The sequence below is a fragment of the Neopsephotus bourkii genome, unplaced genomic scaffold (genome assembly GCF_033783945.1).
Source record: "Neopsephotus bourkii isolate Nb327-2 ecotype Australia unplaced genomic scaffold, CSIRO-AGI_Nbou_v1 NB_234, whole genome shotgun sequence".
NCBI classification, from domain to species: domain Eukaryota; kingdom Metazoa; phylum Chordata; class Aves; order Psittaciformes; family Psittacidae; genus Neopsephotus; species Neopsephotus bourkii.
In genome coordinates, this window is record NW_026900744.1 from 13,745,998 (window position 1) to 13,884,417 (window position 138,420).

Consider the following 138,420-nt stretch of genomic DNA (forward strand, 5'->3'; position numbering starts at 1 on the left):
ATACATCACAGTGCACCGGGTGCCTTCACAACATCTAAGGTGAAACTAAACCATGCAGTGGGCTGAGCTCAGGCACAGCAGGACAGAAACACATGGTCTCTAACCCTGAGCTCCACATCTTCAAGGGACAGGTACAGGATGTTTCTAAGATGAGCCCAGAACCCGTTCATAGCTCTACTCGACACCAACATCACAACTAACTGAAAGACTGGTTCTGGTGCACCACAGGATCTCTCCCGTCACCAGTTTCTGCATGCTCCACAGGAAAAAAGCACTCACCCCATCAGGCACAACATCCCTGATAAATACCCAGCTTCAACCCACAGACACACACCTCAGTGAGGAAAAAACACTACCACCAATGAAAACCTCAAAGGTTCTTCCCATGGTCATCAACCTCTGCCTACCCTACAATTTTGCCACTTCATTCCAGGCTTAATAAAGACCCACATAAGCACATCCCAATCTTCTTCACAACTCTGAACAGCTACAGCCATAATAAGGAGAAGTTCCACTCCACAATGGCCAACTCCTCATTCTGTCCCATTGTCAGGGCAAAACAGTACATTCCCATCCACACTAATGCTGTTAACTCAGGTACTCACACAAGGGCTCAGCTAGAAGTGCTGCATAGCCTAAGGTCAAGACTGAGCTATTTCTGCTACAAACCACACCATACCAGCAGTAGTCCTCTGCTTTGCAGAGCTGCTCAAAAACAGTGGAGGGTGAGAATAAAAGCAAGCACAGCCTCCCTCCTAACCTCACCTGGCCTCTGCCAGGTCCCAGGAAAGTGCCTGAGAACACTGCAATACCAGTCATTATGTGACACATGAAGGTGAGCAAGCATCAGAGACATTCATGTCTCCCAAGTGCCTAAGGCTGGGAAAGAGTCTCAGACACCCCACAGATGCTCAACACACAAAACCACACTGAAGTTTTCAGAAGTCATTCATGCCTTTCATTAACTAGAAGAAACAAGAGAAGCAAGACCAAAAAGGTGGCTGACAGCTTTCCTACAGAGGAAGAGACCTCACACTTCCCAGGTATACACAGGCTTCTTGTGCAAGGCAACAAACCACCCTCCCTTCCAGCCCTCCAAGTCAAAAGCAGCCAGCTCCTGGAGTAAAAACACCACTGCAGCCAGGACAAGTCAGTTCCAATAATTTATTCATTGCAGAATTTGAAGTACACCAGGTACTTGAAGCTCCCCAGAATAGGCAACAGGAAGAATACTTGGTACAATAAATTTCTATTAAAAGAGTTAAACATGTAAAATAACATGGTAACCTCTCACTCTTGCTACAAACAGACCAGACCAGCCCTGAGCACAGGTTAACATCAACAGCTTCAGTTTCTGCAGTCAGTTGTGGTTAGAACCTTTACAGCCCCACACCTGGGGGGAGCAAGGCATCTATCCTCACAGCTGAGGCAAGTGGTGCTCTTCTCAGGACAGTTCTTCAGGAGCTTGGCTTCACAGGATGTACAGAGCCTGACTTCCATAAGGTTCAATCTTGGTGAGCACACCTGGAAAGCTGGCCCCAGGTTTGGTGTACAAGTGTAAAAGGAGTTCTTCTGAAGATGAGCCTTCAAGTACTTCAGGATCAGACATCGGTAATGCGTGTAGAGCCAAAAGAGGACAGAGCCCCAGACTGCTGCTTTTCATGTGCTAAGATAGGTTTAAACCACATGTCTTGAGGTTGTTCCCAAACTGTGCACAGTGAAGGCATGCTTTTGCAAGACACTTCTTTGCAACCATGTTAAGACAGTCTCCACCTACTCTAGGTCTCCAGTTTTATACTAGAAAAAAATCCCATACCAAAAAGATTTAAGTTTTGCTCTTCAGTTTTCACATTCCCATTTTCAGGAATTGTTCATCTTCTGTTGAGAAGGAAGATGGGGTCTGAAGCCACATGCCTGCAAACAGCAGGCAACACAAGCAGCACCAGAATGAAGAAAGCCCATATTACCCATCTGAGACTGTTATTCCACTTAAATTGGCTTTAATTAATCCAGGAGATCACTGTATTTCTCTAGAGTCTGCTTCTCCAGTTCCAAGAGCTTTCCATACAGTTTCTCAGCAGTTTCTTCATCGACATCAAACTGGAAGACAGTAAGAATAGCACTGTGAGACATCGCTTTGGTGGCAGCTAGCAGAGACACTGAAGCCAGCTCTGGGGATAGGCAAGGTGCATCTCCAGAGCTTCCACAATCACAGTGAGGCAACTAAAGGCATCTGTCACAAGCCAGAACATGTTTTGGAGAAGCATCATTATACACTCATCCTTCATTGTCTTCCAAACTCCAGCCTGAGCCAGGAGTTACTCTAGGAAGCCTTGCAGATAACCCCACATCCCTCCTTACTGCTCAGCATTCAACACTGTTTCCACTCCAGCCACAGGACACCCTTAGCACCAACCCTTCCATGGAAGGCAGATGGTAGACCCCTAGCCAAGCCCAACCCCCGAAGCAGAAAGCTGCTGCTCCATGTACCTTTCTGGGCTCCACATAGCTCTTGCCCAGTCCGGAAGTACAGCTGTGGTACTTGACAAGTGCGTCCAGGTGCTCTGGCTTCTGTTTGAAGAGCCACACCTAGGAAGAAACAGCCAAAACATGTACAAGTCCCATGCACACTGTCCCAACCAAGACTGCAACCAAGGACCCAACTGCCAATGGACACAGGAGAACACACCTCAGATGCTTTCACCACACAGAAGACTTGCTACCTAGAGAAATAGTTCTGAGCTGTCTCCTCTCAGCTGTGACCTGCCCAAGCCAACAGTAAAACATGTTTATGTCCCAGTGCTAAACCACTAAAGCGGTTCAACATGGCTAAACTTGCTCACTGCTGTACTTGAGGCACACTGTTACCAGCCTCCATTCCCTGTGCCTGCATGTCTGCCAGCAGGGAGAGCAGCACCCTCCTGACTGAGATGGAAGGAAAAGCCTTTTTCTAACAAAAATTATTTTTATGAAGGTATAAAGCATCACCTGCCAGATCAGCCCCATTCATAGCTGGTCCCCCAGCACTCACTGCTGCATGCTATTCAGGGCTGACACACATCACCCACCCACCAGCCTTACTGAGGGGCTCACTGCTCAGCAGACCCTGGAAGGAATACCAAAATCAAGTTGTGAAGTACTTACATGAGCTTCTGCTCCATTATGCGGAGTCAAAGTGTAAGTTTTGGCAAAAAAGCGGATCTGAGGGGAAAAGAAGCACATGACAATCTGTATTGTGGCCCAAGGTTTCTCTGGTCAGCCCTCCACAGCCCAGCCACACCAGATAATCTACCAGAGGCAGCAATGCTTCTAAAAGCTGACTACAGGTAATACCGCACGCTTATGACTAAAGCATCCCTCTATAACCACAAACTATGTTCTGGAGCCACCCACCGCATCAGCAAGCCTCGCTCCATGCTCCCACAAGGAGCTCACCCCCAGAGCAAGAGGCAACAGGCCACACATATACATTGCAGGCACCTCCTCTTGAATGGTTTCAAGAGCACAAATGGCAGGAGGCAGAGAGGATCTATAATACTGCCAGTGCTGAGGACAACTGAGAAGGCATTGCCTCTCTGCTGACAGGAGAAACGTGATCCGTGAGGATCAGCTTAAGCAGAAAGACCAATCTTGCAGCAAGAGCATCAAGGCTCAGAGCAGGCAGCCTTCAGGAACAGAACTGTAGTGAACCTGAAAAGGTGAAGTCCAGAGGAAGAAAGGGAAGGAAAGCTTTAAGAAAGCAGGGGAAACAGCAACAAAGAGCAGGAGGCTTTGCTTTCCAGAGAGACAGAGCGCAAGAAATGCTGCCTTCTAGAGGGATGAAAGGAACATGGTAGTTTTGTCCTGAGCTCTGCTACCACCAAAATGACGAAGAGTTTCACAAGCCAGAGCAAGCTGGGAAACTTAAGAGGAGCCTTGACAAATGCTGCTATGGCTGAAAAGCCGAGCCCCGGCTCTATGTACAGTGCTGTCCAGCACCAAACCTCCAAACTCAGCTTGGGAATTCAGGCCCCAAGGTGCCAAAAGGAAAGGTTTGCAGAGGGGCCAGCCTGCCTAATACAACAGAAGGAAGAGCTGTATAGCAGCATGGGTAGCAAGGAGACAGAAGCACACTGCACATTACTTGCAGAAGTATATGACACTCAACACTAAAATCAGCCAGGAGATCCACTCACCAACCACATGATGGGCATTAGCAGCTTCCACAGAAAAACTGGTAAAATTCTGTAGGTCATGTTAGACATAACAAGACCAGGACAAACAACACTGGAATACAGACCCTGCAGAGAAGAAACCCAATCAGTATGTAAATACATAACAATTAAAGAACAGAACATACTCCTTGCCTCCTAATACTTCTCAGCAAGAAGCTGAAGGTGACTATAGAGACCAGTTAACAGTAGATACTCCCCAAAATCATTAGTGAGTGATTAGATGTAGCAATTTCTGAAAGGCTCAAATTGGAGATTTTATGTTAAATCTGTGCCCATTGCAAGACCACCAGACTGATGTGATGGGAGGCTACACCTTCACAACCTCACACTGCAGTCTCCATGCAGCTCAACAGCAACAAAAGCAGTCATCCCAGAAATTACAGCCCACAGATCAAAGGTCACCTCACCTTTAAGAGAAGGGTTCAGCCTTCTAGGACCAAAACATTTTCTCCTGAAGTATTTCAAGAGTGTGATCACTATCACTGGACTAGGGCTGCAGCTTAGCAACAAAATCAAGCAATCCCCTATGACAGGGAAGGCAGGTCGCTCACACATTGTAGTGTGACAAACTTGAATAGCAGCATGGAGCCATCAGGACAGACAGCAGAGCCTGCATGTCAAGTGCTTGCAGGCAAAGCTGCCAGAGCAGCCTTGTTGCAACAGGCAGGTACACCTGAAAAGAGCAGCAGTTCTTTGCTCTTTAAGACAAATTATTTGGTCTAAAAAGTCAGCTAGACCTTGCAAGGTAGGGACCACTCCTAAAATTCTGCTTTCAGAAGTTTCTGACAAAAGCCCCAGAAGCAACATAAGGAAGTAGTTCTTTGCTGTGAGGGTGCTGAGGCGCTGGTACAGGTTGCCCAGAGAAGTGGTAAATGCTCCATCTCTGGCAGTGTTCAACACCAGTTTGGACAAAGCCTTGGGTGACATGGTTTAGTGTGAGACATCCCTGCCCATGGCAGGGGGGTTGGAATTACATGATCTTAGGGTCTTTTCCAACCCTAACTACTCTATGATTCTTCACTACACACAACAGCAGTTCAACTTTGGCCTCCATTCAGTTCTTAAATGTGCATTAAGGAATATATCAGTTTTCTGTGAATTAATGTAACCAAGTAACAACAATGTAATGATAATTATAAATAGTAGGAGCTCATTAGGTTTCTTCAGAGACGCAAACCCCATCATCACCTGCTTATTAAATTTCCTGTTCAGAACCACACTTGTCAGGTCAGTAGCATATTTGGAGGAACTGTATGATTCCTGCCCCTTGGCATGCTGATAGTCAGAGAGGCTGAAGGCAGACTCTCTAGCATTGCTGGAAGAGGTCCAGATGAGTCGTGAAGGCTTTTCGTTACCACAGAGTAGAGACTCAAGTTGACGAACCTGCAAAAGAATTGCTAACTTCCTTAACACCATGATTTTCAAGTGTTACAGTATAGCTTTACAGTCCTTAAAAGCTGTGAGCTATCTGAGCTTTCTTGGACAGTCTTCCCTACAGTAGCCAGAAGCGGCCACTGCTCAAGTACAGCTTCAGCCTAAGGAACATTCACAAGCAGCCACCAATCTCCTGCACAGCTCAGTTAAGCACTTCAGAATTTAACACAGCCAAGCCTTGGTATTCACCCTGGACAGAGAGAACTACATATAGCTTACCTCTATCCAGTGGTTAACTACAGCAATTTCAAACTTCCATTAACCTTGAAATGACTATCACCATTTATTGCTATTTAAACAAAGCCTGAGACCATTGCCCTGTCATTCATTATCTGCCAGGCTGCAGCTTGCATCAGCAACTGAACCTGTAAGATAGAACCAATTCACTACTACTACCTGAACCCATCTCTACTGACATCAACCAACAGGCCAAGGGCTCAATCTTCATATGCAGTCTCACCAGAATAAAGTGTCCAAAGAGGTTGGTGGCAAACACCTCCTGAAGTCCATCTCCATTCAGCCTGTCCGTCTGGGTCATTACACCTTCTGCAGTGGTCAGCATGTGAAGTAACTTCCTGGAAGCCAAAGACAGGAGATGAGCATTACTAGGATGCATCTACTGCTCTCCCACTTCAGCCCTTCAGAAGTATCCTTCACCTCACAGGCTCCATGCAGACTCTTTGGTTTCACCTTCAAGGGTTCTATTGAGCCATGGAAGAAAAAATTGCTTGGAAAAGCTTTTATCAGCCCTTTTATTTGCAAGCATCTCAATACTGACTAGACCAGAGGAGACTTGCCCCTTCTTTCAATGCATCACAATAAAGTACCATTAAAAAAAACCTAAAATCTTGCTCTTCCATTCCACAGTTAGGTAATACAGTCAAGCTCCACCGTGGAACTATGCCCTAGGGCCATGCTTAATTCAGGTAAGGAAAGCAATCTAATGTTCAACACCCCCAGCGACTGCTTTGGACACAATGCAGGTCATTTTCCTCCCTAACTCAACCTCCTCACTTTGCTTACAGAATAGCAATGCCTATACCAGCATCAAGTATTAGCTTCACAAAATACTATGATGTCCACCTGAGAACAACAAAAACCTGCAGTGGAACCAAAACACGAGAAAAGAGACCCAGTAAGAGCAACCTACACCTCCCCAGCAACACACCAGCATTTCTCACTCAGTACTTAATGCCAGGAACTGCAGGCTTTGGGTGAACTCTTGAACCCCCGTATGCACCAGGTCTCACACTAGAGATCAGAAACAGCACTGGGTGACTTAGAATACCGTGGCACTTCACCCAGCTGCCAAACCTACACATCCCACAGCAATGTGCTCTGTGTCACACTGGGAAAAGGAGAGAGGATCATCTTCAGCCCCGGACCCACAGGCATGCCTTGGCTATGATGCTGCCAGCACCACATACCACCCACAAACCAGGACTAGACCCCCCCAGAAACACCTCCTACCCGGTAAGGAGACCATGCCAGAGTGCCTTGAAGTTCACATGTGGATTGGGCATTATCCCAGCATTGAGGTAGACGAAGTCCAGCCGCTGAAACCTGAGTGGGAAAGAGCAGAGGGGTGAGGAACAGAGGGCGGACAAGGGGGTCCGGTGGGGCAGAGGATAGCGACCCAATACCTGCAGCGGAGCTCACGGGCAACACGCAGCACGGAAGCCAGGCTACCCAGGTCCACTTCCACGGTGGAAACCTGAGCGGCGGGGTGGGTTTCCAGGATGAGGTCTCGCGTGGTTTCGCTCTTCTGGGAGTTGCGGCAGGCGATACAGAGATGGATACGGCCATCCTCTTCCAGCAGCCGCCGGCACAACGCCAACCCCACGCCGCTGCAACAGGGTACGGTGTCAGATATAACGCTGGCGGGCAGGGACGAGCCGAGGGCGGGCCGGGCCGGGCCGGGTCGGGTCAAGCCAAGGCTGTTCCGGCCCGGCCCGCCCCACCCCGCACTGTTACGGCTCCTCCATCACCCGGTGCCCGCCGCTTACCTGCTGGCACCGGTCACCAGCACCACCCGCTCCATCGCGCCCTCCCGTAGCTGGTCCCACCGCCGCCCCCCTGCGCTTTAAACGCTGCCCGCCCGTGACGCCCCGCCTCGCTCCGCCTTTCCCGCCAATCGGTACGCGGCAAGGGGGCGGGGCCAGCGCACACGGTGGCGTGATGGTGGGAAGAGCGGAGGGGGGCGGGCCGCGATTGGACACGCCCCCATACAACCCCTGACGTACAGCCACGGCTGGCCACTGAGGCCACGCCTCCCAGTGCTGGTCACGCCCACGCCGCTGAGCTGCTGCCCTTACTCATAGCGTCACAGGATCACAGGATGACGGGATCGTTTAGGTTGGAAAAGACCTTTAAGATCATCAAGTCCAACCATTACCCCAGCACTGCCGAGACCATCACTAAACCATATCACTAAGGGCCTCATCTACACGGTTGTGAACACTTCCAGGGACAGTGGTTCCCTGGCAGCCTGTTCCAATGCCTGATCACCCGCTCTGAAGAAATCTTCCTAATATCCAATCTAAACCTCCCCTCGTGCAGCTTGAGGCCACTGCCTCTTGTCCTATCGCTTGTTACTTGGGAGGAGAGACCAACCCCCACCTCACTATCCTCCTTTCAGGCAGCTGTAGAGAGCAGTAACATCCCCCCTGAGCCTTCTCGTCTCCAGGCTAAACAACCCCCATTCCCTCAGCCATTCCTCACAGGACTTATGCTCCAGGCCCTTCACCAGCTCTGTTGCCCTTCTCTGGACCCGCTCCAGCACCTCAATGTGTCTCTTGTGAGGGCTCCAGAACTGAGCTCCGGTTTCAAGGTGCAGCCTCACCAGCATCAAGTACAGGGGCATGATCACTGTCCTGGACCTGCTAGCTACGCTATTGCTGGTACAGGCCAGGATGCTGTTGGCCTTGTCTGCCTGGGCACAAGCTGGTCCTCTACCCTCCCATCCTTTGCCACAGAGGGACATTCCACAGAGGAACGAAAGTGCCACCAGGTCACTATTTCCTGGTGCTGCAGAGTCCTGAGTGCACTGACCCTGCCGGAGACCTCAGCTGCAGCCCTGCTCCTGCAGACACAGCAGCCGCCAGCTGCTCTCCAGGCACCCTAGCATGCTATTCAGCCCTAGGGCCATGCACACCAGGTACAGAACACCCAGGCACAGAGCCCCAGGGCTCAGGTCAGTGGGAGGTGCAGTGCTCACAGGGCACAGGTGCCCCTTTCCAGCCTGGTGCTCCCAGCTGATGGCTTGCTGAGACAGGCTGGGAGAGGCCATGATGCACCCTGAGCAGGGAGAGGGCATTGAGGGCAGAGGCAGATGGATGCCAATTCCGTGCCATGAACAAGGCCTGCCCTCGCTCTTGCTTCAGCCACAGAGCACCATTCTGCCACATGCTACAGTCTCAGCAAGGGGGAGAGGTAGAGGGAAAAAACCTCCTCAGCCACAGCTAGCAGGATCATGTGTGAGGAGCCAATTAGCCCCTCCACAGAGCACAGCCCCCTACCCCTGTCCCTCCCCTCCCAGACCCACTGTCCCACCTTGGTCCATGCTGATGGACATCTGATATGGATGCTGAGCCTCAGACTGCCCTCCCTGTCACCCAAAGAGACGGGCAACTTGTATGGGTCACTTTGAGGGTCTCTTGAGCATTCTTCCTCCATCTCTTACGCTGTTACCTGCATGCACTCCCCAAGCTCCCCCCACAGAGTGCAGCCCACAAGCCCCCAGCCAGGCGGGTACTGGGCAGGCCCCCAGGGGTCCTCACAGAGGAGGAGAGCTGACTTCTGAAGTGCTGCAAGGAAACCATGCAACCAGATTCACGTAGCAAGTGTTTCTTCAGCGGGTTTGCCCCTATATATAGGTGCATCTACTGAATATATACATGCCTTAGTAATAGTATAGTGGAAACTGTGCCACGCGTGAATTGATGGTGCTGAACTAATGCATACAAAAGTATGGAGGGGTCCATGTACCCTCTAAGTACAACGTTTCTCCTGTCTGGTCACAGGAGGGTCCAGTTCTGGGTCATGGCAGGTAACCTGTTGGGGCTCCTGCAGGGCACATGGCTCTGGCACCTGCCCAGTTTGCTCATGGAGCTGCTGGATTCAGGGGCATGGACCGGTGCCAGACTGCTGCCGGATGCTCAGGGCAGCAAAGTCAAGCCCCAGCGCTCCAGCTGAGCTGTGACCTCTGGGCCCAGAGCCATGGAGGGACGGGGTGCCCACTGCTCCATGCACACGGGCTGTTGCAGGCTTGGGCACCAGCGAAAGCTCTGCTATGTGCATTCCTCTCCTGGTAGGTGAAGACGCAGGAGAGGAGGACCGGTCTATTTCCCCTTGGAGGTGAAAGGTGCTAACATCCTGCTGCCAGCTGCTGTGCAAGCACCTGCGGGGCATCCAAAATGCATTTCATGGGCAGTTGAGCAGCTCTGGAGCGCTGTGGTTGTGATGAACGGTTGGGAGTAGGTGAGAAGTCAGTAAGAGGATGTCCTCTTGGCTTGCCTTGTGTTGGGCAGGCAGCAAGGAGCTGCAAGTGCTGTCAGGCTTCTCTCTGTGCAACCAGGGTCTGGCTGGCAGGGACGGAGCTTCCTCCCCCTCCATGTGACGTGTCCAAAGCCCAAAATGTCCAGAGAGTTTTTGGTTTTGCCCTATAATTGCAGTCCCCAGTCCTCCTCAAGCAGGTAGTGGCTGCTAGACAGTCCCTGCTCCAACACACCCATACCCACATGCATTCCTTTTCCAGGCCTCACAAGTTTGCTGGGAGCTTCCACACAGAGAAAGTCCAGCTGATGTTCCTCCCCTCCGACCAGGGGAGAGAAGCCATTCTGTTCTGGTCACTGTCACCAAGAACACGCTGTGTCAATAAATAACCCTCATCATAGCCCACATTGCTCCCAGGCTCAGCTCAGCAAGTGAGCGGGAAGTCTGAGTTGTCCCACGCTGTGTCCTTCCTTGCTGCCCTTGGGGTTTTCCTCTGAGGCTTCACTGTACAATGAGAACAAGACCAGCTGCCCGGGTTTTATTGCTAAGTCCAAGTGAAGTGGCTTCAGTTTGCATATGGGGCTCCTCTGGGGATGGGGAGGGATGGGGACCGGGCTGGTGGGGAGCAAAGGGTCATTCTTCACTGGCTGACTCTTGGAGGAGGCGATGGATGTCCTGGAAGGAGGGACGGTCTTTAGTGTCCCGTCTCCAGCAGCTCAGCATTAGCTTATAAACTGAGTCAGGGCAAAGTGCAGGCTGGGGAAGGTAGGTCTTCAAAACAAGAGGCAAAGATGACAAAGGGAGAGAGTTACTGACATGGAAACAGAAAAGCAAACTGCTCCTGGGAAGCCCCATTTCCTCATGCACCAGGGCAAGAGGGCTGTGCTGCTGTGTATTCAGGGGGAAGGGAACCCCCAGATGGCACAGTGGGGCCTGGGGACACCTGCTCATGCCTCCCAACCTATGTGGGTCAGCAGGCAAGCAGTGCTTTGGGCTGTGTGAAATGCAGGGTTTGCCATGCAGGACCCTTTCCAAAGGAGCTCTTGTCCCATAATTCCCCCATAGCCAAGGTCAGTATCTGATCACCTTGAAGTCTTTCCCCAGGTCCCTGGTGTCCCAGATGCACTGCTACTTGTCCTGTCCCATCCTGCCCCGTTCCATCCCAACCCATCCTGTCACATCCTGTCCTGTCTTGTCCCATCCCATCCCATCCTGTCCCTACCTGCTTGCCCTGGTCCCGGAAGAACTCGCCGGTGTTCTCAATGACCTGCTCATCGGAGAACTGGGAGTAGGGCTGCTCCCGGCAGAGTGTGAAGGTCTCCCACAGCGTCACACCGAATGCCCACACATCACTGGCCGTCGTGAACTTGCCCTGCAAGAGGGAGCAGAGTGGGGCTGGGCATGGGCATTATCCTGTCCTTCTCCATAGGCCCGACAAGCACAGGTTTTGAAACCTTTCTGCATGCTTCAGCTTCCAGATTGGTGCCCAGAGTGGACCAGCTTGGTCCTGCAGACGTGCTCTGTGCCTGGGGCCAGACTCTGGAGAGATCTGGCTCTGACTTGCAGCAACTGCTCTAAGAGCTAAGGCTTAGTAAGGACCCAGTTCCCTTCAAAGATAAAAAGCAACCCTACTCCCTCTTTCAGGTCTGACCATGGCCAGTAGAAAATGTCAAGCATCCTGCTCAAAAGCTGGGCACCAGGACACCCAAGATCAGTGTAGTCCCCCCATCCTGCCTTGAAAAAGCTGCTACCACTCCTGCTTTCTGCATGCTTCACCCCAAAGCTGGGCTTCAGGAAGGAGAGACTTCCCCATCCATTCTTCACCCACCAGCCTGAGAAAGAAGCTGAGGTTAGCCCGTGTCCATCAGAGGAGCTGAGTCCCCACATACCAGCAGGATGCTCTCCCAGGACATCCACCGGATAGGGAGCACTGCCCGCCCCTGGATGCGGTAGTAGTCCCCACTGTAGAGATTCCTGCTCATGCCAAAGTCAGCTATCTTGATGGTGTACCGCTTCCCTACCAGGCAGTTGCGAGTGGCCAAGTCTCGGTGCACGAAGTTCAGGGAGGAGAGGTACCTCATGCCTGAGGCTATCTGGGTGGCCATGAACCGCAGGTCACTGTAGGTGGCAGGAGCGGACAAGGGAGGACTGAGGTGGTAGGCAGGATGGCAAGCGGGGTGCCCCCCGGGGTGCCTGGAGCAGGCAGCCCTGTCCCCCCTACCTGTCCCAGGTGGCACTACCTGACAGATGGCACTTGGCTGGCAGGGGGGCTGTCTGCTTGCTGTCGGGACAGGAACTGGTTGAGGTCTCCATTCTCCATGTACTCAGTGATCATGCAGAGCGGGTCATCCGTGATGCACACTGCCAGCAGCCGGATGATGTTGGGGTCCTTCAGCCGTGACATGATCTTGATTTCCTTCAGAAAATCATTCCTTTCCGGAACAGAAACCACACGGATCGGATAGACAGACCCAGAGAGGCACGGAGGTGTGCATGGACCAGCTGAGCATGCTACCCACCCGCCCAAGCCTCGTGGGGAACCCTGCGGGTCCCCTCCCCTGGGACTGGGGATATAAAGGGAGCCTTGGACTGATCCACACTTGGCGGTGGGATGGGCAGATGTGGCACTGGGGAGCTTGTTAGGACCAGCAAGGACCACGAGTCCTGAACTGCAGCAGCAAAGCATCCGCAGAGAGCTCAGACATGTAACCCTCACAGTTGCACTGAGCTCCTGACCACTGAAGGCAGGGGATGCTTTCCAGGTGTCCTGGCTTTCCTGGAAGGCTCTAAGGGGGGGGGTGGGGGGTGGGGGGTATGAATACTGGAGTGTGTGCACCCCCCCAGCCTCATACCTGGCATTCTTGTTGGCATCTGCTCGCAGCATCTTCACAGCCACTAGCACAGGGCAGTTGGAGCTCGCATCCAAGCCCTCCAAGGCAAAGTCCTTGCCCGTGAACTTGTCCATCCCCTCCACTTCACAGAGGTGCACCTGGAGGGGCACAAGGGGCAGCCATTACCTCCGCTGACTGACAGCCTCTGCTGGCCCCCACAGACTGAAAGGAGCCTTGCCTGAGCCCTACTCAGGGCAGGTCCAGCACACACTCACCTCCCCAAACTGGCCTTCCCCCAGCTTCTCCTTGAAGGTCAGCAGCTTCCTGGGGAACTCCTCAACAGCCACGTCCTTACCAGAGAGCAGGTCCATGGTGAGGGCCGGCACTGAGTAGGTGTTGCCGCCTGTCACACCCTGCAGGTTCACGATGTCGGCCTCGGCGTAGTGGGGGACACCCTCTGGGACACTGGTTTGAGATGGCTTCACAGGGCCACTGCAGCCTGGGGAGGTACAGCAGGGCCAGCCCTGCCATCGGTGTCCTGCCCTGCACCCTCGGCTCATGCTCCAGCCACTGGCTTCTTCATCCCAGTCCTCCCCAGAGCCCCTGTACTGCACCAGCATGGCTGGGCTCCTGCAGACACCACAGGATGCTCTGATCCTTCCCCATGACTGACAAATGCACCAAGCCAGCCCCAAGTACCAGCTGAACAGCGATCACTGCCCAACCTCCAGGTCACTGAGAAAGAGAGGCCAGAGCATCCCAAGGATTGTGGTGGGGACAGAGCACAGCCTGGCACTGATGTTGGCTCAGCCCCAGGCTTTGTATGACATCTGAGAGGAGGATGTGCAGGAGCTTGTGTGACCTCCCCCTTACTTCTCTGTGCCAAAATGTTTGGGGGTGGGGAGCTGCTGGGAAGCAGGCTTGATGCAGGCTCTAAGCACGAGTATCCCCCAGCTCTCACCCGTGTCCTCCTCCGCCGCTGTGAACTCAGGCAGCTTGCGGATCAGGCGGGAGGGCTCCTGGTAGTCGGGTCCCAGGGGGAATATGCGGTCATAGGTGGAGCTGGACTCCTGCTCGCTGGAGGAGGAGGAACGGTTGTGGTTGAACATGCTGGATTCGCTGGGCAGGGAGAGGCTGACGGTCATTTCGTCATCCAGCATCCTTCGTGATGCCTGAGAGAGGGGGTAAGGGAGGAGAGAGCTGGGACAGGGATCCCCTGCAGGACTGGTGGGATGGGGTATTCTGTGCTACATGGCACCATGGCCGTGCCCAGCCCCAAGCTCCCCTCTCTAGTGCCCTGTTCCAGGGCTGCAGCACCAGTCTGGGAAAGATATTTGTCCTGATGTACCCCCCTTGTATTATCTGCCTCTATGGCAAAGAGTTGGGTTTCATCACTTCTGTGACTGCTCTCGGTTACCCAGGGCTGCAGTGAGACCCCCATGGGCTCCTCTTTCTCAGCCCAGCTTCCGGACAGAGGGATGGAAAAGCATGCAGGTCCCAAAGTCCCCACTTTGCTAAGCTAAATCCCCTTGCTTGGGAGATGGGTGCAAACCACAGCCTTCCCTAGGACAAGAAGGAACCATCAGACCCTGCATGGAGTCTGCTTTCCCTGTACTGAGCTCCCAGCAGAACCTGCCCAGGATGAGCCCACTGCCCCTGGTACCTCAACAGCCTCCCAGGTGCTTGCCCACCTTCTCCAGCATCTTCTGCCAGAACTGCCTCCACAGTATGATGACAATGATGGCCACCAGGATGAAGATGATAGCCACCAGGCACCCGATCAGGATACGTGTGTTGCTGTCGTCCATCTTGAGCATGGGGTCTGGCAGGAGAAAGGGACAGCAAGAGTCAGTCATGCTGGGCTTTGGGGAGAGCCCCTGCCGCTTTCTTCCATCAGATGAGGCAGAGCTTCCCTGCCAGAGGATCTCCCTACCCAGCTCAGGGTGATGTGCTTTTCAATGCCCTACCATAAGTGGTGGGAACCATGGGCACCTCAGGGGGGACCAATGAGTTGTTGTACATGGCTGCATCTGGCAAGGGAAAAGAGGGGAGTATCAGGGTGAGAGGCATGCATGGGTGCCCCACAGCCCCACTTTCTCCATGAACATCCCCCCTGGAGGGGACAGTCCTCGTGGGGCTCATGGTGGTGGGTACCCGACTGGAAGGTGATCTCGCTGAACATCATCCAGGCGTCAGCAAAGTAGTACTGGCACTTGATGGCGCTGGCCATGCGGTGGAGCAGAGGCACGGTGACAAAGCGGGCGCTGGGGTTCACGTCATCCAGCACCAGCACTGAGGAGACGGCGCTGGGCTCCCACTCACTGGCATCAGCGCGGAAGTAACACTGCACCTCCTTGAAGATCTTCACCCCTTTGGCAAACATGTTGTTGCAGTGGACCTGTGGGGCAGCCCGTCAGTGTGGCCATGGTGGGGGACAGGGACAGGGTGCAGGTGGGGGGCATGCGGACCTTCATTGCGGTGAAGTTCCTGATGCGGTCAAACTCAAAGGTGATCTCCACATAGCCTCCAGCCGTGCTCTCATTGCGCCAACCAACGTAGTCATAGCCCGGCCAGACGTGGTACTCGTGGGTCTGCGTGAAGTCATCCAGCCCCGACACCCCATCTGTCAGCTGGCCTAGGCCCTCTGTCATGCTGGTGTGTGTGAGGGGGGAAAGGCAGCATGACTCTCGCCAGCCCCACAAACCTGCCTCCACCCAGCATCCCCCCCAGCAGCTCCTCACAGCCCCTGGGAAACTCTGGAGGCAGTTTTGGTCCTTTTGATGTTCTCTCTGGAAAAGGCTATGGGATGCTGAACGTACAGTGCAGTTAGTGTAAATCCAAGAGAAGGGATGGGGGTGCTTTCCCCATCATGCTGAACCCATCATGATGTGCAACCTCCCAGAGCTGGCCATGTCCCCTGCTTCAGGGAGACCCCAAATATTCGCTCTGCTGAGGGTCAGCACATCAGCCTGCCAACACAGGGAAGAAACACTCCCATCCACTCCTGCCCACTGCAGCACCCACAGCATGCACAATCTCACTCAGGCCTCACCTGTACCCGAATGCCCCATCATACACCGAGTCGTTCAGGTAGATGACAGTGCCCCCAGGAAGGATGAGCTGCTGCCCAGCTGGTGCATTGTAGGACACCAACCCGTCTGCAGGGAGGGCAGGGTAAGTGGCTGCCCATGCCAGACACCCAGTTGCTGCTGAGCTTGGGCCAGCCCCTAGTGGGATGGACAGCCCCCAGTGGGACAGACAGCCCCCCAGCTGGACTCTGGGGACAGGCATAGGACTGCACCACGCACCCAGCCAGACGCAGCCGTACACCTCCACACGCAGGCAGACATTCATGGAGTGGTCAGTGACGGGGATGAAGCGGATGAACCGGGCGATAAGGGGTGGCTCCAAGTCCTTGAGGACGATGTCATAGGGGTTGGAGTTTCCATCCAGCACCTGGGCAGAAGAGCATGGTGGGGATGGGCAGGTGCAGACCCCACCATCCACCCTGTGCAGCCCCGTCCTGCTTCCTCACCTGCTTCCCATGCCGGTTCCTCCAGGAGATCCAGCGAGTGCCATCCCGGCTGTAGTTGATCTTATACATGGGAGCAAACTCATTGCCATGGCCCCCGGCGTGGCGTCCCTGGGTGCCCACCAGCGTGATGAAGTGCAGGGCACGCAGGTCTATCTGCAGGAACTCCTTTAGGTCATCGGGCTCCACTGGGACCTCGGGACACCAGGCTCCATCACCATCCTCTGAGTCCAGCCTGCAAACCAAGAGCACAGGAGCCATTTGCAGGTGGCCAAAGCCAGCCCCATGTCCCCCTTCTGCCCCTCCATGAAAGCTCAGAAGACCCTGCTGTGGCTGTCACAGAAGAGTCCCATACTTACCGTCCATACTTGGCAGCTGTGGACTCAGACCACTGGCTGGATGCTGAGATGTCCTCATCGGGGATGTGCCCACCTGACATTCCCAGGGGGTACCGGCACACAGCTGCAATGAGACCATTGGGGTACTGAGCAGGCATCCCTCCTTGCCTCCCCGGCAGAGAGAAGTGCTGAAATATGGCCTGACACTGCCAGGGCTGGGCACACCCACAGTGCCGCAGCACCACAGACCGGGCAGCTCAGGCACAGCGCTCTCCATGCCTCAGGCTTACGGAGTGGGGACAAAGCACTATGGGATGGTCCTGGACAGTCAGGTACTGCCTAAGTAGATGGAGCCAAGGGTCACAAGTGAATGCCAGCGCAGCCTGAAGCAAAGCTGGGAGCAAAGGTAAGGAGTGCTCCAAGGTCTGCTCGGACACACCTGGTCCCTGTCCCCAGAGATCCCTTCAGCCTTGCTGGCAAGCATTCAGCTGCGGTGGAGGGAGAGCCTGTGGGTTGGCACTGCTGTCCCCACACTCATTCTGGGGGGTACCCGGTGGGCTCATTCCAGAGGCCACTTGCCCCAAAAAAACAGCTGCAGCAACCTGTTCTTGGCCGTTCTGCCCCACTGCTCCCTCCACCTGCCGGGGGGATGACAAAGGTGGGCACTCACCCTCCCTGCTGGCCCTGTGGCTCCCATCATCAGCCCTGCTCCCTGCCCAGCTGTGAGTGGAAAAGTACCCAGGGTGTTGAGTGGGCTGCATCCCCGAGCGGCAGCCAGTTTCCCCGACACCGCATCCACACCGCTTCGCAGGAGTTATTTTCTCACTCCCAGCTGCCAGGAGCGCTGCTCAAAGGCCGGCTTGTTTGGCCTGTTTACCATCTGGCCACTGGCTCCAGCCCGCAGCGCTGCCCCTGCACGCCGCCCCGAGCAAACACCCGCACCAAGGTGGCAGGGCCAGGCCAGGGGGCGGGCTTGGGGCTGCCCCTGCCACAGCAGCAATGAGCCCCAGTGCGCGGTGCCACCTAGGGCAGCCAGCTCCCATCCCCGGGTGCCTGTGCCACCACAACAGAGAGGGACCATCTCCTATATCCAACAGAGGGGTGGGCACATCTTCAGCATGAGCACAGTGGGGAGCATCTTCTCTTGTCTCCATCTCTCCCACCACTCTCAACACTCTTCTGAGGCTCTGCAGAGTGCAGCTCCATTTTCCCATTTGATTCTTGACAAACATAAAGCCAAGCCCAGCTGCTTTGCCCTGGGTATAAAACAACCCTGGCCAGGCAAAGCCAACACTGCCAGCCCTGGATGGCTGCGGAAGAAACAGGATTGCTTTCCTAAGCACTGTGCAACCTCTGGGGAAGACCCAGCAAACTTCCCACGGATGGAAGAAGCCTTTGAAGGGACTTGTCACAGGGATACCCCAGGGAAACCCTGACGCACTGAAGGAGCCTGGGCTGTGTGTCCACCCCTGCAACACAGGACGGGGCCGAGCCCTTCCAAAACAACCATTTAAATACACTTCTCTTGCTGACGTCCGGAGCAGTGTTGTGGTTTCTGAGCAGAAGCCAGGCACCTAGTTAAGCTGCTTCACTGAAGCCAACCTTGGTTTGTTGGGAAACCACCAAAGAAAGCACGTCCCAGCAGCAAACAATACCCTGGTGCCTTCCTTCTGCACGCTGCAGCCTCAAAACTGAGCAGGCCTGATGAGCCCCTAATGGAGAAGGGCCCTGTGCAGAGCCCAGGGCTCCAGCTGCAGGGCTTTGCTCATACCTCAATGTCCCTCCATCCTGCCAGTGCCAGGACAGTTGCCTGTGGCACACAGAGGATGCTTTCTTGGTCATGGGTGGTGGCTGAGCTGTGTGCAGGGCAGCAGAGAGCCCAGGCAGGCATGGCCTTGGGGGCCGTCACACACTGCTCCCAGAGATGGTGCAGATGATGTGAGCCCAAGCTCAGACACCCTGGAAAGAGCACAGCTCCTGCAGCCTGGTTCCCATCTCCCTTACCTGGGTTGACCTGGGCTCTCGTGGCCTGCAGGACACACAGCAGCAGCAGGGCTGGTCTGGGGCAGACCGGCATGTCGGCAGTCCTGCAGAGACAGGGAAGTCCTCGTCACACTGAGGCAGTGAGAAATGCCGGTCCCGCTTGGGGTGGCCAGCCGAGGATGGGAGGGCTTCCCCGGCATGAGTGTCCCACCTCAGCCCCGGAGGAGAGCAGAGCCCCAGCCCCCACATCTGTGATGGTGGTCAAAGGGGTCCCAGTGTCCATCCCCTCGGCCACCAGCTCCCCAGGAGCCATGGCACACTGCACCCCTGGAGCTGGCCACATGAGCTGGGCGCAGGATGCGCATGAACCTCCCAGGGCTCTGCTTGGGGTTGGCTCCGTGGACGGGCAGAAATGCTCCGGCTGGGCCGCTCTCTTTTGGATGGCTTTGAAAGCAAGACGTTGCACAACCCCATCATGAAACAAAATAATAGCCCGTTGCAACACTCAGTTTTCCTGCCTTCTGGCGCAGGAGAGGTAATAGCAGGTAATCACTGAGATTCATACTGTTTTTAGTGACTGATCTCGAGCGGATCTCCAGGACATGCGTGACACAAAGTACGGGCATGGGAGCCAGCTTGCACATGGTGCCTCTAGGGCAATGTGGGATGGGGCTCGTGGGGACCTGGGGGCCATAGAATCGTAGAATACTTACGGCTGGAAAGGACCTTAAGATCATTGAGTTCCAACCCCCCTGCCACGGGCAGGGACATCTCACACTAGAACAAGTCACTCAAGGCCCTGTTCATTCTGGCATCCCTTATTTGCCAAGGGGACATTTGTTCTCCTGGGATAGCCCTTAACACAAGCACTGGATGCAGATTAGACCTCTTTTTATTAAAAAAGGATATTTTAATCTTGTTTGCATGCAGATTAACCTTTGCAGAAACAATTTACTAACCTGGGGGTTAAAAAGACCATAGGACCTGGCCAAATGGGACCTGGCTGCGTTTGAATGCTGGGATAAATCCCATCTGAATCCTATCACACCAGGGATGGCTGGGCTGGCAGGTCCTCAAGTTGGCCCAACACCAGCAACTCTGCAGGCTCATGCCTGCTTGTGGGGACCTACAGCCTTGTCTCTACTGCCAAGAGAAAACCGAAATCCACCCTGAACCAGTTGCCACACATCAAATGTCCCCATCCTGTGCAGCCCAGGTGGGAGATGCTGGATATGGTCCTGCTTGCTGGCAAAGCTGGGGCTTGCCACTGCGGGAGTGAGGCAGGCTTCCTCTGCCCATGTCAGCACCCAGGTGAGCACAAAGCACTGGGAGCTGCCTCCCGCATCCTGCTGCTGGGTTCACCGGAGGCCTCTGCTGAACATGAGGAGGTACAAATGAACACCCCAACTTAAGGTGACTTTCGGTGATTTTTTCCCTATTTTGTTTTAAAGCACACATGCAGTTTGCTTCTTTTCTATTCCCAGCTGGGAACGTTTAGTTAGCTGCAACTAACTCAGCTGCAACTGGGAATTTCAACCGCATCGCTGAGAGGCACACTCAAAGCTCCTGCGTTTGATGATGACCAGTTCCCCCAGCATAAAAATCTCAATTTCCTTCTGCATTCCAAAAAAACTATCCAGGGATATTTTTTCCCACTATTCTTACAGGCTGAGTAAACTCTTTCAGCATCAGGATACCAGATGCCATACTCTCCCACAGGAAATGCATTTAAATTTAGTCTAATATAGGGAAAACTTCCCTGCGCAGCCACTGTGGCTCCTTGGGGGAGCAGGGCTGGGGGACACCAGGGAGATGGTGACTCGGGCGCTGAGGTTGAGGCCCAAGGCTGCATGGTCAAACTGGCCAAGCGGCATTGGCAACCCGGCTGGAAATCCTTTTTGTTCCGCCGGCCCCGCACAAGGGATGGCTTTGCAGTGCTTTGTCTGAAAACATTTGCTGAAGACTCTCAATCACTGGAAAGTTTTAGCACAGAGAGTTTCTGGAGCTCCTCCCTGGCGTCGCATGGCCTTGGGAGCTTCCCTCAAACACTACTTTTATTTCCGCTCCCCCTTCTTATTTTCCCCTTTCTTATTCTGCTGAAATCACCAGGGAAAAATTAGCAGGAAAAGAAATGAAATGCACATTTGTTTAGAAACAAATCACACCCAGGACACGGTCCCTCTCACTGCCAACCATGCCGGATGGTGAAGTTCCCAGCTCGCTTCCCAAGTGGGCACTGCCATCCTCACCAGCACTGGAGGAGTACCATCCATCTGAAAGGGGCTGGATGGCAGTAGTCCATACCCTGAACATCCCAGGTCCTGCATGTGGGTCTCCCAGGGCTCCTGTTGCAGAGCCCAAACCCTTGCACAGGGCTGGGGTCTCCCCTCCTGCTGGGATGGCGGGCAAGTGGGACACAGAGAGGCCACGCTGGAGGGAATGTCCCTGAGAGGCAAGAGGCTCTCCCTGACCCTGGCTCATGACCAAAGGCATGCAGTGTTTTGGTGAGGGGGTTTGGGACCCCTACCCCAGTTGGCACTACAGCCCCCAGCATGCTGTGGCGGCAGCGCAGACTCGGCAGGAGCGCAGAGCAGCATGCCGGGATCCGTAGTCCTCTTCCACTCCAAAAATGCCATTTTAGACCTTCTCTGGGCTGGATGCAGCCCCATTTTCTCCAGCAGCAAGCACCTCCCCAGCCACAGGCTGGCAAGCTCAGCCGGGGCATCACAGCCGTACAGGGTGCAAGAAGTGGCCGGCACATCCTTGTGGCTGCCAGCAGCACAGCCCATGGCCATGGGGGCAAAGTCCTGTGGGTCCTGCACCCAGCAAATGCTCCCCACCAGAGGAAACCTTGCATTCCTCCTCCCAGCTCTGTGCCACAGTGTCATCCCACCACAGTGTGGGGCTGAGAGCATCGCTCCTCCGTTGTGCAGGGATGGGAAGCTACAAGTGGGTCCCCAGCACCAGGATTTGGGGCAGGATGCTCAGCAGCACCAGACAGGTGGCCCTGTGTCTGCTCCCCAGTGTGACCTGATACCTGGCTGGGGTACCCTGGGGACAGCAGGGCCTCTCTGGCTGGAAGCACTGCCACGGGCTCTGCCAATAGACACACAGGCAGGAGCCGAGGACAGACACCAGGAAACGCTGGCTTGGCATGGGACAAGGGGGAAAGCGCTGGCAGTGGGGAGAAAACTGGAGAGAAGGGGCTAACGTCACCTCCCCAGGTGGAGATGCTCCCCTGCTGCTGCCCCAGCCCCTTCCCAGGCAGACCCATACCCCAGCCGCTCTGCCGCGGCTCACGGCCAACCCTGTGTCCCCCCAAAACCCCAAGCGTGGGGCAGCAATTGCCCCCCAGGCACCTCAGAGGGACTCACCGGAGCGGTGGCGGGCGGGCTCCTCGCCCCTCACCCTGGCAGGGGGAGCCAGGCGAGGAGCAAACTTCCCCGGGCTGATGCAAGATGCCTCTGGGAGCGCGCTTGCATTCTGCGGATTCCTGGGAGCCAGCCAGAAATCCCACAATCCTACATCTTGCACATTTGGTTTCAATTAGGGAGCGGAGAGGGGGAGCCAGTCACCAATCCAGGCTGGCTTTTCGGCAGAGGTTATTTTCCTCAGCCCGAGGGAATGTGTGCAAAGCTATAATTTACAGCAAAACCCATTCATAGCGCGGGAGAAAAAATAAAAAGCTCCCCATGGCCGCTGGGGGAACTTAAAGCAAAAGGCAGTGTTTTGCTTTCTGGCACTCACGGGATGGCACACATGTCCGGGACCGTCCTCTTGCACCACAGGGTTCAGGGGCCAGGCAGGACACCCCCAAAATGCCAGCTATGGGGTACTCCATAAGGCCCCATTGCTAGCCTGGAGGGTCCTGCATGGGCTGTCCCGCTCAGGGCCCCAGGTGGGAAGGAAGCCGGGTTCCTGCATGGGCATATGTGGCGAGGCCACTGTCCAGAGTGCCGGCCTGCCCAGGCACGTGGCGCGGAAGCAGCGCTGGCAACCCGGGCTGCACGCTGAGCTCGTGGTTTTACATCACTTCCAGGCACTAGCTTGGCAGCGTGGCCACGGACTGTGCAACGCGGCAGGGAGAAAACAATCACCATCATGATCAGCTCACGCTGGTTTTTGTGCAACAGCTAAATGCAATTGAAAACAGATTTAAAAGGTAATTATTTTTCTTTCAGATTAGTTTTGGCTGTATTTTATGCCAGCACCCACACTGCTGTGGCAGGAAAGCTGCACCCCAGCAGCAGGCCAGTGGCTCCCAGTAAGTGCTCTTGTGAGCAGGGCACCCCACAGCCCCAGGGCTGTAGCCTTGTTGCTAAAACAACCTCCTTGCCAGACTCCTGTCCTGCCTGCTCTCCAAGCAATAAAACAAGGCGCTGGTGCCCTTGCTGCTGCCAGGAGAGAGCAGCTGTAATGCCAGCCCAGTCATGGGTGCGACGAGAGGCATGGCAGCAGGGCGCAGCAGGCAAGGCAGAGCACCTCCGGCCTGGCAGGGAGGGCAGGCAGGAGCAGGTTAGTGCAATGCCTGCTGCAGGGCTATGCACCAAGCCCTTGCTGCCCTACGTGCACACTGGCACAAACAGTGGCCAGCTCTCCTCCACCCCTGCTACCTGTAATTAGCACTCCGATAACTTGGCAGCACCCAGCATCGCATTGCTCTATCCCAGGACATCCTAATGCGAAGGTGTTGGTGTGTAAACAGAGCCAAAAAGCCAAAGGAGTGGTGATCCCCCCTGGTTCACCATGCAGCCCTTTGTTCCTGCTCAGCATTCCCCCAATGTGGGCCATGCTGTGCTCCAGTTGCTGCCTGCTCCATGCCAAGAAGGAGCAGCTCCCCAAGGACCAGAGGTGTCCCTTCCTCACAGCAGCTGCTCCCAGGGTTTTTCAGAGCTGGTGGGCAGGGGGAGGTGGTGCAGACCACAAGACCACCCGCAGAAGCACTCTGCTCCAGCTCCTCACTCTGGCCCCCATCCCGGGCTGTCTCCCCTGGGACCCACAGCCGCCAGCCTGCCTTGGCCACACACAGCCCAGCTGGCCCACGGTGAGCCACCAGCAGCCACCTGCACTGGCCAGGACCCCCCACATGGCCCCCGCTTCCCAGGCACACACTGTGTGCAGAGCAGAGTGCTCAGCTGAGCTTGGGGTGCCCAACAGCCACCATGGCACTCAGCAACTTGGCAACTTCTCCAGCAGGGAGCAATCTGAGCCCCAGTTTCAGCCCTGCAAGGGTAAGTTTCTCCCAAGCAGCCACAGAGCAGTGGGTGGCTGCGCACCCCCACACCAGAGGCTATGGCAGGACTCGAGCAGGAGAGGATCTGGCCAAGCACCATCTCCTCTCCCAGACAGGAGGTGAAGCAGTAAGAGCTGCTCTGCCTGAGGGCATCAGGACACCATGCTCTGGGGCAGAAGCTGAGGAGCCCTCCCCAGGCAAGCAAAGGGCAGGTGGTGCTGCTGAAGGACACCAGGCTGGGCTGGGTGCACCCTGAGCACTCCAGCAGCGCAGCACACATGCCTGTTCATACCTGCTTAAGGCTTGCCACTGTTTGCAGAAATTCAAGAGGAAAGTGAAGCTCTGCTTCCTCCAGAGACACCCCAAAGAAGCACTGCAGGCCAGAGGACCTGCCTGCAGCAACCCCTGCTGTGCTGGGCAGAGCAGGGCACTTGGCATGGCACAGTCAGACCTCTACTCCACAAGATCCTCTGTGAAAAGTCACCACCATTAAAACACCACCAGATGGTAGACAGGAGGGACTCAAGAGTTTAATCAGGTGCTTCCAGTTATGCAACGTACAAAGGATGACCAAAAGGGAGGACTGGGGCAATGACAAGGACCCTATTAAAAAAAATAATCATGTAGATTTGAGAAAAATAAAAATTCAAGATTAACCCCAGCCCCGTACCATAAAAATCCTCTGCATGTACAATGAATATTACTATATACATGTTTAAAAATAAATGCCCACAGCCTGGAGTGCAGAGAGCAGTGCCGTAGCTGTGCTTTGTGGCAGGGGAATCCATAAAGTGTTTGGTTTTTAAATTAAAATATAAATAGATGCATACAACGTGCTAAGAACCGAGTGGGTTACATCCTCCTCTGCACAGCGCCAGAGCAAGCAGGACCAGCCCAAGAAGGACAAGCCCCTACCAGTTACAGCTATAAACCTTCATGTGTCCAAATCCCCAGCCCACCAGGAGGGACGGGCAGCCTGGCTTGGGCACTGTGTTGCTGCTACACTCCGTTCTTCACCAGCTCGTGGATCCCATCCTCGTCAATAATTAAAGGTGCACAGAACTCTCGGCCCTTCACATACTTTTCCAGACCCTAAGGGAAGACAAAGCAGCTCGTCAGGAACATACCATATGTCACTTGCCCTGTGGACCTGCTGAGCTGCTCCGCAGGTGGCTCTGCCCCCCTCCCATGCTAGCAGCTTGGGGAACTCTGCCTTGAAAATCTCCACTGTGAATTCAAGTCATGCTTTTGTGGCTTACCGCCTCCCCAGAGTGCCCTGCCAGCCTCCCCACCCTGCACGGGTGCCCAAGCTCTGAGGAGCCAGTACTCACCTCTCCTCCATAGGAGATGAGGGGAGAAATTTCACACTGGATTGGCAGGTCATTTGCATCCTTCAAGCTGCAGAGAAAAGTAAGGTCAGGAGGGTTAACTACATCCTGCCATGGGAGCAGATGGGGCCCAGAAGTCTCGCAGGCGCCAGCACAGGGGTCAGCGCTGTCTGGGGCACCAGTGGCTGCTGTCCCACACAGACCTCACCAGTGCAGAGCTACCCAGGGTTAGTCAAGCCTCGAGTGCTCTCCATGGAGCTGCAAGCTAATGTTTAGGTATCAGCAGCGACTGAAAGGAAAGAGAGCTTTAGATGCAGCTTTACTGAGGGTTTACATGCCTTCCCATGTGTGCAACTACAGCAGCGCCTACACCCCTGGCCTGGATCCCAGCCCCGCTGTATTTGATACCGCATGCAAGCCAGTCACCCCTTCCTCCTTCTTCCTCTTGCATCCCTGGTGATGAGATGCACTTGTGGCACCTTTCTGTTCGGTTGGTCACAACAGGTCTCTTAAAAAACACTTCTTGTTTAAAGCACAACCTGAAGACGCAGGGTAAGGCTTGCTCAGAAACACTCCCAGTGGAACCAGCTTCTCCTTCTGCTTTTGCCTCTTAGATCAATTATCCAGCTCCTCTGTTCTGCACACAAACCTGAGCTGGTGAGGACGATGACAGACCCACACCAGCACTGCCTACCACAGCCTAGCCCCAAAACAACCACAGCAGCACTGCTGGGCAGGGGTCTACGTGGTGTCCCTGACCCTGCTCCTGCTGCCACAAGCATCTGTAGATGCCACAAGCATCCCCAGATGCTCCCTTGATCCAACCAGTGTTTAAGCCTGGCCAGGTGGAGCAAAGAAAGAACACCAGGGTACCGTTTTGCACCTGCTCACCACCACAGCCAGAGAGGGCACAGGACATCATCTGTGACAACTCTTCCTTCCCCAGGACAAAGCTTGTCCCTGCTGCCACACGCTCACTCAGTTGCTTCCTGTCCCAGCTGTGAGTAAATAGAACTCACCCACCCTAACCCAGCCCTTGCACTTGTGCTTGCCTTGGAGTCAGATTCCTCTCAAAATTGAAAAAATAAAAATAAAAGATAATGCCGTTAACTGGAAATGAAGGACAAATGTAGGATAAAGTGCATCCTTTATCCTACATTATAACTAGTGTGATAGCCTATTATAAGCACGGAAGCACTTGGAGTCTTGAATTAAAAATAGAGACCTTAGTTGTATCCCACCAGAAGATACAACTTCTCCTGAAGGGGAAGAAAAAGCAGCAAGCTGGCTTAGTCTGGAAGTCATTTACTTACCAGCTTCAAGTCCCAGCCCCACAGATGTGCCCTGTGGCACAGAAAAACACACTGCTATTAGAGAAGTTGCTTTAATACTTCTGTCAACTTCCCTGTTTACTTCTATAAACTTCCAAGAGTCGGGGAACTTTCAGGAGTCAGGGTCTGGATCTTCAAAACTCAAGAGCTGCAGCCACACAAAGCGCAGCTGGCTGCCTGTGCTGAGGTCTGCACAGGCTACGTCAAAGCCTGCTTAACGTTTACTTGGTGTTCTTAATTTCGTGTCAATCTGGCAGGCACCAGGAGACGGCAGCTGTCTCCAGCTACAGGACTGGACAGGGTGAGTCCGGGCTGTGCTGCACCACAGCATGACGAACGGGGAGTGTCATTGAAGGGACAGGCCAGTGCATTTCTCATCAGCATCCCTCCTGCGTAGTGACCTCTGGGGGCTGCACAAAGACAGCAGCAGGCTGCCTGCATCTGTACCAATGGCACAAGCTCCTTCCAGTTATCCCCACCTGCTGCCTCTCTGGAAAGGAGCCCAGAAGGGAGCAGACCCTGCCTGCTCACAGCCCGCCACCATGAGATGCGGCATCCACAGAGTCCTACAGTGAGACATGCCCCACTCCCAGCATGCAGCCCAAGCACCCTGCCCCATTAGTCACTATGGGCACCTGCTCACCAGCACGCACCCATCACAGCAACCACAGCCTGGCACACCGCTTCGCCTATAGCTTGTTAGTACCTAAGCACAGCCCCGCCACCATGCAAGCTGCACGGTATAGTTACTTGTCATTGACATCTGCTGGGGTGGCATCTGACCTTCCGTTTGTGACACTACGTGGGAATAAACATGGGTTAGCAAAGGTGGGAAACCACAGATAGGGTTTTCTGTTCTCCAAACAGGAGTTGTGGAGGGTCTCTTGATCAAGGGATGCTGTGACCCCAGCCTGTCTGCTGCACAGATCTGCTGGTGTGGTTGGGCTTTAGGAAGCCACCTTGTCCCTGCATGGGCAACCTTGGCTGTGCAACAGAGACCAGCGGGATTTGATTCACACTGAATCAAGAAGGAAAGCTCCTGATGAACAAGTGCCCCTGTGGTGGCCACCACCTGGCCCACCCACGAGAAGGAACCCACAGCTGGTTGCTCCAGCAGTGCTGGTTTCAGAAGCACTGAAATGGAGAAGGGCTGCAGACTGTCCAGTGCTTGACACCCAACCCAAAAAGGATGCAGGAGCACTGGGAGTAGCAGCTCACCGAGGGATGGCGGGGATGCGAGTGCCGTTTTCATCCACAAAGTGTCCCCCTGCATTGAGAACCCAGCAGTGGTGCAGGGACATCAAGGCTTGTCGGGCGGTTGTGGGGTTGTCCTTGCCATTCTGGCTGTCTGCATTCTTCAGGGGAGAAAACTCATCCTCACGCAGCACCTCATACACTACAAACTTCCTGGTGGAGGAAAAGGGGTAGGAGGGTCAGGTTTGGGAAGTGCTCTTCCCTGTCACTTCAGCTTCCTCCCTGCCAGGGTGGCTGAGCTGGGGCCACAGTAGCTGAACCAAGGCCATGGCCCTCAACACCCACTGGCTGTCCTCACAGCCACCGAAGAGAGAGGGGAAGACCTGGGCTGCAGGGTCAGTAGATGCTCCTCTGGCCCAGGCACAGGGTGCTGCCAAGCTAGGGGTACACAGCACCTGTCCCTCCTCCTGCTCATGTCAGGGCACAATGGTCCACTGCCACTGAACAGCACTGGAGCTGACATCCTATCCTGATCCTAGGGGACTGCCAGTGAGCACAGCCCTGGATGCAATCCCTCCCTCCAGAGACTCTCAGAGCTGCCCAAGGGAGAGCCGGCAGCCTGCTCCCAGCAGAGAAAAAATGGCATACTTGGAAAACTGGAAGATGTCAAAGACAAACTTTTCCATCTTTATCCCATTGGGCTTCTCGGGTTGGATCAGTTGCCCTGTAGTGATGTCCACATGTGGAATCTTCTTCTCAGCTACATGGTGCTGCAGCTGTGGTTCATAAGTGCTGTAATGGGCCAAGGAAGAGATGTCACTCACCCGAGCAAGGCAAGTCTCCAGCTTCCCACCTCAGACACTGCTGCAGCAGGACAGCTGCTCTGCCTTGACCCCCAGCCCCAAGGCACAGGCTGCTCATCCCCACGGCAGCCAGGAGAGGACAGCCCCACATGCCCTGGCACCAGCAGCCAGTGATGGCTGCGGGAAACCTCATCTCAAGGACAGAACTGTGCAGAGAGGCAGGGGTCAGGCCATGCAGGACCAGACTGTGAGGGCCTCATCCCAGCGCACATGCAAACAGCTGGAGTTCAACCAGCAGAAAGCAAGGCGTAGATAGCTAGGTTGTCAGCTGTGCTCAGCACCTGTGCTCCTCCTCCAGCACCCCAGCAGGCCCTTACTTGACTACATCTTTCAGGAAGGCAGTGGTGAAGAAGTGATTGGCGATGTTGCCTGCATTGAAGAGCAGCCGCCCATCCGGGCCCCGTTTCTGGGCAGTGGCCAAGGAGATCTCGCTGTACTCCACCACCTGGTAGACACCATCCACTCGGCACACCACGCCGACCGGTTCCGTGGGGTTGGTCTTCTCCACCACCTGCCCAAGGGAAGCACTGTCAGGGGAAGACCTCCCAGAGACCTGCACTTCAAATACACTGCCTTATATCTAGCACCCCCATGGAGGTTATTTTTCTGTGCAGGACAGCATGGGTAATGCAGGGATAGGCATAGTGGAGCTCCCCCTCTCTGGAGAAGGGTGAGATGGCAGGGATGGCCGATAGGGTGTCAGGGACATCCAGAGGGTGCAGGCAGGATCCGGCACCAAGCCCTTATGTGGTTGGCAGAGGGCATGGATAATTTTAGCACCCAGCCCACATGTGAAGAGCCAGCTTGCTGTGCACAAGCAGGAGGCTGCTGGCTCAGCAGAGCCATCCCCCTACACCTGACCTCCCTCCTCTTCTTGCACACCTCCCTTTGGGCAATGGGAGCCTCCCAGCAAATCCCTACCTGTCACTGCTGCCACAGCAGGGCAGCGTTCAAGGACACTCCTTTCTGCATGCTACGGTTATTTCCTCCTTCTCTTACATAGGCCAGAAGGAGGAACTGCTTTCCCTTTCTTAGTTTGCTCTCTGAAAGATTAAAGGGCAGCAAGCCCTCTCACCTGTTTGGCAGAGCTAAGCCTAATGCAAACACAATCACATAGCCCCTTTGTCTGCTAATCTAGCCTTTAAATAAAGCTTTGGGTGGGCAACCTCTCGCCCAGGAGACACAGGGCTGGGCTCAGCAGTCAACTGCACCTACTGTGTCTGGTCTGGTGCACAGGACGTCACAGCCCAGGACAGCTGGCAGCCTGTGTCAGGGATCCCGGATGCCCATGCTCCCTGCAGCCTCCCAGACAGCTGCCCAGTATCCGGGTAGGGACCGATCAGCCCCACAGGGCTCTGCAGCAGCTCGTGGCCCCAGGGACTAAGGGACTAGTGAGACTCGGGGCTGTCAGTGCTACATCCCCATGCAAGATGGGAGGGAAGCAGCACCAAGCAGGGATGAGCGACACCCCACATTCCCTGGGGTGCCAGACCCAATGGGCAGGTGGGACTGTCAGGACATGCTACACCACCAGCAATCTCCTGCTGCTTAGCTATCCCTCCTGGCTGCAGCAAGCCAGGGGAGGAAGGGTGAGGAGTCAGGGAAGTCAGGCAAAGATCAGGACAGAGTGCACCCTACTCCAGGGAAGCACTTCCTGCCTGCCCCCAAAACCATACCTTGGCCCCACAGTCTGCTCCCTTCTCCAAGCAGAACCCGATGAACCTGGGGTCAGCCACCTTCACCAGGATGTTATCCACACAGTAGACATGGACACTCTGCACGCCTCTCCGCTCCATGTCCTCCACAATGCCGTGTGCTCCCAGGGCCCGGTACAGGCCTCCGTTGCCATCTACAGACGGAACAAACTATTGGGGGCTGCAGCAACACCCGGCTGTCTCATCCGCCAGCCACACTCATCCTCTTTTTCCCATGGAGCCAGCATGGAGGGTCACCAGCCTGGCCATACCTCACCCTGGTCCTTCCCACCGACACAGACACCTCCCAGACTGCGTCACCCCCAGGCCACATCATGCTGTGACACTGCCCCGTACAGGCTCCAGCTCCAAAAACTTCTCCTCAGCACTGTGTCTCACTCCCCTGCACCTCTCCTGCCAGCTCCTGGTCACCGACCTGGCGCCATAGCAACCTTGCCCTTCTCCTCCAGCAGGATTTTCCCATCAAAACCCAGAGCAGGCAGCATGCCCTGCTGGAAGAAAATGACGTTTTCCTTCTTCAAGCCAAAATAGTGATGCTTCACAAAGAATTCCTTGGTCGACTCCATCGTCCGGCCACTTGTCATGATGTACCTGTTGCAGTGCAGAAAAGACCTGATGAGCAGGGAGGAGAGACATGGTCTCATACTTCCCAACCCAAATGCAGGGAACTGCTTAAGTCTGTAACACTCATGACAGCCTTCTTCCCTCACCAAACATTTAGAGGGATCTGACCTGTGGTGATCCTGCCTTTTTGGCAAGCAAATGAAGGGCTTCACCCCTCCTTGCAACATACATCTCCAAAACGCTACCACACCCTGTGCAGAAGGGGACACCCAGCTGCAGCTGCCAGATGCAGCTACGACATCAACTTACTGGTCATACACCACCGCAGCCCCTCACCTTCCAGAGCCCTGACTCATGTGGCTGCTGTCCCATGTGGTGACACAACAGATGTTCCCAAGGGCTGTTGGGTTGAGCCTATCATGTGGCACATATCAGTGGTCCCACAGTTTGGGGCTTACCAACACCATCTGCTGGTCCTGGACCCTCTGACTCCACAGGCCATACCCATGGCAACAGCACAGCATCAGCAGGGTTTGTGCCAACCCATGGGCACTTGGGCTGTCATAGGGGTCTGCATCAACCCACAGGTTCGTGAGACTTTGGCATGCTGAGGCCAATAGGGCCCATGCCAACCCATAAGAGCTCATCCCACCAATGCTAGCAGGACACAGCTAACACCACCCCGCATTTTATCCCACCAAGGCCACCCCAGGGGTGCCGACCACCGAGAGCAGGGTGCTCACCAAGGGATGTTGCAGGGGGTGCCATGCTGCTCCTCCGCCAGCTGCTGCAGCCGCCGCAGGCGCTGGGCCTGGAGGTGGAAGAGGGTCTTGCGAGAGGGCAGCCCCACGTCGCACATGCCCTTGGGGTAGGGGACGCCGAGGCGGGTGCCCTGCCCGCCGGCCAGCAGCAGCGCGGCTACGCGGCTCCCCGCGATCTCCTCCAGCCCTGCGCCGGGAAGGAGAGCACACACGCGTGGGGCCCGCCGCGCCAGCAGCGGCACCGCACCGCGCCGGGCCCCGCCGCCTCCCGCACCTACCGCGGCTCTCCCAGCGCGGCAGCAGCTCACGGTCACGGGAGACACTGCCCAACACGTCCCGAGGCACCGGCTGCATCCGCGCGTCCAGCCCGGCCGCTGTCGCCTCCGCTGCACAGCCACCGGCCCCGCGGGCGCGGCGGAAGAAGCGGTTGATCTCGGCCACGTCCATGTCGCGCAGCTCCGCCGCCAGCGCCCGGCGGGCCTCGGCGCTCAGCTCGGGCCAGAAGCGCAGCACGTGGCCCTGCCCGCCCTCCGCCAGCCGCTGCCCCAGCGCCGCCACACCGGCCGCGTCCTCACACGGCTCCATCCCGCCCGCTTCGTGCAGCCGCCGCGCCCCCCCAACCACCCCTTTATAGCCCCCCGCCACCGCGGGGCCGCCAATGGCAGGCGGCGGCCGCACGCCCCGCGCCCTCAGTGGCTGCGGGTCATGGCGTCACCGCGGCGGCTGCGCCCAGCGGAGCCAATCGGAACTGCCGTTGAGGCGGCGCGCGAGCCGGCGGCTGCCATGGCAACGCCCGCCACGTCAGCGAGCGGCCCCGGTAGCGAGCAGGGGCGGGGCCGGTCCCGGTACCCCAGCGCCGGCCGGGAACCTCCGAAGAGCCGCCCCTTCCCGCTGTGCCAGCCCGCGCCGGGAGCACGGGCAGGGCAGGGCAGGGTGTTCCGGGGGCCCCCGGGCCACGCTGTGCACGCTGGTGGGGGTGCAGCAGCCCCTCTTCGTCCTGCAGCTGGAGAGGAAGGGCGCGCAGAGGAAAAACAAACACCCAGATCCACCCAAAACCCACCCCAGGCGGGGCAGGAGGGGTCTCCGCAGGGAGCAGTCCTCGCCGTCAGCCGTGCCCCAGGGACCTGCCGGGGTCAGCCCCAGCGCTTACCGCTGCAGCGTTCCCTTGGCCCATGTGAAGTCATCGCGGCTGCAGCCAAACACCCCCCCCCCCCGCACTCATCGCCTCCTGGATCCGGATGCGCGCACCGCTGGTGGCTGCAGAGCGTTGTGCAACTCCCGGTATGTCCCTGTGGATCATCCCGCGTCAGCCGGGGCGGTTTTCCCCTGGCTGCTATCATTTGGGGATGGTATCACTGCGGAAACCGTTACGCCAGAGCGAGTGAGAAAGCGGCCCTGTGTGGAGTGAGTAAGCGGTGCTGCCGCAGGAGCCTGAGCCCCGAGTGACAGGGTGGGAACACGGATGGGTCTGACCAGGCAAAGGTCACCCTAGCAGGGAACCGAGTCCCCACAGCCGCTGGTGCCACCACAGCTGGGTGACAGAGAACTATGTGGCACTTCACCAGGGGTACCACAAGAAAAGCATGCTGGACAACGGCTCCATACTGAAGCATCATTTATTAATCACCTGTATCAAGCACACATCTGCTCAGCAATGGTGCATGATGGGACACAACAGCTGACATCTAACCCGAAGGGAGGCACATGGTTACCATATCCATCACAGCAGGAAGAAGTGTACTGAACCCTCTGGAAAGACAACCCGGGTGCAAGAGGGTGCTCAGGCTAAGGTGTTAGGAGGCTGGAGACCAGCAAGAATAGAATTAGGAATATAGCTAAGATCAGAGCTGACTTGTGCTTTGGCCAGTGATTTAAAAACCAGTTACCCTCCTTGCATATAATAAATAGGTGGAAGTGCAAAGAACTTTCTCCCTCACTGCTCCCACAGACTGGTGGCAGAGGAAGGACTACTCTTCTTTGACTGGCAGTAACAATTCGCGTCAGATCAACCACGAAACCCAACCATTACTAAGAAATAACTGAGCGCCACCATGTTTCCCATTTACACATATGCTCCAAGAACGGACAGCTCCTTGGGGTTCCTCCTTCCAGGTAGGAGGGCCAAGTCCAGGACATCCCACCAGAGCAGCACCAGCCTCCCTTGGCTTATCTTGAGGCTTCATCTTTCATCCCTTTCTCCCTCAACTCAGATCTCTCCCACAAAGGCAGCTTGCAGGTTTCACATCTAGCTGTCACCTAGCCAAGGCTACGCAGACTGGTGCTACAACAAGGGCTATTGGGAGGGAGCTGCATCAGCAGCATGGAGCAAGAGACCCAGCAAGCATCCAAGCGGAAAGCCTCAACACTTCTGCAACTAAAGCAGGCAGTAATTTGGAGACGGGAAAGCCAGGCCCATCCAGGCACACACCACGACAGATGCCTTGGATTGAATCACAACACACACTTCAGATACTGACAGATTTTAGCAGGGCTGAAACTTATGCCAAGCCACCAACAGATCACTGAGACACCAGAGTGGGCTTCAGTTTGATAGAAAAGGTTTTGAAGGCAAGAGAGTGCATGGTAATGATAAAATGCCTCTGCTCCGAGGAGCTTCTAAAACTCCCTGTACCACAGAGCCTACAGAGGGAAGGCAGGGGATCCAGTGACAATGCAGAGATCAGCAGCTTCAACTTTTAATAGGAATAAAATTTAAAGCAGTAGCTGTGAGGTTTTTGCCCAGCTCCATCCTCAAGCCTGGTCAATGAGCATCCAGAGAGAAAATGTGGCAGCAGCAGTTTGCACCCTGAGGATTTATTTAGCTCCTATTAAAGCAGTTGAATAAAACCCCAGCCAAACTCTGGTGGAACAGCTTTACCATGCTGCAGGAAGAGGTTGTATCTCCTCTTTACAGATTCATCCTGGCATAACTCTATCTTTAGTTACAAATCCAAAGCAGAATTCTGACCAAAAAAAGAGATATGCTTGAAAGAAGACAGAGCAGCTCACAGTCCTAGACAAACGCATGTGAGAACTTAAATGCACTGAAGTTCTGCACCCGCACCCTGGTATCTCCCTATCTAGCACATGCACAGCCAGCTTAATGCTGCTGGCACAATGGCATTCAACATGTGAATTTTGGGGCCAAAGTGTTTTTGCCCCTGGCTCAACCCACCAGAGACAGCAACAACTCAGAGCTGAGGAGGTCAGTTGATACCTACCAATACTCAAGAGTACTTGTAAACACTGTTCTTCATATAGGAAAAATCCTCACCCAGTTAATCATCCAATTCCTCCCATACACTAAAGGTGATTCACTGCAAGGACAATTAAATTAAAAGCAACTAATCACACACCCCATCTATGCAAAGCTGCTACATACACCAAAGTAGCATCATTCCCAGAAAAAGTCTGATCAGCAAATCTCGCCTTAAAACTCATTGTGGGCTTTTTAATATTGTTTGTTCTTCTCATGGAAAAACCTATCACCTCAAAGGCAACAGAAACATTCAGAGAGATTGGTCCTTTCTGAGGGAGTTTGGGAAGGGCCACAGCAGACAGGACAACACACCAGCACAGAGAGGAACTCTGACTTGTGAAATGCTAGAGACATTGGATCTCCTGATGTATGGCACACACACAGGGAAAAAAAACCAAAAAAAATCAAGAGGAGCTGATGTGCAGGATTCCAGCAATTCCAGCATCAGCAGGGTGCAAAAAGTAAACTGCAAGGTAATTCAGGTATTACTCCAGGGATGGCTCAGGCAGCTGCCCACAAGCACTTCAGCTGGAGAAAAGAATTCACAAGGGCTCTCTTCTCGCTAAAACTGGTACCACAGGGCCACAAGCCAGAATATGCTGGTCCTCCTCTAATTTGGGTTGTTTCACACTATGCATGCCAGGAGTCATGATACCCTGTGTATGGGCTTGCACATCCCTGGGAAAATACCACCACATACCCAATGCCAGCAGCTGTGCAAGTGAGTTTCTGCCTGTGCACTGAAGCAACATGAGCAGAGAGCGTGCTCCAGGGGGAAACCTGCTTGCCTAGGTTTCTTTCCCCAAAAACCATGTGGCTGTTGTCCCCAGTACTGGGAAAGACCTTCTCCTGGCCAGTGAGGTCTGGGACTGAACGATCCCTTTCTATACAGGATCTCAGATTGCCTCAGGCCCTTTGTGTAACCTATGAAGGACCAAAAGTGTCAGTGCTTCTATCTACAAGTCTAATGGGTTAATGCAAAACCAAAATGCTCAACACAGAGCAGCCAAGTGTGGGAACGATGACAGACAAATACTTGTTCTTATAAGACCTGCAAGGCAGCAGTCCTGCTGAGACACAAGGAATACTGTGTGCTGTACCACTCCTTTCAAAAACCATCACCTAAAGACGCTTATGTATCACAGATGATTTGGCATCAGAGCTAAGAAGCACCAGGGACAGCACAGGGCATATGCTAGAAAAGACGACTCCACACTGACAGGGTTTTCACATCACCTCAGGCTACAAAGTGCTTACAGGCTGTGCTGGGAATGAGGCTGGCACTGCTCTGATGACATGTATCCACCATCAGTCCCTGCCCACCAGGCATACAAGCAAGTTCAGCTTACCACAGGCAGCATCACCCACATCTTGCTAAGCCCAGTATGCCACCCGTGCTATGTCAGACAGACAGCTCTTCTCAGGTCACAAGGTGGTGACAGGGTAACGTTCAGCGGATCTGATTACACCGCCTCCTCTGCTCTATGTGATGTGAAGACTTGAAAGCCCTCCTGGTCTGGTTTAAAGAGGATGGTCTTTCTGCTTCATTATTATATAGATAGAGATAATCCTCTCCCTAGAGCAAAGTCAAGTGCTATGGCCAAGACTTTACCTGGTCTTGCTACAAATAACGTATAAGCGGTCGCCAAGGTCTGCTCGGTCCCCCAGGCTCACCCCCAGGCACCACTCCTGCCACCCAAGCGCCCGCTGGGGCAAAGCCACACACCCAGTGTAAACGAGCAAGCACAACACACACACAAGCACACGCTGAAAGCCATCCCGGCCTCCTCTGCACATCACAAAGCAGCAGTAAAGGTTTCAGAGCCCAGTTAAGTCCTTTGCATCTGTCCTTCACAGATGACTCAAAAGCAGGGCTAGGAAGCTCTTTTGCACATTCAACTGTAAAACATGTGAGGAAGAGGAGCAAGACACCTCTCCTGATTGTTGCTACTGCCTACAGCAAGTTTTGGTACAGATACCCTCTCTTATAGGCACTCAGTGGGTAAAACGTAGCCACAACGAACTTGCCATCAAAAATCTTTCCAGTCAGCATTTTTTGGGCAGCTTTGGAATCACCAGCATTTGCATATTCAACAAAGACCTGAAAGAGAGAAGGGAGAAATAGGACTTCTAGTGCAGCATACCACATGCCTGCCCTCCCACCCCTGCAAGCAGAGAAACAGTTCTTGAACGTGTTTTTTCCCCTTTAGCCTTGGTAGAACCCAGAGCAGTGGAGCTATAAAGGAAGAACCTCTATGTCTGAACTGGAGTTTCTTCATCTCTTGCTCATTTCTAAGGTGAGCATGCTTGGTAAGGTGGCAGAAAGTATGGCAATGCTCTACACCCTCAACACTTCCTCTCCTGCCCATTGGCTTCTCCACTTCCCTGCCATATCCTGACTTCCCTGCTGTTTGGGGACCTCCCAGGTTAGGCAACTGTACATAACCAGGAAGGAACCTGCGCTGTCCTTCAAGATAACCTGCTATTTTTAGCACTGTCATCCAGGAGCTGAGCAGCAGTCCTGCAGCTCATGGAGTGTACATGGGAATACACAGCCTCTTCCCACCATCCACTTACTTGGCCTTTACCAGGATTCTCCTTTGGAATAAGCAAGGAAACCACCGGTCCATATTTCTGACACTCCTCCCTTATGTCTTCCAGGATATCTGAGAAAGGAAAGAGTTGGTTGCCTTTCACTTTGCAAACTAGATGAGCAAAGAAGCAAAGTAAGGCCACATGAACACAATAAGGAACAGACAACAAATGGGCTTTTCCTCTCAATTTAAAATAAATAATCAGATGTGCCACAGCAGAAACTGACGCTGCGTAACGCACATAAAACGAAACAAAATGTCTGAACTGAGGCTCAGAACACAGACCTGCAAGCAGTGAATCCCTGATAGCAGGGTTTGGAGTACATGGACAGTGCTTTTCCTTGCAGACAAAGCCTGGCCTTCCAGTAGCTAAAACATTTGGGAATTGTAAGTGCCTTTTCTTTGTTATGGCACTTGGAGGAGAGTAAATAAAGTAGCTGCCACAAACCCTCCTTTGTGTGAGCAGAACCCAACCTTTTGAACTCATATCCCCAAAGCGCTCTAGGTTTTGCCACTCATGTGGATTTGAGGACAGAAACAGAAATTCTACCAACATGCCCTGCCACCTACCACATAGAGTTTTTGCTACAGTTTAAGAACTCCAAAGAGATATTTCAGTTCTCTGCTGAGATCTTTGATAACTTCATCAGCAAACTTTTACAGATCTCTGCTACTGGGTTCCAGAGTCCTGCACATGTTCAGCAGAAGCTCAGAGCCACAAATGTATTATGAGGTCTGTGGGCATTTAACCAAAGAAGAAAATCAAAATATGTTATTATTTTTTTTTAATCTGGGATTCTTCAAGAACTCATTGCAAGCTCTGCTTTCTGTCTCAACCTCTTGGTCTGTTCTCTGTTGGTGTGGTTGATCCACTTGGTTCCACATCTCAGCTGAGCATCAATTTGTTTGCTGTTCTAGTGCCTATTAATTGTACTTCTGCTTGTTCTCACATCCCTAAAGCCAAACAAGAGTCCACGAGACCACACTGCTATATAGGAATCGCACGGCTTGCACCAACCTTCATATTCTTCTTCGCACTGCAGAGAAGCATCACTTAGGACATTTAGCAGCCTCAGCACAGGCGTGGGGAGCATCACCAGATCTTCAATATGGGGAGCTGTTTGACACCCAAAAAATAAAATAAACCAAAATCCAAAGGAGCAAGGAAACAGGAAGTTAACTCAAAATACTCTATCATACACAGCACTTCCTGCTGTTTGCAGGACAGTTTTGCAGTTACAGCCTGTATTTCCCTGTTTCCTGCTTATCTTCAGCTGTGCACTTAGATACTCTTCCAAAGGGTTCAGTGCACTCTGCAATTATACTGGGACCAGCACCTGAAATTGCTTTTAAAATTACAAAGCTATCAGAAATTAAGACTGGAGTTATGTCTACTTAGCTCAGATGCAGAAACCAAAGTGACTTCAAGAGCTATGCTAAGTTCAGCAAACTGCCCTGCATATTTGGAGATATGGGAAGATGAAATAACTACTCTGCAACCTGCCTCTCCTGTTATGGCTACAAGCTGAAAACAGGCCGGCCAGCTTCTGTAATTCCAGTTCTTAAGCTATACTACAGCCCAAGCCTCACTATTCTCCAGGATATCTTTTAGTTCTTCCCTAAACACCATTTAAACCTTCCCCCTTTCAAAATCCAACTGCAATGCACTGTGTTTAAGACCAGCACAGAGTCTTGCAAAGAAATGAGAAAAGCTACTTAGTTACTTCAGCAACACAGTGCTATAGAATATGACATGACTACAAGAGGGTGGCCACAAGGTGTGTGAGCAATGATCCTGTGAACTTTACAGGAATAGAAATAAAGTCTGCTGCTATGGGGCACTTGGCTCTAACAAAACAAGCAGCTCCAGGATGGCTTGGAACAAGCAGTATAGCATAGAGACTACTGTGGAAGAAGAAAACCACCAAGGTGGACAGACTTGAAGTCACATCCAAGAAGACAGCCAGTCTTCTGGAAACTCAAAGCAGCAGGGACACTGTCAGCTCTCCAGGGATAAAAGCTTGATTTCATATTCCTGAAAAGGACTGTCAGGCCAGTCATGAATTTAAGATCTGGAAGCCCAACTTGCAGTACATGGAGAACATTAATGTTTTCATCTGTACTGGCAGCTACGGTTGCCGAACACAACAGCAGTACCTCACAGTCCTTCCACTTGGCAAAGAAAGGAGAGAAAAGGGAAGAAACGGCCTCAGTTCTCCAGTCTTACCCTTCTGTCTATGTTTGCAAAGATAGTGGGTTATTATTTCCTTTGAAATACTTTTCCAATCTAAGCACACAATATGCGTGAGGGAGCCGACATCTCTGCCAGGCACAGACAGATGTTTATTTCATATTGCAAGAGGAGATGACAGAACAAGCACACAGCTATAAATCAACTCCTTCCTGACATGTAAGCGTCCTTATGAAACGCTTAGAGTATGAAAGGTCTTATCAGTCTAGACAATGCCCAGACAGCACTCAGGGACAACCCTTTGAAGAAAGGTGCTGCATCCAGATAACCAGGCATGTTCCAGCTCCAAGCAAACATCTGGGACCATTCCTCCACAGGACTCTTGGCAACCAAGAGGCAACATCAGATGATCCAGAAACTGCGAGAATATTTAAGTGTCACCTCATTCTTATATGTTGCCCCTTTTATTGAAGAAAGTCTGTAATTCATTTCACATGCCTTTTTTCAGAGATGGAAACAAACCAAACCTTAGGACTCAGAGCCATCTGGTCTTCTCATAACCAAGTCACCAACACATTTCTTGCAAGACGTTTCTGCTGTAGGAGGTACTTTCTGACCCAGTCCCTTTGCTCCTCTTCAGAATGCACAATACTGACAACACAGAGCCTGCAAACAGCTCACGAAAGAAGCTGATGAACTGGAAAGTCAAGACTTGGCTGTAAATGACAAGGAAAGCTATTCTCAGCTGTCTTTGCTCTAAACAGGAAAAACTGTGTCCAAGTGAAAGGCAATAACAGATCATTTTCTGACTTCCTAGGAAGGCAACAGTAAATGCTTCTTTGTGGAGACAAGCATATGTACAAGTTTGGCAAAGAGAACTAGGAAAAAAAGAAGCCATTATATAAACTCGTAGCACTATGCACAGAAGCACCTTCCTAGGTACAGTTAGAGGTCTGTGTTTGAAACTAGAGCTGAAAGCTGCCAATATATTATCCCCTCTGCACTAAAGCAATACCAGCTGCAAAGTTCAGCCATGGAAGGTGGAACTGTAGTGGATTACCACAGTTCCAGTTTCTGAGATGCAAGGGAAGTTTGAAAACAGGAATGAGTCTGTTGCCTTTGCCTAATACACAGGAATGCCAGTATCTTGACATGACCACAAGAGGCAATACATAACAACCTTCACTGCAAAGTACACCAAGAAGCTTAAGAAAAGCAGGGCAAAGATTCAAGGAAAATGCTAATCCAGCCAGAAGCTGGATGTCTGAAGCATCAGTTTATGCTGCAGAAAAGCTGGATGCAGAGCTCTTCACTGGTGCTCCTGAAAGCAGACAAGCTTTGGAGGATGCTGCAGTTCTTTTGGAACAGAGATCAGGGAGGCATATGAGCCTAACACAGGGTAGTGTTTAGGGTAGTTAGTTAGCAGCCCACCTTTTGCTAACAGCCTGCAACCCAGGGGAGAAGGGAAGGTGGGGGTGGTCCTGGGAAAACTTTTAATAGATTGAAGAGAAACTGACAGATGAAAGTGCCATTGACACCGGCTGTGACCTGCCAAACTGGCATCAGGAAAGGCAGGCCAGCCACTGAAAAACAGGCTTCCACCACGAGAATACACTGGGACTATCTGACCTGTTCAGAGGATGCAGCAGCAGCAGATGCTACCACCAGCCACTGCCCTAGTCACTCACATCCCTGGCTTCTGAACTGGGAAACATTTGGCATATGAAGAACAATCCACTACCAGCACAGTACTCTCCAAAAGCACCTTACCAGGCACAGTATTAGGTAAATACCTTTGTTATTTCTGCCCCCTCAGATGAATGCTGCTGCTAATGCACTCTTGGTCAGTTTGATCTAGGCAGAATTTAATGGGAATCCAACCAGGGAAAAGCAACAGCCCAGGGGGCTAGAGGGGCATGGCAGCAATGAGAGCACAGGCATCGCTTGGACCTGCCTACCTGTGATACCGTGGTGGGCTGGCAAGTGCTGCTATGAGCAAAGGAGCAGCAATGAGGCCAGGACCAGAAACAGTACAATTTAACTGCGCTCTGCGGTGCTTCCACCACAGAGCTGAGAAAGCCATGAGCAGGGATGACATGCACAGCTTACCAAAGGGAATGCTGAAGAACGGGCTGCATAAAGCCTTCTCAGCAGAGGCTCGCTTTCCTTGGTCACAATGAAGCATGCTGGAAGAGAAGACACCCTTATGCTCTTTCATATAACATTCCTGCATTGACAAATTAAACACAGGCTGGAAGCCAGTACTGAGGAATACCCTATCTTTTGGGTTGTTTATGGGTCAAAGGGAAGAATGAGAAGCATGTCTTTCAATTCACAGCTGAAGCACACCGGAAGGATCCCCTGAAAGCATTCTGGGTATACAGCACAGTAAGTTTTACTCCTCGATGACTCTCAGCAGCAAATGATGGAAGTTGCCCACTTAACAAGTTCACAGGGAAGTTCAACACCACATGTTCCAGCTCCACTTTCCCAGACCATTCAGCCCATGTCTCAGGCACACATGAAGTCTTACAAAAGATTTATTTTACTTCCGCATTTATCTTATCAAACTCCAAGCAGCTCCCACATCTTTCCACAAATGGGACTCAAAGCAGCTAACAGCCCAGTGCTTGCCTGAGAACATCCCTTACTCAGCTTTACCAGTGGCTCCCAATGCTATTTCTGTCAAGTTGCATCCTCATTCACTCTGCAGCCTCAGAACAGAGTCACAGGACAGCAAAAAATGATCCCCTTGGCAGACCTCTCAGTAGAGAGCTACAAAAGTGCATTTGAATCTTGACAGCAAGGGAAAGCAGCACTGTCTGCCCCCCTCCACCGTTTCTGACAACACTCCCCTAAAGCAGCAAAGTCTCCAGTTTTCTCCAAATATAACCTCATTGGCAGGAAGTACAAAGCACTGAAACAGCAACTGATTAACATCATGACTGATAGTCCTTATGTGCTTACTCCATACTGTGCCAAAATCAGAAGCTGAAGGATGACTGCTAATGCTTGCACTTGTTACTAGCATAGTGGCTGGGAGATTTTAAAAATAAAATTTAAGAAAAAAGAAAAAAAAAAAAAAGGAAAAGGAAGTAATAGGTGTGGGCTCTAAGTTACCAAGAGCAGGGCAGGAGACTTACAGAGCACATCTTTAAGTAAGTTAGTCAATATGACAAGATACCTTTTGATAAGGTCTCTGAGGTGATAAGCTGGAATGGCTGAATTAACCACCCCTTCACTGGCAAATATGCGATCAATGATGGCAGAACTGTTTGTCTGGAAAGAACAAGGAACAGTGCTTAAGGAGGAAAAACAAAAAGACCAGTGTAAAGCTTATAATATCCCATCGTCTTCTAGACTGAATGCTGAGGGCTCTGGTGGCACTCTGTAAGAGATCCCCAATGCTCAAGCCTCATACGTTAAACCCACAGACGCACATCAGATAAGTCTTTCCCATTTGCCTGTGCAAAAGCTAGAAATGTCCATACATAGACAAACTTGCAGTTACTATGGATGTTAGGATGCTGAAAGGATACTCTTACTGGGAAGGGAAACACAAACCAAAACTATTTCATACAGAACTGAGGACAGCATCAGGCTCCTGGCTCACAACATACAGCTTTCCTCTTGTTCTCTCAGGATACAGACTTACAAGAAGATCCCCACATTAGAGTTCATGTTAAACTAAAATCAGCAAGTAATTCCTGTCACGGTGCTGCTGAACTAGCTGGCAGCCATCAGTCAGTCATTTTGTTCTTCCTTCTGTGCCACACTACAGCCAGTGTAACTGACCACCCAAATCTTGGCAAGACACAGGCTCCAAACAGAGACTTCTGAAACCCCCAGCTTTTAGTAACCTGAACATATGCAGCATTCAGACATTCCAGACCCACAGGGCAGGCAGGTCTTTAAGGCTCTGAAACCTTCATTTTCAAGGCAACAGAATGAGAGAAACATCCTGGAAACATACTCTAGTTGCCAGGTGCTACCTCACAAATCCAGATTACAAACAAGAAGCAGGAGGACGCATCTGGTGCAAGCAAGTACACCTGCAGCAGCTCTCTTACCTTCCATTCCTGAGATTGGACTGTATGTTTCAGTTTCATTCCTGAGAACATTTCCAGTAAAACAATTCCCAGACTCCACAGATCCACAGCAGAGGTACACTCCGTCTCACTCTGGAGCCCTGCCTGCGCCAGGCAGTTCTGCAGTTCTGCCTCTGGAGCCCGATACCCGTCTGTTTGAATATATTTCACATCCTATAGAAGATCAAACACACAGAAAAAGTTATTTTCCAGATTCAGGGTCTCCACCCTATCCTTAAATCAGGTATCTTTCCAAATAGGTCACCAAAATATTGCTAAATTGACAGTGTTGTAGGCTGGCAATTCAACTTGCTATACTGCTGTGTTGATTAGGAAAAAAACCAAGACTGTCTGGAAGAGAAAACATCTCCCAGCAAAATAGCAGGCATCCTAGTAACATCTGATCTCTCTGAAAGACAGCTCTGCTGGGAGGAAGAGGCTGGATGTCACTGTGGACTGACCCATTAGCCTCTCATAAGCACAGAAGATGCTAGAAGTTTCAAGATAAGGCTCGAACACCCACAATATGCTCCCACATCAGCTGCAGGAGAGCACAAACAGCCCAGTCAGAACAGCAAGGATCAGTTACAGCTGCCATTATTCAAGTACTGATGTTCTCTGGAACAAAACATTAGAAGAATGAGGCAAGCACCTAACACTCAGGCAAGAAAATTATCAAAGGCACTTCCCACGCTCCTCTTCCTTCTCCCCCTTGCAGCCAGAAGCGCTGTAGCAATCAATACCTGCCCAGCTGCTGCAGCTGGCACAGCAAAACAAAATGCCCACACACCACCTGCTTAAAAGAAACAGGGAAATTCCAGAATCACACAAGTGCTGGCTGGACGGGCTGCTCTGAAGGTCTCCAATCCAGTCTCCTGCTCACAGCCAAATATCTGATCAGTCAGCTGTGGTTTTGTGTAGCCAAGCGTTGCAAGTGTCCAAAGACAAACTGCATGCTGTGTCTTTAATGCAGGAGGGTTCATTTTAGACATGCTGTCGCAACTCAAAGAATGAAACAAGAACAGACAAGCCTACTTCCTGGGTAAGGTGCAGGACTGGGAATCCTTACCAGGGGAACATATTCAAACCAAAAATTATCTGATTCTCTGATTGAAAACAAAGTTTACAGAAGACATTTTCAGGCAACAGAGGTTACCAAAGCAGTTTATAACTTAAAAAAAAATGATACACAAATCAGTGCCCCTCCTCCTGTGAGCAAAGAGCAGAACCTCTAGCATGGCAAAAGCAGCAATTTAGCAACCCCATCAAGCAACATTTAGAGACAGAGAAAACATTGTGGTCATTTGCCACAGGGTGAGATGGAATTTCACTCCTACCATCCTAGGCATTTTGAGAGATGTAAGTCGTTGAGACCTTGGTCTGTGTACAGCCGTTCTCAGTTAAACAGTAACAGCAGGAAAACTTATGCAAGGATAAGCTTGGCAGAGCTGTCACAAATAAAAGTAGCATAGTCTTGACTCATATAAGGAAATCACGTACATATGCTACTGCCCAAGGTAAGGGTGGTGAGGGGAAGCCCACCCATTGCACCCAGTGCACATTCAAAGCAGGGTGAGAAGGTTCACCCATAGAGCCAGCATATTTCTGAGAACTGGAAAAGGAAACTGATCCAAACAAAGCAGATTGGAAGGAACCACAGAAGCAAGTAAAACACCTGATCAACTATTATGAGACAAGTCACAGGGCAAGCAGCAAAACACAGATCTGAATTAAAAAAAAAAATAAATATATCTGCATTAGACACGGGACACCAGGAGAATGTTTTTTGCTGATAGACTTGAACAGATTACCAGCACAAACCAGCATTCAGCCAAGAATGTGGGAGAACTGAAGACAACGTGGATGAGTTAAGAAGTGCAAACATTAAAAACAACTCCTGTACCAAAGAATGCAGACAGATCACCCACACAGTCCTGATATTCACAGTGGGCTGTACTGTCAATACCAGGTAAATCAGTAAAAAAAAGTATATGAATTTGAAACCTCTAAATGAGCAGAGTGCATGGAACAGGGACAAGCCAGGGCAATGTCTGCACGGAAAAAATAATTCGTTTACTAAACCTACTGCCCATCACCCAGTCATTAAAGGCAAATTTACTAAGAAGCTACCTGATGAAAAAGCTTTACTGACACCCCTCGAAGGCTATTACTGGGAGAGGGAGGGATAAAAGGGAGCTCTACCAAGCCAACAGCAGAACCTCCTGAGGCTCTCTGCTTTCATAAGAGGAAACAGAAGAGAATAAAAAGAGCAAAGACAAACTTACAAAGTCCAGAATTGTCAAAACAAAAAAAAGTGACAGCATGAAGGGGGAGTGAAAACCCAGCAAAAGGGAAAAGCAGAGCAGAATAGGCAGAGATGTCTGTGTCAGTAAAGAACGGACACCGCCTACCCACAACCAGAGTATGGGCTTTCGTCAACACAATGACATGGGAAACATCCAGACCTTCCGAGAAAGGGAAGCTGCTGAAGACAGGATGAAAGTAAAGACAAGCACAAGGACACTGCCAGAGATAATGCAGTTGACTAGGAGGTTGATGGCGAAACCTGGATTACTACTACATGTGATAAGGGATGATAAAAGGAAATTCTACAGATCTGGGTGCTCCCACACGTCTGACCACATTAAAACTAGCAAACCTTCTAAGAAGCTGACACACCACTTCTTTCGGGGCATCATTAACTTTGGAATTCGCGGTCATATGTAGCACAAAGGCTTAAGACATCCACAAAGACAGGCAAGGAGAATGGGAACACAACATTTTAGCCTTTTCCAGGAAACCCTCAGCACCAGTTCAGCTACTACACCAATCAGGTCATGTCAACTCCTACATTCAATGAGCTAAAGGCATCACAGATGCACACAACTCAACACAGAGCCAAGCGCTTAGACAGAAGCATGTTCCAAACCTGATTCCCCTCTTTGAAGCTAAGTCCAAAGTCAATGAGCTTAAAGCACTCCTCCTCTGCGCTCCACAGGATGTTGCGTGGCTTGAGGTCTGCGTGCACGTAGCCTTTGTGGTGCAGGAAAGCCAGGGCTTCGAGAACATCTCGGGCGCAGTGCTGGATCATCCACATGGAGCAGCCCTGGTTGCTGGAGTGCAGCAGCAGCTCGGACACACTGATGTCCAGCAGCTCCAGCAGGAGACAGCGAGATGGGCCATTTGCAGAGTAGTGGTTGGTGAACACGCCGTACAGTGTCACTACAGTCAGACACAGTGACTGGCATTGGTAACAAGCAATTAAACAGTCACATTCCACCCCTGCCCAGATCACCACAAAAGCTGCAGGAAGCAGTGTGATGTTCAGAGAGATGTAGAACCAGACTTCAGAGGGAGGCAGCAAGGGAAAACCAGTCATGTCACCCCTAAGGGCTTTGGAGGACAGGCCATGAGGCTCTGCTAAAGCGTCAGGGCCAAGTGCTCAGAAGATCAAACTGCGACATGGATAAGCATGTCCCGGTGAGTAAAATGGAGGCAGTACCACTCTTTTTGGGACATGTCAATCTCTTCCTGCAACAAACCTAGCACAATAGGAACCTAAACTCTGTCTGGGTGTCTAGGTATGTTACAGCATTAAAAAGCATATCACACTGAGAAAAAGAATCAGTGGTGGGTGAACCTGGGGACTTCCAGCAGATGCCTCTGATGTGGAGACTTTCTCCTTTGCCAGGCCCTTTCCTACCCATACAGCAGCCAGAGCCGGCAGGCAGATAGCACCCCACCACTGTCGGGCAGGCAGCCCTGCCCAAAGTGGGACACTGGGGTGCTCTGCCTGCGGGACCTACTCTGCCTACACACAGGGTGACACCATCTCCTGCCTGCTCCGGGGAGGTCACCCACAGGCCCCAGCTCAGGGAAAGGGGGTTACCCAGGAGCATGCACCAAGAAACACCCACCGTAAGGATGCTGCTTTGGGGTGTCCAGGCGAGGGGCACTCAAACCTGCACACCCAGGGGTGTCAACCCAAGGGGGACATTGGTTTGGGGGTCCCTAGCCCTACCTGTGGGGGCCAGCTTGGGGGCGAGGGCTCTCATATTCCCAATGGGGCTGGGGGTGGTTTGGGGACCTCAGTTTGCCCTGGGGGAGACTGTCTGGGGGGCGCTCCGGGAACAGAGGGTGCCCACGGGGGTGCCCTGAGAAAGGGGTTTGGGGAGGAGGTACCGGGGGTGCCGTTACCGATGTTGCGGTGCCCGCGGAGGTGCTCGAGCGCAGCGCGCTCCTTGCGGAAGCCGTACTCGGCGCAGTCGGCGGCGGGCGGGCGGGCGCCAGGGCGGCGCGCTGGGCCGGGCCGCGGCGGGGGGGGTACGAACTCCTTGACGGCGCCCGGGGGGGCCCGCGGGTCTCCGCAGCAGCGCACCCGGTAGACGGAGGCCGAGGAGCCGCTGCCCAGCGGCGCCTGCACCTCCCAGAGCCGGCCCAGCGCCTCCAGCAGCGGCGCCGCGCCCCACACGCACCCCGACATGGCGCGGTCCCGCCTCACATCGCCCCCCCGCCGCTCCCGCTGCCCCACCGCTGCCGCGCTATCGCCACCGACCCCGGCACCAGCCGCCGCCGCGTTCCGGCCGCCATGACACCGGAAACGGGGCGGGGACACCGGGCGGGGCCGCCACCGACCCGCCTTTGCCGGGGCGGAGTTGACGCGGGGCTGCGGTCCCGAGTCCGATCCCGCCAGAGCCGGGCACGGCAGGGCAGCCGTGTCACCGGTCAGCCCCGGCACCGGCAAACCGACTCAGCGTCCCCCGGGTCCCCCATGGCCGTGCCGCTGGGCCTGGCTCCCGGGGTGGGGGTGCCCTTTGCAGGTGTCAGGCCTCTGGCAGCACTTTATGGGGGTATTGACAGAACTGAACGTAAGCCAGCTTGTGCCCAGGCAGCCAAGAAAGCCGGCGGCGTCCTGGCCTGTATCAGCAACAGTGTGGCCAGCAGGACTGGGGAAGCGACCATCCCCCGTACTTGGTGTTGGTGAGGCCATATCTCGAACACAGTTCTGGGCCCCTCATTAAAAGACAGACATTAAGGTGCTGGAGCAGGTCCAGAGAAGGGCAATGAAGCTGGTGAAGGGTCTGGAGAACAAGCGTGATGAGGAGCGGCTGAGAGAACTGGGGTTGTTTAGTCTGGAGACGAGAAGGCTCGGGGGGGGGGGCTTACTGCTTTCTACAACTACTGAAAGGAGGTTGTAGCAAGGTGGGGGTCGGTCTCTCCCCTCAAGTAACAAGTGACAGGACAAGAGGCAGTGGCCTCAAGCTGCACGAGGGGAGGCTTAGATTGGCTATTAGGAAAGATTTCTTCACAGAGAGGGTGATCAGGCATTGGAACAGGCTGCCTAGGGAAGTGGTGGAGTCACTCCCTGGGAGTGTTAGTGTTCAAAACCGTGTAGATGAGGCTCTCAGTGACATGTTTTAGTGATGGTCTTGGCAGTCCTGGGGTAGAAGTTGGACTTGATCTTAAAGGTCTTTTCCAACCTAATCGATTCTGTGATTTCCCCTAAACCACATGGCTTGAAGTAGGGCGGATCTCACTGTCCTGTGCCATCACTCCAGCTTTCCCTGGTGGCTTTCCCCAGCACCCCTCAGCATCAGAAGGCTGCTGGAGCTGCTGCCCCACTCTTTGGCTTTGCAGCCCCCATGCGGGAGCATCTATCATGTCCCCAGGCTCATCAGGAGGCTTCAGGGCTATAGCACAATGTGGTCTCCTCCCATCAAAGGGTTGCTATGTGTCAGTGGGTAAAAAACAAAGAAAATTTATTGTGCAATCTGCATCTTTTTTCCCAAACTACACAGACACACTACACAAATTAAATAGAAGGACTGGACCAGCAGTGAGGTTCCCTTGTGATTGGCAGGGTCGGAAGATGCTGGTTCTTCAAAGAAGAGCTACAAGCCCTTTTTTCCATCTACATAAACAATGCAGTGTAGACCTAGGCAGCATACATATATACATACTCACATAGATTTCTGTTTGTGGGGTGGAATCAGCCACGCACAGTGTAATCGCATTGTACACAGGGTGTGTTATACCTTAGCGCTGGCCACAGGCTCTGTACGTCTCTGATATCTCCTTCATCTCCAGCAGGGCCTTCCCAGGGGACGAAAGCTGCAGAGCCCCAGTGCTGCTACAGCATCCACCATACCAACAGGCATGATGGCTGCTCCCAAAACGAAGGGATTCATGCTCACGGCCTCCATCCTTCAGAAGGACCACATCATGGCTTTGGGTGGTGGAAGACATTTCTTCAGCCCAACCGTCCTGCATGGTACCAGAGGAGCTGTGAGCAGAGGTGCCTCATCCATGACCACATACAAATGTGGTCTTGGGAGCTTTTCTTCTCAAAACCACCTTTGTGGTGAGGGTGAACATAAAAGGTCTAAGCAAAAACTGCCATCTCACAGCTGGTTCCTTGCATCAGCCCATGGATCCATGGGCTGTAATTCATGGGGAAACAATCATATAGCAGTATTGGAGGACCATATGGCTTCCTGTGTCCCAATTTCACAAAGACATCACCATGCCAACAAATAAAGAAGAATGGTGCCACTGGCCCACACAGTGTGCTGCCTGCCTGGGCAGGTCAGCCCTTTCCATGGTGGCTGGGGCGAGACCAGGAAACAAGCAGGAGCTAGAGGTGGGTCTCACAGGGAGGCTCAGCTCTCAGCCAGAGCGTAGTGGCCATCAGCCATGCAGCCCCAGGTCACCAGCCCTGCTCCCCACCAAAACTCACTCTGAGTGGGTTCCCCAAAACTGGGGCTCAGGTGCAGAGAGATGATGCTGGGCAGAACAATGCTACAGGGTTGGCACCTGGAGAAGGTGCCATCCTTGCTCACTGGCACTAGACTCCACGTGCAAGCCAGCCCACTAGCACCCTGGGACAGGGTATCTCAGCAAGCATATGGCATAAGCTGGGAAATCTTCCTGACCAGGGAAGCCAGCACAGTGTGGAACACTTGCCCGGGCAGAGAGGACAGGGTTGGGGGCAGGCTGGTGCTTGTGCACCCATGCACAAGCACCCAGGCTGCTGAGTGACCCCAACCCTTGGTCCCCAGCCCAGCATGGTTCCTGGCTACAGACAGGATGGAAGCACTGTGGCAGGATGTGAGCTTTGCACAGACCACAGCAAATAAACCCAGGATGGGGCTGCAGAAGCCATAGTAGGACAGGTTGTCCTGGAAAGAAGTGGGATGTTCTAGCTCCCCACACTGGGGCAGCAGGGGCTCCTGACACCCTGGGGATTCCCCCTCTCCAAAACAATGCCCCCAAAGAGACACAGGGTCAGCATGTGGCAGAGACATGCTTAGGAGAGCCAGCCCCCACGGTGCCCCTGCTGTGGCTCCCCCACTGCTACTCAAATGACAGTAAGTCAGGATGGGGCCCCTCCACCTCCCAGCCAGAGGTACATGCCTCTGGCCGCCCTGTGCTCCCCAGTGGCTCATGATCCAGCCCTGGTCTCCGGGAGGACTTCTCTGTGCTGAGTGACTCTCCTGTTCGCCGCTGGCTCTCCAGGGTGCCCTTATGAATGAGGTCAGGCACAGGAAGAGCACCAGTGGGCTGGTCCCCACTGGGACCTGGGGTGCCCATCATGCTGGGGACCCCAGGGCATTCTAGAGGGGATGGGTCCCTCATCCCTGGCTGCTCCTCTGAGGGGTCAGGGTGGGCTGTGGGTGGTTCAGGGGACTCCTCCATGCTGCTCGTTGGGGTGGTCGCCACTGGCTGTGGAGCAATGAGCATGTCCTGAGGGGTCTTCAGGGCACGTGGTGTCCGCTTCTTGGTGACGGGGGGTGGGGGGTCTAGCCGGGGAAAAGCATCCAGCCCCACAGCCCTGCAAGCACAGAGAAGTCACATACAGCCCCATACTGAGGCCCCTCCAGCCTGTCCCAGATGGCCCCATCAAGGGAACACTCACCCCTCCTCGCTAGCTGGCTGTCCCATGCCCAGAACGGCACCAGCGCTGGCATTCACCTCCATCACTCCCACAACAGGGAGGCCACCTGGCTCCTTGCGGCGCAGGAAATCATTCACCTTGGCCCCCATGGCCTTGCCCAGGTTGCGGAGGTGCTGGCTGCCGGCGGGGCGGGAGGGCTGTGGCAGGGCTGCAGCAGGGCCCTGATGTGGCCGTGGGGTGGGTGCTGTGCTGGCACTGGCGTTCTCAAACATGCTCTGGTCCACTGGAGGGGGAAAGGGGACAGTGAGGGCTTGTGAGCCAGGCTGGAGAGAGGACTCCTGCAGGGGCAGCATGTCCCAGAGCTGCCACCAGCTCCCAACCCAGCAGCATGGGAGCAAATTCTGGGGGACAGGGAGGCTGCTTCTGAAGCCTCACAGAGGCTGTGGGCAGCCAGGCCATGCAGTGAGGATAGCATGGGGTGCGATGGGGTAGCAATGAGCCCAGGGCTCCACACCGGCACTGGCAACACACCAAGAGCATCTCTTACCTGACACTGAACAACTTGGGAAGCAGGTTGTGGAAAGAAAATTTACCATGGGGACAACAAGCTGGTCCCTTCTGCACTGCCAGGTGAGGTTTGCTGCTGACCCCTGCCCAGACCTGGCACGCTGCCTGCAGAGAAGGGACTCACAGGAAGCCCTTGTCAGCCAGGCACCTGCAGAGCAGCAAGGTGTTCCCTGGGGGGCACCCACAGCCTGGGCTCTGCACTGCCCACCCTTCTAGTCTTCTCTTCAGCCCAGGCTGTCTGTCCCCTTGTGCTGACCAAGCTCCTGAGATCCCAGGGCCTGAGCAGACTGCCCAGGAGCATCCTACAGTGCACTGTCCCTTTGTGACATCAGCTGGATTACAGCATGGGTACCGTGCTGCAGGAACTACACCATCACCAGCTACACAGGGTGATGGAGAGCTTTGGCCTGGCCCCCGTTTCTGTCAGGACTGTGCACTGTGACACCAGGACAAGAAGCCCGGAGGCCCCATGCCCCTGTGGCCCTGCCAGCCTATCAGGTGAGAAGGGTTGCATGCAGCCAGCACTGCATGTGGGGAGGGCCCCCCTTGTAGCTCCTGGGCATGGCCATGGCACTCATCAGTCTTTTCTGGCACAGCAAGGGCCTGTAGGAGGGGTTAGGCTGGGCATGTATTCCTGCACGGGTGGAGAAAGGGGACCAGCTGGCTCTGTGGCAGCGGGTGCTTTCTGGGGACCTGGTGGGGCTCTGTAGTTACACCCCTCCTCTGAACTACACTGGTGTCTCTGCCCCGTCTTCCCAGCAGGAATCTTCAAAGTTGTGGGTGCTGTCCTTGGAGTCACAGCTCAACCTCATGCATCACTGCCCCTGTGCCAGTGCAGCTCTCCATGGGAGGGCTCCAGTGAACTGCTAGATGAGCTTCGTGCAGTGCTGGTGCCTTGATGCCCACCACCACCCCTTGCCTGTATCTACCCCTGCATTCCATAGTGGGAGGGATGGTACCCTCCATGATGGAAATGACAGAAGCAGACACCTCTGACATCCCATGGAAACAGAGAGGAACAGTGGAGTGCCCAACATTACTCCCAACCCCGCAGGAGAGCAGGCTCTTACAGGGACCCCTGCCTCACTGCAGACCCTTTCCTCTACAGACTGTGACCCTGCAGCCCCACCAAGCAGCAAGCTCCCTGCCCACACCCGCACCATCTACCGGCCCTGGTTCTCACCCTACAGCTACTTCATGTGCACCAAAGGAGATACTCAGCAGCATCAGGACAGCCCCTTCTCCAGCCTTGCCACTGGCACCCAGGAGCATGAGGAACCTGATGACCTCCTGGAGATAGTCTGCTCCTTCTCTGACTCCTCAAATGAGGCTCAGGTACCGAAGACAGACAGGCTGCCCAGTAGCAGAGCCAGCATCACAGTCCAGGACATCCTTGCTGCTTCCCAGCAGCACCCAGTGTCCCAACATGGCTACCAGTGCGTATCATGCTGCTGCATGTTCCCCACGCTGTGGTCGATCAAGACCCACATCCAGAACAGCTCTCAGGAGGGCTACAGCTGTAAGGTATACTACCGCAGGCTCAAGGCCCTGTGGGAGAAGGAGCGCATGCTGCAGGAGACTGCGGCCTCCGCGGTGCTCATGTAGCCCCGCCAGCCGGGATGCCGCCGCGGGAGGGCACTGCTCCTTCGCTCTTGTCAGCGGCAGAATAAATCGTTTCAGGAGCAGCCAGCCCCGTCTGCCTGCTGCTCTTGACTATATAATCCTTTAAAAGACTTCCCGACTTTTCCTTCACCAGCAGCCAAAAATCTCCCATGCCCCTGAAAGCACTGCTTAGCATCTCAGCATCTCTGCATGGTGCTCTGCCGATGGCAGGAACCTCCTGGCATCCTCGAACTGCTGGGTCAGCCCTGGGATGAGCCTGTGCTGTGCAGTGGCTGAAAGGGAAGACTGAAACCCCTCTACTCCCAGCAGTGTTCAGGGCACCTCGCTCTCACCAGCAGCCGGTGGTTGGCACCACAAGCAAGAGTCCCACAGGGGAGGATGCTTAGTTTGGAGGTGTGCAAGGCCAAGGGATGTCACTGCTGGTGGTGGCTCCCAGCATGGAGAGGGAGAGAAGTACAGAAAGAGACAGAGTCAGTGAGAAGGAAGAGACAACAGGAAGCCTTGAGAAATAGAAAGATTTATTTAGCAAAAGCCAGTTGACTAATGATAACACCCAAGGGTTAAGTGCACTTACATTGCAGATTGGTCTCCCAGATAGACTGAGTCAACAGTTAGTAACACGACAGTTGTAGGAAAAGAAAGGACAAAAAATATAGCTTTAAATTCCCAGTTAAGGTCCATAGCAAAAGTGAGAGGCTAGAGAGCCATCTTGGAGGCAGCACTGACTTAGGAGGAGGATTGTTTACACACGTACACCAGTGGTGCGGCAGGATGCTGGCAGGGTCCCCAGCCAGCTCTGGCAGCACCCCATCAACCCATGGGGCACCCACCACCTTCTGCTGCGGGCAGAGTGCTGGGCAGGAGCCTTAGCCCTCAGCTGGTCCCAGTGCTCCTTGCAGGGCACTGCCTGGGCTACACCTGTGCAGCAGGGTTTGGCAGGAGCAGTGGCTCAGGGACAGAGCTCAGCCCTGCCTGCTTTCTAAGGCAGCGCAGCCTGGAAGAGACCTGCTGCTGCTCCTCCTGGGCTCTCCTTTCATCTGCCCTGTGCAAGTTCCTGCTGTCCCCCTCCTGCATGATCTGTCTGCCCACATGGAAATCCCTCTCTGAGCTCATCCATGCAACCCACACTATCTATACCATCTCCTGTGCTTGCTACCTTGCCCACCTCTTCCTCCTGGTGGGACCAGCCTCCCACCCCATGCTTTCACCTCCAGCTGCTGTGAGCTGGCAGTAGGATGTCAGGGTCCCCAGCAGAGGGGCTTGCACACAGCTGTACCCACAACGGTGCAGGACAGGGCATACAGAGATATTGGTGGCCAGAGGACAGGGGCAGCCCTGTCCCAGACAGCACCTACTCCTACTCTGCCACTGTGGCTGGTGCAGGGGCTCCCCTGGACACCAGGCCACTGCTGGGGACACCGAAACATCTTCCTTCCCACTAGGACTCTCTAGCTCCTCAGTGTCCAGCCTCCTCCTGTGGTGAAGGCTGCATAGCACAGTTTGTACCAACCCTGAGAGTCTCACCCATACCTCATTCCTTATTAGCCCTCAGTCCCAAGGGTACTGGGGCAGAAAGAAGTGATGGACCTTCCTCAGCAGCCAGGAGGAGAGCAAGAGCTCGTGTCTGGGAGATCCTCTACTAGGGGTTAGTTGCAGGCAGATCTAGCAGAGACAGAGCTGGTGAAGACAAAAGTAGCAAGGAAGCAACAAAGTGAAGCAGAAGCAGAATAGGAGAGTGGGTGGGGAGGAAGACAACCGTGCCAATCCCCACCTCATGGAGTGTTTCCACAAGGAGCAGGATGGACATTAGAACTCTGATTCATATCCCTTCAGCTGCATCCTCTTAGAGACTGCAGCAACAGACAACTGATAAATGTGCTTGCAGAAAAGAAACACACTCTGGATCCCTTGGAGGCAGCCAGGATGGCTCTCAGCCATGGGTGTCTTGGTGTCTGTTGGGGAATCCCGAGATCTCGGATTCACTTTTCCAGAGGGTGCAAACCAGAGCTAAAGAAGCCCCCTTGCAGACGTCAGCAGCTCCCTCCCCATTGAGGGATGGCAAGCATGCCCATCCCTGCACACAGACGATGCCAGCACTGCATCCCCCATCCCTGGTCCAGGGGCGCATGACTGCTTGGAAATGGGACGGTTTGCCTATAAAGCAAAGTTGGGAGTTTGTGGTGAAGGGGGTGCAGGGAAGTGCTTGAAAATGTGACTTAAGAGCACCAGAAAGGCTTTGAAACTTGGCAGCCACACTGAGGAGCACAAGGTCTGTATGATGAGATGAAGGGCACTGCACAGCCCTGTGCTACGTGCCCTGGCTCCCTGCTCCACACCAAGCTGTGCCTTCCTACCCGTTCCACAGACTGAGAGGAGTGGACATTGTCTGCAGGCCCTCCACCTACCTCAGGCAGGACAAACCCTTTCCTGGAAGCACAACAAACACCATCAACCTGGCAGGAGCTGCCTGTGCATGGCCACCCTGCACGACCTCATCTCACTCCTTCAGCTCCTTCCCAGGCTCGTCCCCACTGTCCCCCGCTGCCTTATCTCTCACTTGTTCACCCCTGCCAACAGTGCACCATCACCAGCCCTCATTACCCTGTCAGCATGGCCCTGGCTTCATCTCCCACCCTCTCCACCATGCAGATAGCCAGACCACCTGACAGTGGCTCTGTCTCTGCTCACTGCCTTCATGTTGCCTCCTTGGTCCCTCTTGCCCCACGCCTGCTCTCTCATTCCCCCAGCAAACCTTCATCTACTTTCCTGCTTCCCCACCAGCAGCAGTGGCTAACTGGGCAGGGAGTCCCTTGCTTCTGCCTGACCTTGAAATGCAGCCTGCAGGGGGACAGGGACCATGGGATAGCCCAAGCAGCTCAGCTCACTGTCTGATGTGAAGTGGGGATGCTCCAGCTCAGCACACAAGCCCTTGCATGCTGGAGCACAGCATGCCCGGCGCACCGCCTCGGCACGGCTCCATCCTCACCTCCGCACAGCTCCTGGCTGTGTGATGAAGCCTCATGTTCCCTCCTCCACCACTCTACCTCCGAGATGTCCCGCTCCTGCCAGGGCCAGGGGGTTATGACCAGGGTCCACCCCAGCTCCGGCAGGTCCGCACCGCCTCCTGCTGACCCCTACACCGCGATCTCATCCTCCAGGCTGTCGCCCAGGTCCTGCCTGGTCTGGACATGGAGCAGGCGCGGTGGCTCCTCCTGGGACCAGGAGTCGCGCTCCTCGCTCTCGTCCGTGTTGGACTCGTACTCGGAGGCAATGCCCGACTCGCGGAACTTGATGAGCTCCAGGCTGCCCAGCGCTGGCTCGGGGGCAGGTGGCCCTGAGTCAGGCAGGAAGCGGTAGCACTCCAGCTTCACCAGACAGTCGTTCCTACCTATGGGGCTGCCCATGGTGCTGGGGAAGCCTGAGCCAGAGACCAGTGGCGGTGGGTGGGTGTCCTCGGGCTGCGGGGTGGTTGGGTCGCAGAGGACAGGGAGGACGTTTGAGCGGAAGGTGATCTCCAGCAGGCTGTCCTGGGAGCCCGCTGCAAGAGAAGAGCATGACTGAGAGGCAGGCAGTGCCACCCCAGCTTGCCTGGGCGTACCCAGCCACCACAGCTGCCTGCAGACTGGCCAGAGTGGCCTGGGCCACTTGGGTGTCTGGTTCCCCACCACAATCATTCAGAGGGGCTCATTTGGTGTCACTGGTGCCAGGAGCTGCTGCCAGCCGACAAAGAGCCAGTTTTGCAGGATAAGAAGTTATGTCTCCCATCCAAGCCTCTGCAGAGAGCGCAAGGTCAAGGAGGGGCTCTTGAGCAGGTAAGTAGCTGGCCTAGAGCATGCAGCCACTGGGGAAAGCAGTCATACAGCTGACAGACATATGTGACCTGTCCATACAGTCCTCCCCAAGCCATTCCCACACTGCTTGCAAGCACTCTGCCACATGCAAACCAACCAGGCTGGAAAGGCACTAATATTCCCCTACACACTCACTGGTCAAGCACAAAACCCCAAGAGAAACACCCACATGCATGTCCTCCACAGACCTGGCTAGCTGTGAGGGGAGAGTAAGGGGCAGGAGTGCTTACTGGTGGTGTTCCCTGCTAGCTTCAGCTCCAGCTCCTGCACCTGTTTGACCAGGAGTGAGATGTGCTGCAGCAAGTCCTTGTTCTGGAGCAAGAGCTGGTGCACGCGAGCCTGGGCTTCCAGCCGCGCTGCTGCCTCTGCAGCCAGCTGGTCCTTCAGCAAGTGGACCTGTGTGACAGGAGAGAGCGGGTAAGCATGTGAATGATGCTGCTCAAGGGCTGAGTGTCAACTCCAGGCAGCCCTGCTCAGCCACCAGTGCGCACCAGCATCCCATGGAATGATCTGATGAAGAAGCCATTCCCTGTGGGTACCCACAGATGAGATGTGGAGCAGGGCAGGCAGCAGTGTCACACCAGTGCACATGCAGCAAATCCAGCACATGGTCCCCTGGCCTCTTTGGGTGGAAAAGCCCGAGGCAAAGGGAAGTAGCATTGACCAAACCATTGATTACATATGTGTGCCACAAATGCACAAAGAAAGGGCAACCCAGGAGGGAGCCAGATAGATGCAGAAGAAAAGACATGCTCGAACAATTGGATAGTGCTGCCCATGCATGAGCGTGCAGCCATGCACCATGGGCAGCCCCATCCAAGCTGTCTTTCCAGGCAAGTTTCCCAGGGACAGGGTCCTGCCAGTAGCGTCTGTCACTAGCAGAGCCTGGAGCATCAGAGCTGCCCTGGAGCTGCAGGTGGCTCTGGCTGCGACACCATGACATGCCTCAAGCAACACAGATGGCAAAGTGCTGCTGAGACACAGTGGCTCCAGGGATGCGAGCTGACTGCTCATTTTAGCCCTGGAAGTAATGCCTGGATGTTAGCCTGCAGGGAGTCCATGGGCAAGAAGCCCACTGATCTCAGCATAACTACCCACATGCAAGTGATCCATATCACCAGCACCATATCCCAGAGAGGGTGGGATGCTCCTGGGTGAGACCAGCTGGGAGCACTTGCCCAGGGGCAGCTCTTTGATCTGCCCTCCTGGATGGGTACCAGAAGGCAGCGCTGGATCTGCTTGCAAGCAGGCTCTGCCTGCTTTGCCCAAACACAGCCAGCAAGGCAGCACGGCAGTGCCCCTGGCAGAGCAGAGTTGAAGCACAGCGAGCTCAGGCAGTGGCAAGGGGCCAAGCAAAGTGCTGCGACCTGCAACTGTCCATGAAGCCAGACCAAGGGCAACAGGGTGCGATACTTCACACACTGAGCAGGCAGCACAGAGCCCTTTTGGTTTGCCTGTGGGCCTCCAGCCAGGTGAAATGCCACCTCCTCTTCCTGCCAGTGGTGAACAGTGGGGCATAGCAGTGAGGTGGGACAGGGACTCTCTGCCAAATACTGGTGGGTGAAGCAGAGACCCTGAGCAGAGCTGGGATCATACTTAAACAACAAGTGGGTGCTAAAGCTCAGTACTGGCAGCATCAGCCTGGAAGTCATCCCTCCTCACAACTGGCAGCTGTCTCCATCTGCAGCAGGGGCCAGGTGATGCCAGGGGAAGATGCCAGCAGAGCCCAAATGCCATGTCCTGCAAAGGGGCACTGGCTCATGCCATCCTCGCCCTGGGAACAAGACCCAGGAAGGACTCCTGGCCTTAATTCATAGAATTAATTCAAGAGGAGGAACTTTCACAGGAGCCTGTACACACCTTGCAAAAGCAAGTCGCTAGTCAATGAGGGAACTAAATGGCATTTCATCCTCAGCCAAGTAATTAGAGGCTGAGACAATTACAGGATGGTCCCTGTAGTTATTGACCAACCATAGATCCTCCTCAACACAGTGGATCTCCTGGCTTTGTTAGTAAACAATTAAGCCTATGCCCTTCATCATGTGTTTAGAGACAAATTAACTTGGTACTTTCTGAGAGGAGATAACAAGTGCCATTAACAGAGGTGTTGACGTAACACATGCAGTCATTCGAAAGGCAGTTGACGTGACAGGGCCCAATGTTTTCATTAATAAATTACAATGATATAAAATCACTACAGTGCACACACTGAAGGGATTAGAGAGCAGCTAAGTGACAGCTCCTGTGACAAGAACCACCCTATGGTGGGCAGAGGTCCAGAGCAGGGTGCCAGCCCTTGGAGGGGGGAGATGAGGCCACTGGCTGCCATCCCAGGAGCCAGCCAAGAGATGGCATTACACTATTTATTTCAGATTCTTTTTTTGTTTGGAAGTAGGAAGAAAAAGAAATGACCACTGCAAGGCTGTGCATGTACAGACTGGGAGCTGCTGGTGACCAGCCCCTGCCACAGAGGGGCCTGGCTTTCTCTGATGAGCTTTGCCTGTAACAACACTATGCTTGGTCAGACATAAAGAATGCAGGTCCCCCTTCCAGAGGGGAAAGCAACTTCCTGAGCCTGTGATCCCAGAAGACATTGAGCTCTCAGGGTAGCAGCTCAGACAGAAGAACCAATACTGATTTCCTGATGTAAGCAGAGGAAAGCGCGGAACAGCACAGCAAGGCTGCTGCAGCTGATCGCTCAGGACGGAAAGAAATGAAAGCAATTGCAGAGAGCTCTTTGAAGAGTCAAGGAACAAGTAAAGCTAAGGTAATGAGTTTAATAAGGCAGCCAGAGCTGCTTAAATGAGAAATGCCTGCATAGAGAAAGAGCTGGCAGCTGCACAGCCCAGGCAGCAGTTGGCCAGGGCTAATGCTGAGGCCAGGCACTGGCACAGACAGGGGCCAAAGGACCAAGAACACTGGTGGCATGTGGGCCTAAGCACCTCATCTTCTGTGACAGCGCCAGGTCAAATTGCCATTCCTCTCCCCCTGCTGCACAGCCCAGGAGTGGGTCCCTCCCCACAGCCTGTGCACCAGCTTCTCCCACAACCATAGCCGGGGCTTCTCTGCCTGGAGGCAGCCTGCCCTCCCCATGGTGCTGCCTGTCTCCAACGCTGCCTTCTGGCAGGAATGAGGAGCTCCATAGCATGCCCCGGCCCTGCCGCTGCCCCAGGAAAGAGTAGAGGAGAGAACCTGTGCCACAGCCACTTGTGTCTGCTGCTGCTGCTGCTGCAGGAGCTGCTGGAGGAGCTGCATCTGGTGGTGAGCAGAGAGGGGTGTTCCCAGGTCAGGCATCTGCGCAGATGAGGGCAGCAGCATCTTAGGCGATGCTGTCAGGATATCTTCAGGGAGGAGGCAGCCCTGCAAAACACCAACATCCAAACTGTGACCCTGTGCCCCTCGCCACAGAGAGCTCACAGGCACACACAGGCCGTAGCCCCTTAAAGTACCCAGGAAAGAAGCTTCTGCATTCAAAACAAATGCAGGCTTTGCTGGGGGTGCTGAAAAACTAGGAAGATGGTATTTTTTCAGTTTTGACAACAGCCTAAATACTTCTGTAGAAAGTTCCTGAAAGGGCTGACACTTCTCATGCGAATTTCCACTGTATCAAAAAAGTCCTTTTTTCTCTTTCATTTGTTTGATGGAAAAAAAATCCCTATCAGCTCTGCCCCAGACACTTTCCGTGTGGCTGCACATAGCTGAGCCTCAGCACAGCACTCCCCAGGAGTGCCCTGGGCCCCAGGCCAAAGGGCAGCCCTGTGGCAGCAGACGGCTTTGATCTGGGAGCAGGGGAATGCTGCAGAATCCCTCCTGATCCCTAGGCCCCTGGGATGCTCATCACAGCCATAGCGCCAGGGCCGCGCCATGCACCAGGAGTTGAGGGCAAGGACCCACGCACCTTGGCATCAGTGTAGGCACTTGCCTCCTTGCCCACGGCATCCAGGTCAGTCACGCCGCGGCTGAAGTCAAGGATGTCAGCTCCGGGCAGTGGGAGCTCCACAGCATCGATGTCCGTCTCCTCTGCCGAGGCGGCTGCCCGCTCTGCACCGGTGAGGCGACAGGCTGTGGGAGCAGCATCAGAGCAAAGTACAGCCCACTTGGAGTGAGAGCGTGCTATGGTGTGCCCAGGGTATGGTGAGTGATGCCCATCGGTCAGTCTGCACTGCCCCAGCCACCCACCCTCCAGCTCTGGGGGAAGCAGGTACAGAACAACACAGCTGTGTTTCCTGGATGGAGCTTACAGCCAAAAACACACCCAGCCCCAGCACATCAAATCTGGGGAACAGCAGCCAAAACCCCTGATGTGGAACAAATAGGTTATCAAAAGCAGCAGACACATAGAAAGCTAAAGAAAGGTAAGCAAGAGATTACAAAGGGAAAAACCCCAAACAAAACAAAACCAGATGCTCAGAAATCTCCAGGGAAATGCATATCATGGCCTGGACATTGTGTGGAGGAAAACCAAACAATGACTTGTCCAGGACAGCCCCATGATTAGGTCATCACAACAGCGCCGGCTGCAGAGGAAAGCAGGAAAACACAGCACAGTCCAGTCTGTTGGGATCAGAACTGGCGCCCAGGATGGGGTGGCAGGGAAGGGCAGGCAACCCACACCCAGACATCAGGACCCATCAGCATCTCAATGGGCAATGGAGGTGTTTAACCAATCTCTTGCAAAATATCTGTTTCCCCTCCGGTTCAGTCACTGGCACTGAGGAGCACAGCAGCTCTCCAGGGCCCCACTGAGCCCTCTGCCCGTGGGGCTGAGAAGGGAGAGAGGATCCGCAGGCTGCCTGCAGCCCCAGGAGCTTGATGCAAGACCCCAAGCACAGCTTCATAATGCCGGGAATTGCAGAGAGCTGGACTTGGCCCCATGAGCGCCTCAGAATGTGCACAAGTGCTTAGTGTGTCTTCTTGGAAGCGGTGAGGAAATGTTTGCAGCATGTGCAGCTGAGCATGGAGAGTATTCAGGCACCCAGCAGAGACCCAGGCACTGCTAATGGGCTCCCAGCAAGGGTGATGTCTGTGAAAATGACAACTAACACCTACCGAAGGCTCCTTGCTGGGCACCATCCCAGCTTCAGCATAAAGCACCACAGGCCAGATTGCTGTGCAAATCCATTCCCTGCAGGTGTCAGACGGCAAGGAGCCGCATGGGAAGAGGGTAACTGCACACCACAACTGCCAGGCTCCAGTGCCTTCATACCACACCTGCCTCCACCCTTCCAGAGTACCTGGGACATCCAGGTCGTCCCCGTTCCTCTCACTGTCTCCATCCTCCTGCCCATCTGCATTTTGCTGGGTGTGCTGCAGGCTCAGCTTGTGGCAGACCTCAAATGCCTGGCCCACTGTCCGGACGATACGCATGGCTTGGCTCTGCGGGAGGAGAGGAGAGAAGGAGCTTAACCTCAACCGGGCTGCCCCAGCCCCGTGACCTCCCCAGCCTGGCACAGCTCTTAGGGGTCTCTGTGTGATACCACATGGACTGAGGCACCAGCACTCGGATCACCAGGGTGCTCTGGGCTGCCAGCTGCAGCACGGTGACAGGGTCCCGTCCCACCTGCCCCACTGAGACCCTGCAATGGCAGGATGCACATCCCAGCATCTTTACCTTCTTCTTGGATTTGAAGACGTTGCACCTGAAGACATTGCTAGACCCATCCCTGGCAATGTAACTGAAGATCTTCAGGTCCTGGGAGTCATGAGACACATAGAATATCCTACAAGGACAGCAAGGAAAGGAAAATATCAACATACATTGCACCCACATGCCCAGAATGCCAAGGCCACAGCCACTGCTTGCAGGGCACAGGGTGCCAGAATATGCCCAGCTTGTGCAGCACATCCATGCAAAATCCCATCAGAAACATTTTTGGCTGTGGTTTTGCCTCAACTGGGAAAATTAGCCTGCTGACACAGCAGCAGCAAGCATTTTGCAGAGGCATCATGGGCTTTCTTTGCTCAGTCCCCAGGGACAGAGCCAGCAGCCCAGGAGCCCTTCAAGGACCAAGGAAAGCAAACCTCACTCATCCACCTTGCCTGCTTGAAAAGCTGCCCTCAGTGGGCATGGTGGTAGCTCTCCATGGTAAGTCCCCAGCACAGTGCTGTTGTGGTGTGGGGTAAGTACCACAGCAGAAACACGCAAGCCTCCATCCCCTCACCATGCAGACTTACCTGTAGATGGGATCGTGCATGACAAGCATTTTGTTCTCATCCCAGGCCCATTCTTTTTTCTGCAATGAAAGAAGCTGAAAATGAGTACGTCAGATGCTGCCCTTGAGATCAACGGCAGGACAAAGACAGTCCAGGGACAGACCTGGAAACTCTTGTCACAGCTCTGCTGATGCTCCTTTGCAACCCTTTGCCAAGGGTTGGGTCCTCCCAGGGACCAGCAATGTCCCGCATCACTTCTCTTGGGGCTCTTGAGCCCCATGCATCAAGATCGCCTGCATCAAATCAAGATCCCCTGCATCAAGACTGGCTCAGGCACCCTGAGGGAACACAGCTCATCTGAGGCTGACCCCAGCCCTCCCTCTCCCAGCCCAATAGTTTCACAGAACTCCAAGGATGCTGCAGGTGCCCTACACTGCAAAGGGAGTGCTCCTGCTGCTGAGGCAACACTGCTCTGAGGACCAGGGCTGCCTACCTTCTTCTTCTTCTTCAGAATGACTTTCACACCATCCACTGACACAATGAGATTCACTTTCTTCTTCTTGATATTCTTGGCTTTAAATTCATACTGCAGGGGATGGAAGAAAATACCTGAATTAGCCTTCTTGCATCAGGGAAGCCCCAGAAAGGGCTGAGAAGACTGATGGGAAGTGGCGAGAGCAATAGGGAAAGGTTTGCTTCCCTGAGCACATGCCTGCACCAGCCTGCCCATCCATGCTAGGACAGGACAGCAGGCTATTTTGCCTTGCAGTGTCCCTATGCCCAGCATCCAGAGGAGCACACCCTGAAGCAATCTGGCCCCTGGATGTGAATAATGGTTTGCTCAGCCCAGGGTGCTGTTGGAAATGTTAACCTGTGTTCCTCTGTCCCTCTGAAGGGCTGTACCTACCCCGAGAAGAACTGCCACCTCCCCAGCCCTGCCAGTCCCTGGGGCTCCACAACCTGGCTGGGTTCGCCCCACTGACTGTGACCACTGCTGAGCTCTCATAAGGGAAATGGCATTTCTACTGGGCTTTTTTTGCTGGGCTCAGTGTAAAAGTGAAGGTGATTGCTGAGCAGTCTGTGAACTGCTCCAGGGGAGAGGGGATAATGCAATTACCCACTTCAATTAGGCAGGAAAAAAACCCAACAGGAACTTCTAAAGATCAAAGACTAAACACAAAGCTCTGGTCCAGCCAGGGGAGAGAAGTGTGATCCCCCAAAATCCAGCCACTTTTGCATTTAGTCTTACGAGCAGGGAGGGGGCTGGCAGGGGAATAGGCTAGATGAGCCATTTAGGCTGAGCAATTCCTGCTGTGGGACTTTTAGGGATAGAACTAGTCTACCATGGCTGCACCTACATCAGGTACCTGGCGTGCTGGTCCCACAGGCAGGGTGCTTTGCACAGCCACGGGGACAGATCTTCTGTACTCCCCCAGCAGCAGAAAAGCCCTGCATCCTGCACCTCGCACATCCAAGAAGAGGAATTCAATTTATCCTCTCATTGTTTCACCAGTCTCTCTGCAGAGCGAGCACAGGGCAGGCACCCTGAAGCAAAGCCTTGCCTCCAGTCCACACTGAGCCTTGAGCCTCGGTGTGACATTTCCAGCACTGCATGATGTATTCGCTTTGGCAGCCAGAGCCAGCAGACAGGAAAAGCCGCTGGCCCTGACTGGCGATCGAACGATAAAAGACCTGAAAATAAAATTCCTTACAGCCATTTTAAAGTCACCGATGGGGATGGGAGACAGGTGACTCGGATAACAGTGACAGGACTGCAGCTCTGCCCTCCCCAGTGCAGGGACCAGGCAAGCTGTGCAAGCCCACCTGTACTGGGGCTGAAGCCATGAAGCCATGAAGCTGGGGAAAGCAGAGCTCAGGTCCCCACCATGGATACAGCCAGCCTCAAAATCCCCAGAACATACTCATATGCTGCCTGCAGGGGTTATTCTTCATGGACAAGGATCTCACCAGAGGCCCTCATCAAAGAGTCCATGAGGGTGGGTTTCTAAGCCCCATACTCCCCTTCCTTGTCATTACAAGAAGTGAAACTGCACCTAAAAGCCTGCCTCTGTGCCTTGCCAAGATCAGTAGTGAGATCACAGCAGCTGTCTGGTACCTAACACTAAAGAAACATCTTGATTTAGCCTTGAAAAGGTGAGCTTCAGCCCAGTTGTCTTGGAGTAATTAAACCAGCACCTTCTGGAGATCTGCATGTGATTTTTCCAAGAGCCATGGGCTGATATATATGCTCTCCATACCTCCCAGAGTCACCACATGGCACCTTGCAGCCTGATTTATTAGACTTAACAATCATTGATTATAAACATCAAGTTGCATTTCTGTGCTGCTGGAGCTGTAGGGTTTCTATTTCTGGGCCATCCCAAGTGCTAACTGATGTGGACTTGGAAGAGACAGCAATCCTGAAAAATATCTCAGGGTTAGAGAAAGTATTTTTAGCTTGGTTTTGGTCAATCAACAGCCCCAGGACAGCAATGCAGACAGGCCAGGATGTTTCAGCAAAGATGCTACCCAGCCCTGGCATATGTTTCAGGGACAGAATAGATGCAGAGCTCCTTGGAGACACTGCCATAATCCCTGGCTGCAGGCAGAGGATCCTGCCCATGCTTGCTCTGGCAGAGGGCAGTGCCACAGGGAAAGCTCTGCCATGCTGAAGCAAAATTCCCCTTGTGCTGATTGCTCAGTGTAAAATTTCAGCATGAACCAACAGAAGCAAAGAAGCCAAATTCTCAGAAGGGCCGACCAGCCAGATTTGCTAAGCCCTTGCATAAATCCAGGCCTTTATTCTCATGCCGAGGCGAGAGCCAAGCTCCTTTGCAAGTCCAAGCCATGTGCTTAAAAAGCTATTGCACACACTGCCCCATCCCGCCCTCATTAGTACAATCATTCCGATGGGTCCAGATGCCCTTTGGGATATATTTCCCATGCAAGGAAGCACAGTTCTAGCCAATCAGACACTAATGAACTCATGCCCAATGGGACTCTAATGAAATGCTAACCATAATTTAATAGCAAATTAGCAAGGAAGAGGATTCAATAAAACAGCAATTCAGCTAGCAGCCTCTTGCATCCCTGGGCTGCATGGGTCAGGCACATTGAGCCCATGGGCCAGGAGATGCACTGTGTTCAGATTTGAGTTTGGGTAAACAGGTGCAAGCAGGAAGGAAAACCACTCAGGAGAGAAGGGCAGCAAACCAAACCTAGAGGGACCATGTACCACTCTGCAGATCCTGGCACACCATTCATGCACAACAACCCTCCCTGCCTACAGACACCGTGCAATTTGCTCTGCCTTGCTCATGAGGCTAATTCTGCAAACCAGAGGGATTTCACCTAAAGCAGTACTTCTGGCTAGGGTCAAAGGGAGAGTTAGGTTTGCACAGCTCCTCTAAGTGAGATTTGAGCCACACAGACTGTAAGGGATGCACCCAAAACTGTCCATGGCAGAATGTGTTCTCAGACCTGCCAGCTCACGGTGCAGCCCTTCACATTGGCAGTGACAGCGCGCTGCCATGCCAGGATGCTGCTGGCTGGTTATGGCAGGAGAAAGGCACGTCTCACCACAAGTCCTTGCACACCCCAGCAAGCTCCTGGGGCTCCCAGGAAGGCAGCAGCTGATAGTGGCAGGAAGGAAAGAGAATTTGTGCAAATTCCCATGATCCTCGTAGGTTTCACACCTCGCATTTCACATTGCAATGTATTACCTATAACTAACTAAATGGTGTAATGGTCAGAGGAGCTTTCTTGGCTGTTAGCTCTGGGTGTGATTCTCAGTCTTTAAACACCTGTAATAATACTACAGGTTTGGGTTAATTTCATTAATTCCTGGCTACAGCAACATGGCAACCCCAGAAAACAGGTAAGAAATGGTTGCAGGGAAATACACAGAAAATTGAGAGAGTAACAAAGAAACCCTGCTGTTGTGGACTTGCACAGCTCCACAGTCAGTCTCCAACCGAAGCTCTAAGCACTCTGCTAAAACTGGTAAGCAAAGATTGAAAATGGACATCTGAGATATGCCAAAGTTAAAAAAGTAAAGATATTCAAGAAGGAAAAAAACTGGTCTTGCTAATGAAAAAGCATCAGATCACTTGTAAACTCCAACCAGCTGAGGAGTGAATAAAGATTATCCCTTAATTTCATACTGCCCACAATAAAAATATTCTTCTCAATTAGAAAAGAAACATCTCTCTCAGCAGAGCAGGAGAGCTTTACCATTGACCTCAGGTTAGTGGGAGTCTATTTTCAACATCTGTCTTTTATGCAGAGCTCACCATTTAAATAACTTTAGATGGAAAATAATGCCAGCTGGTGTATGCATCATTGCACAACACATTCCTACTGGCAGAGTATTAAAACTGCCCTTTCTGCAGAACAGAGTAACATATGTTGCTTAATAGAGAGCATGTAACCTTGTCAGCTTAGAGTAAAATTACGTCTGAATCTCAGTGCGATGGGTATGTGCGAAAAGCACAGAAAACTCAGCCCTTAGAAACATGTTACCCACCCCTGTCACACTGTTTCTACACAGTAAAAGTGTAAGGAAACTTGTAACCACTCACTGCAGGGTAGGTTAGGCAGATCAGACACTGAAGAGGAGAGATGATGACTTTCTAGACTCATCATCCCACCACATGAAAGCATCTGAAACAAGGTTAACTTGAATAGAAGTGTCCTCATTTCATTCCAGCCCATCTAAACTGCAGCAGTTAGAGATTTAAGTCTGCCCAGTAGCACTCTCCACCAGTAAGGGAAGGTACCAGGAATCCTGAATGGTCAGATTGTGCTAGCAGAACAGAAATAAACAGAAAATTCTTTAATGGAAGTTCCCCTAAATGCACCGAGCTGCCCCTGCCCCCTTCTAGCCCTTATCCCCCTCCTCCGAAGAAAAAAAGAAAGGTTAAGAGCTTGTAGTGAGGATACTGGAGAAAGCGCAGTGGTTTGAGAATTCAATTGACAGGAAAAAAGCTGTTTCCATGAAATGCATTGCTACTCTGCTAGGCTGGGAGGCAGGAGACAAAAATCTTCTATAAGAAAAAGCACAGAAAGGGTGTATTTATTTTTGCCATAAAACCATATTCCTTTGTGTTTATGCAAACGGACATGAAATGAGCAATGCCAGATCCCACAGAGCCAGCACTGCTGAATGCAAATCCAAGGCCCCTGCGATGTGAGCAGCCTGCAGTGATGCCCCTGCAGCTCTCTGTCCCTTGGCACCTCATCATGCAATGAAAGCGCAAGTGCAGGGCTGGTGCAGGTCCCACAGGGGAGCAGGGCAGGGTGCTGGAAGCCAGTGTCCTACTGCCTTGGCACCCCGCGGTGGTTCCTCCCTGCAGCTGGCTGGCACTGCAGCTAATGAAATACCTTCAGAGTTAGACTTTAACCCAAGGTCAGCTCAGGCTAATGAAAGGCATGGCAGACTAGCAAAGGCTTTCCCAGCACGCTGGGGGGAGGAGCGGTACTGTTCTCTTGATGAAGAATTAACTTATTGCAAAGTGACAGCTGAGCTTGAGTTCAATTGGCACAGACTCCATGGCTCCAAGAATTAAGGACTGGAGGGGAAACCACATACCTCCTCGCAATTTCTGCTGCTGAGAACACAGGGACTGAAAGTAAATCTCAGAAATGTAGAAGAGATCAGGCATAACCCACAGGGGGGAAGCTTGAGAAACCATGCTGGATCCTAATAGCAGTAATTGGGAGGAATGGCAAACAGCGGCACCGCGCAGGGGACAAGGATTTCACTTCACTGAACCACACAAGGAAATGGCACAAATACCAGTGCCTATGGATGACTGACAGCCACCCACAAGCTGTGTGGGAAAGGGAACCTGGGAGGGACACAGCCCTTTCCTGGCCAGAGGTGCCAAGCCACCCTGGGGAGGGGCATGGAAAGCAGGAGGAGCAGGAAGGCAGCACCTGCTGTCCACTAGCCCTTTGTGGGTTGAACAACAATCAGAGCCTGGTGCTGGGGTCCTGCCAGAGTGTTAAGAGCAGGGCACAGCCAGGAACATCTCATCACTTCTTTTGTTCCATTAGGTGCTTTGCTAACTGGAGAAGAGTGACTTCTAGCACTGGAGAGGCCACAGCACTCCAAGGCACGCAGCACAGCGCGCACAGGCCTGCAATGTGGCTGTGTGTCTTGTGAGCCATAGACTCAAAAAGCCTATGCATAGACAAGGCACACACTGCACCCAGCTTGCCAGCTGCAGAGGTGGTGTGCACTGGGCCTGGTGGCATGACTATGGGATCCATCAAATGCAACTGTGCCTGATAAGGACAAACAAGCTGCAACTCCACTGTGTTATTCTACACAGCCGGAAACCTTGTTAGGATCATGCAGCATGAGCCCAGACAAACTTAAGTGGGTGAGGAAGAGGCACAGAGAAAGGCTTCCCAATGAGTTTCACCAGGAAGCATTGGCCTCCAAGAGGAGCCTATTCATCTTAGCTAAATGAGAGAACACAATCAGTATGGCTAAATACAGTGGCAGAAAGAGCACTAGAGAGGAAAAGGGGATGATTTAAAACACAGCTTTGCCACAGTAGCAAACATGCAACCTGGCCAGGAGTAGCCTCACAGATCAGAAGTCCCCGATCATCCAAGCCACCCAGGGCAGGGAATATTGGAGTGCTCTCCAGGGCTGCATCAAAAGGAACGTGACCAGCAGGTCGAAGGAGGCGATCCTGCCCCTCTGCTCTGCTCTCGTGAGACCTCACTTGGAGTATTGTGTGCAGTTCTGGTGTCCTCAACATAAAAAGGACATGGAACTGTTGGAACAAGTCCAGAGGAGGGCCACGAGGATGATCAGGGGACTGGAGCACCTCCCATATGAAGATAGGCTGAGAAAGTTGGGGCTGTTCAGTCTGGAGAAGAGAAGGCTGCGTGGAGACCTCATAGCAGCCTTCCAGTATCTGAAGGGGGCCTATAGGGATGCTGGGGAAGGACTCTTCATTAGGGATTGTAGTGACGGGACAAGGGGTAATGGGTTAAAACTTAAACAGGGGAAGTTTAGATTGGATATAAGGAGGAAATTCTTTCCTGTGAGGGTGGTGATTCACTAGAATGGGCTGCTCAAGGAAGTGTGAATGCTCCATCCCTGGCGGTGTTCAAGGGCAGGCTGAACAGAGCCTTGGGTGACATTGTTTAGTGTGAGGTGTCCCTGCCCATGGCAGGGGGCTTGGAACTGGATGATCTTAAGGCCCTTTCCAACCCTAACTATTCTAGGATTCTACGGAAGGTAACAGAGGCAGCACTGCTTCTCCCAAGAGCCCAGCTGTCAGACAGGGAGGGCACCAGAGAGCCAGGGGTCCTGCCAGTGGGGTACCTAGGGATGGAGCATCCCTTCTGCTGTGGGTTCCTGCCCCAAAAGCAGAGAGGCACCTGCCAGCCTGCATCTCCCTTGCACATCACCCCAGCTCTACCAGGGCAGCAGTAGATGTCAGGCTATAAAGCGTCTGGAAAGCAGGATACCTCCCAGGAGGGTGGTCAGCTTCATCCAAGAGACATTTCTGGACAAGGCTGCAAAACATCTGACAGCCCACTTTTCTGGGCTTCACTTTAAGCCCACAGGGGACTCAAGCTTGCTGGAGGAGAGCACACTGGAATACCTGCTTACCCTGCTAACCTGATCCGTAATGAATGGACTAAAATGTATTTTTAGAAGACTATCTTAAACCACCCTATCAAAGTGCTGTGCTGCTGCCTGCATCTGTCAAGGACTTCCCTGACCCTTCATCATGGACATGCAATCCCACTGCAGCTCCAGTGAGGACATGTTACCACACCAATTTCTATATGCATCTGTTAAGTACATACCTGGCCATGGCCATGGTCATGCCCATGTACCATGAACCAGCAGGGTGCTTGCCCACAGGATGCCAGCAGCACCTCCCTGCTCCATCCCTAGGCTGCGAGACAAAGGACAGCAAGAAGATCGCTTGGTGTGGTCATTTTCCTTGTGCTCTCCTCTCCTGCTGCCAAAACCTGGGAAAAAAACCCCAGCCTGCAGCAGAGATAGCTCTGGCAGCAGGTCACGGAATCACAGAGACATTTGGGAGCAGAACCAAGGTTCCCACTGGATCCATCAGCAAACCACCAACATGGCATGGGCAAACATGCTGGACACCTATGTCATCCTGCCAGCTCATGTCTGAGCTGCTCCTTAGCCTTAAATTTCCCCCATCATCCTGACTACACTCCAGAGTTAGTGGTTTTGCCAGTAGCTAGACCTTAATAAAAGGACACAGTAGTTTGGAAGGGGGAGAGGAGTAATGAAGCATGGGATGCTCATTCTTGGGCTTAACGATGCTTTTTAAACTCTTCTACAGTTCCTCAGAGTTTGCATTTGCACAGATGGGGAAATGCTGCTCTGAGGTGTGTTTGTCTGAAATAAGATATGATTTTGGTTTGTACTGACAAGGCCAGTGCCTATTTTCCCATCCAACTTCAGGTTTAATTTTGGTAACTGTCTGTGACGGTTGCAAGTACTGATGGGTATAAATGGAATCGGTCTAAAAATACCCATGTTGCGAGAGCAGCAGAGCAGAGTTACGGTTGCTGCTTTGAAACAACCCTTGGATCACAGTATGCCCATTTATCACACAAAGTGTGTTTTCTAATAACATTGAATACTTCACAAGAAATCCCTTCTGCTCAGTTTGCTATTTCCTAACAGACCCATTGTTAGGATCCAGTCTCGATCCCTTTCCTCCAACCTGCCCTCACTACCTCTGAGTTTCACAAGGTGAGCTGACAAACTGGGATACATCCACAAGCCATTTCAGTCTAAGCAGTTTCACAGAAACGTCAGGGAAACCAGAACTGGAAAAAAATAGATCATTATCGATCATAGGATTAAACAGAGAAAGTTCTTCTAGGTAAGAGCTCATTCTCACCCCCTCTTTTGCACACTTCCATTTACAAGACAATTCACCTCCCTTACAAGAAATCCTTAGGGGTCTCAGATGTCTGTCCCTGTCTTAAATTGTGATTTTAAAACAAATCAAAACCCCTTAAGATCAGAGATTCAGAGGAGGCCTCAGACATACCAGTGTACCTCCCCTCCCAAGACAGTTTGCAGCCACTCTGCATGCCATGGAAGCCCAGCGCTGTGCAGGGGGACGCAGCAGCATGGTGCACACAAGGGATGCAGCTGCTGGTGCTGGAGCACACTTCCCAGCAGGATTCCTCAGCTCCTCCAAGCAGCTCAACAAAGCCACCAGCAGGTCCCTGTGCATGTATTACTGTTTGTTTCATTGGGGCTTACCTAATACAGAGCTTATAAGAGAAAGCTGGAACCCCATCCCAGCACAGACAAGACTTTTTCCCCCAAGCTTGTTGGGTACACACAGCAATGGCTCTGAGTATAAGTGACTGCTTGTGGGCTGGGAGAAGCAGCTTCTCTTAGCTATGAAGGCTGATGGAGACCATGACACAGGCTATCCCCCAGCCTTGAAAACATCTCTAAATCCCTTTCAGAAATCCAAGGAAGCAATAACAACACAGACCGGACCTGTGTGGGAGGCAGTAGGCTCCCACGTGCCTTCACATGCTGCCATCTCCGATGACCAAACATGGTGCAGACAAATTAACCAGTGGGAGGGTGCAATGGGATACTGGTCAAACTGGTTGCAGAAATAGCCAGGCTTCAAGCTGCTCCTTTGGTTAACAAAAACAAGGGGCACGCTCTGTGCGCATCTGCAGGCTCTGCTTTTCACAGCTCTAGAGACACAAGAGATGAGCTGTACATACCTTAATATTTACCACCTGTTGCTAAAATAAGCAGAAAAACATTCCTTGAAAACCCCACATCTGACTGGAATTTGTGGTATTTTTAATCAGATACACATAGGTTCAACCTATGGGCAAAGGCAGCAGGTGCACAAGCTGTCTGGCAACAGCAGTCACTCATTGAAGAAGGTAAGAAGCCACAAGAGCCTAGAAATGGCCTCTGTTCATCCAGCCTACAGTGGGTTTGAGCCCATGTGCTAGAATGAGCTTGGCTTCAAGAAAAGCATTGCCATTTGCAACAGTTTAGTCATGCGCTTTATGGTAGTCCCTGATTAAACTCCTGCATCTTCCCGGCACTGGCATTACCTGATGCTCTGTGGGGCCCTGCAAGTGCTGGGCGCTGAGCAGCACAGGCAATGCCCAGGCAGACAACTTCCTCCACCTCAGCAGGAAAACAAAAGTTCTGTGCTCAAGATTTGCTTTCTTACCCAAATGCTTCCTTTGTAAGACACCCCCTGCTCAAGGCAGCTGAGATCATCCCCACCCATGAGGAGGGGGCTAGAGGCAGGGCTGACACCATGGAAGAGCACAGAGTCACCCCAAATTGACGCCGAGGGCAGGTGACAAAAAGAGGGGCACCATAAGAAGATACCCACGCAGCGCTTCAGGAAGGTGTCAGCTCAGCAGAGTTCACCGAATCAGAACACGGTGAGATTTACACCCCACGTTGTGAAACAGCATTTACTTTGGTATTTTTTCACTGCTCACAAAGAGCTGCTCTCCCACAGTTGCACAAAAAGCTTGAGCAAGACCAGTTAGAAGGCAGATGAGAACAACCAAGCAGAAGAGCAGTGAGAAACTGAAGGAGGGCAAGCTGGTAATGCTGTAACTAAATCAGCAATTTCATATTCAGACAATTAATGAAGAATGAATGAGTAGCAGCATTAAATGCTTAACCCATCAGAAGCAAGCCAGGCCTCTGAGGCTCATTAGATTTTGGTGGTGCCCAGCAATGTTTCCAGGCTGTGTACTGGACAAAAGAGGTAATTATTCACATCACACTTGTTTCATGATTCATATTTTGGTAATAAGGAACACACGTATTAAAAATCATTCACTAAATTCTAAAAGTTAAAGTCAAAAAGTCAGAAAAATGTCCTTTTGAGTGATTGAGAATGAATCAGAAAAAATTCCAAGCTACTGAAAGCTCCAAAATTTTAGGCAGAGTTAGAAAACAGACAACACAGGACTTCATAGCAAGCAAAAGGATTGCAGTACAGCTCAGCACAGCACTAGTTCTATGCAAGTTGAAATCCTAAACTGTCTCAGTGAAATTAGAAGTGTACTTCACAAAGCTATTAGGCTGGATAAGAAACCAAAGAGAATACCCTGCCATTTCTGCTTTTGCATGCATTTTGACAAACACAGCCCAGATTGAGGGGCTGAAACCCACCTCTCCAGTGGAGCCCCAAATGAAGCAATGACAGACAGATGACAGAATACTGCTGTGCATCCAAGGAGCCCCACAGCAAGGAGAGCACAGCAATGCTAATTTTTATGCAGGTCTGTAAGAAGAAAAAAAGTATTTGCTATCTAGGGTTAAGCATACAGGAATTTGGCACCTATGCATTTCAGGTTTATTTTATACAGCCCTGGCCAAGCAGCCTCCCAGGGGAAAAAGGAGCTGCATCCACAAGATGCAAAAAATGCAACTAAAAAAAACAGACCTTGGAGACATCAAAGGTGTCATCCCAGTGGAAAGAACACTAAGAGGAGAGTGTGGTCCTGGGCACATGAACAGGGTAACATGCAGCAAGACAGAAAGGTGACTATCTCAAAACATGGCACTGCTGAAATCACTACTAATATAATCCATCCTGACTTAACATGTTCTGATTTATTGTACACTTCACAGAAGCAATAGAAAAGAGTTCAGCAAAAAGCAACAAGCACATGAGGTAGGTTTGCCAGTCCCAAGGGTTAAAACAAACTCTTACTTATCCAAGGAGTAGGCTAGGAGGCAACTTGTCCATGGCTCAGACCTGGCACCTGGGGAAGAGCTTCCTCATGACAAAGGCTCTTTGAGCAAACAGAGGAGATCAGCTAGCTGGGAGTTGAAGTTGGACCCATTCAAACCACAGAAAAACACATCTTTCTTTATTTTTTTTTTCCATAGGGAGCTCAATAGGACCTGCACCCCAAATCACGCTCACCACCGGCTTTGGGCCAATTAGTCTGCATTTCTCTTTTTTAGATATCAAGGATTTCTCAGCCTGTACGTAGATATCAGCAAAAACGTGCTCTTTGTGTCTCCACTACTGGAGAGATACACACACATCCCCAAAGTTCCTGGGAATTAGGGACTGTTTGAAGGAGTCCAGACCAGCGCCATCCATCATGTTACAAGGGAGTAGAAAATGTCATAGGAGCAAATGCCAAAACAAAACTGGGGGCCTTTGAAGGGATAAAGAAAGAGATGGCTTTCCATAACGCACATTAGTATTGCAATCCAAGAGCACCACTGTAAAAGATCACAGTTGGGCTCTTTAACTAAAAAGAGTTATGCTGAAATTTAACCATCTTTGCTGGAGTTTCCTGTGGTGAATACTGACTTCAGGATTATTTTTGCCATTTCTGCTGAAACAGAACAGCAGTTTCTATAGGCAAGCATATGGCAGGAGAACTGGGGTCTTCTTCCAACCGTGTTAAACTCCTGCTGGTAAAAAGCAAGCGACAGATTAAGAATCGTTAGGGTCCTCATTCTCCATCAGGGAAACCTGGCCTGAGAGGAAACATTTTATTCTCTAAAAATTGATGCAAATTTGGCTACACTCTTCATCTATAGTCTTTGCCCTGGGCTGACATCACTTCAGCATGGGAAACTCCAATCCCTCCAAAAATCCCAGTTGAAGCACAGCACCCACTGGCTGCCACCTACAGAGACACCAGAGCAGCTGGGGACAGTGTCTGGCCACAGTGCCATGCTGAAAGCAGTAGCCCTTGTGTGGCCATCACAGCCTCCCCAAAGGACAAGGAGGTGCAGGCAGGAGGGGGCAGGGGACTTCCAGGGCTTTCATTGTGCTTTGCGTGCTACAGCCCTTCACTGAGACTGGGAGAATGCACTCTTGGCTCCTTTATCTTGTTCTCGGCTGTGCTTGTTCTTCTGCTGTCCTACAATAGACACATTCTTTCCTCCAGCTCCCTAATTAAACAAGATCCATTCCACAGACCAGCTCACACAATAGCTTTTGCAGCCTCTCCTCTTAAACAGATGTGATCCTTTCCTCTGCTCCCATCCACTGCAGGAACAGGCCGTAACAAACCCACCTCAGAACAGCTCTGACAGCCACAAAATCCTTACCTTGCTGCAGGCTGCCAGGCAGGCTCTGACGCTGCTCTTCCCCCTTGGCCATTTGGTGTACAGCATCCCCTGGAACATCCTCTGCTGCACCAAGCCAAAACCACCACGAGTTAATTTTAGCAGTGAAGAAACTGGGGCATGTGGGTTTTTTTTTTCCCTGCAAGGCTGCAGCTCCCGCTTTGCCTCTCTTCTGAGAGGACAATACTTCAACAAACTAAATCAAGGGGTCCTTGGCCTTTGAGGACCAGCAGAGAAGCACACGAACAGAAAGGATCATACACAAGAGTAGCATTTAAAGTGTTGATTTCAGTTGGTTAAACTATAATTCAGTCTGGTTCCCTGTGCAGGCATGCCACCCTCAGAAGGAATCTGACAAGTCACTCAGTCTCCCTGTGTCTCAGTTTTGCATCCACGAAGCAGGTACTAAATATTGCTTGAACCCTGACCTCCTGCTTGTGAGGTTTTTTTTTTAGTCATTGCTCCCCTTTTCCTAAGCCATTTCTGCCCTTAATCACAGAGGAAGAGCCAGGTATCACCTCTGGACATACTCATGCCTGGCAGGAAAAGGTGGCTGCTCAGGATGCAGCCACCTGCATCCCTCATACTCAGGTCCATACACCAGCTTCGGTGTTCAGCACAAGGGAACATTTGGACCTCACTTCATCCCAAGAGTAAAGCGCTGCCATGATGGCAGCAAACTGATGAAAGCCCTTGATTTATTAAAAAATACAGGAAAATTCCATCTTGCAGTAAACCAGAAGGAAAACTCCAAATAAAAGCAAAGCACGTGAGGAGACACTAACAGAGAACGGAAAAGGAGGATGGGGCCAGCTCTCCACTGTGTTGACCAGGAGAGTGCTGGGAGATACCAGGATGAGTTGCAGACACTGAAATCAGCCACACCTCAGTGTACAACTCTTAAACCTATTTTCTCACCTCAACAACCTCTCAGTGCACCAGGAGCTTATCCTTATGCACAGTTAGGAATTTACTTCAAAATGCAAAGTGGAGATGGTTATCTTTGCTAGTAAGTTTCTAGCAGCAGAAGAGGCTATCACCTCTTCATGACCATGGTGGGGCTAGAGAACACTGAGCTGGGTGTGTTATGCCTGGTGATACTGAACACAGCCTTTTCCCTCAGTAGCAATGATTTCTGCAGGGGTTTTTACAAGTTAGAGGATCAGGCAATCAAAGGCAGCTCTGTCACCTTGCTGAAGGAGCACAGAGCTGTCAAAGGATGATGGTTTATGTAAGAACTCTTCAAACCCTCACAAATAGCAATTACCAGAGCTCTCATGACCCCAAGTCTCCCAGAACAAGCTGCAGACCTTCCCCTTGACAGCCAGGCTAAATCCATTCATGCCCATCAGCCAGGCTGTGCACCAAATCACTCCTTTCTAAGCAGGAGGAGAAGCCAGCACAGGCACGGAGAGCAGGAGAGCCACCTAGGCACCACCAACAGCTTCCATGGCATCTGACGTTACGTGTCAGTGTTCCAGCTACACCGTGTCCCTGCGGAAAGCAAGGTTTGAGGTGCCCGATTCCCTGCTTCTAGTGCAGCTGAGCCCTGGCACCGAGCTGGGCCTGTTGTGCTACCAGAACCATGTGTGCAACATGTGAAGCCTCTAAGGAAGGAGCCACGCAAAGCCAACAGCACCTCTCCAGCACGCACCAACACCCCTTCACATGCTCTGCTGAGCCCGACAGGTAACACAGCCCACTAGTGCAATGGTTAAAGCCTGCTCAAAGAAACATTTCTAAGGAAGAACGAGTGTGAAGCAGGAGGAAAAGAAGGGAGCACAAGGGCACAAAAGGGGACAGACATTTGTGCGGTGACTTTACATGCACATGAATTTACAGAAGCAGTGGGAGCTGGCAGGGCACCCGCTGGCTGGGAAGGAGCAATGCCAAAGGTCTGCACTCTCCCCCGCGTTCAGGGAGCCTTGCAGACGTTATTCCCCTTCTTCTCCCTTGAACTCCCAGCAGATATTTGCCGATGGCTCAGGTGATGGCATCAGCAAGCTGGAAACGTGACTCACTGAGAGCGATGGTGAGGAAAGCCCCCAGCCAGGAAGCCAGATGAGTCACAGAGAGACACTGTTGGTCCCAAGAGAAGGAAGGAAGACCAACCAAGGACAGGCCAACCCAAGAAAACACAGGGCAAGGATGCCTGACAGAGACACAGGGGACAGGAGGCACTGCTGCCTCCCAGCTTTTTTTCAGCAGCTCCAGTTCTGCCCTGGGCTCGGTGCCTACTTGGCTCCCAGCCCTCTCAAAGGCATTTGAGTGGCTATAGGCCATCATCACCCACCAGGGCATTGCTGTTTGCACTGGCATGCCCTGCATCAGCCGATGTGTTCCTGCCAGAGCCCTGAGCACTCTCATGCCCACAGGACACTTACCCAGAGCAGAAGTGTTCATAGAGGCAAGGAGGTGTGGGGAAGACCACACACCAGCATGCACTTCCTGGCATGCACCTCCCAGAGCATGCTCCCCCATCTGGGTTATGGTTTTCTTCACCCTTGCTGGCTCCACAACCAAGCTCACCATCCACCTAGGAAACTTCTGCTCTTTCCCAGGCTGGACCCCCTGCCACCCAGCTCTCCTCCACACCATGGTCTGGAACCTGGCCATAAGCAACAGGCTGTTCTAAGCCTGGAAGAGAACTGTTAATTAGGTCACTGCTGGAAACCAAAAGGCAGTGAGTCTATCATGACTTATCCACAAGGCCAGTGACCAGGGGAAGAGGAGCATGCCCATTCCTCATCTCCTCAGGACCCATCAGGTCACCCGTCTGGCTGAGCCCTGTCATTCCTGCCACCATGTGACCCTATAAGACTGGCAGACAGCAGCACAGGCAGTACTTGCTCATGTCTGCCAGGAAGCACCTTCCCGAAGTCCCTCTGGCAAGCAGTGCTCAAAGCCCCTTCCCTACCCTGCTTCCTCTTCAGCTCAGACCTTGCTTTCCAGCATTAATGGCTCACACCTCACACATTCTTACCAGTTCAGATGCCTGCCCCCTGCCACATGGGGTCATTTTCCTCCTTAAACTTGTAATTTTACTGTATGTGCATTACAACAGAGTTTACATACAGCTTGCACTACTTAATGCTGCCAGTAATATTCACAGCTTCACTGGAAAGCACTTGTCACATGCTAGCCATGGTATTAAATGAGACAGCCAAGCCAGGGCCACCATGCTTTGGCCAACCCTCTTGGAAATCATCTCTCCCCTATGGGCAGTCTTGGTCAAAAGGGCGCTCTGGTGGATCTGAGTTTATTGATTAAATACTCACCACAGGATGAGATCCTGACCTATTTAATACAATCAAGTAGGCAGCATATTGTTAGCAATACCAGACCAGTCATTATTTTATTATGAAGTTAAGTGGCACTGGTGGTGCTAGGAGAAATACAGTGAGCTTCCCTGGAAGCCTTCACCCTTTTTACTGCGATTGTCAGAGCACTGAAAGAGCAATTGAAATTATTACAGCTATCCCTTCAGTTCCTCCCAGATCTAATACAGCGTAATCTTCTTCATCTCAGAAAATCATGTCAAGTCATTAGCCCGCAGATAATTCACCTCGCGCCGAGTGCCGTGGCTTGGCAAAGAGCAGGCTGTGCTCTTCAGGCAGCCAAAGCCTGAGCATCTCCCAGCCAGCCCACTGCCCACCATGCAGGTCCCCCCTAGGAGCCAGGGCAGGGCTGTCCCCAGGCAGGGCTCTCATGCACACAGGGCCAGCTCGCTTTCAAATCCTGCTCCATTTTATGTCGGGTACAGCCATGCTGCTCCTTGCATGATGAAAGAAAAAGAAAAATAAAAAGAAGACATCACTGTAAATGACTTAACTCTTTTAAAAATTCCCCATGGCAGGAACAGGAGTATTTCAGAAATATTTTAATTAAATGAGCTCAATATGACACCAGGCGCTCTACACAAATAACTGGCCACATGCATCAATTTTCACACCAGTCCGACTGTGCATGTGGCTTGCAGGCGATGCAAGATCTTATTTTAAAACAAGCTAGTTGAAATTCAAGGATTTTGCCAATTTGCTAAGATTGAGCTCAGCTATGCAAAGCAGCAGAAGCCCCACAATCAGATGTACCTGACAGAGTAGGAGGTGTAAAGGAACTATATTTTAAAGCGCTTGAAATGCCTCCTTGTTTTGAGCCTGCAAAACTCAGCTGGACCCTTCCCAGAAACAGCCTTGCAGAAGACTTCCACAGAAGCTGCTTTTAAGCAGCATCTATAAAGGATTTCATCCTTTCTGACACCAAAGGAAATCTAGATTAAAGCTGCATTCAGCAACACAAGGATCAAAAAAAGGATGATCTCAAATTCTCTAGAACAAACGCACCAAGCCCCAGTTAGGTAGCAATGGCAGCACTGGAGACATGCCAGGAACACAAAGAGGAAAGCATTTGAGTCCATTTACATCATGACAATATTAAAAAATATATAGTTATCACTGTCATTTATAGCTGGGAAGATGCATCACTTGAGCTCTTGCTCTCCAACTCCCTGTAGAAAGTCCCTCTCAACTCAGATCCACAAAATGGGATCAATTTGGACATAATATATGTATCTTGCTCTGGTGGAGATGTTCTGCTTTGCTTGTGGGAGAGCGGCAGCAGGGCGGCAGATCCCAGCCCGGAACAGGAATCTCAGCAATGCTGGCTATGCCTCCTCTCTGCCCCCAGAGGGTCAGGTCTCTATCTAAACAGGAAGCCATGAGGAAGACAGGCTCAGCCAGGCTCAAGATGCTCACCTTCCAGTCCTGACTGCCAGGGAGGAGAGGGGAGGCAGCTGCTGTTCATGGCCCCATTCCTCCCTGCTCCCAGCTCAGTACAGGCAGTTATGGGGGGCTTCCAGGACGTTCTCTCCCTTGGCACCCCCACTGTTGGGCAGGGCGCTTCCCCACATCTTTGCATTTAGTAAATAGAGGCAAAGCCCAGTGAGTGGCCAAGCTGAAGGCAGCACTGAGGAAGGGGTTTTGCAGCGGCAGCTCCCCCTCCTTCACCAGCACTGGCTGACTGAACAAACTGGGACATGGCACATTCCTCTAAACTGCATTAAAACCATAGAAAACCTCAGGGTCAGCAGCTGCTTCACACACCACACACAGAACCGCTGCAGCTTGTTCTTGATGATCTCCCATCACTTGCTTTCTGTGCCTAAATAAGCTTTTTCTTCCTCTGGTTTCCCCATGCCAATATTTGGGGAGTACTTTATTCCCAAAGAACACAACTACTCTTCTGCTTTAAGAAGGACACACATTCCTTGACCTCCAGCCATGCCAAAACCAGCATCAGGCTCCAGCCCAGTCAGCAAATGCCCATGCTGCCGCTGGGTGCAAGGCCAGTGCAGAACATGGGAAACCAGGGAAGGGCTATACACATAAACTCCCATCACACAAACTCTTTACAAACAGCACCCCATAACAAATAAACAGACATTAAAAGTCTCCCTGGCAGATCCCATCTGCAAAAGCATGGTCTTCCAATGACTTGCATCTCCCAACACCTGAGATCAACTCAGATCAGGAACACCTGAGCACACATTTTGAGCACATCATTCACCATAAGAAATCATTATTTTACCCTAAATCGTGTCCTTTCTCTGCCATTCAGAGTTTTATCTATTAATTTTCTAGACTATGCTTAAGTTTCTTCATATTGGTCAACAAGGACGTTTTGGTGTTTATTTGGTCAGAAGGCTTTTTTCCCTAGGGTTCATCTAAGCCCTCAAAGTTGTCAGGCCAAGGTCCAACCACAGCCCAAAGAGCTGTCTCAGGCAAGAGCAGCTCCTGCTGTTTTAAGCCTGGGGGCAGTGACCTTGCCGATTGTGCTGCTTGTTTGCCTCCCAGCCTGTCCTTGATCCCCTTGTAGTTGTGCAGGTGAGAGGCCAGGGATCAGAAAAGCAGCTCTTCTCCTGGCTATTGCCCAAGCATTATATGGCGAGAGTTCCCCATATCCTGACTGTAATTATTTTGGGAAGCCAGATGACTTCATTGCCAGCTGACATTCCTTGACCTACTCACTGTTAGGCAAGCTTGCTGCTGGCAGGCCCCAGAGCTCGTTACTCAGCGCTTTAATTTGCACATTGTCATTTGCCGGGCACTAACATGCTGGTGTAGTGAGGCAGCACCCGAATTTTCACGCAGCTGAAATGCTTATGCAAGCAGTGAAACACAAACGTGCCTCTTCACAAGTAGTTTGCTGTTACTTTTGAATTGGGACTGACACATGAGGGAATCCTCTGAATCATGGACATGCTACGGTTTCCGTTCAGTGCCAACAGCCCCTCATCCCACTCACCTTCCGCTTCATCCTTCCTGCCACAGCACATGCTCCTGAATGGGACACAGCACTGGGAGCATGGATACAGCCCTGCTATCACCTGGGCTGCAGCTAACCCCAGCCACAGCACACAGGATACCAGGTACCACAGGGGACAGATAGTGCCAGGGATGCTCAAATGTGATGGTGTGGCACATGAAGCTTGCAGGCATTGTGCTTGGGTAACATGGAGAGCTCAATGGAGAGAGGGACAGTGAAAAACACAGTTCTGAATAACTTTGAGGACAGGACTTATGCGAGAGAAGGCTGTAAGTGGAAATGGAGGACCGGTGATCCTGCCACCCCAGCACATAGGGGAAGGAACATCCTCACTACACTCACCCTGATCCGCCGCATGGCTGTCACAATCTCCACCCGACTGTTTGGCCGTGGCACATCCAAGCTCCCAATGTACTGAAGAGAACGAAAGAGCAGATTAGTCAAGTTTCCATGGCACCAGAAACCTCATGGTCCCACAATGGCTTCAACTGCATCCCCAGAGGGAACCGAGGGGCACTTCTGCAAAACAGGCAGCATTTTGCCTACAGCACCTGAAGCCTCATAGCCCTCCCACCATAAGGATGTTCCCTCAACAAAATGCTTCAAGGATTCAGCAGCCCTTATTCTAACAATAAAATAACTTCAGTAATCAGGCCAGCAAACCCCATTCATCTAAGCTGTGATCAAAGTATGTAGCTATAAGCCAATATCCCCTCAGCTGCACTGAGTCACCTACTATAGAACTGGATATTGGAATATCCTTAAAATAGCTGGAGCAACCTGTCCTGTGACAGGCCCTTCAGTGTTTAATTACAGCCCTGCTAAACCCTTGTCTGTTTTTGCAGCAATGCTGAGCCTCCAGGCCAAGCCTCCAGAATAAAGGAGCCGCTTTGCTATTCAAAGGGGACCAAAGGCAGCGCCACTGCAACCCAGCACAGAGAGATGCTGAACAAAAACCTTTTTAAAGATAAAATGGAAGAGGGCAGATTCAGAAGAAGGTTCAGGAAACAGACAAGCGATGAAGAGTCAATGCTAAGCACTAAAACCGTGTAGTTAGAAGAAAAGCGTTTTGAGTCTATTTACTAGCCCCGTGTGCTCCCACGCTTCATCTCGACACGAGCGCTGACGTAACCCTCAGCAGCGCAGCGCAGGCACTAAACCCAGCAGGGCTATGTGTTCCTGTGAATACAGCCATAGCCTTCACTGACAGCATGAAAACCCAGGTCATTGGTTTCAAGCACTATTGTGGAGATGGGTGCTTAAATGGCTGAACATGTGCTAGGGATCACTGTAGAAGCAAAGACCATGGAGAGGAGTTATTTCTCACCCTGCTGACTCCCAGCTCCTCTCCACTGGGACACTGCTGTCACTTCTATCCATGGCACAGCCCTGTGGCTGCATAACCACACCTGGGCTTTGTGTGTGCATGCTGTCCCAGAGAGCCTCCCTTGCTAACTCTCCACATCCCAAACTCAACAGGGCCACCAGTGTGGTGCAGCCATCCCCAGCTGCACGGCTTCTGCCCCGGGTGGAGATGGGGCAGGCGTCCAGTGACCGGCACCAGGAGCCAGTGCTGAGAGGAGATGAGGATATAAAAATAAACACCAAACAGCTGGCGTGTTCATCACGTGCCGAGCGCAGGGCAGCTTTATGTAACCGGGAATTACAGCCCACGATGCACGCTGCTGGCAAACATGGTTTTAGCTGCCCAGACCCCAACCCCTGGCTGCCTGACTGCAAAAGCACAGGTCTCGGTAAGTTTTCAGTTGCAACCCCTAAACAGAGCCTTCCCACTCCTCAGAGGTGCAGGTCATACTAAAAGAAGCATCTTTGACATCAACCAATTCCCTTTTCTTATATAAAGCCTGGAAACCATCAATAAAAAGTAGGAGATGACAAGAAGGGCCAAGGCCATGGGCACAGGGTTACCATGCAGTATATAAGGAAGAGATCTTTTCCCACCGTCCCTTGCCAGGCAAAAGTCTCAGCTGCACAGCACCTCTTCCACCAAGCCTCCCCATGCTGCTCTTCTGCAGAGGACCACCCAGCACTGCTTGCCACTCAACTCCAATGGACACTTCTTAGCTTAAATGACAAGGACAGACTTTTGCAGCCAGAAAATGCCTATCTTCTACTAGCTATTCTTGACAGCATGAGATCACTGCCAGTGGAGAGGTAATCACTTCTCCCTGCTTTCCTTCCCCAGGCAAGCACAGAATGCAGCCACTTGCAAGGACAAGGCAAGCAGTGGCAGCTATAAGGTGGGCAGAAGATGGCCCCATTCACCAGTGGCTTCCACAGCCACATGAATTAGAGCAATGCCAACCTCCTGGCTGATGACCACAGCAGCAACGCTCAGTCATGCCCATAACTGCATGCATGAGCTTGGGAGGGCAGGGGTCACACCAAAAGCAAGTGATGGAACAGAAACCAGACAGCTCCTGGGACTGGGCAGCACCACCTTGAACGGCCCTCCTGGGAAACAGCAACAGCAGTAGGAATGTCTTGATGCTGCCCTATCTACACCCCTTTGTTCAGCTATTCCCCTCCAGCCTATGTTCCCATGTACCCAAACCAAGGGACTCCAGTCACAAAGCATGGAAGATTTGCCTCTGCTCCCAAACTTGGGCTCCTGCGCGTCCTGCTTCATCCTGCATTGTGGGAGTGTGCCCCCACCAGAGCCTGTGGCACCTCCTGCCCCAGCGTGGGCTCACTTCACACAATTACTGTGCTCACAACTCCGAAAACACCCACCCCTTCCTCCGCTCTGGAGGCAGGTATTTCTTGCATGTTTCACTAAACTCAACAGATGGACAAAGTCTCTGCAAATTATTTTTGCCTTCTGGGCATAAATCACATGCGGGAACTGCACTGCAGAGGAGTAACCCTTCACAACGTGGTGAATGCTGCCCAAAAAATGTGCACTTGGAGGTCAGCCTGTCAGCCAAACTACAGTTACCCAGGCAAGGAGTGCAGATGGCCTGAGAAATCATTTGTATTTACCAGTGATTTGCAGGCAATAAGTGCATCAAGGGCTGCTCCTGCCCTGCTCTCCTCCAGCCCTCCTACTCACAGCACTGACCTTCATTCTGGGCAGAGGTGTGGGGGGAAAGCAGGCAAGGCAGAGGTGAGGATCAGCAAAGCAGCAGGGTACAGGATCCCCCACTCCAATGCTGAAACCCAGTCCCAAGGGTCCCAGAGCATGGGGGCTCCCAGACCCCAAGCACGGACTTCTGCCTTCCTCTATAATCCATGTGCCCCAAGCGAGGTGCCAAGTGCAGCAGAAGTCCTGGTCCCCGCAGGGGCCCACGTCCCAGCTCCCAAGCCTCAGGCCAGCATCTGTGCCAGCGTCCATGCCAGCAGGTTGACCCCGCAGGAAAAGGAGGCAGCAGGGCTGGGTCTGAGCATGGGGAGAAGAAAGGCGCCCACAACAAAAGAAGGAAAATAAAGCTGTGTGAAAGAGAGCTGGCAAAGAAAATGAACCCATGAAAGAACCCACCCTCCCCAGGCCCCAGGGAACAGAGGAGGAAACCTTATGTACACATGCAGGACACAGTTTTTCCAAATAACCACCTCCAGACCCATGGCCCCACCGCCCTGCAGTGGATGGGGGGCAGAGGTGGAGCCTCCCTCCTGCACCCAAGAGCCAGGCAGGCTCAGCAGGTCACTGATCTCCATGCTCTGAAGGTGGGAGGCATGGCTGGCAGGGTGGGGAGGGCAGCCCCAAGCAGCCCTGTTCTCCCCGCCCCAGTTAGGAGAAGAAAGGCCACTCACTCACAGAGCCAGTGAATGGGTGGCCAAGGGGGTCCCTTCTGTAAGGAGGTGCCCACAAAGGCAGCCCTCAGACTGCAGACAGAGCTGCACGGGATGTGTCACCCAGCAGCACAGTGGGCAGGCACAAAGGACTTATTCTGCAGGGTGCTTTCAGGTCCCCAGGCACCCTGCTGCTCCTCAGCCTCGTGTGTGGGATCCAGCCTTCCATCGGTCCTTCCAGGGCCACTCTCCCTGCCATGGCTTGGTGGCCGTCACCCATCAGGCTTCTCAGCACCAGAAGGGAGCTTGTCCACTGTATCCCTCCTGTGTCCCAGGCACAGCTGGAAGAGGCCTCCAGACACAGCCCACACCATGCACCCTCTGCCCATGGCTTACAAAAGACCTGTCCAGCTCAAGGAAACACCAGTCCTGCCTTGGCCAGAGGGGAAAAAAGAAAACAAGAAAACAAAGGAGAGCATTTTGCCAAAGCAGTGTTTGCACAAGTCACTTAGTTTCTCATTTTCCCTTAAGGCTGTTAAATGCTGCTTGTTTTCTACTCTGTCACAAGTGAATTTCCTTGAGAAGCTGCTTTTTGTGTGACAGCAGGTGGCAGATATTTTCGGAAAGCCAAAGGCCGATTGCATCCCTGAGAGGGAACACCTTTCAAGGGGTGTTGATGAGATCCCTTGCACATGATGGGCAGTGGTGGGCAGCAAAAGGCTTCCTGGAGAGGAGCTGCCACCTTCCTGAGGGAGGCACGCTGCTGCTCTGCCAGCCCAATACTGTGTGCAAAGGTCAGGGCTGAATCATACCCAACTAACAGGGCAGCCCACATTGCCTGGCTACTGGGTTTCCAGCTTCTAAAGCCACTCTGAGTTAGAGAGCTTGCCAGGGATGAGGAGCCACTGCTCCTGCAGAGGAGCTGCAGGCAGGCAGGCAGGCAGCAGAGCAAGTGCAGGCAAAGGAGACAGGCTGGCACCAGCTCAGGCTGGGTCATCACACCAAGGACTCCACAGCCATTCCCAGGGACAGAAGAGTCTTGTCCGAACAGGGGATCCTCGGCCTGGGCTGGCGAGGGATCACTGAAGGTACCAGCAGCAGGGTTGGAGACATCAGATATGGGCCACAAGGGTCCCAAGGTTTCTGCAGAATTCAGGGCAGCGTGAGGCTGCACCAGGTACTGAGACATTGGCCCCATGATACACGTCTGAGCCACAAAGTGAGGCTCAAAGTGCTTGGGCACCAGTTCCCAGCCAGGTGCTTCAAGATCTGAAGCCTCTTTATTTCCTCAGTGCCCTGTTTGCAGCCTGGCTAATAAGAGCTTCTTCCCAGGCTGCTGCCATCAGGGGAAGCAAGGAGAAATCCAGCTCCCAGGGCTTTTTCTGTCCCAGTGCTCCTGCTCTCCCGTTGTCCACACACAGCCTGTGCCCAGGGAGCCAAAGGGCTGGGCTTGCACAGCCCGGCTCTGCCCTGCACCGCAGGAACACCCAGCCTTGCTGGAAGGAAAAGGGGGAAGTTTACTCAGACTGTAGTGGTGCAGGTTCAGAGGCCAAAGGGGGTGGAAAAGTCAGGATGCCAGCTGACTGGAATGGAAACGCACCCCACCTTTCCAGCTGGAGACCAGCAGGAGGGGGCAGGGGGCTCTCTGTTGAGCTGGAGGGTGCCAGACCTGCCCAGACCCTTTAACAGGGTTCTGCACCTTGAGGACCCAAGGGTGCACCCAGCCCTGGGGGCCAGGTAATTTAACACAGCACGTCAAACCTATTAACCCATCAGAGCTATGCAACCAGACCATAGGCATTATCACAGGGACACCTCATGCCAGGCAGCACTGGTCAGTGTGATGCCCTAAGGATATTGGTGCTTCTCTGCCTGCTGATCCTACAGGTGCTGGCACTGCCTACGAGGTGCACAGAAACACGGAGCTCTTGGGTGTCCCAAGACAAGACCCAGCACTTGCCAGAGCCATGTGCACAGCACCCACCCTCCCCTCTCACCAGCCAAAACAGGGGCTCATGTGATAATGGGAGACACCTTTGCAGCAGGATGCAGCCCTGCAGCAGGGACACCAGGGCACAGGGTGCAGCAGAAGAGCTGGAGTTTTTCCATACCAATGAAGCAGGGCTGGGCACTCACTCCTGTTTCCACACCCCACCCAGCCCACAGCTGCCCCCACACAGGGGCTGAGCTTCCTGCACTTACAAACAGTTACAGCCTTAACAGGCATTCCATGGGCAGGATACAATGGACCTGACCACTTCAGCAGCCAGAAAGAGTGCTGGGAGCATCTCACCCCCGTTGCATCTTCCTCAGGGCTTTCTGGCATCTGTCGGAGCCCATGCAGTGCCCAGCTGGGACCCACAGTCTGGGCACACATGGCTCTGCCAAATCCCGGCAGAGATTTTCTCTTTCTCACTAAGAGCTTCACTAAGCAGCCTGTGAATTGACTTAACAAGTATGGCAGAAATATGCCACTGTTTCAGAGGAGAACTTTTGTGGCACTTGGGAAGGTTATTTATAGCCTCGAGCAAGCAATCCCAGGCTAAATCACACTGCAGCTTTGCTCTGCGCTGAGCAGCCCTGACAGAGCACATCGTACTCCAGAGGTGCCAGTACAAACAGACCCCAAAGCCACCAAGTCGCTCTCAGCCAGCTAAAGAGGTGCAGAGCTTCACATAACCAGTCTTGAGCTTCCCATCCCTCCAGGAAAAGGGACCTGCTGGGTAGGAAGTCTGAAGCAGAGATGGGAAACTGAAGACCCCATCAGAGCTGCCTGCAATTCAACTCACTTCTAATGCTTTTGTGTATGGCCCCTATGCACACAAAAAACCACACAGGAGTGGAAACACGTATGCCCTCACTGCTTAGCATTCACCTGGGGCTACAATCCTGTTCCTAATACAGGATTTATCTTTGCTGGAATCAGCAGGCACCTCCAATACTCACAGCCTTGGGAGGGCAGCGGGCAGTTGAACTGAAGGGGTTCATAGGAAGGGATGTGCTAAATCAAACTAAAGTCTCTTTCATGTCCCATCTCCAAACATAGACAGCAGCAGATGCTCGGTTCAACTTCAGTTTCCCACGCAGAAAAAAGTACTGACAAATACGAGAGAAAATGCCTGGTTGCCAAGATCCCTTAAGGGGAAAAAAAAAAAGAAACCTGCCACCCAAACCCCCAAACCCCACCTGCTGCCCAGAAGAACAGCATTTCCCTCCCAAACCTCTAGCCTTGCATTCATCTGCAAACAGGTCTGGTATCAGGAACTCCAGGTTTCAGCACGCCCATGGCAGTCCTGGACTGCAGGCAATGGGTCTGCCCAAAGACCAAGGTTTACTTAGACAGCCCCTTCTCCCCACGCCTGCAGATGGGGGTGCAGCAAAGAGGGACCTCACACCCATCTGCCCCTTTATTGGGAACCACACATATCATCAGGATACTGCGAATGGATGAGCAAGTCCCAGGACTAAAGGACTGATACCTGTTTCTAAATAATAGGTACATGGTACATGCTATCTTGCTCTGGACCACAAGATCTCCAGGGCAGGAGGAGAGCCTAGCCCACTGAGCTCCCGAGCCAGTAACAGCTTCACTGTGCTAACTCAGCAGCACCCAGCACCCCTGTACTGGAACAGACTGCGGGTCTGGCACTCCAGTGACAGGCTTCACCACCCCATTTACCTCCCTCTACATGCCGATCTCCCTGGAGGCGTTGGAGTAGCCTGAGTCATGATCTCTGAATGTGCAGAATTGCTGGTGTTGCACAAGGCGGCCCTTGGGTTTTGTTCTGCAGCACTAAGGGTTTGAGAAGATAAGAATTAAGCTCACATCCACCTCCTCCTTGCACAGACCGGAGGAGCTCTGCTGGGTGAAGAAGGACAGAAGGTGTCTTTACTCTCCACATACCCATTTATTTAATCAGAAAACCACTGCACAAGTGGGAATTTCTGTCCAGTCCCCTGCACAGCTCCCAGCTCTCATCCAGATGCTCCAACTAACCCAAGAGGCCAGGCTTTTGATTTTATTAAACATTTCAGACCACAAGACACAGAAGAAAATGAACGTCCTGCCTTCCCTTGGAGACAGCTCCTCCGATTCCCAGCACCCCCGCCAAGGCACCTCCGGGACACAGTGCTTGGTGCCAGGAGAGGTGGCCAATGAAAAGAGACCCAGAAGCGTGAAATCTATTACTACTCTAAGAAGATGGAATGGGATTTTCCAACTATTGGATTTATCTCCAGAAAATGGATTAACATAATCCTTAGAGGACAGTTTGCTCAGACTTGGTGTCCCCGTGCCAGAGCATATGGCTCCAAGTGGCTTCACTGGGGACAAGCAACACAAGTCTCCTGACAGTATCGCATGTGACAGCACTTCTTGCTTCAGACTGAGTCCATCACTCTGTGCTGGAAAACAGCCCAAACCCTGACTGCCCGCAACTACCCAGGCCAGGATGCCAGGACTCCCTCAGGAGAAATGACACCATGGATGCCAGCAGCTCGCGTTGAACCACTACATACCACTATGTGTGCCATTTAAAGGCAGCAGCAGACAGCGTAGGTCTGAACGTAAAAATAAAAGTCAAAACTAAACCAATCAATCAGCACGTACCAACGCAGGCCAGTATTGCCCCCCTGCAGTGAGCCCCAAGCAACGTTGTCAGGAATCCCAGGCTGCAGGAGCAAAGAGCAGTGATTCAGCTGCTGAGGGCTGTAACACCAGGATCCCCACCACCCTCACTAGAAGCAATCCCAGGAGGCTCTTAGGAGACAGGCATGCGAGTCCCGGCGCCCCAGATGAGCATTTTCTTCTTTAATCTTCCCCAAAGTTCTGCTCTAAATCAGAGTTCCTCATTGCTGTGGCTCGCACTGGATGCCTGGCCAAAACAAGAGCGGCGCAGGTTTAAACGCTCGGGATTTTGGGGGATAAAAGGAACTAAAGGAGTAAGCATTTAATTAATCTTCAGAAATCTAATAAAAGGATGGAGTAATTGCCTAAGCCATCTGTGTTCTGTGTCTGGCATCAGGGACTGTTGGAGAAGCCCACAAATTCGGAAGCTGGGTTTCGTGCAGACTGTGCTTGGCATTAACGCGTGCCACAGGATACCAAATGAGAGAAAGAGGAGCTAACAAAGACTAATATGCACCACCCCATTAAGGCAGCCAGGCTGGCAGCATGAAAAAGAGATCAGCCATGAGCAGACCGAGGGGCAACTGAAGGAAGCTCTTTCTCACTTCTAACCCCCCAAGCTGGGCCACCCAAAACTGGCATAGAAGAGGTACACGGGATTTAGAAAGAGAGATGCTTTCAGCTTCCCTGCAGGCGAGGAGTGAGCAGGTGCTGGCAGCAATTAGCTCCCAATAATCCAGGAGCAAAAGGCTGCAGAGCTGAATTTGAACAGCCTTTCCCAAGAAACAGTTGCAAAGCAGGTTTAAGTTTGCTCCATAAACAACCCCTCGGCTGTTTTGCTCTGCAGCACAGCGCCTGCGATCAGGCAGGAATGGCCTCTGCAGAAAACCCCTCCCAGCCCCGAGGAAAGGTGAAATACATCACACCCTGCAAGGATCCGCAGCCTCACCCCAGGGCACTGCACACAATTAGGTGCCAAAACTGTGATTTATTAGTTTTTCCCCCTGCCAACACACGTGCTCCAAGGACAACGGCGTGCGAGGGATGCTTGCCTCCCAGCCACTCAAAACGGTTGTACACTGGGCTTTTCCCAACTCAACCTCACCTGAGTATCTTGTCAGTGTTATAACTGTATCCCCCAGGAACAGCAAAGGGAGCGGGATTTTATGTTTCCCCTTTACAAGTTTCATGGCCAGCTACTTCCCAGTTAGCTGCTGGCCAGCGCTACCTGCTTAGGACTGGGCAACATGGACAGGTAACTCAGCTTTTCCCAGCCTGCTGTGATTGCAAGCACTCAGCCTGTGGGAAGCCACAGCCTAAGTGGAGTAAGAATAAGAGATCAGGAAAAAAAAAAAAACAGGGGAAAAAAAGGGAAGAAAGGGAAAAAGCGCGCTTCCTGCCAAATCCACTGGCAAGAATGGCTTATATATATAAGGAGAAAGCAATCTTTTATTTTGGGCGGGCAGACCTGACCTCTTGCACTACACCTCAAATGGCATGCAGTCTTCCCTTCTGCTTACACGATGAGTTTAACCCATCAGGGAGCACCAGGGTACAAGGCATCCTACAGACACCAGTCGTCCCCCATCACCCTAGCACTCCAGCGTTACCCACCGCACTGGGAGCACAGAGCAAAGCCCGAGACCGCCGCTCTTTCCCGGGGAGATGCACACACACATGGGACAGTTCATGGCTGTCTGGGGCCAACGTCTCCAAGCAACACCCCGCAGAGCCATGGAGGGATGCAGGGCTAAGGAGGGATGCTCGGATGAGGCAGCAGGTTGACCCCGCTCCAGTTTGACCGACCCAGCCTGCTCCGGCATCCTTACGGGATGGGCGGGAAGCCTCACCCAACTCTTTGCAGCTGAGTTCGGGGAAGAGCAGGCAACGCCAGCAGGAAGGACTGCCGGGGAAAGAGAGGAAAACCTAAGGCTATGCCAACAGAGAGCTGGAAAACAGGGAATCCCGAGGGGTCGGGGTATGAGCGCTGGGCAGGGACCCCGTGGAACCCCTCCGCGCCCGCCGCCCACCTTGGCCTCGAAGCAGATGCCGTGCTGGAAGGCGTCCTCGTTGTGCAGGGGGATGCGGAGGTCGTGCCGGTCGTCCACCAGGTTGTACTTGGACTTGGCGGGCATGGCGGCCCCGCGGCGGCCGGGCTGCCCCTGCAGCGCGCCCGGCGCCGCCGCCGCCGCGGAACCTCCGCCCTTCGCCGCCGGCCGGCCCTCGGGGCGGGGACGCGCCGCCGCGGAGCGCGGAGGAAGGGCGGGGAGCGGAGGGGGTCTGGCAGTGCGGGGCTCCCCCTCTTGCAGCGGGAGGGGCGGGGGGGCGTTCCGAAGCGAGCTCCCGGAGGGGCGCTGGGGAAGGCGCCGCTGACACCTAGCGCGTGGTGCCGGGTCTGCACCCGGCCCCGCCGAAGTTCCAAACCGAGGAAAGGGGCTGGGGGCACAGCTCAGCCTGGGGTGCGCTGCGGAACCCCGTGAAGCCTCCCCGGGCACACACGGCAAGGCCTCGGCTGGGAACGGCGCCCCGAGAAACGTGTACCTCCTCGCTAGGGGAGCCTGGGATGCTGCAAGCGCTCAAGCCATCCACATCTTGGTACCAACAGCAGACATGATGGAAATCAAGCAAGCTGGAAGTAAAAAGATCTCCATCTTGTGCTAAATGAAAGGCCAGTCCATGTGATCAGACTAGACCCTATTGTGCCTTACTTTATAAAACCCCTAAAAGCTGTGAATGTGCTCACACACACACTGAAAGCACCCCAGAGTTGCTTTCCAGCTGTGCAGGGACACAGTAATATATCTCTGACTGCAAGTCCAGGCTATTTCACCCCTTACCCACACATACAGAGGACACCCTAAGGTATGGCTCCATTCTTCTGTGTTTAAATACCCATAGATGCTGGGTAACCACCCCAAAGCTCATCTCACTGCAGTATGGCCAAAGAGTTCACACTGGCCTTCACACACACTAGAGCACCATTTGGAATGAGCCTTTCCCAAGGTAGATGCATCCCCCCTCTCCACAGGAGACCCGTAATTCCCAAAGCTCTTGCCCCACCCTGTTTGTGCAGTCCTGTGCACCAGAGTACATTTCCTCTTCTAAATGACTGCAGTGCAAACCACAGTGCTGGCTTTTGACCCTTCTCTAGGCATACAGGGCCATTGATTTTTCAGACTGAGTCAATGTGGTGAAACTTTTGAGTTCATAATATAGTTCAGAGCCAGCCACAGGATTTCAGCCACCTCTAAGAAAATATTGTTCTCCTCAAGCTGGATCAGGTTTTCTACTATCCCCAGCAGCTCAGATAACAGGCTGGTCACAAACAGTTAGGTGACAAGGTGAGAACAAAGGTATATGCTCAGCTGTACCCATCAGAGGTGTATGAAGACAGCCACTGTGCTGTCAGCTTCCACATGCCAGGCCAGGCTCAGGGTGGGATCACACAGAGCTGTCAGTACCTGAATGAGTTAATCAACGGATGATTTCCCATGCAAGGCAAGCCCTGGAGTCTTGAAAACCTTTGTTCCTTGTTTTGCAAGGGGGGCAGGGGATCAGTGCTGCTGCACCAGCTTGGTGACTGCACTTGCAGAGATTCCTGGGCAGAAGGGGTGAACACCCACAATGGACTTAGGGTCACTTAAGCCTTGGAGAGGTAGATGTTAGTGGTGGGATAGTCTTGAGCCTGGATCTGTTCCGTGGTGCTTGATGCTCTGAATTCTTACAGAAAGCTTCTGTTTACCTCTAGCAAAGGCTTAGGTGACAGCATTGAAGAGGTCCCAGGTGCTGGGAGTAATACAACCACTGGAGAAGTCCCCTGTCCAATGCCAGCTCTAAGCAGGGTAAGCTTCAGGATGAGAGCAGCAGCTCAGGACTGTGTCTAGGTGATCTGAAAGTATTCCAAAGGACAGAGACCCCACAGCTTCTTTGGAGCCCTGTTGTTGTGCTAGGTTTGCTTAAAGTTATACAGTCTGCCAACTGCTGTCTTTCCACAGCTAGCAAAGCCCAATAGACTTAGTGAAGAGCTGAATTCCTGCATGGGAAAGCTTGCAAGCATCTCTTCAGTGAATGGTGCCTTCAGGGAGGTTTTCCCCAGGCAGAGGTGGGTTTGATAGAAAAAGCCTTCAGAGCCTCGCAAACAAACCAGCTCCCAGGGGGTCCCAGTGGGTTTACCTGACAGCACTGTGGCAGCTCACCGACCCTTGTGTGGTGGATGCTCTGGGCAGTCCCACACCCTGCTCCTCTGCTTCTTCTGCAGTGACAGTGGCTATTCTCACAGACTGCTGCAGTGCTCAGAGTCAGCCTGAAGACTGCCCTTAAATACTGGGGGTGAGCCAAAGGAGAAGCCTCACTGCAGTTACTTCTGGGCTCTCTTAGTGGGCCTCTAGCACCAGCAACTCAGTGCTGCTGCACCATGTGGAACAGCAGCCCTGGGAGGGGAAGCAGCAGCTCTTCCTGAAACCAGTTTGCCCCAAACCCCCACCTGCCTGTTACCCCAAGTGTGATTAGGTGGTACTTGCTGCATCAGGCAGTGGTCCAAAGTCACGCGGGCTCTGCAGGTGGCTTCTCTTATGATTCTACCTTCCTGTTATGTTACAAAGGTTAACTGTGTCTTTTTTTACAGGATTCCCCTGCCTTTGCACTATGACTGCCAAACCATCACCTTTTCCTGGAAGAGCCTTTCTTGGCTTTCGATCCCAGGACATTGAGACTAGTCCACCACCACGCAGAAAGATACAGGAGATCCCCGAAGAATGGGAAGAGGATTAAACTCACACTCTTGTTTGCCCTGCAAGTGCAGAACCTGTTTCCTCCCTTTCCAAATCAATAATTAGAAACCCTGGAATTACACGCTGAAGTTGTACAACCGGTTTGGTTGGTTTTGAGGACACGGTGACTCGCCCGCGTTGGCGCAGCAGCCTAGGACAAAGGTCCCATGTGCCACTCGGGCAGGAGGGGATCTCACCAGAGCCTAGGACACACACGGCCGGGGACTTGGCTCGGGCCACCCTGAGGGAGCAGCAAGGGCATTTGAAGGACACCTCCATTAGCGGAGGGTCCCAGTCAGCCTCCGGGGCTGTTCAGCCGCGGGCGGACCGGGGTAAGAGGAATCGCTCCACGCCTGTCCCCGGTGCTCCGGTCCTGCCCTGCCGCTCCCGCCGCCTGTTGCTGCTGCTCGCTGCCGGCCGCGGGTTGTGCATTCATAAAACTGGCCTGCCATCTCCTGGGGAGGCCGTGAAATGCAGCACGGAGAGCCCGCACCGGAGCGGCCACCTGCAGCCTTGCGAGCCCCAGCTCCCCTGCCTGCAGCCCAGCGCTGTAAGGAGGGGGGGGTCCTGCCCCAGCACTCGGGGAAACCAGCACGATGCCGCATCTCTGCCACTCACAGGCCTCCTTTCTTCATCCCGTTAAGCTGAAATGATGTTCTTACAGCACGTATGGGAAAGCCAGACAGAAAAGCAGTCACCATATGCCAGCTGCAGTGGGGGCACGGTGGGGAGAATGACTGTCACCCCAGCTGGTAGCACACCTGTGCACTGGTCTGCGCTCACCAATATATCCAAAAGCAAAGGACCTTGAAGAGCTGGTCAGGAGTTTTAAGTTTGCCTATGGTGGTTTTCAAAGCATCGGTAGGTTTCAGGACCAGAAAAGAGCTGATACTGTGCAAATTATTTTATAAAGGCAGTCTGGCCTGCCAGTGTCGGCATGCATCGTCTAGTCTCACCGTTTGGAAACATGGGAATACCGTGGTATTTCCAGCAGAGAGATGTATCTGTTACTGTAACATCCACAACCTGTAACAGAAGCCACCCGCTATCTAGCCTGGGAGGCATGGGGAAACAAGAGTGTTTGCAGAGCACTTTGTGCCTCTAAAACTGTGCCAGCACAAGGCTGTCATTCTCCCAGCAATTCGTGTGCCGCACCGCTGCTGGAAACAAGGACATTCACCTGCAAACGAGGCAGTGGCGAGCACCCACGGCAGCCCCAGGAGGCCACTAGAGCCCTTCTCATGCTGCTCCGAGTGCTCTCAAAGCGAGCAATTTAGTGTACCCACAGCTGGTCACTCCGCAGCCATCACTACACGTGTCGCTTCTACAGCGATAGCGCAGCATAGTGGTTTGGGGGAGAGCACACCCCACGCTGTTTGTGTTCAGGGCACCTCCTCTGGAGAGCAATAATAAAAGGGCTTTGGGCCAGGTATGCAAATCAGTTTTTTATTGTGCTGGATGTGGGTGGGAATGAGAAACATGGAAGAGCACGGATACGGGAGGAAATGAGCAGATGGCAGATTCTGCAGCTCTGAGCAATAAATCGTAAAGCAAATTGGCCCTTAGGCAGGCATTCAGACAGGAAAGGTAGGATCCAGCTCTTAACTGGGTGCTCCAGATTGCTTTAATGTCCTTCCACAAAATCTGTAGCTGCGAGTTCTTGTAGCGCCACACTCCTGCGGTTGACGAGTGTTCTAGAGCACACCCCTGTATAGCATCAGAGCACCCCAGAGCCTGTTCCCTGTGAGCCCATAAGGAGGCTCCCTCCAAGTCACCTGCGCAGTCCCAGGTGGAGGAAGCACCAAGCACGGTGTGTGGGTCAGCGCAGCAAGCACACGCCTTTTCTGCCCAATAAAACTTGGTGATTAGCATCTACGTAGCAAGGGCTAGGGAGGAAGCAAAAGTCTTCAGAAAGGCGAGGAAGGCAACTGCTGGAATTAAGGTCAGGAACTGGCTGGCATTTGCTGACATTTTATTCTGATGAGCTGGCAGAGCTCATGCTCTTCTGGCACACATTTATGCATGCATTTGTTTACTTTAGAGGTGAGACTAGGAACCAGCTCAGAGCTGTTTTTAAAAACACAGGCACATCTTTGGTATCCACTGTAGTGCAGACAAACTGTTAACTGGAATAACCTGAAAACTCAGATTTGGTCTTCATAGACATCTTGATTCTTTGCATGACAATTTCCTTTCAAGTTGCAGCTATCCCAGGTTTTTGGAAGCTCTCCACAAACCTCAAGTCTTGAAACATTTTTGTTTCAGAAAGACAAACACATGGTGCTTCTGGAATAAATACACTCCCCAAAGCAGAGCAGGTGCCAGCTAAAATTAACATTCCTCCCTGCCAGCTTCACCACAGTCTGCAAGCAAGCCATGAGAGCCTGGAAGGTTTGGGGCACCCAGATCCCAGTTCTACTTCAGGGAGCTGGTGGCAGTGGGATCTCATCCCTGGGAGCCTTCCACAGTGCTCTACATTTGGGAGCTACCCAGGACCAGAAGTACTCCCACAGCAGGCTGAAGCAATGCCCACATCCACTGAATGTTTCACAGCCTCCCAGGAGCCAACCCGTGCAATATTCATATTATTCTAATCTCACTGGCCCATTAATGATAAACAATCCTAAGTGGTACTATAAGAAATACACACTGCATATACACAACTCCTAACCATCCTCAGCATGATCAATTGTACCAGTTGTCAGTAAACTTATCAATAAATAGATTAGCTGCTCATTATAAAAATTAGTACTTACCTTCTCAATGTACAGTGTTTCCCATCCCCACAGCAAGCATAGCATACAGCCTCAGAACCCAGCTCCTTCCCCAGCTCCCAGAACCTTTAGGGTATATCTAAACACAGCTGGACAACACCTGCAATAAGCCATTAAGGGCTGCACGTAGCAGCAGATGCCCAAGAGAAGGTGAGGACCTGAAGCAAGAGGGAGCTGTTTTAGTGATCCCACAGTGGGATGTCGGAAGGGCTGCATCAGCAAGCACCTTCTCCAAGTGTGTGACACTGCAAGGTGCTGACCCTGTGAGCTGTCCATCTGAAATTCATTCATGGTTTGTCTTGATGCTGTTCCCAAGGTAGGATCACTGCAAAAGGAATGCTTTTGAAGTTGGTTTTGTCTGGATATAGGGGAATTTATACATCAAGACTTTCCATCTCTGCAGGAAGAGCCCAGGGCATTTGGAACTCAAGGCTAGCCTTGTCCCTATGATCCCAATACAGAGGGCATGACTGGCTATAGCTTTTACGTTGCACCAGAGACAAGAAGGAAGTTGAAGGAGTATGACTGTTCTAAGCTTCAATACCAAGAAGCAAGGAAGAAGAGCATCTTCTTCATTTGTGTGACAAGCAAGTAGCCATATTCAAATGATATGTTAATTGCTGCATCTAGCTGTCAAGCTTCTTGCAATCCCTCATAAATACAATACTTGGCATTCTTCATTTGGGAATGCAGCTTATGATCTTCAGACATGGTTCCCAAGTGCAAAACACCAAACTGACGAGGAGCCGTTATTCTGGGTGCTCTCCCCTGTGAATCACTGCAGCTAATTGGAGCTACCTTTGATATGTTTATAATTTGCCAAGGCTTATTTGTTGTATAATCAGACACATGGCCCTTTCTTTTAATTGCCTTGTAAACTGCCAGAATGATTAATTCTGACACAAGCTTGCATCTGTCTGGGGATTGACATGCAGTGACTTACGAGGATGGCGAGGCAAGGGCTGGGTCACCCCCCATCAGGTGGGGGAGCATCTCTCCTGCTAGGTGCAAGAGGCTGGTCCTCACCCTTGAGAAACATGAGAGCACAGCTTCCCCCATGCAAGGGGACATGAAAACCCATGGGTGCTCAAACCACAGTTGTGCCTGTGCAGTAGCTGTGCCCATGGACCAGCGCCTGCTGATGGGTGCAGCATTCCCAGAAACACTCCTTGTGCCCAGCCCCACTTGGTCAAAGTCCATTGCAAATGTCACCCCTAGTGTTCATGCAAAGCCTCAGAGACACGTTAGTCCCGGCCCCCACCTGGGAAACCTCCCTTAGCTCTGCCCTGCTCCCACAGCCTGTTGAAAGGCAATGGCCTGTGAAGGCAGTATTTCACTTTCCCACATATTTTACATGCTAATGCTGTAACTCTGATCTATTCTCCTAAGGGACCTCTCATATCTGGGCAATGAACACTTCTGTTTGCTGCTCAGCCTTCTTGCCTGGAGATGTACTGATATAAAAAAATATACTCTCAGCCCCCAAATCACAGCAACTGCAAATGCCAGGGGAGAGTAAGAGCAGCACAGTTAATGGCTCCAGCTTCCAGCATTACAGAACTGATGTAATTTCACTGTGGCTGGACCCCAGTAAAAGAAGGGGCAAGCAGCTCAGGTGGGTGCCTGTGTGCTCAGCTGCATGCTTCCGACGGGACACAAGGACAGATGGGTGGAAGCTGGTGTGGGGAGAGATGTGAAAATGCAATGGGCATGCCAGCAGGATGACATCAAATGAACAAGAGGGGACAAGGATGCACAAGTCCATGGGACCTGATGAAATCCATCTGCAGGTCCTGAAGGAGCTGGCGAATGGAGTTGCTAAGCCACTGGCCATCATATTTTAAAAATCATGGCAGTCAGGTGAAGTTCCCAACAGCTGGAAAAAGGGAAATATAACCCCCATTTTCAAGAAGGGGAAAATGGATGACCCGGGGAATTACAGACCAGTCAGTCTCACCTCTGTGCCTGGCAAAACCTTGGAGCAGATTCTCCTGGAAGGCATGCTAAGGCACATGAAAAACAACAAGGTGCTTGGTGACAGCCAGCATGGCTTCACTAAGGGGAAATCCTGCCTGACCACTTTGGTGGCCTTCTGTGATGGGGCTACAGAACTGATGGACAGGGGTAGAGCAGTTGATGTCATCTACCTGGACTTGTGCAAAGTGTTCGACACTGTCCCACACAACATCCTTGTCTCTAAATTGGAGACACATCAATTTGATGAATGGACCACTCAGTGGATAAAGAACTGACTGGATGGCCGCATGCAAAGAGTTGTGGTCAATGGCTCAATGTCCGGCTGGAGAACAGTAACGAGTGGTGTCCCTCAGGGATCGGTGTTGGGACCGGTCTTGTTCAACATCTTCATCGCTGACATGGACAGTGGGATTGAGTGCGCCCTCAACAAGTTTGCCAATGACACCAAGCTGTGTGGTTCGGTTGATACGCTGGAGGGAAGGAATGCCATCCAGAGGGACCTTGACACACTTGTGAGGTGGGCTGATGCCAACCTCATGAAGTTTAACCATGAGAAGTGCAAGGTCCTACACCTGGGTTGGAGCAATCCCAGCACAGCTACAGGCTGGGCAGAGAAGAGATTCAGAGCAGCCCTGAGGAGAAGGACTTGGGGGTGCTGGTTGATGAGAAAATGAACATGAGGTGGCTGCAGTGTGCACTTGCAGCCCAGAAAGCCAACCGTATCCTGGGCTGCATCAAAAGGAGTGTGACCAGCAGGTCGAAGGAGGTGATCCTGCCCCTCTACTCTGCCCTCGTGAGACCTCGCTTGGAGTATTGTGTGCAATTCTGGTGTCCTCAACATAAAAAGGACATGGAACTGTTGGAACAAGTCCAGAGGAGGACCACGAGAATGATCAGGGGACTGGAGCACCTCCCATATGAAGACAGGCTGAGAAAGTTGGGGCTGTTCAGCCTGGAGAAGAGAAGGCTGCGTGGAGACCTCATAGCAGCCTTCCAGTATCTGAAGGGGGATGCTGGGGATGGACTCTTCATTAGGGACTGTAGTGATAGGACAAGGGGTAATGGGTTAAAACTTAAACAGGGGAAGTTTAGATTGGGTATAAGGAAGAAATTCTTTCCTGTAAGGGTGGTGAGGCACTGGAATGCGTTGCCCAGGGAAGTTGTAAATGCTCCATCCCTGGCAGTGTTCAGGGGCAGGTTGGATGAAAGCCTTGGGTGAGATGGTTTAGTGTGAGGTGTCCCTGCCCATGGCAGGGGAGTTGGAACTGGATGATCTTAAGGTCCTTTCCAATCCTAACTATTCTATGATTCTATGACATGGGGAATTGACTGCAGGTGGTGTGATGGGGATAGGGGAGTGATCAAGCCTTACAGGAGGAGCTGGGTGTTGGGATCCAGAGGGAGCTATTTCCATAGCCTCAGCTGAAGATGGCACCCAGAGAAGGGTCATCAGTCCAAACATACAGGGCACAGAATTTGCCCTGGCTTATGAGTGAGTTCCTGGGGTTTCAGAGGACCACATGTGCCTCCATCCCTGGGCACCCGGGATCTCTTCTCTGCAGAAGGCTTTGGTGCTGCTGGAAACACAGGGAGGTCAGTGGGAAGGGCAGCATGCCAATGGGAATGCCCAGTAAGAAGAAAGCTCTTGAGATTGTCCCTCTCTTACGTTATCTCTGTTTTAAGGAGCAGGTTATTCTAGAAACATACTGTAGGTGGAAAAATGCCCACAAAGAAAAGAAAGCAAGGTGGGAAAAGGGTGGCTGTGGGTGCTCAGCAGAAAGACAGCAGCTACACAGTGGAGCCATTAGGTTCCCACTTAAATTTCCCTTTCTGCTCCTTTTCAGAGCCTGATTAGGCTTCAGCTGTACCCTGCTGTAGCTGGCTCAGCCCCCTCCCAGTGCCAAGTGAGAAATTAAAGAGGACTTTGTTTCCAAACAATTGTAAATGCATAGTTTGAGAATCTGTAATTTAAACTCAAATCCTCCTCCTGCTAACAGTGATGGATGGCTTTTTCCTACTGCTTTGAGAACCCTTGGATCCTGAATGGCAGATGCCTTCCTGATATATGGCTTGCCTCTTCATCCGACAGGAAACTAACAGCCCAATCCCAATTACCTCACTTTTATTAGGATGGTTTCCTATATTGCTTCCATCTTGTTACTGGGGCTCCCCACTCCACCTTTATGCAGCTGACTTGTGTTTTATGGGTAACCTTAGCATGGATTCAAATAATCTCTGTTGCACTCATTTCACTTTCACTGACAAATAAGTTCATGTGCACTATAGATGGATGGCACACTAGAAACTGTACTTATTTCTGAGTGGTTCATTCGGTGAGGGGGGCCAAAATGTGGGGATGGGGATAATGGGGGGGAAGGAGAAAAGCTAATGCCAGCAGTATTTGCCCGCCTCTGAAAGGGGCTGACAGAAAAGAGGGAGGGATGGGGGTACACGAGGCACTAAAAATAAATGTTCTTCTTCCTAAAGAGAATCTTGCTGGTTCAACTCTTTCCCATTCTTTTCTGTGTGAGAGTGGTTAATTCTCCTTGGGAGCCCATTCACTCCACAGATGTTGCTTTTCTTTGTGTGATTAGCCTGAAATCAACAGAAAATAATCCTGTCCTTTGACAAATATCGGAGCGCACGATTCTAGTGTTACAAGGTGCTTCAGCAGCCCGAACAGATGCTGAAATTGCTGTCTGTAAGAAAAGCGCACATGGACGCATTTATGCTGTTAAAATAGCACATTGACTGAGTTTGTGATGATGTGAGAAAAATGCCTGTTCGCATCTGTGGAGCTGGGACTGGCTGGGGCTTCCCAGCGCAAGGACGGTGACAACTTGGAGCGAGTCTTGTGAGGCCACCTCTGTGGCCAGGACAGGAGCACAGGCTCTACGAGAACCCGAGAGCTACGTTAGCCCAGACAATAGAAGCAGATCCATCTGAAAAGCTTCTGTCCCTGTGCCCCCAGTTTGGCACAGGCTGCAAAGCTCAGCCCTGTGTTCACTGTCTTGGCTATTTGGCTCATCCTGGCCAAGGGGCAAATGCTGGTGGCCAACAGAATGGCAGAAATTACTGGCAGAAATTACCCCCCCAGCCCCCAGTAAATGACCTCAGCCGAGGGCTTCTGGCTCACACTGAATTCTTAAAATGGGCTTGTCAGCTGCTCTTTAATTCACCTAATGTGTCTTTTCCTGATAACTTTTAAATTCAGATTGTCGTGCTATCTGGACTCAAATGCCAGCAAAGCCCAAGTATTTCACGTCTGTGCCGTTACCTTCACCAACCAAAGTCATAATCTCATCAAAGAGCAAAATCAGAATTATCTGATGAGCACAAAGTCCTTGTAAAAGTCAGAGGATGAGAATGAATTTTCTTCCTATCTGCCACTCTAAAATCATTGAATCCCAGTAAACTTGCTCTTTATTTGCTGCTTGGAAGATATGAGGGATGCTATCCACAGCAGTGTCCCAGTCTAGCTGTCCATCAACTCCTTTATAGCCCTTCAGTCGATGTGTGCAAGTGGAGCACTCTCTGCTGCGCACCTCTTCTCCCTCTCATGCAATTTGGGAAAATAAAGTTATTTCGGATGACTCCCCTCCTACTTGTGCTCAGTAGCCAGGGGCAAGCCCCTGGTGCAGGGGTGCCTGTGTTACTGCTGCATGGAGCTCAGATCTCAAACTGCTGCTTGCTGCTACCAGCAGTCACGTCCTCCTACTTGCTCAGGTGATAATTTTCACCACCAAGAAATCCTTTGGGTCACAAAACATGCACTTTTATTTCAACTAATTTGCAGTCAATGCCGTTTCATATTTCAAAGTCACTTCTTATGCACCAAGGAGAGAGGAGAGAATAGCCCACGAGAGCTTTCTTGAAGGTGCTGTCTCTGATCTTCCTCTCAGACATATGAAAATGCAAATCCTTTCTAAATGGCATTAGATCATTGAATCCAGCAATATATTTGTACAGCCAATTTGTTACTGGTCCCTGAAATCATTGCCTTGCCTCAGTGCAGCACTGGAGTGCTCTCTGCTGTGACGGCTCCAAATCAGCATCTCCCCACTGGCTGAAGCTTTGTTGGGCACAGAGGGCTGGTGCTGCTGGAGTGCCCAGGTGTGCTCACTCAAGCAGGGCTGATCCTGCATGGCACTGGGATGCTGACACCAGCCCTGAAAAACTTCTCTCCCTTGCCCAGGTCCCAGGATTGTTTCAAGGAATAAGGAGCTCCACTGGTCTATGCCGCACTGCAAGCCAGCAGTGAGCTGCTCTGGCCAAGCGCCCACTCCCTCTGGCTCCAGGGGAAGCTGGGGACAGCCCCTGCAGATGGGGAGACATGAAACCCATTAGTCATCTCCCTGGTGCTGTGCTGTTGCATGAAATTGAATTTAGCACCATTAGACAAGCGGCTTCTGAGCAGCTCCTTGACTCCTGCTGAAACCACTCTCCCATTGCAAAGCTGATTAACAGAGTGCGTCCACAGTATTTAATTAACCTAATGAACCCTGACGATAAAATTAGAATCCACTTAATTCTTACTCCTCCACTGTGGTGTGCAGGTGAAGCAGATCACGGTGCCACAGCAACCTGCAGCCACTTTGCAGTGGGTGCGAGGGACCCTGCACTGGGGTTGGTTGCTCCTGTGCAGCCCTGGGCTGCAGGGAATGAATCAGTCTCTTTCCCCACCACACTTGTAAAACTCGTCGCAGTCTCAAAAGAGAGGATTAGAGGTAATGGATCGACAGCTCCCATTGGAGCAATTAACTGGTCCTCGCACCCCTGGGGCTGGAGTGCCGGCTGCTTCTGCAAACGACCCCAAGTCCCATCTCTAGGCATTTCTCCACATAGGAAAGGGTAATAAATGAAAGGCTCGGGGACTCTGGCAGAGTCTGTGATGTCCAATTGTGCTGCCCTGGATGTTACAGACGCTGGTGCCCGTAGGGAAAAGGGAGGTGATGGACGGGGCGAGGAGGTGGGTACCCGAGCTCCAGGCTGCGCTTTCCGGGGCTGGCAGAGCCCTGACGGGTGCGCGCTCCTGCCATAGGTGGCAGCAGCCGTTTGGATTGGTGCTGCCATCCCAGCCTGAGCTCATCCTTCCTCTGCAATTGCTCCAGACTTTTGGAAGGAAACCGATAAAGCAAAGAGGTGTTTTTACTGGTATAAACAGAGCTCTGTCTCAACGACAGCGAGCTGGGAGCTGGCTGCAGCAGTGCGTGGGCTGCCCCCCGCTGCGTTCAGGATGGCTGGGGAGCAGAATTGCCAAGCACTCCGTGCAGGTACAGGGTACCTACAGCTGGTGTGAGTCCTCCAGCACTTAAAGCTTTCTGGTTATGTCTGGATTTCTGTCTGCGGGAAGATGGATCGTCGCTTGGCCAGAAATGCTGGGCTTGAGGGAGGAATCATCAGGTGAGCTTCTCTGGCTGAGGCTCTGCAGATCATAATAGTCCCTTCTGGCCCTTATGCTTATGAATCTATAAACTAGATAATTACTGAAATAGCTATGCCATTTCCCTGTGACATAACAGTAGTTTAAAATATATTTTAATATACAAAATTAAAAAGAGAAGTGTCCCAGAGAAACAGAAATGTCAAAGAGCATCAGTTCTGCCACTTTTTGCAAAGCAAGTGGCTTTTTGTGATGCAAGTGCTGTTTTTAGGAAAGTGAGAAAAAGCCCCTCTCCCCTTCCAGGTTCCCAGGAGCCTTGTTCCCTGATCTGAATGACATCTACCTCTCCACTAACCCCTACATCTTGCAGCCTGTTCAGTATTTAGGTGTGTGGTGAGAAGTGACAGTGGTGTAGCATCAGGTAGTGTTCTAAGGGAAAGCTGCCTTTCCTCACAGAAAGTCAATTATTCCTCTTGTGCCAAATTTCTGGAGTCCAGATGCTCGCAGTCCTCTAGGGTGCAATGACTCAGTGAAGGACTTTAAGTGGCTAGTTTAAAGGCAGGTGTGATGATGGGGGAGCCTCATCCTACACTTGCTTTGTGCTTGGCCATCCACAGGCTGCTCTGTTTGGAGAAAGAGATCGAAAACACATGGGAGAAAAATGCTTCTGAGCCCAGAACAAAGAAATAGGATGCACTTACTCCTGGAGACAGCATAGCAGAAACATAACCCTAGCATAAGAATTTGTGGCAGCGATTTCCTGTCTGGGTTTGTCTTTAAAGACTCCAGGTCTGGGATCAGGCCATTGAACCTGGGGGAGAAGCAATAGTTCAGCTGTTCACAAGTGCAAGGCAAAAGCTGTGGGGGAAAAGGTGGAAAAAGTAAAAGAGAATTTATTTTTTTTTTTTCAATTTTGAACTTGTGATAATTGATACTGTTGCTTGCTCTGCAGATAAGCAAATGACGGATACTCCAAATCCACCCAGGTGGTGTTATTTAGTATGCTTTGGACATGGAGAGAAATGGAAATGAAGTCTAACAAGGCTCACGAACTCTTTCTTTACTACTCTCAGAGACAACAACACTGAAAAGTGTTTTATTTCCTGCAACCCAAGAGCATAAACTGCACTCAGACACTTTCCAAAACCCATCAGGTATCTTTCTGAAAGATTAAATAAGTAGGACAACATCTTCAAGAAACAGAATAGGGGCTGAATGAGCAAACTGCCTGGCGCCTGCCTCTGCCTGCTCCATTACATGGCTCTTCTCTTGCTGTCAGTGAAGCAGAAATGAGCCTTCAATGGCATCATCCATCCCCCCCAGGCAGTGGCAGTGCCCTGTGCCTGCCTGTCCCCTGCAAGCAGAGGTACAGGGCTTGTTTTGGCACCTGCACATCCTCTTTAAGAGGTCAGAGCTCCTAGCACAGCTGGAGGATCAGATGCAGAGGTTGCTGTCCTTCGGTGGGGGGATGCTGCTGTCTGATCCCTCTTCCAGGGCTGCTCAGCAAGACAGCAGAAGTTTGAAGGGTCTGTCTATCAGAGCAGCCCCTACAGCTAATGCAAGGAGTGTGTGGGGTGCTGTGTGCCCGTCTGTGAGTGCTGAGCCCCTGTAGCGTGTGGGAAGCTTGGCAAGCCATTGCCCAGGCCATGGTTGTATTTAGGATGGGTTTTGTTTGAGTGGAGGGAACAGAGTCAGATTTGCAAGCACACTGGCTTCCCCATGGGAGCAGTTTATGGCTCTAAACAGGGGACAGAATGGCAATTCTACCTGCAGGCTGTATGGCATGGGGAGGGGGCTTTGCTGACCTGCAGCACTGGGGAAACTGCAGTGTTCAGGGTAAGAATAAGCAAGAATCAAGAACAATTAAGGTCTGACCTCTAAGCACAGAGAATGCAGGGATGATGGGGACACCCTCATCCACATTATCCTCCTTTCCTGCTGGATTAAGGTAATTCAGAAAAATGGAGCAGATGAGGAAACGTTCACTTGCCGCATGCAGGAAATAGGGATCTCCCAGCTGCCCCTGCAGTCAGGCAAGCAGGTCCTCCCAAAAGACTTCCAGATGTTCATTCTTCTCTGGCAACCAACAGCCAAGCCATTTGGGCAGCTTTGCTTCTTTGCCATACATCTTTCAGCAAAATTATTCAGGAAGCAAACTACCTGAGTTAAAGGGAGAGACTTCAGCTAAGGAAATGCTCCCAGTGCCTTCAGGAAAGAGCTGTGGGTAGAGAAAGCTGTTGGCTTGGGCACCCCTTCTCAGGTCTGCACTCTCCAAACTCTTTGCCATGGGCAATAAATCCTTAAAAGTGCAGGGAAGGTTCCTGTGTGTGCCAGCTCCTGTCCTACTCTCTGGGAATGGGGGACAGCATGTTCAGGGATCATTGCAGGGGGAAGGGGTTGGATCCTGTGTACGGATGGACAGCTCATTTCTGCACAGAAGGCAGAATTTCTGTATCAGACACGGAAGCTGGAAGAAGCCCAAAAACTGCAGCTGTGTTGAGCAAATTGGATCATTATATTAGAAACCGAACAGGAGGAGTCTGTGAAGAAGAGCAGCTTGATGCTAGCTATTTTTCATCTGAAGAGGGATTCAACAAGGCAAACCCACTTCCCACCATTACCTTGGCCACAAGATGATGGAGATGACAGTTTGATATTCACTCCCATCATACCTCCTGCCATCAATGCAAACAGCCCAGCAGGCTTCTCCCACCCCTGCCTGCCTCTTTGGCTGACATGGTCATGTTGGGAGCACATGGAGCACCCAAGCCCCAGGAGCCTGCAGAGCAGAAGGGCTGAGACACAAATCAAGGACAGACATATTGGTGACAGGAGCTCTCCACAACCTCATGCACTTCCCCAAAACCCCTGCACTAGTGCCAGGGTGGCTGCAGAGCACAGGCAATTAGAGCCAGGCATTGATGCTGCTGGAGGGGGATGTCACAGACCCACACCATTCTGGATTCCAGGACCCACCCTTGGGTGCTCACTGTGCTCTCTGCATGCACTGGTGAGAACCTGAGCAGGCAACAAAAGGCATGGCTGTCAGACTTCAGTATTGGGCTCTTGGCCATGCTTTATTTAGGAAAGAAGTGGCCTAAAGGCCCATAGGAGAATTAGCTGCAGGCACAGTGAGATGTGGCTCCACTTCCAGCCTCTTTTCTAGAGGAAAATCCAGCCTCTTGCTTTGCTGACCACATGGAATGGGAGATAGGTTCTTCTGTAGGATGTATGTGATTGTGCCTGGTTAAAAGCCCCAGCCAGCTGGAGACATCAAGGGCACAACCCAAGACTGTGAAGAAGTTGCAGCTTGCAGGGGAGGTTCAAGCAGGAGCTGTGCTGCCTGTGGTCATTAGCTCCTGGCGATGGCAGCACTTCCATCCTCCAGCATCAGCTGCAGAGGTGAGCCCACCTGCTAAGGTGCCGGGGTTCCTCTCGCCTTCACTGCCACAAGCCTGCTGGAGCAGGCTCCCATGCCTGTTGTAGCACACATGGCTAGGGGAGTTTCAGTTAAATGTCAGCTACGATTTGGCATTTTATCTCCAATGAGGGTGAGTGACCTTTCCAGCTGTGGCCGGCATGTGTTCCCAGACCCACGGCAGAAGGCTCAGGTGTTTGTGGGAGGAGGCATGGGGCCATGCACTGATTTTTGGCAGGAGCAGCATTCATTCTTTGTTGTTTGCTCTTTCTTTGCTGCTCTTGAGTCATTGTTAAATTTGTCAGGGATGATTTACAACTGTGACAGCAATCGGGATCCACGCTGCTGGTCCACACAGTGGGGAGGAAGAGGGGGAATAGCTCCTGAGACACGCAGTACAAACTGGAAGACTTGAAAAGAGAAGCACAGCTACTCTCCTAAGCCACAGGCTTGCCTAGTTGTGTGTTGCTGTAATTGCTCTGCATTTCCCAGGATCTGACATCACCCCAGGACATTCCTCTTGCCATTCAAATGTGGCTGAGTCTGTTTGGCAGGGCTGAAATTCAGACTACGGTTCACAGGGGTTCAGTATCTTGGTATCAGCTTGGTTTTGCAGCATGCCAAGAAGCGACATGCTTGTTTCCCCAAAGTTGTAACAGCAATTCGCCTTCAGAAGAGGCTCTGCATGTTGAACCACAGAATCACCAAAGGTTGCAGTTTTGTCTCTAGTTCAGTCCCTGGCTAGGGGTAGGACTATTATCAGTGTTATATCTGCCCCTGACCATCTTAGTAGCCTTTTGTTTCTCTGTGTCTCTCCTGAACTGGGGACAGAGACCCAAACAGGGCTCTGCATCAGGTGCAGCCTTGACAACACCAAGCAGAGGGGGGTAATAACTCCCTGCCATGTCCTGGCCTTGCTGTTTCTAAAGTAGCCCAGGAGGATGGTTGCCTTGCTCTGTGGTGTGTCTGCAGACTGGCATGCCTGTGGGTCTGTTTCTGAGGCACAAATCCATCTCCAACCTGAGATGACAGAGAGCTGGTCACTAACCACAGGGTCACCCACCACAGAACAGATGCTCTGGGCTTGCAGTGCATGTAACTGGATCAATGCATGAAGGAGATGACTGAGCTTCTGCATCACCTCTATCAAATCAAACACCCTCTCCTTTGCAAAGCACTGACGGCTTCAGCAAGCTAAGACAAGGAAAGACATGATTCACTATTATTTAACATCACTCATCAGTGCCTGCACAGCCCTTCTGCTCTGTTGGAGATGTTGCAGACCCCTTCAGCTGGCAACAGGCCCTGCTTCTTGGGTACTTTTCTGCCTGCTGTGTCCTGACTCTGAGCAGAGGACTGTGGCAATTCCTGGTCACAAATTCCTGACGTGATGCTTGACTGAGGTTGGGTGGGGAAGGACACGTTGTTGCTCCCAGGAGACCATTGGAAACAATACTGGGGATGCAAGAGATTTTCCTTCTGCTTTATCCCTGGAGCAATCTGGATATACAGCAGTTGTCTGATAGGGCAAAACACCACTGCTGACATGTAGTTGCATGTAGCTGATGTTTATTTCGCATCGAGAGAATTACTGTAACCACAAATCTATAATCACCAATAAAAATCAACAATAGGAGCAACTGCATACTGGAGCAATGCATCCCATCACTGTGAAATGCATCTATGAAAACAGCCATTCTCCCTCCCTTACTTTCAATAGGTGAAGAAATTGCCACACATTTGTATTGTGGGATCTCAGACCCAAGTGGGTCCTCTTACCATCCAAATGGCCTAGGGAGCACGTCATGTCAGGTCTGAGGTGCTGGAAAAATCCGTTCTGTATTTCCCTGTAAAATTTCCATGTGATGAATGGGTTCTGCTCCTCATTAGGGGCTATTGGCATGTGAGTCAACTGTGGTTCAGTTGATTTAAATGCACCATCCTGATAATATTACCTTAATGAGAAATCCTCAGAAAGGTTGGAGCGATTGTTCTCACAGCACTGCAAAAGAAACTCTTAGAGCAGAGCATGGGTGTCTGCTAGGCAAAGGAAGATGTTTGCTAAAGTCAGTTGCTGCACTGGGGAGGGTTTTTAAGCTGCAGGGAGGGCCTGCGTGCAGAGAAGGAGTACTGCTGTTGGGCCCCCCTTTCACATGTTAAAGAGCTTACAAATAATCTGACTCCCATGGTTTGACAAATAGTGTGCTCTGGGGCTGCTCCACAAAGGACTACATCCAGGCAGGAATTCCCCACTCATCTCCATTCTTTCAGCATCCTCCCACAGACATGGCCTATTACTGTCATTATTGTTATTGCTGTTATTATTATTACATATCACTTTCTAATTGCCTGGTAAATTTGAATAGCTTAGAGAAAAAAAAACAACAAAGGAGGATGTGTAATTTGAAATGCTAAAGAGACAAGAGTAAAGACAGGGAAAATGCAGCACATCCGGTATGATTACTGAAAAGGTGATGAGGACATTCTTAACCTTAATTATTTCAAATCAACTCATTTTGTAGAGTGTGTAGGTTTATGAATCAGATGAAACGTAAATGGATTCATAATTTCCTTTAATTTTTGGTTCTTTGGAGAATTTAAATCCTTATTAACATAACCTGTACCAGCCAGTTACTAAGAGACAGGAAAAAATTAGCATGGGTGAAGCTGGAAGATCGGCATTTTAATGTGTTTGAGCCCTGCTGCTCCATGGAGTTTCTGATTGGGACTAATCAGCACTGGGTTGCTCCCAGCTCCACCCGGAGTTCCCAGCTGCTGCTGCTGCCTCCTATGGGACTCCCACCAAGGGGAAATCCTGCCTGACCGATTTGGTGGCCTTTTATGATGGGGCTACAGAACTGATGGATAGCGGTAGAGCAGTTGGTGTCATCTACCTGGATTTGTGCAAAGTGTTCGACACTGTCCCACACGACATCCTTGTCTCTAAATTGGAGACACATCAATTTGATGAATGGACCACTCGGTGGATAAAGAACTGGCTGGATGGCCGCACACAAAGAGCTGTGGTCAATGGCTCAATGTCCAGCTGGAGACCTGTCACGAGTGGTGTCCCTCAGGGATCGGTGTTGGGACCGGTCTTGTTTAACATCTTTGTCGCTGACATGGACAGTGGGATTGAGCGCACCCTCAGCAAGTTTGTTGATGACACCAAGCTGTGTGGTTCGGTTGATACGCTGGAGGGAAGGAATGCCATCCAGAGGGACCTTGACACACTTGTGAGGTGGGGTGATGCCAACCTCATGAAGTTTAACCATGCCAAGTGCAAGGTCCTACACCTGGGTGGGAGCAACCCCAGGCACAGCTACAGGCTGGGCAGAGAAGTGATTCAGAGCAGCCCTGCAGAGAAGGACTTGGGGGTGCTGGTTGATAAGAAAATGAACATGAGCCAGCAGTGTGCGTTTGCAGCCCAGAAAGCCAACTGTATCCTGGGCTGCATCAAAAGGAGTGTGACCAGCAGGTCGAAGGAGGTGACCCTGCCCCTCTACTCTGCTCTCGTGAGACCTCACTTGGAGTATTGTGTACAGTTCTGGTGTCCTCAACATAAAAAGGACATGGATCTTTTGGAACAAGTCCATAGGAGGGCCATGAGAATGATCAGGGGACTGGAGCACCTCCCATATGAAGATCGGATGAGAAGGTTGGGGCTGTTCAGCCTGGAGAAGAGAAGGCCGTGTGGAGACCTCATAGCAGCCTTCCAGTATCTGAAGGGGCCATATAGGGATGCTGGGGATGGACTCTTCATTAGGGACTGTAGTGACAGGACAAGGGGTAATGGGTTCAAACTTAAACAGGGGAAGTTTAGATTGGATATAAGGAAGAAATTCTTTCCTGTTAGGGTGGTGAGGCACTGGAATGGGTTGTCCGAGGAGGTTGTGAATGCTCCATCCCTGGCAGTGTTCAAGGCCAGGGTGGACAAGGCCTTGGGTGATATGGTTTAGAGCGAGGTGTCCCTGCCCATGGCAGGGGGGTGGAACTTGATGATCTTAAGGTCCTTTCCAACCCTAACTATTCTATGATTCTATGATTCCATGAAATGGAGGGCTCAGGGAAGAGCAAGGTGGGCACAGGTAGAGGGCATGGTCTGAGCTTGTTCCTGCTGCTCCATGGAAATAAAAGCAACTAAAGAACTAGTAAAAATTTAACATCATCCATCACACAGGTTGAGATCCATTGGCCATTCCCCTCCAGGCAGCCTCATCTTGCTTTTTGCAAGTAGTTTTCCTTCCAGTTTTTGTGATGTTCTCCTCATAATTTGTTGTCTTGAAATTATCCCTCTGGTGCCTGCGTTTGGCTACCCGGAATTGCACATTAAGGGAAATGCATGACTCAGTCATGTCGTGCAGTGCTGGAAAACAAGGGTCTCGCTGTAAGTCCAACACAAAAGGGCTGCACAGAAATTTTAAAAGCTTCTTGCTCTCTGCCACTTGATATTCTGAGCCAGTCAGTGACGCAAAGTGACACCATGACTCCCAGGTACCAGCTCTCTGCCGTGGCAGGCTGCACAGGGATGTGCAAGCCTCTGAAGCACCGTATGAATGTAACACCAGCATTTGTCATTTCTGGTTCCATAGAGAAAGCTTTCTTTTAGGAAATAAGCAAATGCAAGAATTACCAGGTACAGGAAAAAAATAATCATGTTTGCTGAACTGGAAGAATAAGCATGTTTATAAGCAAAATTGCTTTCTTGCTCTTTTTATTTGTACTGAGCCTGTACAGTAGCTGTTTCCTTTACTGTGCACCTGGAGGCTGAGGGGGGATGCAGACAGAGGTATTTGGGATAGTACTTTCATGCCCATGTAAAACACCAGCAAACTGCGCTGCAGTGGTCTGGGCTGACCTTGCTTGCAAGTCCTTTTGGGCAGTGCCAAATGCTTCCTTCAGAGACAGCTCTTATTTCAGGTTGGACAAAAACCAAACGTAAAAAGCACACAGGACAGCTGGCTGTGTGGGAAGCTGGCTCTGAGCGCTCTCACTCTGCGATGAGAACACTTCCATTACCATTTTCCCTTGTCCTGTACGTTGTCCTCCTTGAGTCAGCTGAAATAATGTGTGCTGGGCAGCTCAGGCATCTCCATTGCTGCCAGTGCTGGCAATGGGTGATGCATGGAGCTCAGCAGGGATGCATGCAGTCACCTGAACAAGTCACTATGATGCCCTTCACTTGGCCACCATGCTGGATCCTGCAGCCATCAGTGGGAAGATGTGGGGAAGCAGCAGTAAAGTTGCTCCCAGACCAGGCAGGTGTCAGCAGAACAAAACATAACCCAACCAGAAATATTCTGAGGTGACACTTACTGTTCGCATTCCTGGCTGCAGCTTCCTTGCTGTTCCCAGCAGGCAGGGATTATTATTCCCTTGTAAGACTGCCAAGACAGGGGAGATGCATGTGCCCCATTGGGAAATGTGGTTTGCGGCAAAAGAGCTGCACGGGTATGTTCCTGCTGGTATTTTAAGTGCGCTGGGTAAAACAACAGGTCGTGGTAATATTAATCCAATAAAGCAAAAATCAATAGTGGAATCCAGTTCAGGAGGGAGGGATTTCACGGCTGCCTTTTGCAAGTACAAACACACATTATGTCATCAGCAGAGCGGTAAATCAGCATTTCTGAGACCAGCTGCCCAATTACTGAGGCAGTTAAATGATGGGAACTGTAAATTAGATGTATGCAAATACATAGCGTAAGACAGTAAAATAAACACCTCCAGGAATTACTGAAATCTTTGTACCGAGTCACTTGACCAGGCAGCTGGCCAGGTGTGCAGGGTCACAGGGCATGGTGCAGAACATGTGTCTGGATGCTTTTGGTTCTCTCTACCATCCCCAGCGCCCTGACAGACCAGCTCATGACCTGCAAGACCCCACAGCTATGGCTTGCAGCAGCACCAAGTGCCTGCACAGATTGAGCTGTCTAGCAAAACACATCTTCTCCATATACTGCTTTACATCTCCTTCAGCATCCTTTGGTGTTTGGATCTCTGTATTTCTACAAAGCTAGAAGCTAGGAGCTGCAAGACATGGCCAGCTCCATGCTATAAGTCCTAAAGGTGAGGTAGCCACCACGTTTCCATGCTTTTACTCTGAACTGTGTCTTTCCTGAGCACACTTTGTGCTAAGGAATTAGGTCAGCTTTGCCTTTTCAACAACTTTTACAAAGAAGTGAACTTTTTTAATTGCTTTCCTCCATGTAGAATTTCTGCCCTCTATTGCTCTTACAGAAGTAAAGTAAAACTGTGATTGAGAGGGAAGCTGAAGAATTTGCAGCAACAGTGATGGAAGAAGTCAAAGCCTATGTTTGTGCCATGATGAGGATGACGATGAGGAAAAGCAATTAGTTCTGTGGACTTGCAGGGAATACCCCTGTGCCAGAGCACACTGAAAGCCTGCCTGGAGCACACCTTCTCCTATGCCTTTTTTAAATGACTTCTGCTCACCTTCTTTCTCTGGTTTTGGTTCCCTTATATCTATTATCTTAATTCCCAGGTTTTCTTCCTGCTTCATGCACCATTTTCATTCTTCACAGGTCTGCCCATCCACTACCTCCTGCTCACAACAGCCCTTCTTGTGCACTGCTGTGCTTATGTACAGGTTTGGAGGCTGGAGGGATTTGTAAGTTTTCTCTTTTGAGCACCTACATAAATCTGAATGAGGGGGTTTTCCTGCTCATCTGCAGAGGACACCAACAATTTGTGGGTGACCTGACTGAGAGGCACTGAGCCTACATGTGTCTTGGTAATCTCTTAGACAGTTAACTGTTCCCACAAGCGAAGTTCTTATTGCATTTTTGTCTTGAAACTTGCTGAGTTTTCAGTGCTGGACATTGTGGTGTCTTCATAATCTACTACAAAGACCTATTTAATGTCATACATCATCTCCATGGACAGGGGCTTAAAGACTGGGGTCAGGTTTCTTCTTTACCCAGTTCGTAATTAAACAGAATGAGTTGCTTAAATTGCTTTTCGGTGTAAAGACAGGTATAGAGCTAACTACGTTGGAGGCAGGACTCAGAACTCGAAGCAACATGAACATGGTTTGGCAGACATGACTTTTAGCCTGGCTTCCTAAGGAAAAAAGCACTCATGTACCTGGGCTGTTTGTCTATTACTTGTCTGTCTGTCAGTCTCATCCTATTCTCTCCTCCTCCTCTTCATCTCAACCTGCTGCAACCCTATTTGCCAGAGGCATGTAATGCCATGGAGACGCATAATAGAATCATAGAATCATAGAATAGTTAGGGTTGGAAAGGACCTTAAGATCACCAAGTTCCAACCCCCCTCTCATGGGCAGGGACACTTCACTCTAAACCATATTACCCCAGGCCTCGTCCAACCTAGCCTCGAACACTGCCAGGGATGAAGCATTCACAACCTCCCTGGACAACCTATTCCAGTGCCTCACTACTATAATGGAAACCTCCTGAGTGTAGAGACTTGGCAGTTGTAACCCTCACAGTTGTAACAGGGGGGTTCTTGTGCCCCAAGTACTGTGATAAGCTGTGAGTTTATTGTGTGCCTCTCACAGTGCTGACAAACTAAAGGCACCCTGCCGAGGGAGGTATTGATTGTGAATTAATAGCAGCTAGCCTGAGATGAGCACATTGAGGAGCGTGACAGGCTCCTCGCCCTGGCTATGGAGAGATCCTTGACAGGAAGATGAATTGTATTACTTGGAGGGGTCCTGGGTCTGAGGCCAGAGCTACAGGGGTAGCAGTCTGCAGCAATGAGCAGAGCATGGCTCCTTGGTGAACCTCCCTCCCTTTGTATCTCATTGCACCTACCAGGGCATCAGACCCAACAGGAGAACCCTTGATTTCACTGCTGGTTTGGCCCAAGACCAGAGTTAGGTGTTCCAGCAGGACCAACTGCAGTGGGAGAGAGGAGGAGATGCTTCCCTCACTACAGTGGCCCAAGGATCCCCAAGCTTCAGCAGTGCAGCATCATCTCAATTTGGTCTCTGGCCTGTAACAGCATGAGGAAAGCTTCAGGTAAGAACCTCCTTGCTGCTTTCACTTTGTGGTGCCTGAACTGCACTAGCTGAACCATCAAAGAAGAGCAGCCCAGCTCAGACCTCCTACTTGCCCTGAGGGACACTGCCCTGAGCATGCCTGCCATGGCACATGTGTGGCTGCAGCTGATGAGAGCTTCTCTGCTGTTCAGTCCCCCCTGCAGTTCCAGTGGGATGTTTCCAAGCTTAGCTTGGCATTGTGACACTGCAAAAACCTCCTGCCAAAGCCAGTGTCTGCCAGACCAGAGAGTGGGTTAAAAATAACCTTGCATCCTTGGGAATGAGACTGGAAACTGCTCCTGGGCAAAACATGGCCGTGCTGCCGAGTGATGGAAGGGGAGACTCTGTGTGCTAGAGGCCAAGCAATGATTTGGAAAGGGTTTGTTGAATTTGCCATCATTGGCCCCTGGGGTCAAGACATCATGCCATGACCTAGGGCTGGGTGACTCTGTTTCTGCTGCAGGACATGGGTGCTTGTCCAGTGGATGGAGCAGGCAGCGCTCGGTAGAGCAGCACAAGTGGTGAGGACAAGCCACTGCGCTGCTCCCCCAGCCTGGCCTCTGTACTAATTTGTGTTTGGTTTAATTCTAGCCATACCTGGGCCAGGGGTCTGGTCTCCATGAGCTGTCGTGGACATGGATGTGCTGAGGGAAAGGCAATGGGCCCCATTGTGCAAGGGGAAAAGGTGGCTATTAGCAGAGCCTGGTGTTGGCAGGGAAATGATGCTGCACTTCCACCCCATTGCTGGAAAATTAAATATTTCATTATGCTTTTATTATAATTTAGTCTCAAGCCAGCCAAGTGTGTAATGAGTTGTATCAGGACCGGCATAGGGAAATGCAACTCCTGCCTCGCACTAGCTGCTCACCCATTCCAAATGTCCTTGGGTGGTGAAGAGTGCCCTTGACAGGGACAACTACTGCCCAGTGACCACCCTAAGGACAGGGCCATTGGCTACCAGGCCTGGGCTAGCAGAGCTAGCACAGGATGTATGAGAACTGCTGGCTGTCCCCAGGGGATATGGTGTGGGAATGGGCAGAGACAGGAGCTCTGAGGGTGGCAGGATCTCACCAATTACCCTTCCAGGTGGGAGGTGAGCAATGGGACTAGCAGAGCTACAGAAACCCTCCTCTTCAAACTCTGAACCACAAAGCCCTCAGTATAGTGGTGGCGCTTTGGGACTCTTTTTCCCCTGTCAAATGCTGGAGGGTGCTGAGAGCCTCTGGATAGGGTCTTCAGGGTATCCCAAGGGCAGAGCCAGGATTTCAGAGCAGGCTGCTGCTGTCCCAAGGCAATGGCATGTTCCAGAAATGTCTTCACAGGCCAGTCCTGGGAAACTGGCAAAATGAGGGAGGGAGTTGAGGGCCTGAGCTTTGCTGTAAGGTCAGCACTCTCCCCATGCCCATGGCCAGTGCTGCTCTCAGTGCTACCCATAAGTTATCTACTTCTCCTCTTTCCTCTCTGTGGGAAAAACACTTCAGAAGTATGTATCTCACATAGAGATGCTGCTCTTCAGGCTGAGCTGCTCCAGAACACAGCTTCTGCGCATGCCCCTCCTGTGCTGGGCTGGCAGGTCACTCTGACCATCATTTCATAGAGCAGCAAAGCCAGAGTCACTGCTCAGCTAGTCCTGGTGTGCAGGAGGGGGGTGACACTCCCCATAACACCATGCTGCACCATGATTTGGAATATCCCCCACAAATTTTGTCTGGAGTGAGACAAAGGGGCACAAAATCACAAAATGGGATATAGAAACTTTTATAAGAAGTTTTAAGTAATGTTAAGTTTGATGGCTTTGTAACAGTAGCAATGGAAAATTACTGAGGTGCAGGATACATCGAGAAAAAAACAGAGTACAACTAGAGAACATACTGAGAATTCTCACAAGATAAATCGTTATAGTTGGCCTAGTTTTAAGAAAAACAGTCTAGAAGGACAGGACACAGGGATAAGGAGTATCTGGGAATGGCAGGTGTCCAGGATGGGCTACAGTTAAACTAACTGATAAGTAGGAGGATAGGAGGATTATTATGTCTCTGGTGCTAACGAACCAATTAAACTGGTATGAGCATCTACTGCGCGTGCTTCAAAGGCTGCCAGAAGTGATGAAGATTGTTGGAAGAAGTAACCGACCCTCAGAGACCACCACCACAATTCTGTACGCATGCGGGGAACTCTCTGGAAAATGATGTAATCCATACGTAGCCTCATGAATATGTATGTATGCCCAGGGACTATATAAGGGTGGCTTGTATAGCAGTATGGGGACACATGTTAGGAGGAGTTATCCCCCGTGTCTCCCGGCGCCGCAATAAAGAATACCTGCTTGTCAGCTTGAAAACTTTGTTGGCAAGTTTGTTCCTGGAGTTTTCTCCGAATCAGGAGCTATCCTGCTCTCTTGCTTAGCCTGGAGGCTTGAATTATTTTAATCCAGGCTTGATAATGTAATTAATTCTGATGGACGATTCATGATGTCTCCTTTCTTAACAATAACTTCTTTAGTATTTCATTTTCTGTTGCTTTCAGGGTTACACAGTTTACCCCGCAAACAAGAGGTTGGGACAGTCATTAGCGTGTGAAATCAGAAACACATGCATCAGTAACTATGGCAACTCCGGAAAGAACACCAGTTTCTAGTAAAATCAAGAATTAAGCTTACATGCAAACACTGAAGTGGGAGAGCTCCTATCTGCTGGGGGCATAGTGTACATTTAGAAAAGCAAAGAACGGTCTGAAGTACTCAGGTAAACTGAGCCAAGCCAAAGCCCAGAGCGCAGGCAGTCCTGCGACATGGCCGTGCTGGTGTATCCCCACATGAGGGCAAGCCTGCTCATGTCTGGAAAATAGATGCATCTAACAGCTGAGCCCACCAGTATCACCCCAAGAGCTCTCCTGCTGCCCCTGCACTCCTCTGCCTGCACATGGGTGTTTGTGTTTCTCATGAGAAAGCCGATGCTGTAGTGTAGCTCACAGAGCAGTGAAGCTCCAAGCAGAGGGTATCTGCCAGGGGATGCTTGGAGCAGCATCCATAATTAATGCTGTAAAAACAACACTGTCAGTTTGGGCTGTCTTATGATGTTAGGTGTGAGATGCCAGTGCAGCTGCTTTCTGTACAGCTTGTAGATACAGTGGTTTGCTTCACTGTGTGCAGACATCAGAGTCCTCCCTAAATAATTCAGGCTATATTTTGACAGCTTCAGTATGTAAGGTCTTTTCCTTGCCACGATGATTTCCCTTGCTTTGTGCTCTGATTATTGCTTCTGCAGTATTTCCCTTACCCATTGTATAATTGAAAAAACATAAACAGAGTAACAGCAATGGAGAGAAGTTCTTAGAGGCTGTCCCCTCTGCTGAGCAGTGAGGCTGAGCCCTGTTTGTCAGGGCTGCAGAGATTACATGTGTGATTGGTTGCTATTAATCCGCAAGGTACCAGGCACCAAGTCCTGGTGCTGTTCCATGGACAGCAGGGATTTTAATGCCACACCAAACAAGGCACTATAAATACGTCAGCAGCCCAGCGAAAGGCAGGAATTAAAGAAATTAAGGTTTTTTGGAAGAGGATGCTTTTTCAGAACTTGATTTAGTGATGCTAATACTGATACCTGTGATTATGTTTGCCTTATTCCCAGGTGATTTTCCAGTGTAATCAGCCTCGAAGCTTTCAAATGGAAATCTTCACTGCTGCTTTCTGCTTCACACTGATTTGGGAATAGGAAAGAGAAGGAAACAGTCACCAGCTGGTGGGGGCCATGGGGAAATCAGGGATGGTCTTTGGGTGGTGGGAGCTGAGTGGTGCAGGATGCAAGGCGAGCAGCATGCATGGGGAGCAGCCTGCATACAGCAGGCCACCCTGCTTGCCCAGAGTTACCCTGAGTATCTGCTTTACACAGCAGTTCTGCTGTCAAAACACTGTATGAACTACTTACATTCTCTTAAAAACGTGTGTACATGAAACAGAGAGCAGTTACGAAGTTACCTTGTGTGTTACAACCATATAGCAGATACAACACAGGTTGTACCTGTCAGCAACAGAGGACATTTTCATTAGCTTGTCTCTGAGCCAGAAGATGCTAGGTCTTCACTCAAGAGACCTTATTCCAACCCAGGCTTGTTGAGTGCCACATGTTCCACCACTCTCTGTGTGCAGGATTTAGCATGGGAATGCCAAGGTTGGCCCAGAAAGTTCCTAACATGCAGGCCAGCCTCCAGCTGTCTTTGCACCAAAGTAGACATGGTTAGACTGCATGGCCTCCATCAGATAAAGTATCTGGACCCTGTGAGCTGCCTTCTTGGTAAATGCACTGCCAATTATCATCCTCAGATGTGTTTTCAGGTGTGGGCTCATGGATGCACAAACGTGATTTGCATGGTGGATATTCAGAAAAATCACAGGGCTTATCAGAGTGGCCTTGCACTCCAAGAAATGGAGCTTTTACAGAGAACCTGTGTGTTTCTGCTGAGAGGTCATCAGGAAATGTTTAGATGTTGAAAACTGATTACTTTCAACCCTCAAGATACAAATGTTCAGGTCTCTTTCACTAGGCTCATCAGAAAGATGGTACCATGTATGTGGGGGGTGATTTGCAAAGGCACTTAGCATGAGTTTGAAACACTGATCCAAATCCAAATTAAATACTTTCTGTCAAAAAAGGTTTATTCTAGATGAGTTTTTACTCTTACTGAGAGTACCTTGTCCTCTGCAAATGATCTTCAGGCTGGAAGCCTGTACATTTATTATACTGATAACAAAAGGAGCTTTTCCAAATGGCAGGGAAATGCTTTCCTTATTTTCTGCTCTTAGACATGATGCATTTCCTTTCCACCAACATTTTGTGAGCATAAGCTGATATTCTCGAACATTCACAAATAAAAAGGGTCATAAATACTGAAAAGGCAAAGCACATGGGTTCATTTGCAATAATATCGCAGATGCATTCATTCTATTCACCCTGTCTTATGAGAGTGAAGGCTCCTCAAGGCAGGTTGGCTCAAGAGCATCTTGACTTCTGGATTGGATGTCTTTGGTCTCACATCTGAGATCTGTTCTGAGTGCATTTTTTATTTTTTTTGAGGAATTAGGTATTTATTGCAGAGGGAGAGAGCATCTCAGAAGCAGCCCATAAAGGTAGACAAATGATGGACGGGTGCACTTGAGCCAGGGTGGCAGGATGAGGAGCAGCAGCAGGGTATTAGGATCAAAAGGAATAAAGCTGGCTGTCAGGAGCAAACCCCAGGGGAAATGACATGGTCAGAAACGCTCCTTGGTGGGACTGATGGAAATTTTGCTGCCACTTCTGCTTTGGAAGGGCTGCAGGATTCTGCTAGTAATCTGCTGCAGGGAGCATCCCATCAAGGGCAGGAGCCTCCTGCACCTCGGGCACAGCTAAAGTGGGCAGGAGAACCCCAACTGCCCAATGCCTGCACTCTCCAGCAAGGGGAAAACTCAGAGGTACCTTATTTGTATAGCTAAATAAACCTCCTCATGTTTCCGCAGCCCTGGGAGACACCTCTTTCTCTCCTGCTTCACTTACTCCAGCAGAGGCAGAAGTTGCCCCCCCTCACTTTGTGCCTTAGGCAGGGAGAGCCTAGTGCAGCTGGCAGGATTTTCTCCCTTTCAGGAGAAAGTGATTAAAGATAAATTCTCCTTGGCCCCATGCCCAGCTGCCTTTGAAGGCTCCTTTCTCCTCTGCTGTTTTCTTTTTTGATGCAGTTGCTTTGATTTGCACTGCAGAGGCAACATCAGAGGCCTCCAGGTTGGAGGGACACAGGGTTTAGGGGAAGAGCAGCATCCTGCAGCACGGCCCAACCTGTTCTCTGTCCTGCTTGCAGCATCCCACAAAGTGATAGATGCTGCTGGCGGCAGCTCTGGGTAGGGGGAATAAATGTGGAGCCTCACTAAGCAGCTCCTGGCCCTGCCTATTTATTATTTTAAATCATGTTCTTGCTCACTTCGAACCATCTCAAAGAGAAAAAAACACACAGAAGAATGGTATCTGTGGGGTGCCACCAGAATTGCCATCATCAGGTAATGCCTTTCCATTTGAGATCTATCTGTGAGCCAATTTGCAGTCTATAAACTGCACACATCTGTACCTCGTGTGTGTATTAATCAGTCTGATGGGTGATACTATGGCAGGTGCCTATGTGTAATGTCAACACATTTACTTTTATCAATCAAGCTTGTAACTACATGGAAAAAGAAACCCAACACACAGGATTTGACAAGATTCATTTTCAATTAAAACCTGTGAACTGGAATTAATCTTCCATTGAACCAGCCAGGGTGCTCTCACATGCTTTGCAAGCTGCTCTGCTCATCACTGGCAATTGTCCTGCTATGGCTGCTCACTCCTTCCCAACCCGTCACCTTCAGCTCCTGGAGACACTGCTGTGAAAGCAGCTTTTACAGAGGAATGATCTGATTCTTTGGGCCTGTCAGGTGGAGATGCTGTCACACAGCCACTCTGCGTGATGGCAGCAGAAAGCACCTTTAGCCCAGATGTCTTCCTTCATCATCCCCAGCTAAGGAAACTAATTTGAAAAGTGACTGACACCTCTTAGGCAACACTGGAAAGAAAACCCATTTTGAGATTGTTTGTTTCTGCTCATGAGTTTGCTTAATTTTCCTGCATCCTGGTGGTGTGTGCTAACAAGGAGATAGAGTCTTTTGTTTTAGACAGCTTAATCGCTTCAATTATTGACTGTGCTCCCTGTGTCAGCACCTGACAGGAGGATGCAGCAGCAGAGACCAGCCCCAAGCTTCAAAACTCTGCTTGTGGTCCATGCCCCATTGGCAGAGCTGACAGCAGGCTCCAGGGAAAGGAACACACAGGGACAGAGGTGAAATAAATCTCAGAGTTTGTAACCTGCTCCCTGGAATGACTCAGGATCTCAGCATGTCCCCTAGAAGTGTCAGGGTGAAGCTAGCAGAGGTGGCTGCAAAAGCAGAGGCCTTAGAGAAAGCATCCTACTCACTAATTGCAGCCTGTCCGAGATGTGACTCACAGGCAGTTTAACCAGACAGAGATGGCTTTTCTGTGAGGAAATGTGGCTCTTTTCAGGTTTCTGCTTCCTGGACAGGAGAGCAGCAACGTAATACTGAAAGCCTGGGAAGCAGGTGTTTGTAGAGGGGATAAATGGCTTCATTTTTTAAGAGGTAAGATGAAGTCTGGAGATGGCCTCAAATGAAGTGGAAAGATGGCCCTGGATCCCAGTATATACATGGATTAGATGAAATGTTCAGTTGTTTAACACAACATAGAGGTTATGAGTTTAAAGGGTGAAGCTCCAGCCCAGGTAGCAGGGAAGGTCTTCATGCCAGTGTCTTGATGCCAGCGGCTGTGCAGCACTGCTAGGAGCTGGTCCCCAAGCTCGCTGGCAAAGGACAAGTCAGAGGCTGTCAGCAGCATCCTTCCGACAGGGAGATGCACATTGAGCCATGAATTTCGGGTAGATGTAAAGCAGGCAAGATTACAATTTAGCACCTAGAAAAAAGGCATGTTGTGAAGCCTGGAGGCTGAGCACCCTGGGCTTGCAGCTGGACTTTTGATGAGCAGACCCTGCCTCCATCAGGGAGATGTTTGCATTCACAAGGAGAGGTGTGAGCCTGCAATGAGCACAGTTAATGTGGTGTGCGAACAAACAACTTGGCAATCTCTCTGAAAGCACCAGTGTGCTGAAGGCTGCCTGCAGAATAAAGCAGCTGAAATTTCACAGCTCTATTATCACGCTCTGAAAGGCAAGCAGGTCTCCACTCTCTGAATGAGAACTGCTGGCCAGCCCTGCATGCTTTGATGGCCCAGAAAATCACACCTGTAAGCCCAGGTGCAGCAGGAGCAGCTGGGTGATGATGCCATAAGATGCTGGTGATCACCTTGAAGGAAAGACAACAGGATGCTATACTCGGTAAATTAAATGGGGAAAGACCTGCTTAGAGAAAATTCCCACCATCCCTGGGGGCAGCCTGGGGGTGAGCAAGGAAGAGCTTGTGCCCACTGTGCAGAGGTTGTGGCCTGCATGCGTCCCTGCACAGGATTGGTATTAGATGAGGGGTTTCGCTGTCTCCCCCTGGTGAGCAAACCCCTCTCTATGTGCTCCAGAGGGCTGTGAAAGCTGCCCTCTGCCACGCTCTGCACTCAGCATTCCACACGGCTTTCTCCTTGGAGAGTGCTCCGGTTAACAAGTCTTTAAGGAAGGCAACAGTTCATATCCCCTTGATCTTGAAAAGCTGTGATTAATGCTGCTAGCGCATTCCCCAGCCCTCCGGAGTAGGTTGAGAAAGCAGCTTGTGCTGGAAACGCTGCTGACTGTAGCAGGAGCAGGGGGATTTTCTGGTCAGCTGGTTGGTGGGAGCAAGGAGAAAAGCTCCTTGATGCTTCTACACCATCAGGAGATCCCTGGGGATGATGCTGCTGCGGCGGCAGCAGCTCCAGGATCCTCCAAACTGGTAGTTCTCTCAGTGCCTTTGCACAGGGACACATCTTTTGGAAGTGCCTAAGTATTTCAGGAGCCTGCATGTCTTTGACAGTCCTTGTGATGTCCACAGCTGCGCAAACACCCCACAGTGCTCGTGACAGACCCAAGGACCTAAGCAGGCTCTAGAGCCCACCATTCCTCCTTCCCCTCACAAAGGAAGGCAAGGCAGTGGCCACTACAGCTGCAGCAGCTCCATTAGGCCGTAAGATGCCAGGACCCATCTATCTGCATTTTCTTTATCAGTGTGACCTATATCATCCAACTATTTTCCAGCACCTTTCCAGCTCTGGCGATTAGTTGCCTGTGAAAGAAGCAATGCTCCTGCCCAGGATGACTTGCTTAGTAGAGAAAAATTGGTTCATACTGGTATGAATCACCCTGGATTACTTCATGCTGGCAAATCTTAGCAGAGCCCTGCTGCAGTGCACAGGACCATCATCAGTCCAGCTCAGGTGGACTCCAGATAGCTCCCAGGTGTGTTTTGTTCCTTGACACAAGAGGAGTCCCACCACAGCCTGGGGGGGTGGGAGGCTGTTCACCAGCCTATGGGCTCATCCAGTATCTGAGCATCATAGCCCTGCAGCAATCCATCAGTTTGCACTTGCATGGCTCCTGGAGCAAATGCAGCATCCAGATTGCTCCAGTGCTGAGAGCTGCCTCGGGAACACAGCTGCCCAGGTAGAAAATAGGATCTGGTCAGCTCTTATGCTTTTGTGTACACAACTGCTTCCTTTACTCACCTAATCTGGGGACAATCTGGGAAATTCTGATGATTTGGCTGTGAGCAAAAATGCAGCATTTTGTTTTCCACAAAAATTGGTAGTTTGCCAAGAAGACACATATCTGAGAAATACCTACCCTCTCCTACACCTCCAACCTGAATGCTTTTAACCAGTGCTCTTGAGCCAGCCCTGTGCCATCCCTGCTTCCCTCCTCTTGCCTGCTTGCTATGAGGAAGAGGAGGAGGACTGGGGCTGGATTCTGTGTTTCCACTGCCTGCTTTCCCCTGGCTTTGCAGAAACATGAGCCCTTGAAAAACCCAGGAGACAGAACAGTGTAATTAAGGAAAAAAGAGTTCCAGATGACACTGTCTCTAAAGAGCGGTGCTTTCACCTCCTTCTTGGTGTTTTCTCACTGCATTGGTCTCTTGCTGGGGGCATGAATCACATTGGTTCTGGTGATGGATGAAATTAGCTCCAATGTGAAACAGGAAATAAAAAGCCGTTCACTGACAAGACAGCCATGCAGGCATGGGGCTCAGGGCAACGATCCTCTCTGCCTGTTTCTGCTCCTGTGCTTTCTGCAAGCAGCTTCTTTTTAATTAGATGGGACGCAGCTCCAAGTCAACTATAAATGATATTATCAAACTAATAGAGTGTGATCATATCCTGTCTTTTATTGGTCTGGGAGCTGCTGCTGGCTGCCATGGGAACTGCGTATTTCACATAGCTCCTCAGCTCTGGTTTGTAGGCATCAAAAGAAGGGAAGGGAAGAGGTTAGGAACGTCCAGATGTCCTTGTTTCACAAAGAGCTGATGTGTTGTTCTCCCCAGAGACTCACCAACTGGGACTTTTAATCCCCTCTTTCCTGGCTAAGGCTGTGCTTCAGCTTTGCCCTTCATCTCCCCACTGCTCGCCAGCCCCCTTGCTGCAGCTGGGCCGGGCAGAGCCAAGAATGACAGAGAAGGGAAGCAGAGGGAAAAGGAAGGACTCTTCTGCTAAGCTGCACAGCCTGCATGTGGGTGCTGAATGGAACAGTGTTTGTCCCGCACTGGGGCTGTTCCCAGGAACAAACCCCCTCTTGTCCCCAGCCCTGCAGGAAGCTGCCCTGCTGCAATGTGCCTCTGCAGCATTGGAAAACAGGCTTCCTGGAAGTTATCTGAGAGCAGTTAGAGAAGTAGGACAGAGGAGGCATTCCCTGGGTCCTGCAGCCACCACATTCCCAAAATGCTGGGTGGTGATGTGGGCACTGGTGGGAAAGGAGAGCAGGGGCAGCAGCCTGCACACCCCCTCAGACTGCACCCTCAGTGGGTAGCAGAGAGGGTGCAGTGTAGGGTGTATTCACAACTGCAATCAGATGCAAAGGAAGACGAGATGGTAAGAGAGAAAACTGACTCAGTCCTGACTATGTTAAGTGTTTCAAGCTTGGCAGGATGTTGCAGGCTCCAGGTACACCCATAGTGCCCTGGGCTGGAGCACATCTCAGCTGGCTCCAGCTCAGAAAGCTGGCTGTTATACTGAGCCCAGGTGAGCTGATCCTAGCCCTATGGCTCACACCCCCTGTGACACAGGGAGCAATAATCAGCCTCCCCTGTTCCTTGTCAGCTGCCCCTCAGCCCATCAGCACCTCTGAAGGTCAGAATGTGGCATGGTGGGTGTGCATGTGTGTTTGCTGAGCTGGGCATGGGGGCAACCGTAGGGACACGGGCTGCTGCAGGGGTCTGATGGGATCTGAGAGAAAGGAAGGCGTCTCTGCTAATTGTGTTACTGTGTTTCTGAAGCAAGAAACACAAGCCCAGCCTCAAAGCAGGGGTTGTGGTGATGCACGGCTGTAGGTGACACAGGGGACAGGGGACAGCCTTGTCTGCATCCCATTGGATTCTCAGCTGGGTCCTGCCTACACCCCTGCTCCTGCTGCCCCATAATGCTGCAGCTCTGGCTGCTGGCATGGCCTCACCTGCTTGGCCAGTCGCTCTCTTCTGAGATTCGGGTTCCTCTAAAGGAAAAACACCTTAAGCAGGAAAGATTTGTTCTAACTGTTCAGCTGAAAGACTTCTTCCCTGCTGCCTGACCCTGCTTTGTGATGTCCCTTAGGAAAGATCTGTCCCTGCTCCGTGAGCGAAGGCATTGAGCATATAATCCCAGGCCCCTGTTCACATCTCAAACACCCCCTGCTGCATTGATTTTTTTTATTTTTTTTTTAGGACTAATTTTTAATCAGAGTGATGTAGGACATGATCAGAAGCAATTAAAGGCTGGCAGACTAATTAATGTCAATCAGCATGGTTTATGGGTATTGGCCTTGTCAATCAAACTTGATACTGTGTGTTGGTGAGATTGCTTTCAGTTCTCAAAGCTGATGCTCCACAGAGAGATTTTCTTTCCTGAGATGCTTATTAAAATAGTACAAGTCCTTCAGGAGCCAGTTAAAGGACGTATTTAAAAGTCCTTCAGGCACTGACAATTACAGGTAGATCCTTTGCTAAATCCCACTTGGTGCTGCAGCAGATTAAATGCCAAGCTTGCTACACTGCTGCTGAGAACTGCACTAAGTGCAGCTCACCCCTCCTGGGGTCATTGTGCTGCTGGCAACATGCTCTATAAAGGCTAAGGCTGATGGAGATATATATGGCAAGCTGCTCAGCCTAGTAAATGAGTGATTAAATGGCACCGTAGCAAGGCTTAAGTAGAACAAGGGCAGGATTTCTTCCAGGGACAGACTGGAAATCTGATATGGGCCATTGGGTGATTTGCAGTGGGATATTTGGGAAAAAGAAAGAAGCAGAAACCTATTGTAAGCTTGACCCTGAAGAAAGCAAATGTGCCGGGTGCTTTGGAAAGGTTGGGCTTGTAAGAAGGTAGACCTGCTACAGTCAGGACATTCCTGGCTCTGCCACAGGTCCCTCCACAAGGCCCCAGATATTAGCTTACTGCAGGCATAGGCAACCTTTCCAGCATCAAGGTGACCCTATGGAAGAAGAACAGAGCCAGATATTAAAGCACATTTCTTCCTTTGTAAGTCCGTGTGCCCTGAACCTTAAGGGTTACTCATGTTGAAACAAAAATCAAAGAGCCTTTATAGTGCCTGTGTTAGGATGTCACAGACACAGTTGCTATGAGCACTTTTGAATCCTGAATCCTGCAGCACTCGTGTTCTTTGCACATAATAATATGGATGTAATTTTCTACTTTTAATAAAAATGAATAAAATAAGAACTCCATCAGGCAGAGTCCCTGGAAAGTGCCTTGCAGAGATGTGAGGCAGTCGACAGAGGATCTTGTAGGGCACAGCCAGCCATGGGAAGGGATGCTCAGAAGTTCTAACAGCCTGAAGCAGCAGAAGGGGCTACAGGGTACCAGTGGGCTGGTGGCATTGAGTTCCTAGCAGAAAGCACCTGGCCAATTGACAGCATTGTGCTTGGGAGGTGTAAGACTCATGGCCCTCCACACTTTGTGACAGCTCCTTCCTACACAGAGCTGTAGAGAGCTGAAATCTCCATCCTGCTGCCTTTTATAGGCCTCCCTGGGTCTGAAAAAGACTGGCTTATTATTCAGGAACCTTGTCAAATATTGCAGTCCAGCCAGCAGGTCTCTAAGTGGTCACCATTAAATTTATCTATGTGATTGCTTGGCCTCATATTATCACACTTTGGAGCTGTATAATTTTATCCTTTCTGAATGGCTTACAGTCCTTTGTCACAGCTGTCAGCTGAAGTCTGAGGGACCATGGCAGGCTGTGTTCAGCTCTGGATTTCCAGTGAGCTGGGAAGTTGAGCCACAGGCTCCATAGCTCTAGCATGCAGAGAGCCACAGTGACACGCTGGGAACAGGAAAAGGGTAGCCGTTACACAGGAGCAGACGGATTTTTATGACACACTTATTTCCATAGTACAAAATCATATATTGACATGATGGTGGAAGATTCTTTCCCCAGTTATCACTTGAAGACATGCTTTTTACCTAATCAAATGCTTAATTGCTTCTCATTGGACACTGGTATGGGACATTAGGTATCAATGAAAGATAACTCTTAAAATACACGCTTACTACTTTTTCCAGCACAATGTAGTGGTTATGGCTGCAGAACAGATTTGCTTCACTGCAGTTTTAGTTTTCCATTTGTTTCCTATCTGTGCAAAGTGGCTGATACCTCTGCCATAGACACATCCTTGCTTTCCAGACACAGGTTTTGCCCTGCAGCTTTCCTAATGCAAAATACCCCATCCCTGAGGGGGCCACTGTGGACAGAGCCACACATTTTAATTCCTAACTGATGTGGGAAGAGCATGGCCCTTAGTCAGAAGACGAAGCTGCATGATGCTGTGTAAGAGCACGGAGATGCCAGTTGCTCTGAGGACATGGATCCTGGAGGGAAGCATTAATATTCTGGGCCAGCACGTCTCCCTGCCATCTGTTGCACTAAGGCAAAGGACACCAAAATAAATCTCAGAATCTCCTATGAAGGAGAAAACCCTGGATGCTATTTCTACAGCAAGCTGTTCAAGGCTTGCTCACATCATCTTTCTCCTTTCCAAATGTAGCATTTTTCAGAGGTGTCCTGCTGTGGGGAGATGGGTTTGGTAACTGTGAGACTTGTAGGAGTGTGATTGTACATGCTGAAGGTGCATGGCGTGCTCCAGCAGAGCAAGCCCAGCTTACTGCTGTGGATAAGGACAAGGAAGAAAGCACGCGGTTTCCAAAGCAGCCAGTCAGGATGAGGCAGGGAGCTGCAAGCTGGCAGTCCTTGTGGAATGATTTACTCCTGAGCAGGCAGCACCATTTAAAACCTTTGGACATTTCCTGAAATGTCTGATGGAAGAGAGGTTTCCCCCAAAACGCGTGCAAACTGCTCAAGGCCCTTGTACTGCCCTGTCTCCTTCTGAAAGCCCTTTCCACCAAGGATCCATCTCCTCCAAGTGCTGATCTCCTCTTCCCAGGAGGAGATTAGCAGGAAAATTTTACGAGGATTTATTCTTTATTTGGCGCTTGGGATTCTCCCAGTATAACATGCTCATTGCCTATGGCCCATTCCCCTGTCCCCTAGTATGTGCAGGTAAAGATTTATGTTATTCCAGGTGCCAGCTTCACCATAGAGATTAATGAGAGATAATTTTTTACAAAGAGGTTTATTGAGTTCTCTGAGTTCATTTCCCAGCTGTGAAGTAAAACATCTGAAAACAGTTTTTGAATACTAAGTTCTCCCTGGCACTAGTGCAAAAAAGGGAAACAGTGCCTTTTTCTGCTCAAGGTATTTATTCTGCTGGGCAGAGCAGGCTTCATGTGCCAAGCCCTGGGAGCTGAGATGCTAGTTATTAGATGCCTTTTGGCATGGCCCACTCAGGGTATGAAAGGATGTGCCTCGCATGCTCAAGGCGCCACACTCTGTTTCTCAGCATCCTCATTCCCAAGAGCTCCTGCAAGTGATGGGTAGTTATTTCATGGCAAATTGGACAACTAAGGGAACCCTGGAGACAAAGGCAAGAATGATCATCAGCTATGGCAGTGTAAAGGCACTAGGAAATGTGGCTGTGGCTGTGGCACCCTGCAGACCTTATGTCTGCTCACCTTACGACCTGAAATGTTGTTTTGATGCCATAGTAATATCTCTTCTGCCACATTATTCTTTAAGGGTGAAGAAGGAAGGTCCTTCCTTGGACCTCAATCTGTGCCGGTCTCCTCATTACATGTGCTTTGTTGACTTGCTTCTTGGGACACCCTCCTTCCCTCTGCCCTACCCAAAAACCAAGCAGGAGCCCAGCGCCTGCACCTGCGCACAGGGCTGGTACAGAGGGCAGAGCCCGCACCAGCATCGCCCAGCAGAACAATGCGTGGCTGTGCAGTTGGAGACGCTGCTGGTTTGCTGCAGCTGGTTTTCTTCCTTGGTGCGTGGTGCCTTTGAACAGAAGTGACCATGGCTTGGGTTGGAGGAGATGGTTTGCAATCAGTAAACTGTGTTTTAAAATAATCTTCCCATTAGCAATTGAGTAGGTGGCTGCACAGGGGCCTGTGGGGTGTATCTTTGTATGCAAATACTGGCCACGAGGCACTAATTATGCTCCTCTCCCATCTCAAGCATATTCCTACACCTGCTAATGGATCATTCTACTAATTTTTATCTCTGCTCCACTTAATGTACCATGCCCATAACGCACCCGCATTTTCACACAGATGCTGAGGGTACATTAGCTGGGAAGGGTCACTGGGAAAACCTACAGCTATAAGGACAGATTTCGGAAGATGTTTTACCATTTCCCTCAACATGTTACAGTGCTTCTCCCGTGAGCCACAGTCAGCCTGTGGGCTTTTCCTCTGGAATACACCAGTGGGAAGAACCTGAGTATCTTCTTTACCTTTTTATTTAATTCTCCTTCCTTAGAGGTGACTCTTCTGTTATCTGCAGCATTTTTCCTTGAAAATTCCCCTCCTGACAGCATCCCAGCAACCGGACCACCACTTATTCACATCCCAGTGAAGAACTTGCAGAGATATCTTTGCAAATGCTTTTTGCACAGATAAAATGCTGTACCATCAGGGAAGTTCACATAAAACCAATCTATGGTACTCACTCTTCCCCTTTGTCTTCAAACAACCATACAAGAAGGCAATCAATATACCTTGCCAGGGTCTTTTTAATGCTGACCATTATGGTCGTAATACTTCCTCAGGCAGCTGTGTCAATACAGTTGAGACACCAAACATGTCAAAACCACATAAAATCTTTATTAAGGTGAAATTAAATGAGCAAGCCTGACTCAGTAACTTAAATAGATATTATCCTTCAAGGACACCAGACCTAAAATGCAGACGCAGTTTACAAATCCAGGGCATACAAAGTTAGGATTAAATGAATGAGAGACTCAAACTTTTGCCACAGAGCCTGGGCAGGAGGAATTCAGGAGAACAGGAGTTGCTGTTAGAGTGCTCTGGACACCTGCTCTTTGTTTTTTATTGCAGTATTGACCTGAGCTAAAAAAGTGCATTGAATCTGGGGCAGGCAGGAGAAGAGTTATTGGCACAAGCATTCAGTCTCCCTCTGCTCAACAAATTAACCTGGATTGAGCAAAAGAAAACATAAAATTACTTATTTGCATGTGGTGTGAGATGACAGTGAATGGGGCTGCCCTGGGTGGCACCACGATGCGTGGCACTGCTGAGGGAGGGCATATGGGTTTTGCCGATGAGGGAATGGAAAACCTTTCAACCCTGCCCAGTTAAATACAACCTGACAGCTTTGATCCCTCCTCCCATAACAGTGTGGTGCCTGCTACAGCGAGGCTGTGCATGCAAGCACATGGAGAGCTTAAGGAGAAAACCAGAGTGACACAGGTTTGGAGGCAATGCATCCTGCTGCTTCGCTACCTGTGGGACAGCATCTCCATGCACCCTTCCATAGCTTCCCTGCAGCTCAAGCAGCTTCTGCCCCCTGCACTTTCCTGGGGTTACTGTAGGAGGTGATGGTCTCGGGTACCTCCAAAGCAGCAGCACGTGTTTGGTTGGAGCTGGGGCTCGCTGCTGCCCAGCCACACGTGAGCAGCCAGGCCCAAGGCTGCGAGGGAGCTTATGTTCTGGGAAGTACCAGCATGAGAGTGGAATTAAACCTCAGGAAAAAAGAGCAGATGCTGGGCTGGAGAGCAGCCTGTCCCCAGGCACCCTGCTCTTGGTGAGTGGTTTGCAAAGTCTCACACTGCAGAGAGCCAGCCTGACCACAGGGCCATCCTTGTGCTGCATCATCCTGCTGGGTGTCTTTCTTCTCCCAAATCCTCCCAAGCGCTTTCAGATCCTGCAAAGGCATCAGTGCTGTGCTCACGTGGAGAATCTGGCTACAGGACTGCAGGGTACTTCCAGCTTGGTGCCTGCTGCCAGCCAGCCTCCCCCCAGCCTTGCACAGGGGCTGCAGCATCATGTATTTTCACCTGCCAAAAGGAGACCATCAGAGGAAAAGTAGGACTTGTGAGAGCTGCCAGGGACCTGGGAAAGAAGAGCTAGAGCTCACACCCCTCTCACCTTGCCAGTGCCCTTGGCTGTGGAGCACACCAGCACATAGGTCAATGCAGGAGAAAGGCACTTGTGCTGCTGAGAGCTGAGTACGAGCTCCCAGGTGGGTAAAATAGCTGGTGATTCAGCCCAAGGCAGCGAGAAGGGTGCAGGTGCTGCAGGTAACATGAGGCTGTTGGGACACAAGAGCTGGGTCCAGACTCTTCTCACAGTTGGTGTCAGGCATGCAGCAGCGCAAGCCTGTTGGTGCCTCTTCATCCAAATGTTTGGCTGGGGAACAGGACCCAGATGGATTTCTCTGGGCTTGATGCTTCGCAACATCCTGGGATGGCTTGCTTTGCTCCACTTACTTGTGAACTCCCGTTTTTCAGTTCTGCAATGCTTGGGAAGTGGATGTGTTCAGATCAGGCCATCTCTGAGGCTAGGAAGTGATTGCAGATCATTCATGGCTGTACAGAATTGGAACAATTAGCTGTCTTTCAGGACCAGCCTAGCAGGAAGGCTCAGAGAGGCTGGGGTTTTCCATCTCCATAGGGTGCCACCAATCCGGTGTCCCTGCAAGCTACAGAGTGGCTCTTGGTACTTCAGGGGCTGTCTCTTGGCTTGGAAGGAGCATTCACCTCAGCACTTCCCAGAGGGTCAGTAACTGAAAGGACAGCATCAGTTGGGTCCCTGAAGCACCGCCAGCTTCTCCCCTCCAAGGGCATGGGCTTCCTTGTGCCTGTGGCCTGTTTTCCAATGCCAATAAGGGATGCTGCCCATGTGGGTCTTCCACTGGAAGGCTGGGAATTTTGTCCTTTCTTCTGCATTGTTGTCATGCTGCTTTCACTTCAGCAGGTGGGAGTCTATAGCTTGCCAGGAGGATTTCGCATTTCACAAAGGAGTTCTTTTACCAACACACCTTCTCAACAGAAAGCTGAAAAATTGCTCAGTTCCAGCCTATTTAGTTTTAATTGTTTCCTTTAGTTCTCATTGCCCATGGCAAAATATCACCTTTCCCTAACAAACCGCCAGGCAGAGAGCCAGTCACCCTGCACAGCCACCACCACCACCGTGCCGTCCCTCCTCAAGTCCCATGGCTCCCAAAGGTCTTGTCTCTGCTGGGCAGGGATAGATTCTGGGGAGGAGGCAGCAGTGTTTGCATTGCCCTCAGCAAGCACTGGGCAAGGAACAGGTGAAGTGCTCCCATTGCTGTGCTGTCTCCATGTCTCCGAGCTCTTTGCTGGCTGCTTTGGCTCTCCCCTCTGCTCACAGACACCACCACCACACTGCCCTTCCCAGCTAGCACTCCTCTACCCTGCTTCCCAGCCTTACTCCATCAGTTTCTATGGAGGGGCCAGCTTGTAACACTTGTTTCTGAGACAGCTTTGAAAAGAAAGAGTTGTGTTGCTGGGTAAGAAACATGATGCAGACAGAGCCCCTGGGGGATGTTGAACAGCAGAAGACAAGAAAAACCTTCCCTTTGCCACAGAGCGGTCTTCAAGCACCAGTGAGCCCATGTGCCTTTACAGGAACGATGCAGTGCATCGCATTCCAGGTGAGCATTGCCTCCATCACCTTCTCATCCCACTCCTGCTCCTAACACAGGGGCTCAGGGCAGCCATTCCCCAAGGACACCCCTCTCAACAAAGACAACACCGTATCAGCAGTGAAAAGCAGGGTCTTGCAGCCTCGGGAAAAGGTTGTGGTGACTCCTAAGTCTGCTTGGAGATTATAGCACAGCAGGGATAAAGCACTATTCCCATGCAGGCTCCATCCAGGGAGCACAGCCAAACATTCCTCCAAGCAACCTTAGCAACAGATCAGGCTCAAAGGATATGAGCGTTCCACCATAAGGCATGGCTGCAGAGCTAGATATCAGGCTGAGAAGGAACAAAAATACACACAACAACCTGTCAGAGTAACCCCCTGGTAATTCATTTTATCCTCAGGATAAATTACCACTGCGGGTGCAGCCTGATGCTGAGCACTGCCTGAGCCGCATGTCCCAGCCCTGGGCACAGCACTGCGCTGCCAGTAGCTGCAGGGTTTCCTACACTCAATTCTGGGGAAGAGCTGTAAAATAAAGCCTCATAAATTAATTACCTGAAAGAGTGGCAGAATGTTATTAGATACTCGGGAGTTAATTGCAGTGGTGTTAATTGCATGTATTTTAATGGCTCCAGTAGAGATGTAATATGTAATTCCATAGGTATTCCAGAATAATTTAGCAATTTAATTAATTTCTGCTAATACCTTTTAAATCACCTGCCCTTTTCCTCTTGTTTTCTCCAAGGGAAAGGATGAAGAAACTTTTCCAGTTGGCTAAATTTATTGCAAATTCACTTTTGTTGGCAAAGATACCGTTTGATTTCTCAGCAGATTTATTCCCAGTAGAGAACCCCACAAAGCCATCCCTGGGTAACAGGGTGGCAAAGCAGGGCTGTAATTGCCTGGTCCTTCAATATTTTGGACAGATGATGATGGGCTGAAAAGATGAAGACTAAAATAATTTGTCAATTTAGGTCAAAATCAGTGAGCAGAGCCAGAAGAAAATGTGGAAGAGAAATGTAAACAGCATCAGCCATTTTATTCTGACTCCTCAAAATGAAATGTTTGGTTTAGAAAAAGCAAAAAATCCCATTTCAGCACGTTTGAGACGCAGCTTTTCTGCTTGCCTCCTTGCGCCTCCCCCCAGGTGCAGGCAGCTGAGAGGTGCCCAAGCCCTGGGGCAGCATTTCGGCTGGAAAAGCCATTTTTTTGCTTGCTGAACCCACCACTAGATGAGTGCAGGGCACAGCACCTCTTGGGATGGTACTTGGAGTCCAGGGGAGGTGGATGTAGGAGCAGAGAAGGGATTTGAGTTGTACGGAGCTGCCCTCCGAGCTGCCCCCTCCCTCCCCACACTGGCAGAAAAGAGACCACCAAAAGCCATTGCTCTCATGGGGCTTTTATTGTCCGGCTGGCCCTCACCTCCCACCACCTGCCCACAGCCAGCCAAGCCCATCACCACCACACACACCAGAGGAGGAGACCCATG

The 138,420-nt window shown here is 51.5% G+C and overlaps 7 protein-coding genes across 12 annotated transcripts; 1 reads left to right on the forward strand and 6 right to left on the reverse strand.

Moving 5' to 3' along the window:
• Nucleotides 1–1,150: 1,150 nt before the first annotated feature.
• On the reverse strand, nucleotides 1,151–7,811 carry HSD17B7 (hydroxysteroid 17-beta dehydrogenase 7). Its single transcript, XM_061345373.1, has 9 exons — nucleotides 7,655–7,811; nucleotides 7,292–7,495; nucleotides 7,119–7,211; nucleotides 6,109–6,223; nucleotides 5,403–5,597; nucleotides 4,176–4,280; nucleotides 3,145–3,201; nucleotides 2,491–2,589; nucleotides 1,151–2,100 (listed from the first exon to the last, which is right to left on the reverse strand). The coding sequence occupies exons 1-9, from the start codon at nucleotides 7,687–7,689 to the stop codon at nucleotides 2,005–2,007; spliced, it is 999 nt and encodes a 332-aa protein (XP_061201357.1). The 5' UTR covers nucleotides 7,690–7,811; the 3' UTR covers nucleotides 1,151–2,004.
• Nucleotides 7,812–10,649: 2,838 nt separating this feature from the next.
• On the reverse strand, nucleotides 10,650–23,228 carry DDR2 (discoidin domain receptor tyrosine kinase 2). Its single transcript, XM_061345372.1, has 17 exons — nucleotides 22,201–23,228; nucleotides 18,848–18,930; nucleotides 16,865–16,967; nucleotides 16,509–16,740; nucleotides 16,282–16,429; nucleotides 16,026–16,131; nucleotides 15,442–15,625; nucleotides 15,128–15,371; nucleotides 14,941–15,003; nucleotides 14,665–14,795; nucleotides 13,935–14,145; nucleotides 13,249–13,472; nucleotides 12,995–13,131; nucleotides 12,383–12,574; nucleotides 12,032–12,260; nucleotides 11,365–11,514; nucleotides 10,650–10,913 (listed from the first exon to the last, which is right to left on the reverse strand). The coding sequence occupies exons 2-17, from the start codon at nucleotides 18,918–18,920 to the stop codon at nucleotides 10,776–10,778; spliced, it is 2,565 nt and encodes an 854-aa protein (XP_061201356.1). The 5' UTR covers nucleotides 18,921–18,930; nucleotides 22,201–23,228; the 3' UTR covers nucleotides 10,650–10,775.
• Nucleotides 23,229–24,569: 1,341 nt separating this feature from the next.
• UAP1 (UDP-N-acetylglucosamine pyrophosphorylase 1) lies at nucleotides 24,570–32,401 on the reverse strand. 5 transcript variants are annotated; one of them, XM_061345376.1, is made up of 10 exons: nucleotides 32,094–32,401; nucleotides 31,798–32,002; nucleotides 30,906–31,081; nucleotides 30,452–30,624; nucleotides 29,093–29,286; nucleotides 28,561–28,704; nucleotides 27,937–28,125; nucleotides 27,502–27,516; nucleotides 25,391–25,457; nucleotides 24,570–25,151 (listed from the first exon to the last, which is right to left on the reverse strand). In XM_061345376.1, exons 1-10 carry the CDS (start codon nucleotides 32,398–32,400, stop codon nucleotides 25,059–25,061), a joined length of 1,563 nt encoding a protein of 520 aa, XP_061201360.1. In that variant the 5' UTR covers nucleotide 32,401; the 3' UTR covers nucleotides 24,570–25,058. The 5 variants fall into 5 exon arrangements, with proteins under 5 accessions (XP_061201360.1, XP_061201359.1, XP_061201358.1 ...); XM_061345375.1 differs by having other exon boundaries at nucleotides 24,570–24,662; nucleotides 27,469–27,516; XM_061345374.1 differs by having other exon boundaries at nucleotides 27,469–27,516.
• Nucleotides 32,402–33,413: 1,012 nt separating this feature from the next.
• UHMK1 (U2AF homology motif kinase 1) lies at nucleotides 33,414–48,535 on the reverse strand. The gene is made up of 8 exons (XM_061345379.1): nucleotides 48,145–48,535; nucleotides 46,877–47,169; nucleotides 43,930–44,121; nucleotides 43,044–43,138; nucleotides 41,969–42,045; nucleotides 38,687–38,785; nucleotides 37,652–37,740; nucleotides 33,414–37,175 (listed from the first exon to the last, which is right to left on the reverse strand). The coding sequence occupies exons 1-8, from the start codon at nucleotides 48,428–48,430 to the stop codon at nucleotides 37,029–37,031; spliced, it is 1,278 nt and encodes a 425-aa protein (XP_061201363.1). The 5' UTR covers nucleotides 48,431–48,535; the 3' UTR covers nucleotides 33,414–37,028.
• A 2,597-nt stretch (nucleotides 48,536–51,132) lies between these two features.
• CUNH1orf226 (chromosome unknown C1orf226 homolog) lies at nucleotides 51,133–53,400 on the reverse strand. The gene is made up of 3 exons (XM_061345383.1): nucleotides 52,389–53,400; nucleotides 51,863–52,124; nucleotides 51,133–51,778 (listed from the first exon to the last, which is right to left on the reverse strand). Exons 1-3 carry the CDS (start codon nucleotides 52,435–52,437, stop codon nucleotides 51,301–51,303), a joined length of 789 nt encoding a protein of 262 aa, XP_061201367.1. The 5' UTR covers nucleotides 52,438–53,400; the 3' UTR covers nucleotides 51,133–51,300.
• On the forward strand, nucleotides 52,775–54,097 carry SPATA46 (spermatogenesis associated 46). Its single transcript, XM_061345384.1, has 2 exons — nucleotides 52,775–52,906; nucleotides 53,517–54,097. Exons 1-2 carry the CDS (start codon nucleotides 52,801–52,803, stop codon nucleotides 54,011–54,013), a joined length of 603 nt encoding a protein of 200 aa, XP_061201368.1. The 5' UTR covers nucleotides 52,775–52,800; the 3' UTR covers nucleotides 54,014–54,097.
• Nucleotides 54,098–54,532: 435 nt separating this feature from the next.
• Nucleotides 54,533–94,094, reverse strand: NOS1AP (nitric oxide synthase 1 adaptor protein). Of its 2 annotated transcripts, none has more exons than XM_061345381.1 (10): nucleotides 93,899–94,094; nucleotides 83,831–83,902; nucleotides 64,529–64,621; nucleotides 64,057–64,130; nucleotides 63,494–63,602; nucleotides 63,117–63,258; nucleotides 61,781–61,944; nucleotides 61,075–61,242; nucleotides 58,113–58,278; nucleotides 54,533–57,569 (listed from the first exon to the last, which is right to left on the reverse strand). In XM_061345381.1, the coding sequence occupies exons 1-10, from the start codon at nucleotides 94,001–94,003 to the stop codon at nucleotides 57,166–57,168; spliced, it is 1,497 nt and encodes a 498-aa protein (XP_061201365.1). In that variant the 5' UTR covers nucleotides 94,004–94,094; the 3' UTR covers nucleotides 54,533–57,165. The 2 variants fall into 2 exon arrangements, with proteins under 2 accessions (XP_061201365.1, XP_061201366.1); XM_061345382.1 differs by having other exon boundaries at nucleotides 64,057–64,115; nucleotides 93,899–94,093.
• Between the last annotated feature and the right edge of the window lie 44,326 nt (nucleotides 94,095–138,420).

Excerpts from the sequence above, each read along its gene's own strand:
- HSD17B7 (XM_061345373.1), bottom strand. The coding sequence starts at position 7,689 with ATGGAGCGGGTGGTGCTGGTGACCGGTGCCAGCAG. Across the intron at positions 7,496-7,654 it reads CTGGTGACCGGTGCCAGCAG|CGGCGTGGGGTTGGCGTTGT; the intron begins GTAAGCGGCGGG and ends ACCCTGTTGCAG. Across the intron at positions 4,281-5,402 it reads ACAGGAAATTTAATAAGCAG|GGTCTGTATTCCAGTGTTGT; the intron begins GTGATGATGGGG and ends TCTTCTCTGCAG.
- SPATA46 (XM_061345384.1), top strand. The coding sequence starts at position 52,801 with ATGGAGAGCTTTGGCCTGGCCCCCGTTTCTGTCAGGACTGTGCACTGT. Across the intron at positions 52,907-53,516 it reads TGGCCCTGCCAGCCTATCAG|ACTGTGACCCTGCAGCCCCA; the intron begins GTGAGAAGGGTT and ends TTTCCTCTACAG.
- DDR2 (XM_061345372.1), bottom strand. The coding sequence starts at position 18,920 with ATGCCGGTCTGCCCCAGACCAGCCCTGCTGCTGCTGTGTGTCCTGCAG. Across the intron at positions 16,741-16,864 it reads ACAGCTGCCAAGTATGGACG|GCTGGACTCAGAGGATGGTG; the intron begins GTAAGTATGGGA and ends CTTGGTTTGCAG. Across the intron at positions 12,261-12,382 it reads AGCCAAGTGCCATCTGTCAG|TGACCTGCGGTTCATGGCCA; the intron begins GTAGTGCCACCT and ends TGCCACCTACAG.
- UAP1 (XM_061345374.1), bottom strand. The coding sequence starts at position 32,400 with ATGGAGCCGTGTGAGGACGCGGCCGGTGTGGCGGCGCTGGGGCAGCGG. Across the intron at positions 30,625-30,905 it reads CAAGGTTGCTATGGCGCCAG|ATGGCAACGGAGGCCTGTAC; the intron begins GTCGGTGACCAG and ends TTCCGTCTGTAG. Across the intron at positions 28,126-28,560 it reads GACATCTTCCAGTTTTCCAA|GAAGTTTGTAGTGTATGAGG; the intron begins GTATGCCATTTT and ends TTCCTCCACCAG.
- NOS1AP (XM_061345381.1), bottom strand. The coding sequence starts at position 94,003 with ATGCCCGCCAAGTCCAAGTACAACCTGGTGGACGACCGGCACGACCTC. Across the intron at positions 64,622-83,830 it reads CAGCCATGCGGCGGATCAGG|TATGAATTTAAAGCCAAGAA; the intron begins GTGAGTGTAGTG and ends CATCCCCTGCAG. Across the intron at positions 61,945-63,116 it reads GGACGACCTGGATGTCCCAG|CCTGTCGCCTCACCGGTGCA; the intron begins GTACTCTGGAAG and ends CTGCTCCCACAG.
- CUNH1orf226 (XM_061345383.1), bottom strand. The coding sequence starts at position 52,437 with ATGGTAAATTTTCTTTCCACAACCTGCTTCCCAAGTTGTTCAGTGTCA. Across the intron at positions 52,125-52,388 it reads CCCAAGTTGTTCAGTGTCAG|TGGACCAGAGCATGTTTGAG; the intron begins GTAAGAGATGCT and ends TTCCCCCTCCAG. Across the intron at positions 51,779-51,862 it reads CAGCCAGCTAGCGAGGAGGG|GGCTGTGGGGCTGGATGCTT; the intron begins GTGAGTGTTCCC and ends CTGTGCTTGCAG.
- UHMK1 (XM_061345379.1), bottom strand. The coding sequence starts at position 48,430 with ATGTCGGGGTGCGTGTGGGGCGCGGCGCCGCTGCTGGAGGCGCTGGGC. Across the intron at positions 42,046-43,043 it reads CTCAGAGACCTTATCAAAAG|CATGCTTCATTGTGACCAAG; the intron begins GTATCTTGTCAT and ends CTTCTCTTCCAG. Across the intron at positions 37,741-38,686 it reads GTGCGAAGAAGAATATGAAG|ATATCCTGGAAGACATAAGG; the intron begins GTTGGTGCAAGC and ends TTCCTTTCTCAG.